Raw genomic sequence first — 144179 nt, 5'->3', positions numbered from 1 at the left:
AAGCTATAGTTCCCACAGCAGCTATAACTCAGTCACTGGTATTTGGACATACATTGTGGAGCATAGACACTGTAACACAAAACACTAAAGCTACCCCTGGTTATGGTTGGCTGGGGGAACCATAACTCTGAGTTTCCTGACTTTTGTGTTAAGATCTCAACCATAAATATTGCTTTAATGTAGCTTTGTGCAGTGGGTTTACATTGGCATTGGGAGGTGCTCATACGGAAACAGTAGAGAATTAGTGTGGTATGCTTATTAAATGAGTAATGCTTTTAGAGTAATTCCTGGGGTGAAATCATGGCCCCAGTGAAGTCAACGGAGCCAGGGTTTCAATTCAGAAACATCTTATTTATTCAGGGAAGAAAGCAGTGAATGTCCTAGTGGTTTTGGTCTTTATTATAAAGGAAAGAATTTCAGATCAGCTCCTGACCCTCCAAATCAATTTGCCATTAAAGGAGTGATCATCCCCAACCAGCAAGTAGTCACAGGGAGAGGAATTGCCTCCACAGAAAAGCTTAGAAGTTATTGGGTTTGCTTTGTTTTGATATGTTGTTTTCCACGTTAAATACCCCAAAGTGTCTATTTTTTTCACAGAAAATTATTTGCCAACAAAAAATATTCCTCACTTGAACTTCTCCCTGCTTATCAGTAGATGACAGTAGAGTTAATGATCTTGTAGAGTATCAAGAAACTAAAAAAGGGTCCCCACTGAAAAAAAATCAGCAGAAAAGGACCAGCAAATCTGGGTATTAATTTCAGTTGTTAATTTTTGCATACTTATTGTGGAGGAAGTGAAATATCACTACTTTGCCTGGTAGAATGCTAAAGAACATTTCTTCTGAAGGATTGTTTTTTAGTTTACCACGATTCAGCTTGCATAAAAGAGCCTACTTCCTTTTGCAAATAAAAAATAAAGAAACCAGAGATGGGCTGGTCACATGAGGAGAAAAATTTTGTATCTTGCAGTCGGTGACCAGCCAGAGGAATGCTCCGTTTATGCCAATCTGCCTTGTGTTTTCAGCTGGGAAAGACACTGTGCAAACTGATAGCAGATGGTAGAGCCGAAAATAGGTGCTTTAGATGTTTGATTGAGAGCCAGCATTTTGTCATTTAGTTGTCTCACGTCATTGCACTGCGTTATGTTGCGCAATTGTGTGTGACATGCCGAAATCAGCCTGACCAACACAGTATTTTCTGAAACAGGACTCTTGCCCTGATGCAGTGGGCAAGAACTTGGAGTGTTTACTGTTTACTGTTCTTGGAAAGGCTTCCTTGGTTGGAAGCCACTCTCTGAGGCAAGTTTTTTGCCAGCTAACCCTGGTGGGAAGGGCCCATGATGGCAGTTGGAGACTCTCTCTTCGAAGACTCTCTAGGGAAGAAAGCCATAGCCCTTGGCAAAGGCTGATTCTGGATGGAGGAATCTGTGGAGAGAGAAAGAGAGAGAGAGAGAGAGATTGAGAGAGAGGGTAGTCCCTGCACAGCGCCTGTAAGCCATGCAAATCCAGCACCACCAGCTTGCCTTGCAAAACGAAAATGTTCCCGCTCCCTGCCAAAAAATGTCATGTGGCAGGACACTGACATCCCCCTATTTTTAGCTGCAAAGGCAGCTATGAGTTCAGTTCTTTTCTCTCTTCACTGAAGCAAAACTCTTAGACTGCTTTGTCATGAGCATGAAATGGTACCTGTTGGTGAAGACGGAAGTCAGATTATGCAGGTGATGAGTCTCTGCCCTAGTGCATGGTAACCCTATTTTAAGCTGTTGAGATTTTTTTATTCCTGAATCTCAAATCCATGCATCTTTGTGCTGGTCAAGCAATAGCTCGTCTTCTCCATTGCCTTTTCTCATCTTAGCAAGAAAAGGGAGCAAAAAGTAAAGGATAGAAGGCAGAGATCACATGGCAATCGTCTTCCTAGACCTTTCAGAATGCCCTTTGCATGGCAAAAAACCCTAATAGAACTAATAACAGTAAAACAGGCCTCCAAAATTTCCAGTTAGAAGCTAATGAAGGTAGGTCATTAGCTTCATGATACTTTCTGTTATAGGCTTGTTGAGGTTTTCCTGCCTGGGTGCCTCTCTCCTTGGTGATGTTTTACTGAGGGATGATTTCTCCTTGTTCTGCTTTTCAAACTTCCTGCAGTCAGTGGATGCCATTCCCATAATGTCCTCACGTACTGGCATTCCCAAACCATATTAGACGTTTCTCCACTTTTACTGCTGAAAGCTGTGTTAAAAATCAAGAGGTATGAAGTTGAGGCTGTAATCCAGGGTAAAAAGCCTGACCACAGTGCTTCAACACTCTTTCATGAGTTTCTCTAGTCAGTAGACTTGTTTTCTCTAAGGAAAAAACAACGGAAAAGTATCCATCAGCTCAGATACTGTCAGCTGTTGGGACAGCACAACAGAAAAAAATGTAAAGAAATTCTTTTATTCAGTCCCTCAAACCTGGTAATCAGCGCCACTACTAGCTCAGTCCTCACATAACTCCTGCTCCCTTCCTCCTAGCTGCATAATAAATCTGAAAGTAGTTGGAGGCGAAGCAGAAAGGCAAGCTGGCTGGTATGTCCCCTTTGATGTCACCCTCCTAGAAATAAATGTAAATATTTCATTTCGATTAAGCATTTTTTAATGAAATAATTTAATTCCTTTTGACAAAAATATCTCAGGGATGTATGGCAACTCAAAGTAGCTGCTGTAATGCTGTAATGTTCCTCCCAAAATGGTCAGTGGGAGCCGCTATGTGTAGGCACACATTCTTAAGAGGATAAAGAAAGCATATTTAGAGGGCTTTGCTTTAGAGAACAAATATATTCATGGCCATTTTGTTTTCAAAACGAGTAAGGCTATGCCTATGGCATTGTAAGTGGAACATAAAATTTTCTAGAAAAAAAGACTTGCTATGGTTTCTTTAACTGTATATGAAAGTAACAGCAACTGTAAGCAGCAAGATATGGTGATTCAAATTTCTTGATTGAAAGTGGTGCGTATCTTTAGTAGATGTTTTGACTCATTAAAGAAATAGAAACGAATGAACCTTAACATAAACCCTTAAGAACATTAACTTTGCAAAAATTGTCAGGAGAAGATCTTTGTTTAAAACAATGCAGTCTTCTGTGACATGCACATTTTTAGAGGGGTTTTTACTCCGCATTCGACATACTTTTATGTTTGCAATTTGTTACGCAGTTTTACATCTGTGGGGTTTTCTTTTTCTAGTACTAAAGGTATGGGTATGGTTTTTTGTTTAATTTTAAAACTACACTGCTTATTTATTGATTTCTGATAGAACCTGGAAACAAAACAAAAATTAGGGAAGTTTTAAAGACTTGTTTAAAATATTTGTCAAATTTTTAGGTTAGAAAATGAAGAACATATGGCATAAAAGTTAAAGATAACACATAAATTACCTATGACATAGAAACATAAATCCTTCTATACGGTTCCAGTTTTTTTCGAACTATATTTTCCTTAAGATTTGCCTCCAGAGAGTCCATCAGCTTCAGCAGGGGTTTGGAATGGTACTCTATGGCACTACACTCCTTCCTGTTGATAATTTCTGATGGGCATACCCTCATCAGAAAAACTGCGCCAGCTCAGCCTCTTGTGGCCTCAGCTCCTGAGCAGCTCACCCTCCACACCTGGAAGGAAGCGTAGAGTCCCCACAAGAGGTGGGACTTCTCTGACACACGTCTTCAAAAAGGTTCTCAGGCATAACCTGTTTGGGTCCAAAGACCTTGAAAGCAAGAATCAAGCAACAAAATTCTTTCCTGGGTTAAAAGCTAGGCTATGCTGCCAGTAGAGACATGCATGCAAACCTTCCTCGCAGTGTAAGCTTTCTTGCAGCCAATGGGACCACATTTGGCCATTTGCTATTTATGAGTTTTATAACCTTTTGCATTGACCTGTACCAATAACATGTCCAATACCCCTCCCTCCCATGGGACAAAGAACCAATACAGATCTCTGGCAACTACTGAAATCAATAGAGCTGCTTCAGATGTGGACAGGTTTATATGGAAAAGAAATCTTGCCCCTACTTCATACAAGAGATCTTTGTTGCTGAAATCTGTGCCATAATTGCGGGTTTGTTTGGGTTTTTTCAGCCTTCTTACTGGCAAGTGCACCACCCTGACCTCTGTCTGTCTTTCTTTTGGAGGTTTTTGCATAATAGAGAGGTATTTGGCAGAGGTCTGCTTTCTTTCTTCAGTTTTTTTGGTTGTTGTTTTTTTTTTGAAGAGCAATGATCTTTCCCTAGGGTACATTTGGATGCTGAAGCAAATGTAATTCTGAAAAGCAACTTTTTTCTTTTTTTTTTTCTAAGGATATTCAGAAGTTTGATCAAAGACAGGTTTTTATCTGAGAGGATAATTCTTTTAATGCTGAGCTGAGCTGAAATGTCAAATGCATTATTTACTAGGAGGTACCCTATTCTGTACAGAAAAGTGAATTTGCTCTCTAAAGAAGCAGCATAATAAACCACACTGTTTGAAGTAAACCAAAACCAATATTACACATCTGAACGAAAAAAAATGCATTTTGTGTATTGCCAGAGTAGTATTTTTAATCTCAGCATATAGCTAGTGGTATTCACAGACCTGCCCATTCTCCTGTTTGCTTCAGTAGTAGCAAGTGGGAGATCGCAAATAATATCTCAAAGGTCAGACACAATTTGTAGACCAAAGCACTGCTGAAAATAAACTGTACCATTCTCCTGGTGATGTGGTGGTTGAGCTATGGGTGGTGATATTGTTCAGCTGCACTGTGCATGGGAAAAAACCTTTCAGAGCAATTACTTGTATTACTCTGCCATCCATAGTCTGTAAACTCACAAAGTGGAGTCTGAGGAAAAGGCAAACACCGAGGTTCAGATTGCACAAATCAGGTCCAAAAACCTTTAATCCCTCCAAAATCTGAAGGAATGATTCAACCAGCTCCAACAGGACTGGTGGTACTTACGTTCATTAGATGTAGCTCGTTTTGTATCATAGAGTTCCTGGTGGATGTATGTAACCATATACAAAACCACTTAGAAAGCTTATCATCTCCTGCATCAACATCACTGTTTCAATCTATGCAGGATGAGACTTCAACTCTGCCTTATCCTGGCTGTCGTTAGATGGCCTCCAGCACAGCTCAGGCACTTGAAGAGCATGAAGCACAGTACAGAGCAAAGCTGCCACTGCTGTATTTGTTCAAAATAACAAAAGGAAAGTGTTGATGGTGCTAACCCATGCCTGGGATTTAAAACTATTATAGAAACTGTCGTTTCAAAGCATACTTAGGTTCCAATCAGTGCTCAGCATCAGTGGGGACATCAAGCCAAAATGAAGACTGTCAGAAAGGCGATCTCAAAATCCAAGACACTTAGACAACAGAGCCATCTGTACTTTCTCTCTTGCATCCAGAAGAGCTGCACAAAGAAAATGATTCCCATTTCCCACACTGGGTGTATAGGGGATGTAAAGTCACATCCAGTTCTCCCATGGAAGGATGGAAGTGACACTCAGCAGGCACCTCCAGTGGTCAAAATATCAGCAAACATAAAGATGTGACATACAAATGGCTAATGATTGTTTTCTATTTATTTGAGAAAGAAACTCTTTTACACTCTGGTGTGAAGTTTTAAAAGGAAGTTTTTGTGGAGAAATTCTAAGTCCTGGAGGAAGGCTGGGGGTGAGAGTTCACCAATTCACTCCAAGGCAGACAGAAATGAAGCTCTGTGATGAGCAGCCTATGCTTAAAGAATCTCTTCATTGCTTTTGGGAGTGTAGACAAGCTGGTGGAAATGCCACTCCCAAACCTGCTGAGTTTTACCTACTGTTTCTAATAACATCCAGAATACAAGAAAAAAGTCTTCTAACCCCTTAGATACAGCATCTTGTTTTCACAGTTGTCTTTCTGCTCTACATGCTTTCCTAATTGGTTCTCATCACATTTACATTTGCATCTTCACTTGCCTATTTCAGAGAGTACACTGAGTAATATAAGTATTTCTCAGAAGTGTGAGAGGTGAGAATGCAAAGGCACCGATTCAGATTAATACCTACCTTTTAACCCAAAAGGAGGAAATTGAACATGGGGTTCTCCTAGTGCTCCCTGTCATATCACATCAGAACAAAATGACAGAGTCTGGAAACGTTATATAATCAAGCACTAACAGAAAGACAAAAAACTGCTGAAGTAGCAAAAGTCAGATATGATGAGGTCCAGTTTGCAATGTTCAAACTGGTGTTCATGGAACTTGGGAAAGAAGGAAAACTTTGCTTTCGACGCTTTGGAAAAGCAGCAATCTTAAATCCACTCTGCTAGTTTTGTTTTGAGCGTTGGCATGGATTTACTCAGATAACTTCATCCAAGTTCTCTTGGTTGGCCAAGGAGATCTTAAAGTTAAAAACCAGATAATCTAGTAAAACAAAATAAAAGGCCTAATTAGTGATGGTAGCTCTGGCCTCATAAGAAAATAATGTGATGGATTTGGAACACAGATCAGAGCACTAGCTCCACAGAAGTGTTATTCCAGCCACAGAAGGTCTTAAATACACCTTTTAAAACGTATAATATAATGCCAGATGGTTGAGCCACAGCTGAGTTTTTCAGGGCATTCAGTATGCGATCAAAGTTAGGCAACCACTGAAAGAGAGTAAAGTTGCTAAGGACCTGCCATTATAGTTAATGTGAGCACTGATAAATTGATTCTTGATCTTGTTCAGAAAAACTCTTGGTGGGTGGCATTTCTGTGAAATAGGTGTTAACTGGAATAGCCCGGTTTCAGGTCATGTTTTTCAGCTGAAAATGTAGTTCTTTCTAGTACTTTAATAAAATAAAATTAATATAAAGCAATAGTTTGTCTAACTAATGGCCAAACTTCTGAATGCTCTTGTTATAGTCAAAATGGCACCCAGCTCTGAATCAAAATCTGGGCAGTTTCGCTCCTGAACACAACTGATCCCTGGTTGGACTGTTTGGCTGCATCTGTACTCTCTTGAAATCCCTTTGTGGATGGTAGCTAAAATGCTCACGTTCTCTGACCTAGCATTTGTCAACATTGCTGCCTCCAACCAACCTGTCATTGCAGGGTGAGATTCAACCTTACATTAAGACACTTAAGTATGTGAACGCAGGTGTTGAAACTGGCATCATAGATAGTGGAGAGCTACTCGATGGCATCAACAGTACCCGAATGGCAATTCACCTCAATCCAAACTAGACACTTGAGGCATGGCTGATTGTGTTAGTTGTCCAATGCAATTTGACATGCTCTAGGGTATCTGAAACACACACCCCCATAGCAGAGGTTTAGATGACACATGCCCCAGAGGAAATCCATGATTTCTTACACTGGCAGCTAGGAGGTCAGACAGGACACTCCCGAGTGTCTTAACTGGTATAGTTAAATGACACCTGAGCACAGATAGATGAATTCAGTGACTGGTCAACTCTTTTTAGACTTCATGGACTGAGATTCCAAGACCTCGTCCATGTGCACACAGCCAGCTAAATGCAGAAGCCTTAATTGGGTGGGGTGGGAAGGTGGTTTAAGATTTGGTTTTACTTCTCATTACTCTGTGGGGTTTTTTTACATCTTTTCTTCCCTGTCCAGTTGAGGAGGGGAATGATAGAGCAGCTTTTGTGGGCACCTGGCCTCCAGCCAGAGTCAACCCACCACACCATGGAGCATGTCCTTGTTCACCACATCAGTGATGTAAAGGAAGAAGATAGAGGAGATGTCTGAAAAAAAAAATAAATAAAATCACTTAGGGCAAAGGGCATCACATGAAGACCTTGCCAACTGGTTTAATGTTGTCTAAGTTAAAATTGTTACTTTGATACAAAAGTCATGTAAACAAGAGGAGATAGCACCTATGTTTTGCAAGTGACAGTGAAAGGTAACAGGTATATTAAGCAATAGGAAACAAATACACGATGAATACGACAACGAATACATCTTTCACAACAACAGCAGAATTTGCAAGTTTTTTTTTAAAAAATAAAATAGAATTATAGAAACATAGGGGTTGGAAGGCACCTCCAGAGATCATCGGGTCCAACCCCCCTGCCAGAGCAGCCCCCCAGCTCATATTGCACAGGTCGGCTTCCAGATGGGTCTTGAATATCTCCAGAGAAGGAGACTCCACACCCCCCTGGGCAGCCTGTCCCAGGGCTCCCTCACCCTCACCGGGTAAAAGTTCTTCCACATATTGGTGTGGAACTTCCTATGCTCCAACTTGCAGCCATTGCCCCTTGTCCTGTCTCCACAGAGCACTGAAAAGGGGCTGGCCATTTCCCCCTGCATCCCATACTTCAGATATTTATAAACATTAATAAGGTCCCCCCTAGTCTTCTAAATAAATGCAAAAGAATGAATTGTTTTATTTTCAGGCCTTTCTCTTTCCTTGATCATGGTTCAGGAAGGAGCTAATGAGAAACCATAACTGGACAAGGAAACAGCCTGACAGCATGTTATTTACTTGGTGCCCCTGCCCCCCTGCCGCTTGGCTTGTAAACAACTGCAAGCACCGGCTGATCAGCAGGGCAGGCACCGCATGTCGGCTCCGCAGCCCAGAGGCTGGGTATAAATACGTTTAAAAGAGATGTCCAACCAGATCCTCAGCAGGTGTCCTTCACAGGGGAACTATTAAGGGTCTCACTAATGCCTAATTAAGCCTCTCTATATGCCTAATCCCGACGTGCACTTGATTGATGGAAGATTTTTCGGGGTTTATCCCATAAAGTCACAACTTGTTGCAGTTCTTTCATACAGCCCTAACGTTTTTGATGGTTCATTAGTAGTAAACACAGTTGTTATAAAGTTATAGAAGTTATAGCTTAGGGCATGAAAAGCAATTTGTGAGGATTATCTGTTTATTTTTTTTGCTCTATTTTTAATGAGATGTTTATACAAGGCCTTAATATTAATTTTCCCCATGACTTGCAATTTTTAGTCATGCAAATGTGTCAAATATGTAGCTAGGACTTTTTTCTTTCTTTCCTTAATAGAAAACTTGATTTTTAAATAAATAGCAATGTACAGTCTTCTTAGACTCCATTTATTCCATTAAAAGGCATTTCAACTTTTTGCCAGAAAATAAATAAATATTTTAAAATAACGCTTTGATGATTGGAAAATAACTTTACACTTCTAGTGAGAAGGAGGAAAAAAGAGGATTTCTACCCACTTTACCAAATAAATCTAAGGCTTGAGGTGGCTCTACCTGCCACCCCCAGTAAGATTTCTTAGGTACTTGCATGAGCTGCTTTGTACATCGGGACCACTGCTGAGACCACCCTGCAGGATCTGACCAACAAGATGGTCACAGAGCATGCCTCAGATTGGTCCCTGCACTGCACAGAGAACCTGGCACAGATGCTGCCTCACCTCTTAGCCCTTACGTGTAAAAACCCCACTCACCTGTGCTACAGGAAAGTTGTTCCAGCTCTGTTTCTCCCAGGCTCTAAAATATCCAGAGTTGGGGTCCTCCCTGCCCGTCCTCCTCAAGCTGTTAGACTTTTAACTGATGAAATAATCAACTGCCCATTGAAGAAGGGCCCAGCAAAGCTCTATCTTCACGATCAGCGGTTGGGACAAACATTTGTGAGAGTGGAGACCTATAATGTCTTGACAGGACTAAGGCTCAGGTCTCATCTGTATCACCACCACATTAGGTTCCCTAATTACTGCTTTAAAACCAGAACAGCTTCCTTTGGGAGGAATTAAAAATCAAAGAGATTCCCCATCAGAATGTTGTTGGGGTATGGCATTTGGAGAACCTGTCAAGGTGGAGGGAAATTCAGCTTTACATGCACACCAACGGAGGGCAAGGATGTCTCCTCCCCTTTGCTGTCACAGTGGCTGGCAGGAGCTCGTACTCTCAGCCTGTCAGACAGACATATTCTCCACACATGGCAAAGAGGACCAAGCCCTTGAAATGGCGAGTCCCTTCAGAAAGACCATGTTTCACTGTGCTCTCTCCTGGTGGAGCTCCAACCCCAGCCATCGCACGGTGAGGCTGCCCTCACCACACACCAACACGTCTACAGTTGTCTACAAAATGCGTAGGGCTACTGCCAACAGTCTTCTTCAAGCAGGACAGCAAATGGGGTGCCATGCTGCAGCCACTTAAACCACACTCAGGCCATGCAGCCGTGTCATACTTTCTCTGCTCCTCTGGAGAAACCATTCTACAACCTGGTGGTAGAAGGACGCAGGTCAGCCTGCACCTATATAAACTGCAGATACCCCTCAACGTTTTTCTTCCTCGGGGCACTGGAGTGTGTTTAATGAAGTCTGCAAACTTTCCAGCTCCCCAAGCCTCCCTAATTAGGCACTTGTGATATGACAAGCTTCTTAACAGTATTATTTACTTTCCCCAAGACATAGCAAGGGAAGGTTATGTTTCCCTCCCTGCAGAAACCAGTAGCATGATGGATGAAACTTCAGGAAATACCGTACTGGCTGGTTGTTTAATTTTTAATATAAAACATACTTGTGTCTGGGCTGGACCTGAGTTTTTCAGCAACCTGAATTCCTGTAAGGATATTTTAATTTCCTTCCTTTGATGCAATTAGGCTTTAAAATCTTTCAGGTCTTTTGTTTTGCTAGGAAAGAAAAATCATTTTAATTCACACAGCTCCTTTTGATACTACACTGAGATGCAAGAGGGGAGCCCTCTCCTCCACTGGTGGTGCTTTACCTCCAACACAGGGAAAAAAGTCCCAAAATGATCCAACTACCTTGGCAGCCATGAGCATGCACACAGTAACCGAAGGGGAAAGAGGAGAGGGCAGGTACAAGGTGAGGAGGCAAACACCTTCAGGGGTGCCACCCTCTGCAATGTATTCCTGTGAGAAGAGTAGAAACTCCCCACCTCTCCCACCACTCCCTCTATTGCCCCCAGGCAGACCACGGTGCTGGCCTGCGGTGCCACGACCTACCCTGGTGGCACTTCACTCAGCAGCTTAAATTTAGAACAAAGTGATGCTTTCTTCCAACTGAGAGAAATGGGGCTCATCCCTGCAGCATCCACTTTCCTCAAGACCTCCTCAGCAAAATAAAACCCAGTGGTGTTTTGGAGATCTCCTGGGATGGAGCCAGCCAGTCTTCAACATCCAGTCCCTGAAACGGCAATAAAACCAGATACAGCATCTGAACCACAACTCCCCAGTAAAGTCTCTGGGAGTTATGTAGAGCTGCTTCTCACTTACCAGAGTGGCTCTGCCAGTGCCAGGGAAGCTAGCAATACTCTGCCAGGATGGTCACCTCCAATGAAGACTTCCCAGGACTTAAGCATCTGGGCATCACCTTTACTGTGCTACTAAGCTGCTCTCAAGACTCACAGCTTTTTCCAGTAGTCATTTAATCTCAACCAAAATAGTCGTCTCAGGAAAAATATCAACAAACAAAAAGTTTACATTACTGAAACCTCGAAAAAAATCTTCAGATGATGAAATTCAGAACTTCATTTGTCACCTGTGGATCAACGTTAACATCAGGCGGTGCTTGGAGATGGCTTCTTTGACATTATTCCAGGGGGACAGAAATACATACAAAGCAAATTTAGATAGATAGATAGATAGATAGATAGATAGATAGATAGATAGATAGACAGACGGGTGGGCAGGCAGGCAGGCAGACATTGCAGGGAACCTAAGACTCTCCAATGCACACAGTGAACAACCAGGCAATCCAACTCAGTTATGCAACAATACTTAGTTTCTCTACTTTGCAGCACCTCATGCCAAGGAAGGATTATAGCAACAGCAATTTGTTTCAGATTTACTCTGTCAGATCAGCTGCTGATAGCTTCAGACCACCCTAATCTGGGAGAGAAAATGAAACTATCTGTTGACAGAAGAGCCGTTTGTGATTTTTCTGAGGCACTTCATTGTTTATATAAAACCATTAAAGAAGCTGGGGGTGATATGAGTTCAAGCTTCTTTTCAGAAAGATAACCAGAGACTTCAGATTTACGATGCTGTCTCAGTTCAACTCATGATCTTCTTGACTCGGATGAAAAGCCTAAACACCAATTGTGACCACGGTGCCTGCTGCTACAGAATATTTGGTTTCTTTTCATAGAGCACTGAACAGTGGCTTAGCTTTGGGGGCTGTAAATAAATGAACTGCATTTTGAAACAAACCCCAGAGTTTACATCATCTTAACAATAAACTGTAAATTAGGTGCAATGGAAGTTACATTAGATCTTTATACGCTACTTAGAGGTAAGGTTTTCAAAGATGTCTAAGGAATTTAAATATCCAATTCCTATTAATTTTAATAGAAAGCTATGCTCAGCTCCCTCAGGTAGTTTCAAAAAATTCATCTTAACAGACTGTGTTGTAAACCCTAAACCTATTAGATCCTTGGAGAGATTCCCACTGAGCTGAGATTTGGATCAGGCTCTTGTTGCCTTTCCAGGCTGGGGATCTCCTCCTTGGGCATCAGGGTCTGCAGCATAGCAGCAGACCTAATCGCAGCCCCCAATCTGTCACTGCAACTGATTCTCCTAAGAAACAGAGTGAAAAAGGCCAGTGTACTGCACAAAGAACCTTAGAAAGGCAACATACGACCCCTGCACTCACCCAAAGAGTCTGTACATTTGCAAGCAATCTTGGTTGAGGGAGCCGGCAGCTGCTGTAGCCTCTCTGCCTGCCTGGAGAAAGCGAACCCCGTGATGTTGTCAGGTAACATCGGTGCCAGGAGAGAGACCCAGAGGAGGGTATTACATTATTTTATACCAAGGTTGGCAAGACCGTGAAGCAGCTTACACTAACAGCAAAACTGCTGTTGCCTGCAGCAGTGCCAGATTTCCCCTGGCTGGAGTGTCCAGACACTGGGGGCACTGCAAACCCGCACAGCACTTTCATGGATCAAGTTCACCCCTGCATCTTCTTACCATAACCTCTGACCAACATGGGTAGGGCATGTCCTTAGGTCGAAGCAGTGCTGACACACTGTAGAGGTGTCACCTCAGGACCTTCCCCCAAAGACCAAGCCCTGGCTCAGTACTGTGTGTGCCCATTACCTACGGCATCATTTGAGGGAACTAGTTAAATCTCCATCTTTTCAGGGCTGCAATCTTTTTTCCACAGAACTCGCTGGAAGTAGACTTCAGTTCAGCTGAACTGAAGTTTCTTTCATACATGGGATTTAAGTTTGTTTTTTCATAATAGAAACAATGCTGTTTGAGAGTCCAGATGACATAATACTGTATATTGCAAAAAAAAAAAAAAAAAAAAAGGGAAAATAACCACAGGTAATTTTAAACCAAACACAAAATTATATTAGTTGCACTTGAATTTAAAGCCAAATTTTGGATTAGGGCTCCATTTATTGGCAATTCTGGGAAAAGGTTTCAGTATAATCCCCAGTTAATGAAACCTTTGCTAGTGAATTTCCTTTGTCAACACTGCATTTAATGTGAGAAGTGCTTATACCTGCTAGATCATCAAAACCTGCAAAGCTAATAGACTCAACTGGAATGTAAAAAACAGGGAGGATTTTCATAAAACTTTAATAAAAGGTTTTGGCCTAGAATGGTGTAGGGTGATTCCTTTAAAAACAACTCTACAATTACTATTCTCCAGTTTCCAAATACTTTTTTGCCATGAAAATTGACAGACAGCTATGCTAAAAAAATATATATTGTAAAGTATTTCTTGGAAATGTTGCACGAGAAAAAATTCAATTGTAAAATCCCCAGAAACCTCGCCAAGCTGCGCCTGAGTTTTAGAGCCTTCTTGGTCTTGCATGGTGCTTACAGAGTCGGACAGATGCCAAGACCCAAATAAAGCCGTCAGAAAGAAAGGCAGTCTTGACCACTGCTAGCCAGCAGCAAGAGGGGAGTCTGGTTTAGTTCGGTGAAATGCTGTGGTGCCAGGTTTCCTGCTGCGGCAGGATGCGCGGTGACCGACGGGAGCATGGCAGAGAGGAGATCTAATCCCGTCTCTGTGCGGCCTATCCACCCCACCCTGCCGCAGGGGCAGCCCCAGCTTAGCCGGGTAGGGATACCCGCAGCGGAGGCATTTTCGAAAAGCCACCTTTAATGAAAGGGCTGTAGGGCAGTGTTTTCCTGCGTGCTTCTGGGAGGCCTGTGTGCCAAAGGTGAAGTCGCTGTTTGTCACTCAGAAATGCTCAGGGGGAGCTCTTGCTGGTAGCATTGCTTATGGTACAGGAGAAGAGGTTCCTCTCTCAGGAATTCAAAGTTAAAATGCTTCTGAACACCACTACCTGACTCTTTTCCCCACAACCTGGAAACCTGCAGTTTCCCTTCATCTGATGAAACGTCTCTTGCACTACAGTGTCGTTCCCATAACTGGTTATCCACCTGAACCTTAGGTATTCCCTTCCTTCTCCTCCTGTACGAAGCCATCTGCCACAAGGACCTGGGACCCAACAGTGAGTGACTTCTAAAGAATCCTTCCTGCTGCATGTAGCATGTGCTGAGACAGGACTTTGGAAATTCAATTAATGCTTCCATGAACACAAGTAATGTGTGAACGTGCCTGTGGCTGTGTACTTCCCTATGAAACCTTAGAACTAGGATTAAAGTGACTTTCGGGTCAAGCTGGATGATTGCACTAAAAAGAAACACTTTATTTTCCCTTTAAAATTTTAAACTCTTCGTTTCAACTGTGTTGACTTTGTGTTCACAAAAACAGGAATGCTCATGGAAACAGTATTAAAAATATTTTTAAATACTCGGGAAAAGCAAATTTTGAAGCTCTACAAAAAATATTTGCAGTGGAAATCTCATTCCCCTCATCCAGTCAGGAAACAGAAATACCCCATATACACTGTGCAGCCATTACAGCTGTTTGAAGTGTGCCAAGAACTACTCATAAATTAACTACAGGCATAGAATTTCGTAAATAAGTTTGATTAATAACTAATCAAAATCTTCTCAATGGCAACTCGACTGAAAAAAAAAGTGGAAACATTTGTTAGAAAATAAGGTATTACAGACTGCATCTCTGGCTTGACTGCCCAATTATCTGAACAACTGTGTGACTTTATGCCAAACGTATTCCAGCTGACTGGTAAGAAAAAATTTGTTTTTCTTCCCTTATTGCTAGAGGAGTTTCTCACGACAGGGCTGCATGAGTAGGATTTACAGGACTGTGTAGTGAAAATCCCAGGACAACAGGGCAACTGCCCTTCACCAAAGACATATCCTTGGGCACCCATCCTACACCAGCAACGCCCTGATTTCTTGCAAAATCCCCTTCTGCTATTGATGCCTGAAGCCTCCACTTTGAGAAAACACCTCTGCACATGCTTAAGTTCCGCTCTGTTTGCAATGTGCCTTCAGGTGCCCCAGGCCTGGGACTGACGTTAAGCATGCAGGAAGTTTGCAGTTCTGTAGAAATGCTTTCCTGAATTGCAGTTTAAGCAGCCAGTTACTAGACAGGAAAACAGCTTCATAATCTTTTCTGCTTCTAGTTAATTACAGTTATAATCACCATAGTGCGGCACTTTCTACCACTGAAAATATCCTGAAAAAATATCATATAATAAATTTAATATCAAACATCATGTGAGAGAAGCTATCTGCAGTTGGGATGTCACTTAAGCGTGACATCACCCTTGTCTTCATTCTTCTAGAAGAATAGGTAGAAGAAAACACAAGCAGAACAAGATTTCAGTGACAGATGGATGATGCACACATCAAACTTCGTACATACTCCTTGAAATACGGACTCACCCAAACCCCCACTGAAGCCGATATGTCAATGAATTAGGGCATTGAATTCCTCTTCACCCCCCTGGTTAGTGAGGATAAATTAGCATTACACCTGCCAGCAGCTAATGCTACTCAAGTAAGAAAGGTTAAAGGAAAATTACTGTCTATCTGGAATCCCAAAGCTTTCTAAATACAAAATTTTTCTTCCTTTCCCACGTAAATCAAAGATTTCAGTGATATAATATGGCTATTTTATGAGCCCTCAGCCTGATTTGCTAGCAAAAGGGGTGAATATGGGGTGCAGTATAACAGGGTGAATAAAAATGGCCACCAAAGCAGGAGGCACAAAGTGGATGGGAAACAGGAGGAGGGAGTCCCAAGTGCTCTCCACAGGTGACCACTTCCCATCAGCATGGTGACCCAAGGTGTCTCCATCTCCTACTTCTTGCTGAGGGATGGGACTTCACAGAGGCAATGGAGTCTCCTGATAGGTGCTGTACCAGTTTGCAACAAAGACTGGTTGCCTCTCCCATAAAGATTGCAGTCCAGATACTGCCCTGATACTTCCTTTAAATACTTACCAGCCACTCCACCACATTTCTAGAGCCCACAGATCCATTTGTACCTGAAATGGGATGCCTGTGTACCCCAGCCCTGGGGGGCTCACAGGTTTCCTCCACTCCTCCTGAAGGAGGCTCCTCTAGTCCGTTGCCTTTTTGGCTGAGGGGACAGACCCCATTGATTTACTTTCTGAACAGTGGGATTTATTGTGATTTGCAATGATTCAGCCCTCAGCACTTGAAATGTTTATGACATTCTAAAATAATAAGAAATATAATAGTCACAAGTATAACATAAATGACTTTAAATACAATAAACTCCTCTTGCCTCCAGCCAATGCAAACTATGAAATGAGAAACCCGGGGACTGTCTGCCTGAGGAAAAAGAGACTAAATACACGTACACACACATGGAAGCCAAGGGATTTCTCCATCCTGGGAAATGTCTTGAGGCTTAAACCCCTACGCCAAGAGAAGTTTTTTGCTGCTGGTTTGAAGCAATCTTCCTCAGTGCCCTTTTTCAGAAGCCCCTCTCAGATGACCTGATTGAAGGGAAGAACACCCTCAGACAGCTGAGGGTAAACCGCTGCTCAAGCTCTGGCCAAGGAGGGGCCTTTCCTAGGCCTCAGGTTTTTAAGCGCTGAGGGCTGGCCAGCATTTCCCCAGCTCTTCTGGTATTCCCCACATTGGTGTCTGTCTCCCCATTTTACGCTCAGTCTGAAAACTCTCCACAGCAGCTACAGGGCCCTGGTTTGTGTTGGCATCGTGCTTAGCACTGCGGGACCACGACCCGTGACCACACGCCCCGGGTGCTGTCCTAAGACTGGAAGGTAAAGTCTGCAGGTGTGGTACCACTACCGAAGGGAGGAATGTAAAGAGTAAAATGAGCGCAACTCAGGTACTGGCTATTTCAGAGGCAGGTGTAACTTGCAACTATTTAAAAGATCTGCTATCTCTATCAGAGAGAAATTACACATGAAAATACACAACACTGTATCAGTGGGTAAGACAGGGGAACATTCGAGCTAAAATTGGAAGAAAAAATACTTCTCAGAGGCTGAAGTATCAGTGGGTAAAAAAAATCTTCTAGGGAAGTCATATTGCTTTTAGGCTGGTAAGTACTGCATTGGACAAAGCTATTTATAGATACAGAATAAAGAACAATCGTGTTCTGTCAAAAACCCAGAAGAGATTCTACAGGTTTTTTTCCTCCTCTGGAGCTGATAAACATAAACAGGTATCTTCTTTGTTCCTTTTAGGTATATGATATGAATCTCACTCTCCTCTGAATGCACTAACTCTTCAGAAATATTTTCTGTCCAAATAATCCAGAAATATTTTCAGCATAAAAGTTGTCTTTTAATAGTCCACATTGACTAACCCGTGTTCAAAAATAACAAGAGATTTCTTTGGCTGTCCTTCTATTTGAGGAAAACATTTTACACTTAGAAAAATAACAAATAAGAAGTAATTATTCTTGGTTAGCTAAACACTCCACCTGATTTTTCACCCTTATATCCATGAAATTGCAAGATTTAAAGACAGTTACACTCACACTTATAAGGCACAGTTTGGGTCAAGGAAAGAAGCAAAAGAATCCTGCCTTTTCATATGACATCATTCAAACTTAAATTTAATTTAAATTCTAATACTCCTTTTCTATAATCACAATTATTTCCGACACAATATTGTCCAAGGAATCATCTCAGTAACTGCAATCACATCAGCAGGACACAGGAAACCAGTATTAAACCCTGTATTTTACAATTTTAGTATTGACATTTGAATCTTCTGGGTTACATTTGCATAGTGCATGTTTAATTACAGTCTAACCACTGTAAACCCTTCAGATAATCATTATAAGGTCTTTTAAAAAGAATCCAGTGTGGATGTTTGATATGAACAATTTCACTCCTAGACACTAGAGAGTGTTGAGCTTGTCCATGAGCATGGGACTAGCACAGAGCCTAAATCCGCTGCCGTCCTCTGCAATCCTCTGAAAGGGCTAGACTTCTGCACTGCAACCCGTGTATCACAGAATGACATTGCATTTCAGTGTTTTTAAATTTGCTGGCTTTTAAAAAGCCAAAGAACACTATTATTTTGAGAAACAAAAACTTCTGTGAGGGAAATACCTTCTTGCAGTGCCCTTGAGTTCAAGTTCAACAACCTGAACTAATGCCCAAAGCTTCTCACAAACATCCAAAGAAGTAGTTTGTGTCTCTGCTTGGCAGGAACCTGTTTAATGGAGTGAAACCTAAGCCACACTTGTTTTCTTCTCCAGCAAGAAGAAAAGGTTAATCCTTTCATCCCTTTCTCCCAGTGCATATAAGTGTGTAAATGAGTTCTCATCACTTCATTTTGCAGAAGCACAAATAATTCTTCATAGGTGAGTCTCCCATTTATATTCAAAACTGTAGAGCTGTCCCATTTTGTTTCACACAGCTGTCAGAATACTGAATCAAGTCATTGTCTGCTATTTATAATTTCAGAAAGAGCATGAAGTACTGCCTGGCTCTTCTACATCAGGCTACTTGGCACAAGTGGCTTAAAGTAAAATAAAAAAGAAATACAAACAAACCCTGGAAAATATCTTTTGTGAAACCTGCTGAATTTCAAGGAGAGTTCAGAATAAAATTATTTTCTTTCTCCTACTGTAGTAATTTTCAAAAGTCAGAAACCAGGGAGCTTCTGATCTAGAAGCACATTCTCAGCAAAGCTTACTTCACATTACAAAAAATATATTAAAATGCTGGTTAAAATTACAGAATATATTAACAATTACTACATAAAATGTCATCCTTGTGAAGAAGTGATCTTCAAAGGAAAACAACTTGCTTATACAGTATTTTACCTACCTAAAATAGAAGGTAAAAACAAAGGCACATTGCATTACAGCTGCTGCCCTTATTATGAGCCAACCTCTCTGCCACTTTGGTCCCATCAGGTAGTACCTGAATTCCTTAAGTAATCCCACTGAATCCAGTGGGAAAGCTCACAGAATAAGGTACAACTATTGTGATTAACAGTGGCAGAATCTGACCTTAGGGTCATTTTAATAAGCATTCTGGTGACTTGCTATTTCCTAAGGACCCCTTTTCATAAACCATTCCATAAAAATAAGCTCTAGAAAGATATGGTTTCTCCTGCTCCAATATTCCAGACATTTGGAAATCCTGATGATAACAAAAAGCTGCCTGCTTGTTTCACTGATGGAAATGCCCAGCAGAACATTTTTTTGCCAAGGGCCACGTAAATGACAATGTTAAAGTGTCCTTTGTGGGTTTATCCTCACTCTAGATTTTCACCTCTGGCAAACCAAGACCACAGGTCTGATTTGTCTACACATCACAAAATTCCCCACCTGGCTGGCAGTTACCTGCTTTGGAGGAAACAGAATGATAAAAACTGAAGGTGAGGAAGCTTTATTAGATTAATTTATTAGATTGTTTTGTTCGCCGTGATCCCAGGGCAAGATTATTCCCCACAGGATATTCTTCAGTACTTCGTCTAGTCTGGTTTAAAGCCTCTGCAGCAGAAGGCTGAGCACGCTTGGCAAAACGGCATGGGGAAACTTACATTAGCTCAGCTGCAAGCCAAAGAGTATTAGTCCATCACTTAAAAGAGCACAAAACCTACTGACATTTTAAGCACTAGATTCACTTCAGCTAACATCGGTCCTCAGCGCTGCTGCAGCTGTGCCAGGACCACGAATACCACACATACCTTCAGGACCAGAGCTGCTGTGCTGGGGAGTGGCCACACAGACAAGATGGATTTGCTTTTGTGTCTGCAAGACTATGAAAGTGGTAGATAAAGCCTCTAGAAAAGCACAAATGAAGTGTTTAATCTTCAATATCAGGAAGTAAAGAGAATGTTAAAAGACAGGCTTAGCTGCAGAACAAGCCTCATGGCTGCTGCCAGAGAAGTGAGGCAGCTGCTATGAAGCTCCTCTAAAGCAAGAAAATGCTCCTGATGCACTTACTTCCAGCTCAGTGTTACTTCACTGGGTGGAAATGATGCTGATGACACTGTCAGCTTTGGCAGGGCAAAAAATTCCCAAGTCCCTAAATTAGGGACTGTTGCAGGGAAAGAACAACATGATCTGGGAGAAACCTCTGCTCTTGCAGCTTCCCACCACCAATGGACATCTAACTCCTTCAGCCAGCAGAATCCAGCAGGATCCAGCTTTGCTGAGTCAGGTATCCACAATGGAGGACACCCACAGGGAGTTAAAAACAAGTCCCAAAATGAAACATTCCCCTCCACCATCTTTACTGACGTGCCCACACCTAAATGCTGATGTTTTAACTTGCTTCTGGTTATCAAGCTACTTTTTGCCCAATGACATGAATAAGTTTATGCTCTGAGATAAAGGTAGCATACAAAAATGTCAAATTATTCTGTAATGACCAATTTAAAGTTCTGGCATATCAACAAAAAGTGTATTCCAAAGTGTACAAATATCATATGTAAGCAGGACTTGTTGATAGTATTTCAATGGTAGAAAATACAAATGTGGTCGATTCTCTCTCTGCATTATCTACTAGCTGTTGTCTCTGTGGAATAAGAAAATAACACATGGTTTATGTACTGACCTGTCTAGCATAGAAGAAATGGAAAAGGTACAAGCCAACTGGTGCCGTCGCTGAGAAAATACTTCAGGTTTTGAGTGCAAACTGTAATATCCTACAGAGATTAATATAAGCATGCCAGGTTTATGGTTATTCATTATTAAGCTTCTGGGAAAATAGAACAATATATTCTGATAGTTTTAAATACATATTAGATCCTCTGAGTCACTGTCGATTATTTAGCCCATATTTCTGTCACTGTGTTTCAAAATGACCTGAGAGAGCAACCTGAATTTGTAAAGTTACAAAAAAACCCTGGCAAAAATAAGATTTCTACCCTTAAAAAGGGCACTTGAATGCTGATCGTAGCAGACTCGCATCAAGAGACCAGCCAGAAAATGGAAGGGAAGAGCAGGCGACAGCTCACAATAACTTTGAGCTGACCCTCAAACGTCAGCTACCAAACGATGTTCTCAGGATCGCACAGATTGTATTTCCCGTAATGGGAAATAAAAGCCCATCGTGTTCTGCTCAAGTGAACAATTTGCTTTGGCCACAGGACTAAGCAGCTAAATATTTCTAGAAAACATGGGTACTTACAAAGTCTTGTTTTAAAGTCTGCTCTTACATTGGCCTTGGGAGGGGAAGAGAAAGGTGGCCCGCTTCGTTCATTTCAAGTGTAAATAGATCTCACCTAGGTAGAGAGGAAAGGGTAAATTAATTAGCCAGCTTTTCTTTTGTCATACAAAGCTGTTTGTGGAGGTGGAGAGGAGAGGGGAATCAGCTGGAGAAACAAACAGCCTCTAGCAACAGACCTGAGTATGAAAAGATGCCACCTGAATTCAAAGAAATAGCCCGCACACAAACTCTGAGCAGAATTACAACATTATCTATGTTAAATTAGGTCAGGTTTTGTGTGCATCAGAGGAGCACATCATGGACTGGCTGAGATCAGGCGTTAACCTGGTAGGTACAGAAAACACTGCTGAGGAGTTTGCCATTTCAGTAGAGCAAGAGTGAAGCAAAATAAGTGTCCAAGATGAATTCTGCAATGGAAAAAAGAGGATTAGGTAAACCACCGATGAGTGGTTCAGAGGATAAGGAGGCCCACACCAGCACATGTGATTTCCCATCACACTTTCCTCTCGAGCTGTCTGAGTGCAATGGACTGAGATGGGGTACCCCAGAGGCAGTCCTTTCTACAGACCCATATCGAGTAACTGGTGAAACCCTTTGGGCATGTAACCACCTCAGAAATCCCAAGGCTCTGCTGTCCACAGGCATGGCTGTGGAGAAGACTGAGGAACAGACTGGCATCAGCAGCCACAGAAAGGTAGAAATTTCATAATCTATTGCTTTAATTTTGCACCCACCTAGTTTATCTTCCCTGCTTCCTGAGGAAGATGCATCTCTGATCACTCACCAGACAATGATTTTCGTTTACTATGCACAGCAGCTCTCATTGCAAGGACCCACCAGCAGCATCCCTTGGCTGCAGTTCTCCAGGGATTTGTGCTGATTTTATTGTTCTGAACCTCTCCTCTTCCCAAAGGCAGGACTCCCAAGAAGGGCTGTATGTTTTATATGCAGCATCAAGGTTGCTAAAACAATCAGTCCAACACAGTTTTCCTCTTTAACATATGCGGTTGATTAACCACCACAGCTTTAGGTTCAAAATTCAGCAATTCTACGGAAAAAAACAACCCAAAACCTGTATTAGGTAGAGGCCTGTGCTCTGAACTCAGCCTGTGGAGCACAGCCAGTTTGATATAGCTGCATCCAGGATCAGAATTTGATTCCAGCTTTATATAGAGCGTAAACAAAACCTGGGGATGGGATGGGCCAGTAACAGTAGGGCCTGAGAGGAGCGGACCTTACTGGCTTTTAGTCTCCCTGCAGCATTCCCAGCATCCTTGGTAGCTCCTACATGGAACCCTATGTTCAGATCTTCATCAACAAATGCTCAGATCTGCTGAGTGAATATTCTGTGCACCCTTTTGACAACTGTTGATACAATATCCCCCAAAAAGAAGAACAACAAGAAGAAAAACAAGCCTGGATATGAAGTTTCTGAAAAATTCAGCCTGGAAATTGCGCAGGGGCTAAGGATTCAGCCTGGGCCCCCCTCCATCCTCAGCCAGATCTGCATCCAGCATTCCTCTCTATGTTTACAGCTAGGGAGAAATTGAATTACCTACATAGTATTATTTTAGTATAAACGAACAGGAAGACGGCACCAAAATTGATGACCCTGCGGGTGTTGCCCCTCCCTGACTATACTGTATATGCAGAGCTTTCTAGACTCCAATTTATTGGTTTGTCAGAAACTTCAGTTATTTTCATCAAGTTGAGTTTTACATTAAACATTCCTCCACTTAATTGGAACCATGCGGATACATTTGGGCAGCATCCATATTCCTGCTCAAATAAAAGGGGTACTTTGTTACAAATTCAGCATACTTTGCTGTTAAATTATATTTTGCTAGCAATTACAATTAAATATGAAGTTCACACTTAATAGCAGACCTTGTAATCACGTGGGAGTAGTTCTCCTTCCGTGAACATCACACATGGGTGGGAGAAGGGAGAGCCCTGCAGTCTCATTTTAATAATGAAATAAACAGTTCTGCTGGTGAGTAATTCAGGGACTTTAAAACAGGGCAGTGGCAGGATGGAAATTGTTTAAGAAGCTTATTTAACCCTCTCACCTGCTACTTCTAGCTCTCTCAAGAATTACCCACCACCCAACTGCAGGCAGACAGGAGCAGCACCGGAGGATTTGGGAAGGGATCAGGGAGTGGGGCCTGGCTTTATTCTTGCTTTTAGTCCCCTTGTGGAAATTGGTAAGGCTAGCAAAGTCGTCTTTGCAGAAAACTTTTGAAGTTCTCTTTTCTTCCCCCTCAAACGAATCCAGAATTATAATAAAAACATTTCTCTTAAAATGTTCTGCTTATCTGGCATTTGCCTTGAAAAGGAGATAATGTTCTTCTGCTAATTGAAATTTCATTTTAAATTTCATTTGTGGGTTTATATTTTTACGCTTGTTCCTGTTAGCAGTAAGTGTGCCTGTTATGGAAAGGTATCGAGTGCTTTCATTAGGAGATGAAGAGGAGACATTTGCAATGGAAAAGAGGATTTGATACTTCAGTCAGCACAAAGCAGGCTCTTTCAGTTTTAAAAACAGAATGTGAAATATTGTAACTATTATATGTTATGGCACTATTTCGACTATCCTGAAACATATTTCTACTGTCATGTCATGGAATTATAGAATACAAATTACAGTGAAAAATCCAAAATATAAACCTTATAGGAAAATTCTTCTCCTAAATCCTTTCCCCCCCTGTTTTTCTCTCTTTTTTTTTTTCTGAAAACAGAGCTTTCAATTTGGATTTGAACATGAGGAAAACTTATGAAAGAATGTAGGAATGCAGGGGGCTAGGTCTGAAAAGACACTGGATTCTGAAAAGAATCTGCTTTACTAAAACAAAGAAAACCCAATATTAACCTGATGAAAACATTACTGCCCAGCTTAAGAAAATTTACTAGTCTTTGCCCTTAAAATATCTTGCTGTCTTGCAAATGAACCCTATTTCCAGGCAGTTCATTTCAAAGCAGTTGGGGCTCATCCTCCACATACAGTTGATACAGCCCAGCTACTGTCAGCCATCATTCAACACAAGGCATGCCTTGCTTTGCCACCACTAAGCCAGAAAGTTTGAAAGACAGCTCCATGCAGGTCCAAGTCAGAAGAAAAGCAGATGAAGAGGCTGATGCCGGGTCAGCAATCCAAAGAAGCTACCCTTGCCGCCAACAGCAGCTGCTTGTGTTTGTGTGTGGTCACACTTAGTGGAGAACTGTAGAGGTGCATCTATCACACAGGCTGTGAGGACAGAATCTGTGTCCCCAGTCACATGATTTTGACACTAAGACTTGCAGCACATACCACAGAAATCTGCACCGAGCGTCTCCTCCCTGCAGTGTGGAATTTAAAGGAGCATTTTCCAAAGCATGCTTGGAGAAGCCAGCTCCATGCAGGCATAATCCTTTCTGTTCTCAAGAATGAGGAATTAAATTATGAGAACTACAGAAAGCACCATCCCACAATACCATCACCCTATTTCTGATATCAAATGGGAAACTAAACCCACAATAACATACTCTTCTCGCTATAGAGCCCATTTTACTGTTTCCCTGGAGCAAACTGCTGGTCATTCCCACAGCTGATGTCCCTCTTGGGGGTTGGTCACCCACAGAGTTAACATCTCTCCTGGAGATCCTGAGAGATGGCAAACCAATTCAACCTCTTCTGCTTCTACCGCTCCACTCTGTCTGTGCAGCTATTATGCCTGTAAATACTGGAAAGTCTGAATACTTCAACTACAGATGGGTGAACCTCATGGCAGCTGAAGCACTGAAATACTTTAGGGGTTTCCAAGCCAGTTTCAAAGCAGAAAACACTTTTACCTGGCACAATTTAGCTCCATGTTTCTCTAACAATGCTGCTCTCTAATCACAATTTCATTTTAAGCTGGGAAATTTATTTATTTTTTTATAGTGGGGCTTTTCTAATATGATGATAAACACAACTGCACAGATAACACATAGAACTGTGGAATCTGTGATGTTTACCCTATTTAGAAATTTCACAAAATAATTATTCTTAAAACATCCTAGAAGTGCCCCCACTCTGCTACAAAGTCCCAATGGGTCCCAAAGGACTTCCCTGACCAGTGCCTTGTGGCTTATTTCCCAAAGATTGTCAGTGTCGTGCTCCAGCTCACGCTTTCTCTGAAGGTGGCCAGATTTCCCCAAAGGCAGAAAACACAGGAAAATTACAGCTGAGGAGGCAAAATCAGAAATATTCTGCTGAGCTATTCTACTGAGCCTGAAGCACTAACTTTCTTTCAGAGCTTGAATCCAAGTCATCACCACCCTGCAAATATGCCTAAAGTGTTATTATACTGACTGCTTTGCAGCGACAGATGCCTTCTGCTCTTTAAACAAGTCCCCTTCAACAACACATATTCTCATCTGTGCATTTTTAATAGAAGCAAAATTTTTTTGTCATATGTTATAATGAATAGCATACAACTAAACAGTGCATATCAGACGGTAATTCCAGCTGGGAGTTTGTTGACATTGATAAACCACTTGTGTTTTGCTTTTGTGGTTCATACCATTACAGCAGCTCAACAGGATTACATTCCTGTTAGGTATAGCTGGTTCTAGACATTATATCCTATGATGATGACTGTATGTTTTATTAAAGAAAAGGCTTAAATTTAAATATGGAAATGAAAATTCTCATCAAGGGTCTGATAACACGGTGTTAAAAATTATCTTTATGTTATTACCTGAGTGGCTTGTTTATTTTATTTATGATTTCTCATCTTAGGCAATGAAAACACTTTAGATGGATTTAATTATATCTATACTGAGGGACTGAAGCATTTCCCTTGTAATTTTGTGGCATTGCTACTTTTATGGGATATGAAAACCAGAACATTGCGCTGCCCTTAAAGGAAAGTGAACCAGACAAGTCTAGTAATTTTGTAGTCTAAACTGGGTAAAACAGATACACACAAAAGCAGATAAACAATGAAAAATGTGGTTTTACTCTTTTTTTTTCCCAGACACGAGCAGTGATAGCAGTGGCACTACTAAGGATTGTTCAAAAATACATTTTTTCCTTTAATTTTATTGTGATCAATAGATCAGCCAACCCGTGTGTGTGTTTCCCTCAAAATGAAGTTTAGGTTAAGACACGTTTCCCTTTTGTCTGCAAGACATAAAACCCGTGTGAACAGGAGCTTTCAGTCTGCTCCACTTAAGTCCCAGGTTGTTTGTGTCGCTACGGGACTTAAAAATTTCGGTCACGCATCCTGTTCCTAGCGTGGCCTCACTCCGCTAATTGCCATTTAGCTCACAGTGAAATAACCCCACTAATGACTTCAGCAACGACCAGATGTTCTAGACTGGACAGAAGGGAAATATTTCTGATCGGAATTTTTCTACTTAGGCAAACTGTTGGGAATGGCCACCACTGCCTGACAGAAGACTGGGGACGCCGAGGCTGATGTCCTGCCATTTGGCCCTGCCTGGCGTGCTCTGTGGGAAGGTGATTATCTGTAGCACACTCTGTATTTCAACTGTCTGCACCAGGTAAACATTCAACAGCACTAGCAGGAAAATCACCAGGATGGGTCAGCATAACACACAGGCGCCAGGCACACAGGACAGAGTGCAGCTGCACTTCTTTCCCTGCTCACTGGTGGCTTTACAAAGCTGCTGCTCATCCAGTGCCCACACACCAGCCTCAGGTGACACAGCACTGCTCGCTGATGTTTGCTCTGTACAGCCAGAGGCCTTCTTGTATAGTGGGGGACCATGGAGATTCTCCCACCATCTCCAGTCAGCAAAATTAGGATAAGAAACTAGAGGGCAAGACTTCCCAAAGAAACAGTGGAAGCTCTTCTGCTGGAGCCTTCATGCTCTGGGTCATCATCTGGAGGCTCTGCATGTGATCACAGAATGCATTAGGTTGGAAGTGGCCTTTAGAGGTCATCTACTCCAACCCCCCTGCAGTAAGCAGGGACACCTTTAACTAGATCAGGTCACTCAGAGCTTCATCAAGCCTGACCTTGAGTATCTCCAGGGATGGGGCCTCCACCACCTCCCTCAGCAACCTGTTCCAGTGATCTACCACCCTCATAGTGAAGAACTTCTTCCTAATGTCTAATCTAAACCTACCTGGTTCTAGTTTAAAACCACTGCCCCTCATTCTGTCACTACTTGCCCTTACAAACAGTCCCTCCAAAAGGTCCAGAGTGATGAGAAGTTTCCAGGCAGAGACATTTGCAAAGCATCTGCTCTAAAGGCCAAGCAACCTCTTTAACTGTTAGGAGATACTGGGGTACAGCTGCAGACACCGCTTTCACAACAAACAGAGTGGAGATGTGTTGCATGCTGGTGAGATATTGTTGATAGCAGTGTTTATACCAGCTACCCAAATGACATGTTATACTTCTCAATTGAGCTTTTTGCTGGCACAAGAACATTTACCAGAACTGTCTCTTTAATTAGCGGTATGTTTCTTTTCTTTTCCCATGCTCTTAGCTGACAGAGCTGTATATGCAAAATGTTTGAATGCAGACAGACCTATTACTTCTGGGGAAGCTGCACAATGGCCAGCAAATGATTTCAGCATTGATGGGGGGGTTGGAGGGGGCTGAAGCAATACAGCCATGATGTGCGGTGAAGCAGCCTTCTCATGGACCCTGGGCAATGTCCAACAGTAACACACGAAAGTCTGGGATGGGATTTAAGGCCACAGGTTGTTCTCACAGAAGTTCTCCGGAGTTAAGGTAGAAGGAAACAGGAGACAACCACGAATTAATCTAGTTTCTCATTGATTTAACATGCCTAAATCCTTTCACTCAACATGCATACTAAATTCTCATTAGCCTTAAAATATCACACTGATCAGAAAGCCTATAGTATAGCACCTTCCCATCCAATGCTGTCGTTCTCATCCAGACATACCTCCTCACTCAACTAAGCAATACAGATTTTTCCTCCATTAACACCCTGAACTAGGATGACTCCCAGGAGGGTCAGATGGAGGGAGAGAAAGACTTATGGGGGGCAGACTCTCTTGCACATTGTTAATATCATTCTCAGCTACATAATTAAATCATCCTCATTACAAATACACTACAGAAAGAACATGAGTTGATTCCAGGTGGGATGTGCAGCATTGACAATTTTTTAAAATCTTGTTTAAAGTAGAAAAATTTGATCTGGGGCCATTGAAAGAATAGATTTGGAAGACCACCAGGTCGTTTTTACAGAATCCCTTTTGTAAATGTAATGGCATTTTAATGGAAGTTACAGTATATACACACATAAACAAGAGAAAATTAGTGTATATCGGTTATGATAATGTTTTCTGCCGAGTACTGAAAAATTAGTGGAAAAAGCACTTAATAACTATGTAATGTTGTATAATGCTGTCAGACGAGTGATTTCCTGCTCTAAGGGGAAGCACAGCCCTGCAGTCAATTTCACCCACTTGCATTCGAGGACCGTTCCTATGCACACAAGGGCTCTGAGTAACTAGTTACCTGCTTGTGATGACATGAAAAGTGGTACAGAACCCACCCTCTGCTCTGCCAAAACCCAGAGACATGAGATAGTTTTGGCACTACAGGCAGGCAAGAGAAAAGGCCATAGAGAACTGTTCTGCTATTTAATTTTAAGGCTTTAGGTTTACCCTAGAATGAGGGAGCCTGAGCATCTCAGCCATAGCTGAATCAGGAGTGTCCCAAGCTTTATTGACAGCAACACTACTGTAATACAGTTACTAAGAATTTGTTTACCTCGGGATTGATGAATTAAATAATTGTCAGGAAGCATAAAATTAAGACAGGAAGTCGTATCTGTGCCATTGGTACCTCTACCAGAACTGTTAGGTGCTTTGCAGCTGGCATTGCCAAGAGCAACTACAAGGTGGTGTCACTTGAAAGAGATTTATCCACACAGAAAATCCTCTTTAGCTCACTCATGGCCCACTGTTTGGATCAGAACTGCATCTAGAGTGAAAGGAGTTTAGACCTTATATGTTGTTCTGCATTTTGTAGGGTCACTTCATATTCAGTGAAAGCAAAACTGTCCATCTTTCCTAGAGTTAGACACATCTGTGGTTTTGCCCATACTGTGCATTGCTACAGCTAGATACAACTCCAAGTCCTAGCTGCTGGTTTGTACAAAAGGGGGGCACACAGTTCCAGTTCCTTATTACAAAGGTGGGAGACACTGAGGGTCCTCTGTGTCTTTCAGTTTTTCAGAGGGGAACAAACACCCTAGTCAGTACTTTTTAAAACATACCATCCTGAATAAACATGGTGTGGAAGAGGTGGCAAGGATTTTCTACTGCATTAGGTGTTTTCATTCCAAATAATTTTATTTCTACAAATAAATTATCTCCAAACCTGATTTAAGAGTTTCCTTGTCACCTTCAACTGAAGCAGTGACGAAGGGCCCAGCTGTGGTGTACACCTACATGTTAGTTCTTCCTTTAAAAGTAGGGGCAGTTACAGCATGCTTGCATTAGCTGGGATTTTTTTAACTGAGTGTCAGCATACCTTATTGACCAACCGTGTGGTTTTGCCACCTCATGGATTGCAATTTGAGCTTTGGGGTATATCCAACTTGCACGCTGAGAGCAAAACTGCAGCTTTGAACAGTTTTTAGGTGGTTGTGGTCAGGGTTAAGTGGTCATTTGGTACTGTGTGCACACTATTTTTAAGCACTGACCCCACCATCGATCCTCTTCCAAGGCACTCCCCCACATACAGCTCACTAACAAAGCACAACACACTCCCTTCTCATCGGGAATTCCTATATTTTTTTTTTTAACTTTTTAAAGGAGGGAGATTCTCTCCATTCTTATAAAAATTGGATAACTGACAAATATTAATGGCTGCTACTAAGACTGCAGCAGAAAGAAACATAGAAAAAGAAAACAAAAGGTCATTCAACTCAGACTTTCTCCAAGACGTATTTTTACGCCAGGGCTACTTAAACAGGGCGCTATGACCCAGACAAGGCCTGGGGTAGCTTTGTTCACAGCACCATGAGGGTCCACACACCAAGGTATGCAGCCATCTGGGCCAGTCCTCAGAGGCTCCCTTTGCGTTCCTGAGGAGCGGGTGCTTCATTTCACTCACCATTTGAAACACGTACTTTAAGATGAGATATCACATATAGGTTTGATAAAGTGGCCTTGAAACCGTAAACAGACAACAAGGGAGAGATTAGGGCACTTACCAGAAAGAAGTCAGTAGCCGTGCTGGCATTTTGTCCCATGGGCTGTTCCGGCATTTTTCTGTAGAGAGACAGACAAGAAATTACTTGGACTTCAAGAATCAGACTCCTCTCTCCCCACTCCTATTTCAGGATTGTATCCACTGAACTACAGACCAGGATCTCTCTTGCCTCCTCTTCTTCTTGAGCATTCATGTCTGCACAGGTCCAGCACCTTCAGCACAGCTGGGGGGACACTGCCTACATAGAGAGACTGAAAGGGATGGATTAGTCCAGATGAATTAGTAAAAATCTCTACTACAGAAACTTCCTAACAGCTAAAAAAATGGACATTCATTTGCCAGAGTAATAATATGCCAAATTAAAGTATTTCACATTATAAAATTCTTAAGTGCTTTGGATTTTTAATCACAAGTGAGTGTGAAACTTTGACAACGTTATTGTTAAAGTCATGAAAGAAATAGGTAGCAATAACATTAATATCTGCAAGTACATTATCTCCTTCACGGAGGGCAACACATGTGTACGCACATGTGCACGCATATTTGTGTGAAAACAGGCAGTGGAGGAGTCAGGAAAGGCAAAATTTTTAATTTCCTAGACTACCAAGGAAGTAAAAGTTCAGATTATGGTGTATTTTCCCCTAAATAAATAAATTAAAAGTGACAAAATAACAACATCGAAATTTCTCCTTTGTACCAGCACAGATTCTAAAGTATTAGACTATAATACACTGGAATAGGCTGCCCAGGGAGGTGGTGGAGTCTCCATCTCTGGAGACATTCAGGACCCGCCTGGATGCCTATCTGAGTGATATGTCCTAGGGAGCTGCTTTGGCAGGGGGGTTGGACCCGGTGATCTCTCGAGGTCCCTTCCCACCCCTATGATTCTGTGATTCTATTCTATGATAATACCTTATGTAATATGATGAATTTGTAAATGTTTTCAAGAGCAAAACAAAAGAATACTATCTCAATCTAAAGATTACTTGTGTTTTGCATATTGCTATGATTAAGAGAAAACATTAACTGCTTGATACAAATGGTAGCTGCTGTCTCGGTTCTATGCATACAACAAATTACCTCATGTTTAAAGCTGAAAGGATTTGTTTGGGCTTCTCATAGTCTTTTTGTTTGCCTTAATGTTATCCTACCATACTATCTTGTAAGTAGGGGAAGTTTACTTGGAAACGTGTACTCATTTTTTGCAGTTGACCACAATTCCTTGAGATAATTGTTTTAACATTGTCTTTATGGCTGGGCTGTTTCAAGTCTATGTAGCACACCAAAATTACCTTCTGAGAAAATGTTGAATTTCTTCATAAGTTTTCTTCCAGGATCCAAAACTTTAACAACGCTATCGTTTTCTTCTCTGAGGTTATTTTCTGATTATAAGAGCTAGTGGGTTTCTAAGCTCTCTACTTAAACACCTTCCACCCTGGTTTTTGTTTTGTGAATTTTCTCATGGTTACACATGTAATTGTCACCAAGGCTTAGCACAAAGTTTCACTAACAACTGCTCAACAGCTACCAGTGAGTGGACTCCGGGATTTCCAGGCCACTCAGATGCTGTAAACTGCCTTCAGACCTGGAAACCAATGCAGCCAGGAACAGCCAGACCCTCAGAGAAATGTGAGGGACCACCAGGACTCCCTGCAGACAGCAGGGAGACATCACATGGGTGAGACCTGGGAAGCTCTGAACAAAATCAATTCGCCATCCAGTTACAAATCAGCTTACCACCTGCCCAAACCTGTTTTAGGAAAACAGAATTGGTACATGCTGACAGTCTCCCAAACCCAAGCATCACAGCAGTCATGTCACAACCGTGAATCTCATTGGCACATCATATGACTACCAAAGTACAGGTTAATAGGAAGTCATTTGTATTTTGGGGGACTCTTTACCAAATATTCTATAGTCTAAGCTTCTGTTCCATTATTACCAGCAGACTATGACTTTGTGTACAAAGACTAGGAACCACGATACGTACATCTAACGCGATGCAGTCTACGTCCTAAAGAGCATCCCAGCTAAGTAGTTGAAACACACAGCAGAAATAAAAAGGCACGTTAGCCTCACTCTTTGTAACTGGTGGAGAGAGGGACAGGTTTGCTCTAGGTTTCACAGTCATCACTGGCAAAGCTGGAAAACGATCCAAGACCCGTGTCCTAACCATAAAACCATGCTTGCTCTCCTGGCATAGAGAAACAGAAACATGCCAGTGATGCAAAGCAAACGCCAAGTAGTAGAATGGGCCCCTAAAGTATTTTGTTCCCTGGAGACAGATTAAAGTCTTGCAGTACATATAAACACCTGCCTAATGATGACAGAATTGAATTTATTGCTTCATGCAGCAAAAATGCCTCAGAAATAAGATACTAAACGTACTACTGAGATCATCCAAAGCATACCACGTGTTGTAGCTATCACAAACTTCAGGTGATCAGCCTGAAACATCTGCAGCACATGTACTATCTGGTGAACACCAAGGCACAGCTCGTAGAAACTCTGCCTGGGACCCTCCAGGGATTGTAAAGTAGCTGAGACATGATAGACTCAAAAGAACACCTCACTTCATGAACCTCCACCACTACCCCAGAACAGCAGCTCCAGTGGAAGCACTGCCAAATGTCTAAGATGCACACCCTCTCCTTCAGCTTATCACACTCTTAAGTTAGAGAAAACACATTTCTGAGGCTGGGATAATAAGGTTGAACTGAGACCACATAAGCCACAAGGTTTTTCCATAAGAAGAAAACCGGCTTTGAAAATGTTAATGATAGGCAACAGTTTAATTTTATTTTCCTAATCCCTCTTGATACATCCACAGGGTTGAAAACCAAAGCTGCATCGTGAACAGCACCTGTTGGAACATGCCCATATGCAAAAAGCTTTCCAGCTCCAAGTTGGTATGAGTAAGGGTAATTTCCATTAAGCCGTCTGTACTAAACCTGACAGTGATGTTAAAGGTGAGGTACTGAAATTATATATGGGCTGTAATATGGTTAAAATCCGGGTACAAATGGCAAAACAATCTACACTGCAGTCATCTGATATTGTTGGATTTCTTTTCTCTCATGAAAGAAAAAAAAAAGGTTTCATGGCTTTTTATTGATATGTAATCAAAATGGTCACTCTTGACTGAAGAGAATTAATCGTGCAGGTTGAGGAGGAACCATATTTGCAGATCATAAATTAAGTTTAAAAGATCCATGTTTATTTATTTTCATTTCTTCTCTGGACAAAAATCCCTATTTTATTATCTGGAGCAACTGGCAAACATTTTAAAATACAGTCCTTACAAATTACAAATTTAGCTTCGATCCTCAGATCTCGAGCCAACAACAGCTAAGAGAAAGAAAAAACAAATAAATCCTTGCCCCTACTCACCCTTTCACCACCTTCACGATTCTGTTCCTCTCAGAAAAACTTAAGAGAACTGGTGAACTTTGCAGTGTGCCAGAGAAGCCAGTGCACACGGGCTATTTTAGATCAAAGGGAGAAATGCCTTCTGAAGTGCCACAAGCTCCCTCACCATTATACCAAGAAAGTGCCAGTCCACCTTTTCTGCTGGATGAAATATCATGGAGCAAGAAGAGCTTGTGTCTAATATGAGCAGGCCTGGGTCATTAAAGGCTCTAAAAACCCCCAACTTTCAACTCCTTTTGGAAATAGCCCATCCTGGTACACAAAGGCCAGATACTCGCTCATGTGCCAAATTCAGCCCTGGACTGACTTGCGTTTCTGAGCCGGCTCGGTAAGTAGTTCCAAATGAAGTGCATCACAGCAGTGTAATTCCCAAGATGGCAAAGGCACAGAAGGTATGTCCACTGCAAAACTGGAGCAACCACAGAGGGGAGAAAGCCTGAGAGCTCTTTAATGCAATTACTTGCAAGTAAAGCTGACCAGATTAGCTCTGTTCGCAGTTCTAATATCTCAAATTGTGACAGTAATAAGGCTTATTGTTTTCTTCATTGCTATGATCTACCACCCTGAGGCACCTTCAGACTCTGCTAGCCTTTAGTTTTGAGCCTCCTGCTCATCAAGCAGATTCCTGGAGAAGTCCACTGTCTTGACTTCCACAGGATTGAAGTAGCCACCTCCTCTTCACTTGCTTTCTCCATAAGTGCTAATGATTCCTTTTCCTTACCTTTTCATGGCTGTGACCATAAAAGCAGTGGTTTTAGGTATCCCTTTTGGCTCTTTTAGCAGTCTTGAGAGCCTGCCCATCTCATCTTATCTTGTCAGAGATGCCCCACAGTGAGTCCATCACCCAGTTCTCTGTCTCCCATAGTGGCTGTCGCAGAAGTTGCTTAGATGCAAAGCAAACCGCCAACTTAGAAGTTGTGAAATGAGCCACTATCTGAGGTACAATCCTCACACTTCTGCACTCTGCTATTAGATTTCCGCTGTCAGAGGGAACATCACTGCCTATTACCAATACTATCTAGTGTGCAGCTTCTATCCATTAATTTGTCTAATCCATTTTGAACCTCTTGAGGTGGTCTGACTCCACACTTTCTTGCAACAGCAAGCTGCAGAACTTTATCACGTGCTTTGGAGAAAGACACTTTTAAAAAGCTGGTTTAAATCAAGTCCTATCAGTTTGAATGCATGTTCCCTATTCTACTGTTGTAGGGTCCCTGCTCAGCCTTCTCCCCAAACTAAAGTGAGACCATAAGCCTGCTATTCACTTCCCCTTAATAGTCTTTGATGTCCTTTTCAGTAAGTTTGGTGGGTTTATTTTTCAATTTCAAGAAAAAACTACACTCTTCTTGAGATGTGGAGACCAATTATATGCAGTACTCAAGATGTGGAGGCAAGAAGATTTTCTGGAGTGGCAAAATATTGGCCATGTTCTCGGTACCCTTCCTGATGTGGGCAATTTGGGTTGCAGCTGAACACCGAGCCAATGATGACAAATAACTGCTAACTCAGTATGGCTTGGATTATTCTAAAGCACCACAGAGCTGTTCTAGAGATGCCCAAATTAACTCCAGACAAGAGACTAGGTCACACAACAGCACAGGATAATGCCATGCATAGATACTTGCTTAAGCTCTGGAAGATTGATAACTACTTTACTGGAGTGTGCGGACTTCTCCTGGATTTGGCAGTCCTGTGCCCAGCTGTGGTGCCTACAGTCGCACTGCATAAAACAGACAGGCCAGTGGTCCCTCCTGTGCACCTGAAATGTCTTCAGAATGGTACCTCTCTTTTGGGGAACCCTCTCCTCTCCCCACAAGATGTCCAGAGCTCTGTATCCGATGTGAACAACATCTGAGTTCTATATACTATAGATTTAAAAATTATCAATAAAAATCAGCGGCTAACAAATTCTTCCCAATTTAAAACTTGTTTTCAGTCACTTAGAAAATTTTCCAGCCCTCCATCTGAAGGCCAAAGCATAGCTGTTATGTGACAGAGGGGGATGGAAAGTATGAACTACTTCCTCTTCACCTAGTGCTGCATGTCTTCTCCCTCCCCGTGCACACCACTGATGCACCTCAAAAAATATTTATGAGTTCTCATTCAAATACTTCAGCTGATAAATTTAATATCATATTCCCTGGGGTAAGCAAAAAATAAAATATTGCATCGGCCTTCGCACATGTGGAGATTATATTACTTTACAATGAAACCCAGCAAGCTGTGCATTACAGTTTTTACCACAATCTCCTTGGTAGGAATGTTTCAAATACATTGCATATGTGTGAATACAATATAAGCATACTGAAACGCTTTGAACACTGTAATACATCAGACACTTGAGGCGGGGTGGGGGGGAAAGCCTTCACCTATTTTGGCTCTTATCTTAAGACTATATTGTTCTGTAAGTGCTTAATTTGACACTGGTGTTCTGCAGCCTCATCGATGGTGCTATTTACAATGTACAAAGCGAACTTCCAAACAACTGACCGCTTGAACATAACCCCCAGACCTCAGTAAGTTTGTACCTTATTCACGAAGCAGCTCTGGCAAAGAAAGCAGACAGGAGTGTTTGCTCTGTGTGGTACAACTTCGGGGAAAAAAATACCAAAAAAAACCCAAAAACCCAAGATTAAAGGAGTCGCAGCTGTACAACAAAGTCCCTTGGTTTATGCAAACACATTTCTACACGCCGTAAAAAGGCTAAACATCTGACTGACTTGGATTTTACAAGGCTACAAGACTGGAAAATACGCATAGAAATCGACAACATTCAAAGGCATTAAAGAGTTTCGGTTCACATTTGTTTCCTATGTCGCCAGCTTGCCGGGATCCACCTGCTCCTGTAACTCCAGCCCCGGGGAGCCCGGCACTTCACAGCACCGGCCTTTCGCTCGTCTCTTTTTAATCACCTCGGCCGCGGCCCGTTAGCTGCAGCGCGGCTGCCATCTCCTGCCTCGCTGGGGAAGCGGCAGGCCGGGCAGGGCCGGCTGTGAGGCCGGGGGGGCCCTGGAGCTGCCACCGAGGGGCGAACCACGGCCGGTTAGGGCTTGCGGAGAGCCCCCTTCATTACATGGAGCCGGACTTCGGCGGCCCCTCGGCCCCCGCTCCCCGGCCAGGGCACGACCACCGCCCGCGACGCCGGCCCGCCAGCCAAAGGGCGAAGCGTGGCGCTGGGAAAGCCCCCCGACAAGCAGGGAGGAACCGGTCTCCCCTCCCGAGGGGGGAATACTTCCTCACGCTAAACTTAGTGGCATCGTAACACACGAGCTACAGGCACCTACCTGCGTAGACTAGAAAATCTGAGATGCTTGTAACTGCCCCTCCTCTCCCCCCCCCCCCCCCCCAAGAAAAAAACCACACTGTGTAGCTGTCCACACTTAAACATTCACTTATTTATTAAAGTCAGTAGCTTGGTGTGTTCACCCTTCCCACAATAGAAGGCACAGGCAAGTTGGTGCACCCAGAAAATGAACACACACCATCAGTCCCCTTCATGAACATTTCACAGAATTGTAGGAGTGGGAAGGGACCTCAAGAGATCATCGTGTCCAACCCCCTGCCAAAGCAGGGTCCCTAGGCCACAACACACAGATAGGCATCCAGACAGGTCTTCAATATCTCCAGAGAAGGAGACTCCACACCCCCCTGGGCAGCCTATTCCGGTACTCTGTCACCCTCACTGTGAAAGAGGTGTTGTGACTTACTGACCTCTGCATAGGAACTCAGCGGCAGAGGCAAATCCGCATCACCAGCTTTAATCACAGACCCATAGGGGTGGTTTGGGTGTGATTTCATTGGTTTTGGGTTATTTTGGTGGTGGTTTTTGTTTAATGCACACCAGCCTTCTCCACAGCCCTGGCTCATTTTTAGGGTCTGCTGATCTGCATTACCTTCAAATTACACAAGACCACCATAGAAAACAGCATATGACTGCATGTTTAAAGAATATATACCTGCTGACAGACTTGGACCAAGTGGCACAACCAGCCTTTTTTTCCCTTAATGTTATCTTGAGGTTTGTAACATGCCCTTAAGATAGCAGATGCACACACACAGCCATGAATCTTTGCTCTTCCACTGAATTCCGCTGTCCCTTGTCAGCCATCCTCCCTATGGACCAGTGCTAGAGGGCAATGAGAAACATGCTTTGCAGCTTGCTTCATGGATGATTATTGGCAAAAAAATCAATGGTGAGACAGGAGCCTCTTGGGGCTCAATACCAGATTTTCTTGTGTCTCTTTGACTCAGGCCCTTGCTATTCCTTGCTATCCCTGCTCTGCCCCCACCTACTATTGTCAACTTGTCTGCCTTCTCTTCCCTACACATCCAACCCTCCCCTTTCACTCATCATCTATCTGGAAGTGCTTCTTCTCTCCCTCCACCTTCCTGTTACATCCCAAATCCATGAATGGAAACACTTAATTTTTCCAATAAGAAGTTTTTAAGAAGTTAACTGTGGTTTAAAAATAAAGTAGCAGCTAAACACCAATCAAACACCTTACAGTCAACAAGAACCGGAACCATAGGGTTTGGAAGGGACCTCCAGAGATCATCGGGTCCAATGCTCCTACCAGAGCAGGTCCCCTATGACAGGTCACACAGGGTGGCATCCAGATGGGTTTTGAGTATCTCCAGAGATGGAGACTCCACACCTCCCCGGGCAGCCTGTCCCAGGGGTCCCTCACCCTCACCGTGAAAAAGTTCTTCCCCATGTTGGTGTGGAACTTCCTGTGCTCCAACTTGCAGCCATTGCCCTTTGTCCTGTCTCCACAGAGCACTGAAAAGGGGCTGGCCATTTCCCCCTGTGTGCCACACTTCAGATATTTATAAACATTCAGAAGAAATAGCTATGTTGCTTTAACTATAGTTGAAAAATAAAAATATTTGAGATGGACTACAAACAACAATTTTAGGTCACTGATAACAAGCTTAGCAAAGTTCTCAATGTAATTAGGATCACTGGCACAGGCTGCACAGAGAGGCTGCGGAATCTCCTCTGGAGATACTCAAAACCCACCTGGACACTGTCCTGTGCAACCTGCTCTGGGTGATCCTGCTTTGGCAGGGGGGTTGGACTAGCTTATCTCCAGAGGGCCCTTCCAACTCCTCCTGTTCTGTGATCTTATGGGAGAGGTTGGCTGATATTACCTACATTCACAACCATACTCAATCAACAACATGATGGATTTTATTGTAAGATAGTGGAGACAGACATACAAAGGGCACTGCAATTCCATCTCTGTTTTTTTGGCTGTAAGCTGGTTTGGCTGAAGCTTTTTTCTTCTGAATATAAGCAAGATTACTCATAACTCATGTCCAGTCAACATTTTTAGGTGCCTTCTCACACAACAAGAGGTAGAAGAGGCACATATATTCCAGTTTACTTTCAAGTGAAGAGTACATATAAATAAGTTTCAGGGCCAGACAACGATGCTGTTCACAATGACCAGGAAAGGATCAAGACATGTGAAAAGAAACATTAAAAGCTAGCATGCTGAGTTTAAAACAGATGGGTTAGATAGCCACAAGGGAGGTCAGAGCTGGATGAAATTTGTATTTGGATCTAAAACATACCTATGGAAGGAATGGAAAGGTGAAAGTCAGTCTGACTAAATTGGAATTGAATGTATGTTTTTAAAAGTACAGTAGCTTGCTAAATTCCATGCACAGAAAGGCATTTCTTGTGCATGTGCAGACAAACACTGTATTTTGCTGCCCTGAAAAAAGCAAAACCAAAGGGTGTTACTTGAATATTGTCCATTCAAATAAATGGATGAAAAAGAGAATATATACCATAGCTTGTATTGACGTGAAAACACTTTTATATATATGGATATCTGAGGGTGTTTCATTTTTTTTTTTGTGAAGGGGTTCTACAAAACATGACCTCCATTCCCTGAAATACGTACTCTTAATGCTGGAAAGATCTTGGGTTTTTTTCCTCCCCATTTGCCATCCTAAACCTGTCCTAAGGATCTGTAGTATGTTATCCAACACACTGGCTGCTAACAATACAATCAATATAAAAGGTTACTTAGGGGGCATGGCTTTTGTTCTGACCTCAAAATACAAAGCTTATTTTAACAGGGTTTTGAACTCTTTCACTGTGGAAAAAGTCCTGGAACCATTAAAAAAAATTAAGCATACTGGAATTACAGGTTTTACAAGAACAAAAACAGGAAATTTGCTTTAATAAACATATTTCTGCACATTGACGTAAAATACATTTTTTCAGTTTCATAACTCGATTGTAAAATTTTACTGTGTAGGAACTTGGCATGCCAGTCACTGAGCAAAACTCCTCCTGTTTCACTGACTTTTAGAAATGAATATCTGACCACTTACACATCGGTATTTTTGTAGAGATCTGACATACAAATTCTATCATTGTACTTAAAACTGTAGAAGTTACTCTTGTTCTACAGACACTAGCCTCAGGCTACAGCAAAGATGAACAGATTAATGATATTGACTGCACTAGAGGACTACTTGAGGTTAACAAACTTTCAGTAAGATAAGAAAAATAGCTGCTACGTCAATTTGCACATAAAAATCTTCCCCCTTGTAGTTCTGTATCTTTCTATAACTCTTCGTGCCTAATAATCCTGCAGCAATACAAAATATCAGATGAACATTATTTTTTTTAAACAAACCAATCAGGTACAGTTATATGAGTTCATAAACTTCTGAAAAGCATGGTTGCTACTTATTGAAAGTATTTAATACTGTATTGCTCACACAGGTACAGTGAAAGTATTTTAAATACTGTAAAAAGTCCCAATTGCTTCTGAATTGTTAGAGGGGAAAAGGTCCTGTAAGGTAGTGATTTTTAAGTTAGTTTTCACCAGCTCACATAACAACCCAGACACTTTTGGAATTAAAAGGAAGCAGCAGTTACCAATGGCTGAAAGTTGTTTACTTCCATTAAAGATCATATCATCATTTGTCAGCTACATGAAACAGCTAATGTAGATTAAGGACTTCTTGTAGGTGGACCTTCCCTCGAAAATGCCAAAGCATGAGAAAATCATGAATGTGTGCAGGATAATTATATATGAGAACTACTAACCACTTCATCTGCTCAACTTTGTTAAAAATTCTTAAAATTAATTTGCTTGCTCAGCAATGTCTGAAGATCTTGTGCATTTACTTAATGGTCTAAAACTGCTGAGAAAATTTGCAATGAATTTTTTTTCCTTTGGGCTACCTAAGTCAAGCCACAACTGTGCTCACCCAGCATCAAGTATCTGGTTCAATGGCCTAACACAAATTAGGCTTCACATCCCAAACACATACACATCCAAAGAGAAAGACAAGACTGACAAATGGAGGTAGGCTCAGAGTTCCTTTGCATCACTGGATGAGACCTTCATGAGGTCTCCAAGAAAGGGAGCATGTTTTCGAGACCATGTTTGCACCAGGTAACAGGGACACAAGAGGGACACTGGCTCAATGCAGATGCTGGGATAACCAGGCTCTGTAATACTAACAAAGAACAAAGAATTGCCTCCATCTGTTTGGCTAAATCAGGAACATTAGTCAGAAAATACTGGGGTTCATGTTTATTTGTAGCAAAGCATAAAGAATACCATGTTTTAACACTAAGTATATTTTCTTCATGAAGAATTAGTGCTCCCCCTCTGTAAAATATGCATGAAGTAAGACTGGAAGATGTGTTTCTCTCTTGGCAAAGCAAGCAGAAGGACTGGCTGGAGCCTGCAGAAATGCTTGTGCCACATGGTAATTGCTGCTGACGAGCCTAGATCCCCTGGTGTTTGTGCTACTGCAATAAACATCAGCACATTACAGCTGATCCCGAGATGTGAACCAGCCATCCTAGTTAAAAGTTACCTTCAGGTGAGCGCCCCAGCTTCTGCTACACATTAGGAGCACACATAGCTCCCTCTTCACCAGAGTAAGCACTGCCATCATCCTAGGCTGCAAGGGAGTGAGACAGTAGAACAAACACTGGCATGGAAAAAGCACGGAGGACAGGGACAGCCAACTCATCACGACTCCATCAAAGTAGAAGTCCTACAAATACACAGTGGTGCTGTCCAGATGCTCAATGTTTATGATCCAATGGAAATTGCACAAGACAAAGGCTGTGCTGGCCAGGATGGCACATGTGCTTCCAAAACAAGCTTAACTTTTAACAATTTGTTTTTAATCTCACATCGGATGTTCTTCCAATATTGCCTGGAAGTCTGTACTTGGCACCTTAACAATGACTTACTAGCATTTCTTCAAAGCACTCTGGTAGTTTCTACTTCATACAGGAAGATAAAAATTTAGGGCTGGAAGGGACCACCAGTCTGTGCAAATCCACTAAAAAGTGGCATTTCAATCCAAGAAGAAATCAACTCTGTTGTTTCTGCCAACCAAACACCACAAAACACACATAGTTGAGCAAAACATCGCACATTGTTCCCATCCCACAAGGAAAACCTGCAAGGGACATTAAATATGATCAGCAGAGGAACAGGTCAGTCCTTGAATTCCAACTCTGAATCAGATTTAAACCCCAGTCTCAGGTTTAACACCACCTAACTGCATCCTTTCAGCAGACAGGTAACAGGTACTTTTCAGGTGATGACTACAGATGGCTACATGAAAAATAATTCTACTCCTTTAAAACCTTATCTGAAATCCTGCAGGACTCAACAATATCAATAAATCTTCTACAGCAAAACAAAAATGCCATCAAGAAAGTGTGAAGAAGCCAGGCTAGTCGACAAAGTAGAGGTCTCAGAAGCACATGCTAAGCCTTCCAGTATGAAAGAGGATTAGCAATCACTTGTCTTCCTGAGCCTATTTGGGAAAAAAACCCAAACAAACCACAGCACAAAACCAACCAAATTAACTTTCATGAAATATTAAGATGAAACAAAGTCTGGGTGGAATTAAGCCCTCTACCATTCCACTAGGAATGGTCTTAAGTATAAGGTATAGCAAGTATCAAGTAAACTGAGCTTTAATCAGTTCTCCAGTGCTGACCCTGCAGAGGTTCTAAGGTCGCTACCAGGAAATGAAACGTTAGAGGGAAAAAACCTAACTCAATATCTCAGTGTTTTTACCAGAATATTAAGATCTCAAATTCCTTCTGGCAAAAATATTTGTAAGTGTTGGTTCTGCTCCAGTGGAAAACCCCTTGGCATGAAAAGGGAGTTGTCATTCCCTGGTATTGATTGCCACATAAAACAATGACTTATTAAAAAAGTCATAGCCACCAACTTTTATCATTCCATCATTGCAAAAGAACCACTGCCTAACATACTTGCTCTGGACTACAGCTCTCCTTACTTGAACCTCTCTTCTCTCCAAGTTGGCAAATCACACTTGACTGCAATCAAGAGGAAATGCATAACCCAGCTACTCAAGTAGCAATTCCGATATCCCATGGCACAGATGAAACAGAAACCATTGTGATAATGAAGATACCTTTTCCCACACATGCTGAAAACAAGTTAAAATGCAATGAAGAATATTCTGTGAAGCTGAACAGTCCAAAGTGCATTGAACTCCTACTTCCCAATTTGTTTGCACGTCTAAAATACATAACTCCTTAAGAACCTATTAACATTTCAATTAAGCCTAATAACTTGGCTAAACAGATCAATTTGCAACATGTTAATTCTTGAGCTTTATACACATAATCTATAGATGTTTCTTGCCCATATGTAGCATTTAGGAAAAAAGAAAAACTTGCTACAAGAAATTTCACTCTTCCTGACAAAAGTGAAAAGCAGTATACTACCAACTCCAAATCCATGAAGAGACATCTCACCTGTATTTCGCATGCCTCTGAAGCTGGTGCTATTGTACTATTCTAGCCTAACCAAATACATCTTACTGCAACCTTCTGGTAGGTTGTGAATGCTCACAGAACGTTTTTCTTTACCCAGTATATCCTATTTCTCAAGGGTATCCCTCTGCAGCACTGTAAATAAATACACCCCGAATTCAGAAACTATCACCTCACATTGCTGTAGGTTGTCTATCATCCTGAATCAATGCTTTTCCACTTGCATGCCCTACAACTCCATGACTACAACTTTGCTCTTAAAATACAATCCCTCTAAGGCAATAGTTTGACAGAAAATCCAAGGAGACCAGAACACAACATATTACTTTGGTTTTGCCATAAGGACGTATCAAGGGAACTGCAAAGGGGAGGAACTTTAGATGTTAAATACACAAGGTGAACAGACTGCTACAACCTTTATTTTTATTCATCCTCCTTTTCCTTTCACTTGAAGATGATCATCTCAGAACTATACTTCACCTGGACACATTTCCTCTTTGTCCATCAATGACTTTTATCAAGCCTACAAATTAACCATAGCTCTCTATTACAGTGGATCCACAATTAAGAGCAACTAACTAGTTGCTAGGTGGTTGCTAGGGAAATATCAAAGGGAATTGTTGAAAGTAACACCTGTAAACTATCCTGGAACACCAAGAACATCTAGGCAAGGTATCTCCACACACAGCCAGTTGGTAGTAAAAACTCAATTCCAGACATTCTTAGCTGTCTTCATACAATGTTAACACCCCCACAGGTCAAGACCTTTGCCAAGGTGAAGATCCTTCCTCCACACAGGCACAGGGATGACTACGAGGCAACAGTTACAACTACATGTAAGTTACTAGCCAATCATTGTAACTGTGTGTTTGGAGTTCACCACACAAACCCAGAACACTGGGAGTATACCACCTTGTAACCTTTGTGTATAACAAGTGCCAGCTTCAGGTGGATTTGTGGAAATCCACTAGCACCCAGGCCTCAACAAAAGCAGCATCTCCACTCTGTGGGGGAACTGGCTTACTGTACACTGTGTAGCAAATCTGCTTTCCAGATACCCTTCCTATTCACTGTTCCCTCATTCCCCCCCTCAATGGAATGGGAAAGAAAATTGAAGAGGAAAAAAATGCAAGTAGTAAATCCTTTGCATTGAAATATAAAGTTTAATAGGCTAGAAAAATAAGAGACACAAACATACAAGCAATGAGCAGCACAAGTCCTTGCCACCCAAAACAAATGCTCAGATAGTTCCTGAGCCACACCACCTTCTGGGCTAGTTATATACAGAGGACAGTAGGGAATATCCTTTTGTCCAGCTTGGATCAGCTGCCCTGGCTGTGTCCCCTCCCAGCTCCTTGAGGGCCTCCAGCCTTCTTGCTGGGAAGGCACGGAGAAGCTGAAGAGTCCTTAACTGCTAAGCAACAATGAAAGACATCAGTGTTGCCACTGCTCTCATCCTGACTCCCAAACACAGCACTGCACCCATGAAAATTAACTGTGTCCCTGCCAAAACCAGGACAGTGGCTTACTTCACACAGAAGGGCAAAGACAAACTTCTGTCTATTGTTTGCCTATGATTAAAAAGCACAATTTTATCAGCCCTAAGACAGGCTTAGCTTCACATGGTTATACACATCCAGAGGTAGCTATCTACAGATGATGTATTTGCCTGAATTCTTTCCCTCTGCAGTCAGTGAAGTGTATCTGAACTAGGGACCACACTTCTCCATTTTCCTAGGTAATTTTTAGAAAACAAAATGAAATGCTGAATTTTTGCCAAAAAGCCCAACCTGGAAACACTGCTTGCATAGGCTAGATTTTTCTCAAATTTGAGTACATCTATTGATTTCATCTTTCAAAAAAACTTAAAGCTACCAAACTGGAGTTGATTCACTTGCACACTTAACCCACAACCAGAAGTGTAAGGAACTAAGTTGACCACTACTCCTTCAATCAAGCCATTTTCAACATCAGCAACACACAGGCCATTGAAGTCAGGTACTGAGCTCATTTGGGATCCAAAATCCTTTTCTAATCTAACTGATGTATATCTAACTGATGTAACAGCCAGCCAAGGAAAAGCAATCCATAAATCCTACTGAGACTGTCAAGACTACAATTTTCTCTAGAATATAGCTGTAAACATCCTAAAAATATTAAGAACACAGCTTAGGTGTATTGTATAAAAAAGGTGCAGTTTTAAAACAGGAGGAAAGATGAAGCATGCTTTGGTGTGCTTTCATACTCAATTTAGCCAATTGTCTTTCAACTCTTTTTAGAAAGGAATATTCTTACAAATCATGTTTGTTTGGAAACCTCCATTAGTAACAGCACGAACCTGGGCCAGGGCACGTTCAGATTGGATGTTAGGAAGAGGTTCTGTACTGAGAGGGTGGTTGGGCACTGGAACAGGCTCACCAGGGAAGTGGTCACAGCACAAAGCTTTACTGAGTTCAAGTGTCTGTACAATGCACCCAGTCCCATGTGCTAACCTGGCTGGCCCTGTGTGTGGCCAGGAGCTGGACTCTATGATCCTTATGGGTCCCTTCCAACTCAGGATATTCTGTGTTTTAATGAAATAAGAGCTGTACTCTTACAGAGATTACTTCTCTAGGTTTCCACTACGCAAAAACATCCAACTGGAAAATGGTAGCATTCATACATTTGTGTCAAGAACTCCATTTTAATACTAGCTTGACATGAACTTAAGTGTTAGAAGCTGGTTAGCCCTTTTACTGAGAAACTTACAGACAAGACTCAACATCTCTATGAAGCTCAGCACAAGGGTGGTACATTTCTTGTTTTTAATCCAGACTTGGGACAGGTGACCCCATGAAGTACACCTGAAACCATCACTACAGAAACCTCCCAAAAATCCAAGACACAGATCTAGCTACTAGAAAGCTGTGACAGGGCCAAGCCAGAGATACTTCAAGAGCTTTAATGACAGCCATTAGAAAGTGCATCTGAGCCCAACACCTGGAAAGGATTCCCACCTGTACAACACATGAATGACTGGGGTTGTCAAAAAAGGGTTTACAAACCATTAGGAAGATCAAGCTCAAGAGCCAGGTAAGTAAACAGAGATCCCATGCCCCCAGTCTACAGGTGCCCAGCTCCACATTTTCACAGGTGTCTCAGCATAATGGAGCAATTCTAAGGAGTCTCTACAGCAAGCCTAAGACAAATAAAGCAACTCATAGGGGAGAGAAAGGAAAGCAATCTTACATTGCAGTTGGAATCACATGTTCTTTCAAAAAGGAAAAAATAAATCAGCAAAACAAGAAGTTCCGCACTTCACAAGCGTGTTGTTGTTTTGCCCCAGCTGAGAGCCAAGCACTAAGAGGGTTGTGTGGGCAAGAACCGCAAACCTCACTAACTCCCAAACACAGCATCCCACCAACTGCTAGAAAGTAAGTTATCCTAGCTAAAACCAGGGCAAAGTGAAACTAAGACATCAGGCAAGGCAGTTCAACACTGCCTTGTTTGGGCTGTGAAATTTCAACTACTTCATTACTCTTAGTGTCAGATCTAGAAGCACATGAGAATTTAGACACAGCTAATTCCACCCAGTTTACTTCAGAATTGAGGGGAAAATAACAAAATCTTGTGTCAGTAAATTCCCTGAATAAGACATTTAAAATCCTGCAGCATCTCAGAAGGTTTGGGTAACGGTTAAGGCTGTTCTCCTCATTTGTTTCAGCAGAGGGAGCCAAGTTTTCATCACAGATGCAGCAGTATTTAAGACCCTCCCTAACCCTGCAGAAGTACAGGCCTAAGCACTGACAAGCCAAGGCAGTGATCAGCCATCAGCATTTCTGCAACCAAGCAGCTGTGTCAAGTTCCTTAAGACAGTAACCTCTGAGGAAGGAGCAGGAAACAGAACCTCCAGACAACAGGAATGGCAGGGATTGACATTTTTAGCAAGCTGACAGTTCACACACTAATAAAAGTACCCCATGACCTACAAAGTTCTTTTCTCTTCTGATGTTATCCTTTGCAACTCAAAGAACTGTTCCACAGATACCCATTAATCACACACACACCAGTCAGGTTCAAAATTTATTTTCTGTTCATTTCTTGCACTTGAAGTACTCTTCGATGACATCTTTGGCCTGAGATTCCTTGCCATAGTCCTGTAACACAAGATAATATATAAGCAACATACAGACCCATTCAAAACAAAACCTACTTCGATAAAAGAACAACTGAGTTGGACAATTTTTGCAAGGCATTCCCAAATATTGCATACAACCAAACAAGCAATCTGCCAGCTGCTTTCCCTGAAGTCCCTAATACAATTATTCCAACACAGGACTATTCTATTACATTCATGTGTTAACACCCACTGGTGCAGATTCAAACAAATTCTTCAATTTCTGCTGGAAAGCTAAGTAGAGCATATGGAACAGTGACAAACATGAAAACATATGCAGAAGGCATTGGTCTGTTGTGAAGATGTAGCCATCTCTTGGGACCTCAAAGACAACAAAGTCTTCAAGGCTCGTACTGTGGCTTTACTTTACCAGTGTAATTTTAAAATATGCTCTGCAAAACATTTTGAAGTTGAGCAGACACATTGAACTGGCTTTTTTTTTTCCTGAAGCAAAGTTTCATCTAAACAGTCTTAATGGTCACTGGCAAGTGGGCATCAATGTTTTAATGATACATCCATTAAGTCACAAAATGAGTATCTTAAACATGAAAAATACAGAACAGGGAAGTAGGTAATTTCCTCTAACAATGGAAATCAACTATTTAAAATAAAAATCAAGAGATCTCTTCAGCAGTCCCTTATCTAAAGCAACCTTATCTTTGCCACTTGTCATAAGTGGAAAAAAAAATATCAGCTATAATTAGCATCATCTTACTTTGACAACCACACAGCTGCAGCCCACTACTTTGCGAGGTTTTCCTTCTCTGTCGATCTTGCAGAGCCCTACCCATTCACCCAGCTTCTTGTTGTCATCAACCTGTGTGAAACACCGCATTACGTTAGAAAGAGCCACTTAACATCACTGGGTGCAGCACAAACCCTGCTGTACTGTCAGAAGTATTGGGTAACGGATGGCTGCTTTCCTCACTAGTATCAGTAGAGGGAGCCAAATTATCATCATTGTACAGCATACACAAGTGTTTGACAGAGTCACACTCAGACTACTTCCACAACCCTTGCAGCATTAATTCAATTTCTTCTTAATTACACAGTCCACCATTTAATTTTAACTTGGCAAGATGCCCAACTCACATTCTTTGCCACAATTTCTGTACTGCTTCTATGACAACCACACAGAACTAAACTAATCTCTGCTGCTAAGAGAAGTTTTGCTTAGGTAAGCTGTATAAAGAAATGCAGCAGTTCCCAAGGTTTAGCTCTCTAATGCTGAAATAACCAGCTTATATTGCAAGGATAACCTCTTCCAAACTTGTGTGTCAAGTTCCACCACTCACCTTTATTAAGTTGATCTGATGTTCTGCACAAAGTGCTTCAACTAATTTTACGTATGTGGGTTCATCACAATTTGAAGCCAGAACACAAAGATGGGCTTGGCGTCTAAAAGAAGTGAAAACTGAAAAATGTAACTTCAAACACTGCTTAAACTTGAACAAATAATCAAAACTTAAGAACAAAATTAATCTCATGCATTTCTAGACAACCACTCCCTACATTGCATTTCTGGCTTTAAGACACCATGTGCTTTTGAAATACTAAATATGCTTATATGACCTACTAAGTGCTTTTCCTGTTTTTTCATATATGTAACAGGTTACTCACACCATCAGCTTTATCTGATTATTACAGTTTTGGAAGCTCTTAAAAATGCCAAGAAATAAACTCTCAGCCACTGGAAAAAAGGTATAATGCTTGGACAAAGAACTGGTGCCACTATTAGAAAATAAAGTTTCAAGCTACTTTATCTTGTTTGACTCCAGTTATAGTAATTTAGCACTGGAATTGTAATTAACAAATTTAGAATTTTTAAGTTGTTATAAGCTCTTCAGAACAATCTTTTCTACTTACATTCAAACCAGCTGTTATGTCAGGGCCTCAATTCTAATTAGGATCTTTGTATACTGTGGTACAACGTTAAGAATACCAAAGGGATACCTGACAACAGAGAGAGCTGTATAGGTCTTCTATGCTTCATCTATTGTAATTTGACCACTGCAACAAAGACAGTTTTCTCTACAGCCATCTTCACCATGAGCTTCACCAGATTATTTCAGAAACATCTCCATGTAAGAACCACCACACACACATCATTCTCTGAACACCTAGCGTAAGAATTTATAGTTCAACTCAGAACTCTTAGAAAGTAGTTGTCAGTTACCCAAATTGCGCTCCCCGATTACTTGGCACCTTGCCGAAGAACCTCTTGCATACAGGTTTGTCAGACTGCTGTTCTCACTCATAAGACGAGTGAAGGGGGATCCGATAAAATTTTTAAGTCATCACCCAAACACTGCAGCATTACATTTAAGTACTGTCTATTCTTGTAAGAATGCACTTATATATACACAAACAGGTGTATGCACATATATATAGCGATTCACCCTACAAAGAAAGCATAACTAACATGGTTGGCACACATCAACTTTAATACTGCTTTGATGTTGTACCAAAGAAATTGTTCACAGTTGCAATACAAATCATAGTTAGCAACAAAGCAGAGGAAAACGATGAATTTCCATTTCTCCTCAAAAAACTAGGTCAACCCTTACAGGTTACATCTGACATACATACTAACACTCCCAAATACCGTTCTTAGAAAAACTTTAAATTAAGACTTTGTAATTTCTTGACACACATAATTTTTGGGCCCCAAATGTCCATAACAACATACTGTGAGTGCCATTCTTCACAAAATAAATCCACGTAAAACTTGATGGCACTAGGGTCACAAAAAGACAGAATCTAGCGCACTAGATGTTGTTGTCCTTGAATCATTTGAGTTCAGCATCTGTGTTTTAAGACCACAATTAAAATACCCCAAAACACAGACTCCAAAAGACAAAACCCATTGGCAGTTAAAACCCATCCCTGCAAGAGTTTTCAACTAAAGATCTGGGCAAAATGAGCACTGCTTGTGTTCAACATACATCAGCCAGTGTAACTAGTCGCCATAGGTAAGATGGGAACACTTACTTGTCCAAGGCTTTGGCTGCCTCGCGAATACCACGACCTAGGCCATCATGGATAAGTGCGGTCTTCAGCACTTCTTGCAGAGCGGTGTTAACATCCATTACACCTCCAGCAGTAATGCTAAAGAGAAGACAAATATTGCTTTGGTAATGCCACCACCTTAAAACTATAAGCAGAAGCGTCCCGTTCACCTGCAAGCATCCAACCAGTAAAGATAAAGAAAAAAAGGCAAGCTGAAGAACCAAGCCAAATGGGAAAACGAACACAGAGAAGAAGCCAGGAGGGATTCAGCCGAGCTGGCAAGCTACCCAGCCCTGCCGGCTCCTCGCTCCCTCCCGTGGAGAAGCCATGCACGCAGCCACTCCGGCAGACAGACCCTCGCAGCGGCCCCAGACTCCCGCCTGCAGGAAGCGTGCGGCAGCTCCGTGACGGGTCCCGCAGCGCAGGCCCGAAACGGCACAAAACGGCGCGGTCGGGAGAGACGCGGCCCACGCGGCCCCTCCGCCCGCCGCCCCCATCGGCCCCGGCCCCGCTCACCCTTCCTCGGCCATGGCGCTCTCGGTGGGTGCTGTCCCCGCCCGGGTTCCTGCTGCAAATATAGATACAGGCCGCCCCGGTAAGTGACGCCGGCCGCCCCGGGGCCCCCGCCCGGCCCGCTCCCGCCGCGATGCCCGGCCAGCCGCGGGGATTCAGCCTGGCAGGCCCCGGCGCCATCACTGCTACTCACCCCGGCACCGCCGCGAGCCGCCAACGGAAGAGAGAGAGTAGGCCTTCCGCCTCACGCTCTTATAGCTCGTGAGGACCCCAGCGCGCGCGCGCGCGGAGGCTGTCCGCGGCGCTGCCTGATTTGGCACCTCGCCCGCCGAGCTACCGCCCCTTCGTAGCCACGGAGACGGCTAGCAGGGCGCCTCCCTCGCTGCCAGAGCGGGCCCGGCTGCACGCTCCGTGCCGTGCCGCGGGGAGCGCCGGCAGCCGGCTGGGGCGCGCCGGGGGCTGCGTTCTGTCATCTTCCCTAGAGCAGCAGCCGCACCTGTGGCTGCTGGGAGCGGTCAGGCTTCGGGCGGCGCCGCCTCTCAGTACCAGTCGGCCCAGAGGAGGAGGCAGAACAGGCCTGGCTTAGACCTCTGCCGCCTTTCTGCGGGGCCGGCGGCACGGAGCGGTGACTCGGGAGCGTACGGCCGCGCGCTCCTGCCCCCGACAGGCGCTCACACACGCTGCCCGCCCGCGGGCACCGGCGGGCGGTCTGGCGGGTCTGTGCACCTGTAGCACGGCCGCCGCGATCCAAGCGTTACTTGCTCAGGCGCGACGCGGAGCTTTGTCCGTCCTGCCCGTCCTAGGCTTGTGAGATGAGGGTTCGGAGCCCTGCTGTCCCGGTTCCGGGCAGGATAGAGCCAGCTCCCCCGAGCAGCCAGCGCAGGCGGCTTGGCCGAGGATGTTTCGCACACCGCGTGGCCTCACGCCCCCGTACAAGCGGCTGGGCGGGGAGGGGTGGGTCTGTGCGGCTTCGGTCTGCGGGGCAGCCGGGCGGAGGGTGGGTAACACGCTCCGTGTTACCGCTCTGCGCGTTTTCTGTTAGGGGTTCTGTCGTTGCTGCCCCTCTCTCGCTGGGCTGTGGCAGTGTGGGGGGGTTCTGTCTGTCTGTCTGTCTGTCTGTCAGTCTGTCCTGCCTGAGCACGTGGTGCTTAGGAGCTGCCTGGGGCTGAACCGTGACACTGTACGTATTTGTAAATAATAATAAAAAAAATAGTGGCAAAGCATAAGAAAAGTAGCAATACTGATACCCACAGTTTATGGCTAAAGGGGCCAGGCACGTTTGTCACCAATGTTGTCAGCTGCCTTTTGTGCAATGGCCGCCTTTGATCTTGGTATCGCCGCAGGGCAGGCCGTTGGCTTGGTCCGAGCTGTGAAGAGTCCCTGTCCCCACAGTGACCCAGCGGGGCAGGAGAGGGTAGAGAGGGAAGAGCCTCAGCAGGCTCGGAGCTGCCCGCAGGACTCCGGCTCAGGCAGCGGCAGCACGGCCTTTCTGAGCCTGCCTGGGGAAAGCCTGGCCTATCAGGCTGTGCCACCAGCTATCTCTCCCCACACCCCTTCCTCCCCCAATACCTTTGAGGCAGGCCCTTTATGTTACAGAGATCTAGAAACGGCAGAAAAACAGGCATGGAGATCGAAGTCTAGTGTGGGGGCACTCCCCTCCCTGCACTCCGAGCTACCAAGGCCAAAGCCGGTAGGAACAAAACTGCTGACAGCCCTAAGGTGCAGATAGCCACCTTCAACTATTGCAGCTCAGCTTCAGGCAACATAGGGCAACCCCAGTTGCAGTACCCTAGTGGGTTGCATCACTGTAACTCCAAGACAGGTGTTCTCATTTAGTAGCCGTGACTTCTCCCTTCTTTTCTTCACAAGATGTAGGAACATACAGGTTTCTTCATACTGGTCAGAACCCAGAAAGCACATAAACACACATAAGCTACAACAGTCACCTTCTTTCCCTCTCCCCAGGGAGAATGTTTTTCCATATATCTTATCTACCACTTAATCTTCCTTGCCCATGAAAAAGTCCCAAAGACAACTAATTGATAGAGTTTTTATACCAAGTGGAACAATAAACCATTTCTCCTTCGAGGTCATCAAAGGATAACAAGAAGTCATTAGCCAGGGTTAACAATAAACACCAGTGTTGCTTGATAAGAGCAATATATATTCTGCCCAGGAAGTGGAAGTATGCACATCGGAAAGATTTGTATTACAGCAAAAGTGATAATCACAGCCAATTTATAGTCTAATGTTCTAGGAACTGAATATGCACATACAGCTTTCCTAGCATGCCTGCACGAACAAAGCTGTGCTAAGATAAAAATTATGTGTATGTAGAGGGGAGGTTTGCACTGGCACTGAATTCTGTGCTGAAATGTGGGTATAGCCCAGTAGGTATACACATCTGTGTGTAATAATTAATGGAAGTGTGTGACCCCGTTTGAAAGTCCACTCCAGTGCACAGTGTGGTGTTAATGTGAGCCCAGCATGTGTGTGAGCACGGTGCACACTGTGGGTACTGCTCCACCTTTATGTCTTTATTCCTACAAGGAGTGGTTAGTTTCTTAACCCCTGTATTTTCTGTTAGAGCTATGATGGCCCTTTAGCACCCTGCCATTTAACTGCTGGCATACAGCCACAGGATATGACACATTTAAGCCAAGGACTGCAATCCTGTGCTAAGAGAATACTTCTAGCACACTGGAGTACAGGTGAGCAGGTCACAAGCAGAGTGCTAGAAAATTAATTGCTGGCAGGAGAACCAGCCTGGGTTCGAGGGGCTGAGGTGGTGTCAGCGCAAACACTTGCCTGGTGTTTCAACTGTGCAGCCAGCCTCAGCAGAGGAACTCGCTCCCCTCCATATCTGCTTACGTTACAAGCAGCATAACATGCTGTCTGTAGACTTGGATTCAGGAAAACTAGTAGCAAGCTGCTGTGACATGACATTCAAGAACTTGGATTCTCACCGGCCTGCTGTTCTGGGCAACCCATTCAGACGCAGCATCTCACTGCATATATTTAAAAATCCTGGGAGTATAGATACTACCCTCTGTGGTTTCAGTTTAGTTCCCTGACTGTCCCACCTTTCCAGGGTGGCAGGCTTCCTCTTGCTTTTCTTCTATGACCAAAATGGCAACTGAACCTGGTTTTCTTTTAAAACGAGTGGCTCTGCAGTGAGGGTGTAATGCTTCACTCTGCCTGGGCCTGGTCCCTTTTGCTTTCTCTACTCTCCTTGCCTCTTGCTGCAGTAACCTTTACCTTTGACAGGTGCTCTCCCTGCAATGGCAATGCATCTCTTTTTTCAAAATGCCAGCCTCCAGTGATAACTTAAGTGCTGTGTTGTAAACTGTGGAGACTCAGGAACTGAGTAATGGGTAGTTCAGACAGTGGCACAGCATGGAGAGGCTGCCAGGTAGGCAGGTGAGGGAAAGTGTCAGGTATTATAAACTCACAAGAGAGTTCCAGGACACTGCTAACCTCTGAACAATCAGTTCAGATTGTTCACTGCTGAACAATCCTTGCAAAGCTCACTTTCCTCTGAGATCTGTTTCTAGAAATAAAAAAACACAGGAATTTGCTGTGGTTGTATTTCTAATGTCACAAGATAGAATTATCTCATTTTCTTCCCCAAATAGACATGATTTCTCAGTCTTGTGGAACATTGGATTGGACCCGATGATCTCTCGAGGTCCCTTCCAACCCCTACAATTCTATGATTCTTGATTGAATTGGAAACCTTCCTACAAATAGCACCAGTGCACATTTTACCTTACTCTTCCTAAACAACTACCGTACTCATTTCCTGGCCACACAGTCATAAAAAAAAAAAAAAGTTTTTGCATCATAAAGCTGGGAGGCTGGGCTTTTTTTATGGATTTTCTTGCCCTGTATCCACAGAGGTCCTGGTCACCAGCCCAGAGAGGAGAGATGTGTATTTCCAAGTGCCTCCAGGTAACAGTCCAGAACAGCCAACCACATGCTGTTACTCAGGAGTGTGAGATGTCTGTGCTGAGTTTCAAGTGCCTGGAGAAATGATGGTGAGACCATTCTGGTGTCTCAGAAAGAGGACAAGATACGGCATCTCAATACTGGGTTGAAAGGAAGAAGGACCTTGACGTCACGATAACTGAAGAAAAGAGTGTCTGGTTTTTGTTGCCTCTCACAGATTCTGCACCAGACTTTTGAAGGATGTGGTTACCATGTGGTCACATTAGAGCCATTTTAAACTCTTTCCAAATACCTGCGTGCAGCCACTATGACTTCTGGCAAAAGAAATAGTAATACCATGCAAATATGCACCGGGTAAGTGATTTCTGGATTTGAATGCAAAAGTATTTCTTAGATCTCTACAGCTATACAGAACAATAATGAGGGTTATGTATTCCCACAGGTGCTGAGCATTTCAGAATGTCCAGGATGCCCATAAAGGAAGCTGCTCTTAAAGCAATTGTTCTCTAAATGTGTTTATCTTGTAGACATAAGCAATGGAGCTAGACTCTATTTGTAGTATTTATAGAGGGCACATGCTCCAAGGCTTGAATTCTACATATGTCTGGGATCTGAAAGATACTTTTTTTTTAAAGTTGCTGCAGACATCACATGAGGCTTGTATGCTTCAAAAAAAATTATTTTTGCTAGACTTGAAAAACTATTATGAAAGGCTGGTAACAAGTCCCAGTTCAGAAGTTAACAAATATTTATAGCTTACAAAGAATATCTGAAGAATTAACAAACATGTTCCATCAACCGGTTTCTTCTGGCAATAATGAGCTGTAAACTTTATGCACACATAGGGAGGTCATGGCCCCATTTTTTTATTGGAGCCATAGCTCTTGCTGATTACTGTGCATCACTACTACTTCACACACCTCAGCCTTCTCCCACAGGCATTGACTTGGTGGAAATCTACAAATCTTTGCATGTATCACCTTTTTCTTTATTATCCTATTGCCAAACTCAGGATGACTTGCAATTGCTCTTCCTCTTTTTTTTTTTTTGGGGGGGGGGGGCGGGGGGGCACAGGGTGGGTAAGGCTGTTCAGAGGGCAGTTATCTTCTATGAAAAGGATTTATATCATTCTCTGGAGGCAGACAGGAAAAGATCAAAGTAGTTCTTTGGGATTTTTCAACTTCACAGCCACAGCATGCAATGCCACTCACAATATACTGTCGAAACAGGCTTCAGCAAAGGACTGTAGGGCTTTTGTTCTTAATAGCTGCTAAGTAGTTTCTAAATTTCCTCATCTTGTGATAGGAAAGTAATTCTGCTTTTTCCTGTCACAGGGTATGTCGGATTCTAAAGTTAGGTATATGGCAACATTTGCTCTGAAATGTCCTTATTATGCATCCTAGTTTTATAACCAATGACTAGATGGAATTCAGATGGCCTAGTTACAATAGTGCTTTTAAGAAGTAATTACTGTTTTTTGCTCTTCAAGCAATAGGTGGTCTGTCTTTTGTTACACTTTGGTCCCCAGCTCATGAATCATCTCCTTCCTCTCTTTCCTCCCCTGCAATTTGTGCCAAACTGCATTGATTCTATCACCTCTTCCTCATCTGCAGCTTGAATTTACTCCTGGACAGTTTATAGCTATTAGTTCTCCTAACAGCTTTGTCGTTCAGCTCTTCTGTTACTGCTTTATGGATCCCCTAACTTGCTAGAGGCTGTGTAGCCCATCAGTAGTCCTGCTCCGTCCACCACCCCGAAGAAGCCTTCGTGAGCGCTCCGAGGCTCATATGCCGTGTTACCCTGGGAGGCAGCAGGTTCTCGCCGGCCCCCAAAGACCTCTGTCGCCACCGGTGCTCTCCCTGCCGGGCTGTCGCTGCCCTCGCCCGCCGGGCGGGCCCGTGGCGGCCCGCCGGCTGCCTCTCAGCGGGGCCCGAGGCGCCCAGCTGGGCGTGGGACGCGGGAGGCCGCCCCCGCAGGCGGAGCATGCTCAGTGGCGGCGGCCGGGGCGCCGCGGCTGGCGCTGGCCACAGTACATTGGCAGCCCGTGCCCGTTGCCAGGCTGGGCGGCGGGAGGTGTTGTATCGTGCCGGCCATTGCGGCGCTCCTTCCCCATGGGCAGCCAGGCGGCGGACGGCGCGGGGAGTGAGCGGCCTGCAGGTGGGAGGCGAGGGGCGCCCCGCGTCGCTACGCCGGTGACCGGGGGGCGGGCGGGTGCCCGCCGCGTCGCTGGCTCTGACTGCCGTGGCTGTGCAGAGCTGAAGGACGGCTCCGGAGCCGGCGCTGGGATAAGGGAGCAGGCGGGTGTCTCCCCGAGGTTGAGTCCCGCAGTGCCGCGTACCGGGCCTGTCCCCCGGGAGGCGTGGGCGCCTGCACCCGGTGTGTGCGCTGCGGGGGTACGCGTGGGACCGGGGCGCGGTGGGGCAGCACCGGGAGAAGCCGGAACCAGGTGAGGGGCGGCCGCAGGCTGGCACCGTGCAGGGAAGGTGCTGCCTGAGTGAGGCATCTCTCTCCTGCGTGAGGGAAGAAGTGGTGCGGCTTGGTACGATTCCCCAGATCCGGGAGAGCAGGAGCTTTGTGCGGATTTCAGTTTCAAGTTTGATTTTAAAATGGCAGTTCGGTTTGTAATACTTTGTCTTGTTTTGGGTTTTTTTGCATTTGAAGAAGATGGCACGCCAGAAGAACTTGGTGAGGAGTCAAGGCGACTTACCAGAGAACAGCTGTTTACAATGGCAGCAACAGCTTCTATAAATTTCAGTTCAATGATATGCTATTCAATCCTGGGACCCTTTTTTCCTTCTGAGGTAAACAGGCAATTTATCCAGCTACACTTGAGGTTATTTTGTGCATGTTTAAACTTCTAAAAGCGTCTTGAACACTGTGGGACTTCATGGCTGGCCACAAGCTCAGAGTTAAAAGACTTTTAAGTTGTGGGAATTCGTAGTGATAGCCTGAAACTAGTTAAATAGATTAGAGCGTATCTAACGGTGACTTGGATCCCGTCCATGGACTAATTTCACTTCCCTGTGGCTGCAGAAGACACAGCAAGCTAATGAAATGAAATAAAAGTTGTACTGGATGCTCAGAGAAGTGAAATAGTTTTTTTTGCCCAGTCTTGTGCAGCAGTTTGGTAGTAGAACTGAGATTAAAACTCTGCCCATGTCATGACTTGCATTGCGGTGACTTAGCCACTCAGTGACTTTTTATTTTTAGCTCTCTTTCTTTTAACTCATGTTGGACCATTATTCACTGCGTTAAACTTTCTGGTCTAACAACTGGAGGAGGAAAAAAGCTATCCCTGCTTATGCTGACTGAATACAATGTTTAAATACAAGATAAAAAAAATGGTCATGCTGTGTTTGTGGCCAAGTCCATTTCTCTCATGATAAGTCGTTCCCAAGGATTAACAAAGAAATGTTAAGGTTATTTTTGCTCCACATATCCTGCTTGTATCCAACTAAATGTAATTTGTCAGTTGGGTAAGTGAGAACTTTGCTTGGTGCTAGATATGGGGAGCCATGATACAGTTAAGATAAAGCATATCGCAGTTCACTGCCCTCTCACCACGTGAGGCATCACAGCTTTGTAGCTAGCTCCATGGCACACCAGCTGAAGCCACCTGTATAAAGTCTGCTCACCTGTTCAGGAAACACCACAGTGTTTCTATGCATTGAGGAATGAGCATTGCTTTTTGTTGATTACATACACTTTAAATAAAAGTACAACATAACTTTAAATTGATGTGTTGTTAACATTATGAGCCCCTACTGCCTCCGAGAGAGGAAGCTGCTTAGTAACTGCACTAGTAGAGAATTAAAAACAACAAAACTTCACAAGGCATGAGTGTTACCTCAATAACTTGCCTCCATCTTTACACTGTTGTGATCTTCTCTGCAGGCAGAAAAAAAAGGTGCCAGTAACACCGTTGTTGGCATGATATTTGGATGTTTTGCTTTGGTCAACTTCTTGACTTCTTTAATCTTGGGAAAATATGTAAGTATCAGAGAAAGAAGTTACAGCTTCAGTTATGACAGAGGTTGGTACTTGAAGACAGTTCTTTAAAGCTGAGAAGAGAGATGCCACTTGAGTAGCACTCCTACAAGTGTGTGTCTGCAGTGATCAGGCTCTGGCCTGTCAAGTCTGAAGCTGATCTAAGTCTTGTCAGTGCAATTTAAAAATTGCTCTTCTACAGTTCTGGTAAGGGTATCATAGGATGGTGAACGTGTAGCAGTTTTGTTTCTCTGGTTAACTGTTTTGTTTTTTTTTTTGTTTCAGAGTAATCTGTTGATCAATTCTTTCTGTTACTTTCTTTCCCCTACTCCCTCTTATTTATTGTGCTTACTTCTATATTCTGTCTGCCTTTGTTGCTGTTCTTAACGTTTGGTTTTGGTTCATTGGATTTGTTGGGTTTTTTTAGTTAGCTGCATCCCTTCTTTACTGGTATGTTGTCTTTTTTGTAACATTTCCTCATATTACAGCTCTCAACTGCCTCAGTTTCTCCTTCTACTGCATTATACAGCAATATGAGATAAATGTCTCCAGCTCTTGCAACTTCAGTTTCCCCCACAGACTTAGTATTTTTCTCTTGCTGGGAGAATTACAGAGTAATTTATAAGAGTGAACTCTTATATAATTTATATGCTGGAACACCGCTGTCTATGCATGTTTGTCTAGGACTGCTCAGGCTCTTAGCCGAAGTAGGGGCTGCAGTAGTTTCACAGTATGATCTTTCTCTGGCTCGCCAGACCCCACAGTGGGGGTCTGCTGACCCCACAGTGAATGATTTTCTCTGGGGGTGAGGTGGCTCATCAGGTGCTGTTGGTGAATCCAGTCTCAATGCCTGGGATGGCATTCAGCTATGGCAAAACCAAGCATTTTGTGGGGAAAAGAGCGAGCACGCTGTCGTTGCTGCAGACAGGTGAAGTGAGCACTGATAGAACTGGACAGTCCAGCAACCAGAAGTCCTGAGGGTTTCAGTGAAACTCACCAGAATATGGGCTTTAGTAATAATGGCTGAAACACAGGGACTTCGTCCAGGCCTGAACAAGAGGAGTCTGAAATACCAGCTGTCCTTAGGGGAAGTTACAGCATGGGATTAGAAGCTCAGATATACTCTATGATGGGATTGAGTTAGCTTAATGGCGTGCCTCTCATCAGCTTTCACCCTGGTGATAGAGTCTGAAATTAAGGAAGGTGCGGTCCTTTCCCTGGTAGTGGGAAACCTGAAGCTGCCATGCATCCTCTGCCAAGGATTAAGCTTATGCTTAGTTGTGTTATTAAAGGTTGTGATGTATTTGGTTTAACATCAGCTTCCATTGGCACTTCTTAGCCATATACGTGACAGGTTTTTGACTTGGCATCACAGACAGAGCTGGAGGGGGAATATATTACTTTGCTTATAATGAGAAATGCTGCTGCAACCTGCTGCTCAGCAGAAGCTGCAGCACACTGCTGGGAAATAGTTAATTGCACCATTGTCTTAACATTCTGAAAACTAGGTTAAGTCACTTAACTGTTCAGAATATTTTTAGGTTTGGTAGTGCATGAAGGCACACCAGCCAGGAGCACTGTCTCCAGATCTTTTAGTTACATATGCTAAAAAGTGCTGATAATGTTTTGATTTCTTAATAGTAACCTAATAACTTAATAGTGTTTGGGTGTTTTTAATAACTTAATTTTTGATCTAGGCTTGAAACAGTAACTTGTAAAAATGGTGTTTAATTTACAGCTTACGCATATTGGAGCAAAATTCATGTTTGTGGCAGGGATGTTTGTTTCAGGATGTGTGACCATTCTGTTTGGGTGAGTAATTTTTCTGAGTTGTTTTTGTGGCATTTGTTGTTTAATAATTTTCATCCATACGAAAAGTTGGACACAAAACAAAACTGGCAACTCACATGGATCTGTGTTAGGTCACCCAACTTTTTTGCATCTTTTTATCCATTCATTGTAAAGCAGAATGAATGATTGTCCCTTCCAATAGGATTCAATACCTGGTTAGTACTTCAAAAGCAAAGGAGAAAGGTTCTATATATTTAAATAACTACTGTAGTTGATGAACAGCAAGAAGGTTGTCAAAGTGCAGCAGTAAGGGAACTATTTCTGCGTAATGTTTTAATTATTCTTTTCTTTAAAATATAGAGTGCAAATGAGAAGCCTTGCCTGGCAGGTGGAGAGACTAAGGCCAAGCCACTCATTTCAGCAAAACCTTTTTGTTAACAGTGAAGGGAACTCTTATTAGGTAGTTGGACCTATTGCATCATACTCCTTGCACAGTTGCTTGGAAAAGCTATGAAATAGAACAGAAGATGGCATTGGAGTTTTTCACAGGTTAGGTTTTTCTTGCTCCTTTCACCACTGAAGAAAGAGGAGAAGGAGAAAGCTTCCAGAAATAGTTTTGATAGAGTTTGCATAACATCACTGATGTGATTCAAAAAGATGTGGTGACAGAAAGCAGTGAGTGTCCTGTATCCGTGTCCTTTAATGAGTAAGAAATGATGCTTCAGGGCATTTAGCAGATGTCTTGCTGCATCCTGAGAGATACCAATTTTATGTGGTTCTTTGATTTGCTTTTCTTTTCCCCCCCAGAATGCTGGACAGGGTGCCAAGTGGACCAATGTTCATCGGTTTTTGCTTTTTAGTAAGAGCAATGGATGCAGTAGGTTTTGCAGCAGCAATGACGGCGTCGTTTTCAATCCTTGCCAAGGCATTTCCCAATAATATAGCTACTGTCCTGGTAAGAGCAAAAAACAGTAATACAGCTAAGTACCTGCAGTGGGGTAAGTTGCCTAAAAACAGGAGGAAAAAAACCCTGCTGTCTCATATGCAGGTATATTTGAAATTGTCACATAATGTTGGTAATCTAGAATCACAATCCTAGAACAAGTTTAGACCTTAGCATAACTCTAATTAGCCATAAATTAAGCAGTAGTCATTAGTTGCTTATGTTTTGAGGCAGCTGAGCATTGATGGCAGTTGAAATCAGACAATGAAAATACTAATCCAGCTTTTAGTGACTAATTCTCCATGTCTGGTAAGAATCCATGTGAACTGATTCAAGAAGTTTGAAGAATTTGTTCAAATAGTGTAAACTTAAATGCCTGAAAGCTGCAAAGCTGGAAATAATTTAGATTTCATTTTTCTAACCTGGTGATAAAAGTGATGTATGAGGAGAGGTAGAATTTGAAATTTGGCTGGGAGTTTTTGGTCGTCATTGATTCATTTCAACCATAGATATTACACTTAATTAGTCAGATTTTGTGGTGTTAGGAAAAAAAATTATTCAGTGAAATGCTGCTTTTTCTTTCTCTTTTTCACTAAATTCTGATTTCAGTTTGAATATAGACTGACAGAAATAATAGGTTAATTTTTTATGAGTGAACAAATGTTAAGAACATACTTCAGAACATTTAATAAAATTGGAAAAATTGATGCTTTTATTAATACTGTTGTTAAGCTGTATAGTTACTTTTATAAATAAATGTCTATAAAAATTCATCCTCCTAATTGGCAAAAGACAACTGAAGGGTATCAACAGTGAGGAGCTGGCAATTTCTTTGGAAAGCAGGTTATGCATTGTAATGATGCTTTAAATTTATTCAGTCAGTAAGGTTCAGGTTTCCTGATTGCAAATCTAAATGTAATTTAAATACCTGAGTAAAGTAACCTTGACTCAGTTACCTATTTTAACATAAGACTTGAAAATAAATAATTAATTAATGTAGACTTTCTGTCCTTAAATGGACATGATGGAGAGTTATCTGTGAGCTCTGCTTGTGGGAGTGGAAGAGTCAGAAAGAAGATCTGATGTGTTGAAGCAAGGTGCATCGTATGGATAAATCATAAAGCCTGAAGGAATGGATGAGGGATGCTTAACTTTGCTTTCCATTGCCTTTCTTGATAGTGCTAGGTACTGAAAAGCACTTTTCCTCTCCTCTTTTGGGGCCAGTTTTCAGCCCACCTTTTATGCATTACATACCCCACAGAACGTACAGGGCAGTTACTCAGTGTAGGCATGTCAGCCTTGTTGAGTGGAAAGTTCAGCATCTGTCAATGTGAATCCTCTGTTGGAGGAGGTAATGGACTTCAGAACATAAGTAAAAGTACTCTTCTTGCAGTATCAGGTTTACCTTACCTCCCCTGATCTTTAGTAATGCAGAACCTCAACTCTACTGCAGTCCCCCTGCTAATAATTTGTCAGGTTAGAAGGGCTAATGATGTGCAGCCTGATCTGATCCGAAGTCTCGCCAATCATAAACATTTTTTTTGTGGTTGGAGAACAGCACAAGTAAAAGAGTTATTGGCATGCATTTACATTAACCCATGTGTTGAAGTTTGCCAAAATGTCTCAAATCTGTACAGAAGTAATTTTGAGGACCTGCTAATCATATACTCTTTCCATCCTTAAGAAAGGAAAAAGCTGGGACCCTAGGCCAGCCTAGGGTAAAGAATTTGTCTGCTGTTGACTGTGCCCACTGTCTGGCCATTTGCATACTCCGACTTGTATCAATAAAATTAAAGATGAGGATGAATCCCTATACCATCTCCCTGGGTCCCAGAAGTTAGCAAAACTTCAACTGTAAATCAGTTTTACCACCAGCTGTTACTTGTTCAAAGGGGGTGGTAAAAATGCTGATGAGTTAAATGCTGAAGTAGATGTTGACAGTGATGACTTACGGTGTTGTAACACAAGATTTAAGTGTAACTCTAATATTGTCCTTTGGAAAATGAGCATCTTCTAAAAGATGCCAGATCATGTTGGCTGTAATTTCATAATCTGAGCGATCCCTATTGAAATGTCACTGTTATTGCCTACGCGTAGTCAGTGAATTCAAGTGGTTGGTTATGGAGAGAAAGCTTTAATTTGACACATGTACCTCATCCCAGGAGATGATGACCAGTGGAGTAGGCTTGTTTGGGTCCTCCTCCACAGGCTGGAGGCTAACTGCAGCTGGGAGGGATGATCCCTACATCCTGAGGTGTCGTACAGATGCTTTCCATCAGTAGAGTGTGTGTCTTGCCTGGGAACTTGGGATGTGGTAGGTGGCAGCAGTGATTCAAGCTGTGGTATAGGTGGCTCCCCGTAGTGAAGCAAAAGAGGTGATGGCTGTCATGCTGACAACAGTAAAATTCCCTTTGCTGTCCCACTTCGTGCAGGTTGCTAGTAGCTGCCATCCCCCTTAGCAATGCAGTGCTGCTTTCATTTCGCTAGCCTAGTAGTGGTACTGTTCCTCAGAAAAATGGATTGCTTTTAGATTATGACTGCTCTCTTTCATTTTCATCCTTTAGGGCAGCCTTGAAATTTTTACAGGACTTGGACTGGTGCTGGGCCCACCCTTAGGTGGCTTTTTGTATCAGTCGTTTGGTTATGAGGTCCCTTTCATTACGCTGGGATGTGTGGTATTGCTCTTGGTGCCTGTGAATATGTGCTTGTTACCAAAATATGGTAAGCACCCTTCTCATCTTCTACGTTCACCTTAATTTCTCATGTATACAACTGTGTTTTAGAAAGATACCAGTTTCTTGACTCTGCTCCAACTCAGAGGGCAAAGCTCCAGCTGAATTAACTTGTGATCTTGATCAGGCCAGTATTCTAATGCAAACTAAAACTAATGTGTGCAGGTGACCTGGGATGAACCCAGCATCTCATGCCCATTTCTGCAAAGACTAAGCTCTGTGAACCAAGATAAATCTTTGGGTTTTTTTTCCTCTTTAGCTTCAGGGCTTGTAGAGAATCAGTTGTGTTGTCTTTGTATCAGCTTGCCATTACGTTTAGTTGAAGAAAAGTTGGAGACGTGTTCTGCCTAAAACAAGAGAATTTGAAACATTTGAGGGCTCCATCAGAGGAGGGACAGGGAGGTGATTGTCCTCTACTCTGCCCTCGTGAGGCCCCATCTGGAGTACTGTGTCCAGATCTGGGGCCCCAGTACAAGAAAGATGTGGAACTGTTGGAGAGGGTTCAGAGAAGCCACAAAGATGATCAGAGGGCTGGAGCACCTCCCCTACGAAGAGAGGGTGGGGGAGCTGGGCTTGTTCAGCCTGGAGAAGAGAAGGCTGCAGGGGGACCTCATTGCAGCCTTCCAGTACCTGAAGGGAATATACAAACAGGAGGGGAATCAACTTTTTAAAACGGTAGACAATGGCAGGACAAGGGGGATGGATTAAAACTAAAGGAAGGAAGGTTTAGATTAGGTATTGGGGGAAGTTTTTTACAGAGTGGTGAGGTGCTGGAACAGGCTGCCCAGAGAGGTGCTGGATGCCCCATCCCTGGAAGTGTTCAAGGCCAGGTTGGATGGGGCCCTGGGCAACCTTGTGTAGCTCCAGGCCCGGAGGTTGATGGCCCTGCCTGTGGCAGGGGGTTTGGAACTCTATGATCCTTGGGGTCCCTTCCAGACTATTCTATGATTCTAGGGGTTAACGGTGGAGTGGGGACAGAATTACAGGGAGAGCAAAAAGGGTTTGTTTGTGCTGAATGATGCAGGATCTGATTAATGTGAAAGTGTGTTAATAAAGGAGGGGTTTAGCTGAAGTGTTGGGGTCATACATTTAGTTAAATTTTAGATGGGCCTGCTTGGACAGAAAGTTAACTTAAAGATAAGTCTTCATACAAAATCATAATTGCAGGGTTACAGTTCTGTCAATCTTTTCTAGAATAAAAAACTAGTAACTAAGAAAAATATTTTCACCTCTAAAATTTGAAAGCCTTGGAGAATAACTTGATATATATTGGCTTTTAGAAGAAATTTATAGTGGTTAACCATGTGCTGCTATTGCTGGCTTCCTCTCCACCTCCCTAGGCTCTGATCGCATATGATGTCATGGTGTTGCTAACCAGTTTACAGCTTTGATAAGTGTTAGCTCTGAGCTGGTGGATGTTAACAAACTTTTAGTTCTATGTATATTTTAAGACCTCATTGAACTATTAAAGCACCAACAGCATCAGAAGGGAAGTCTAACTTAGAAATAACATCTAACTATGATGTGTAGAAGAGCTAGCGGAGGAGTAATTATGTTTTCATGTAATTGGGAATATTGCCCTTCTTCCCGAGTTTGCAAGTTGGGGACTTCCAATGTTGGGATCTAAACTGCATACTTCTCTTAATCACCTATCAGATTTGTTCTTTTAGTATAAAAATAGTGTAGTGCATAATAGTCTACTATTGATTTTCATTTACTAGATGACATGAGTATTAGGCCTAGAAAAAGGGAAATACTGATGTCTGAAGCAAGAAAATCAATCACAAGGTTATGCTGCTGAAAATAATGTAGTTCTCCCCCCACCTTTTCTCTTTAAACAGATTCGATCCCTACCAAGGAATCATTTTGGAAACTCATCCTTCTGCCTAAAATCTTAATACTCAGTCTTACTATATTTTCTCTAAGTGCATGCTTGGGCTTCTTGGATCCCACGATGTCTCTCTTTATCCTACAGAAGGTAAGTCCTGTTAACATCTTGAATTGCTGAACATTAAATAACTGGTTACAAATGCAGTTAAAATATCCTAAACAAAATTAAGCCTAATCCAACCACATTGCTTTAATTAACTGTTAATAACATGATTTCCAAATAACTTGATTTCTACTGTTGCTGCTGGGTTTCAGTAACTTTGAGAATGAGGCCTTTGAAAATATGCTTTTTTCACTTAATTGACTTTCAGCTGCAAAGCACCATCTCTGAACAGGGGCATAGCAGCTGGTTTTGTAAATGAGGAACTTTTTCCTCTGTTCTGAAAGCAAATTCTGTAAAACTGCAGCAGTCACTGACAGTGTTGTGTCTCTTGACGTGGACATTCGTTTTCAGGGACATGCTGTCACAGCCCTGCCTTCTCTTACAGCAACGCCAAAATTAAACTGACTGCAATTGTGTAGCCTGCCAGCTGACTTCTTTACTCAAGCAGTAAAAAGGCAAATGCTGATTTATTTATTGAATTTTAATTTATTTTAGTAGTTATGTATTTGTTTCCTACTTAATTTTATTTATTTATTTTCCTCACGGTGCTTAAGGTAATGCATTTGAAGTAAACAGCTCAAGATTCTGTTCCTGTATGAAATTAAGCCATGCTTTTTGAGTGGCTTATTTATTAATTGGGTGTTTTTTTCCAGGGAATAACATTTCACAGGTGATTGTGCTCCTACTTTTTGTCTGACTGGTCCAATACATACAGCACTCATACAAAGTGGAGGAAACTTGATGCTAACCTCTTCCATCAGTGGAGATGTGAATGTACCTCTCTGAACACCCAGGAGGGATCTGCAGTTGTGCCACTGCAGAGTATTGCACACTGGCATGGCTCTCCTGCTTTCCTTCTGCTCTGTGCTAACAGATACTAGCTGTGAAAGCACTGTAGCCTTCCTGGCAGGTGTTCTAACCACTGAATTAGAGTTATTATCATGTACTTGCATATGGCAAGGGAGTAGTGAATATTTATGTAGTCCATGCCACATGAAACATCTTGGAATACCTTCTAACTGGTAGTTAAAGCACTCATTTGAGAGACCAGTGGCTTCTGGTTCGTTACCCATTTTGTTTCAGTCCCGAAATCTGACTGTGCCTGAAGAAAATGCAGACCTTGACGTTTTTGCAAAAAGCCTCTTACTCATTCTTATAAAAATCTTCCTTTAGTTGAAAAGACAAAGTTGGGGTTTACAACAGTACTTACTTTTAAGATGCACCGATTAGCAGTATTTATGCTTTTCTAAGTGGAAATAAAACTGAAGATGGGAGAAGTAAAGACAAAATCCATCTAAATGTCAGGGACTGAAGTGTTGGTTTCAATGAGACAGATACTAATGTTGGAATCCAGGGTGCTGGTGTAGGGACATAGCATGGTGCTTCCTCCTGAGGTTATTTAAGCTTTATCTGATTACAGCTGTGTCAGCTGTTTTCCCTCCATGCTTTGAAATGGAAAGGGAAGGAAGCTGGAGCGCTCTGATGACTTCAAATGCTTGGAATACTGCTGTATGGTATCAGTGAAATACTTAAAATAATGAATTTCAGAATTTTAACCTAAAATATTATTCTTTGATTGTCCTTTAATGAATGCAGCATATATGATTTGTTGTTTTGTTTTTATTTGGCTTCCTTCCCGTAGTTCACGCTCCCTGCTGGTTATGTGGGCTTGGTGTTCCTCGGTTTGGCACTCTCATACTCCCTGTCTTCACCCCTCCTCGGACTCCTGAGCGACAAGCTGCCAGTGAGTACTGCCCTGCTGTTTGTGCAGGGCTGGTAAAGCTCTGTGCCTGGGAGAACTTCCCATATTGAAGTGATCCCTATAAAGGGATCTGTCTTCTGGGACCTTGCATGTGTACAGAATGCTCCCAGCTTGAAGGTCTCTTTCGCAAGGCCCAGGTAATATGAGCATGTTCAAAGTAGTAAAGGATGTGGAACAAGTACCCTGTGGTGGAAATGTAGTGAGCCTTTTCAGGGGACTAGGCACAATCTATTTCCAGCCAATATGGAACAGAGAGTGGGAAAACGTGGGAAAAATTCATGTTTTTGTCCACAGATAATTTTATCAACTCTTGAGGAGAGGAATAAAAGATGTTCTGGTAGCTTTAACTAACTTTACCTCCTAAAAAGTGTAATACCTCAGTTAGATCAGCACACAGACTGACAGTGGTTCTCTAGCACTTAACAATGGAAAGAGACTTTGTTGGTGATATACCTGGTTGACAGCCACTGCTAATTGACCAGGGAAACCTGGAGACTCTGAATGTTGTTCATGAAGGACAGTGCCAGTTTTCTGAAGCTGTTTTTTTCTGATACAGATGAATAATGGCCTTTGTACATGAGAATTACATATAATGCTGTGTATTTCTATATACATGCTATCTACTAAGGAAAAGTAAGAGCTAAAATACTTTGCTAACAGAGGAGCACTGTTAGCCAATTTCCTGAAGCAATCTCTGTATTAAGCAGTTGCTGTCAGTGATTGTGTTGGTGGTGAGGAAACATGAATTTGGAGTTTCTTGATGGTGTTCAGAATTGGCAGAGAAATTGTGAATTCCCAGTTTGTGTGTGATGATGATCTCTGCAGGAGCCGTGCTTTTCAGTAGATGAAGATTTAGAGGGATGTTAGGCAAGACAAAATAGTTAGAGATTTATATCTTCCTTTTCTTTCACAGTACCTCAGGAAGTGGCTGCTGGTATCTGGAGGCTTGATGACAGGACTGTGCTTTTTCATGTTAGGACCTGCTCCTGTGCTGCACATTAAGAGGTACAGAACTGCCTCCTCTTGAACCAGTCCCCTTGTGTGAGGTTTCTGTGATAGCTGTGTCGTGGTTCAGCCCCAGCTGGTAGCTGAACACTACAGGGCCATTAGCTTGGTCCCCTACTACCCCTGCCCTGGCAGGCTGGGGAGGAGAATGGGAAGATGAAGTTTTTGTGGTTGGGATAAGGACAGTTTACTGGTACAGCAAAAGGAGGGAGAAAGACTTCTAGCAAGACTTACAGCAGAATATACAAACTGTTGATACACAACACAGTTTCTCACCGAACCACACAACTCAGGCCATACAGCTCAGAGCCATCCTGAAGCCAGACCATTCCCAAACCATGCATCCTGGAGCCATGCCCTCCTCCCCCACCAACCCCTGCTTTATACTGAGCATGATGTCAGTACCCCATTTGGTTAGTTTGGGTCACCTGTCCTGGCTTTGTCCCCTCCCAGCTTCCTGGGTGCCCCCTGCCTTCTCATTGGCAGGACGGTATGAGAAGCTGAAAAGTCCTTGACTGCTCAGCAACAGCTAAAACATCTGTGTCTTATCAGCACTGCTCTCATCCAGCTCACAAACACGGCTCTGCACCAGCTACCAGGAAGAAAATTAACTCTGTCCTAGCTGAACCCAGGACAGCTATTGTGACCATAGGCATGTATGCACACAAGTCTGTAGTTAGCATCTCTGACCGTGGAAACAGGTGTGGGTTTTTTTTAACTTGGAGACTATGAATGTGAAGCCATAGAAACATCTGAAAATTGAGATTTTCACACAGCTTTGTAAAATATACCCTTATTATCTGCTTTTTGTTACTGTCTTTGATCATGTAAATGTGTGTGTAGTGGGAAGAATGCTGCTTTTTGTTTGTTTTTCTCCCAATGCTGGTACTTTCAGTGCAGCAGAATTTTCTTTCTGTCTTATTTTTCAATTTTCTCTATTTCATCAATAATTCTGAACTGTGGGATTTATTTGCATGGCTTTGCAGCAACGTTGCAAAACCAGCAATGTTGGTTTTTTTCCTTCTCTTCGTGTATATATTACTGAGGAAAATGCCAATTAATGGCTTTATTTTCAGCTGGCTCAGTAGGCACAATGTGTGTTTCACTTGAACACTGCATTGCCATAGCTCTAAAGTTTATTTACAGCAAAATAAACTGCTACGTTGACAAAACTACTATATAGTCCTTTTGTCCTAGATTATATGCTCTGTTAAAGCTGGTGACAGCCTTGCCAATTTGAGGGGCAGGTGCTGATCTCCTCTCCCGGCCGATCAGTGATAGGACACAAGGAAATGAAATGAAGCTGCATCAGGGAAAGTGCAGACTGGACATTAGGAAAAGGTTCTTCACTGATGGTCAGTCACTGGAACAGGCTCTCCAGGGATGTACTCACAGCACCAAGCCAGTCAGAGTGTCCAGATGACATTCTTAATCACTGTTCAGTTTTAGGTAGTTCTGCAAGGAGCAGGGAGTTGGGCTCGATCCTTATGGGTCCCTTCCAATTTGATATATTGTGTGATTCTGTAATGCACAGTCAAGTCACCTCCTACTTCCTAGACTCCTGTGTTTGAAAAGAATATTGAATAGATTTGAAACTCAGCTGGTAAGAAAATGAAATCAGTAAAATCTTAAGCATTCTTCTCCTTAGCTAAGTCTGGGTGTAATACATCAGGATACAAACTATACCTGCAAAAATCCTTCACTTTTGCAACAAAGCAAGTCTGGAGCTTGGTTGATAGGTTAAGCTTGTCTGTCCACATCTTTTCTTCGTGCTTCTCTTAAAATGAACTACTTTCATAAAGAATAAGGAAATACTTAACTTGAGCGTAGGATTTTTAAATTCTCTTTTGTAAGAGAATTTTTCTAAGCATGGAGCTGTATTTTCAAGCCCTAGTGTTCATTGAAAGTAGAGCTCTTGGTTTCAAGAAACCTAGCTTTCTGGTCAGTCATGGAGAGCTCATAAACAGTAAATGGTGTCCTTCTTTGAAGAGTCTTCAGCAGCTAACTTCTTTCAAATGCCTCTTTTTCAGTCAGCTGTGGATTTTTGTGCTAGTGCTGGTTTTGATTGGCTTTACCCTTGGCATGAGTGCTATCCCAGTGTTTCCAGAGATGCTGCACTGTGCATAGTAAGTAACTCGGTTCAACACATCTTTCATGTTACTGACAGTAGGAAATTGCAACTAATTTTCGGGGTTGAATATGAAGTAGGATTTTGATGTGGATTTTTCCTCCCTTTTTGAGACAAAGGCAGTTAGTATTACTATTTGAAGTATACTTAAGTACACTTAAATGCTTTCACTGCTCTTGTCTTAGCTTTTTCTGACCGAACACCCAGTTGTTGTACTCCAAATATAATTTTGTAAATGTGTATCTCAGTGCTAGGAACACACTGAAATCCATCAGCCCTTAGGTCTCATAGTATGGAATGACCTGTATGTGCTTTCATATAGTTAGGATTTATTTCAGTTTCTGAGGATGCTCAATAGCAAGCAGTTTTCACTGGATTTTCAATCTGCATTGGCATGAGCAGCTGTGCCTACAGGAGGCATGCTTGCTCCCAGTACAAGGTCTGTACTGGTGGTGATGGCTAGGAGGGTTTAGATTAACTCTTATTAATACGTTCCTCTTGGAACAAGGTCTGTCCTTAAAAAACACCTGTCACTGTTTCACACTTACCATATGAAACACGGAGAATGAGCGATGATGTCATGTCTCACTTGGAAGACATCAGAGATGGGAAGTAGCACTGCAATCCTCTAGAGAGTCAGCAAAGAAGAAAGCAGTTGGTAAAAAGGCATGATTCCACTTTACACTTTTGCTTGTTAACTATTTATGTGTAAATTAAAAGGAGGTGAAAAAAACCTGCTTTACATGGCGAGGCTACAGACTGAGACATAATGAATTGTACTACTCTAACTGCTCTGTCTTTCTTCAGTGAGAATGGATTTGAAGAGGGTCTGAGTCTGCTGGGATTGGTATCTGGACTCTTCAATGCCATCTGGTCCCTTGGGTAGGTACACAGTCACCTTTCTGTAAGCTGTGAGTGCCTGGTCAGTGTGTGCTATTCCCACATAAAAGTTTCCTGAATGACAACCAGAAGTCTTGTGTCGCACTCGTTGTGTTGACATTGATTCAGAAGGCTCTTGCTGAACAGGTGCCTGGTGGACATGTTGAAACAGAGGGAATGAATACCCAACAAAGGGAATGCATGCTGAAATTCTCTTCCTTGAAACATATTGCCCTGTATATAAAAGAGCTGCAGTGATACTGTGGATGTTAACATTCTCTTCTGTGTGATTGTTTCTGTTGTCAGAGACATTTAATGCTTAGTGTACAGAGAGGTGGACCCTAATTAATGAAGTATCTGCTCCTGGCTAATTCTGTTCTCCCTTTTTAATTCTCTACATGTCGTCCTTTTGTCCAGTATAGCTTGGGGTAGAATCTTCCCTCAGCTACAGCCATATTTCAAGGTCTCTGTGTAGCTTAGCAGAGTTTTTTTACCCAGTGGTCATCACAGAAATGAGTGAAAGGTGCTACTGGCTAAGTGATACTCCAGAGTTGTTGCTCAGTGGGATGTGACAGTCCCCCTAATGACAGCTGCTTCCAGGACTTGTTTTATCTGTCCATGTAGTCCTCTGTGGCTGCACCATTTTTTCCAAGCGAACTGAAGTTCTAGCTGTCCTGTTTATTTGGTGTAGGGTTCCGTAAAGATATGGATAGTACAAAGCTACCAAACCCCAGGTTCATTACTGTTCTCAAACATGGTTTTATGATGTGATTTCCTCCCAGGAAGCATCTCTATTTTTTCACAGATTTTTCCCCTGCTGTATGAAGAAACCATACCATGTTAGGACCTTTCATAAAGTGACAGCAGCTGTGTAACCTTTCATGGTGTTCTTAAGACAGGAATGGAAGTGCAGGGCAGTTACATACAGCTCAACCCTGCAGAGGCCATGTCATCACAGTGTGCCTATAGCCACCGGTGTCTTTTGTCTTGAAGTTTGAAAGGGATGAGATTTTTGAGGGATAAGAGTCTGAGTTTCTTTCATGACAGAAGTGGTCTGTGTAGATGCCCTGTTAGAACATGGTAGTTAATGAGACCTCTAAGCCATTCTGGATAGAGAGGAAAGTGAAGCTTTCTGATGTGGGTCCTATTTCCAGCTGAGGAGGTAACGAGATGGGTTTATTGGGGCCACCGCAAACAATGAATTAATATACTTCCTTGTGGATTATAGGAAAGTTAGGTCTGCAGAGGACAGTCAGAGGAAAGTGAATCAGTGGAGAAATGCCACAAAACGCAATAAAAAGTTCTCTTGAGATGCCAGTATCTCATTTTGATTTGTTGCAGGTCATTTGCAGGTCCCACTCTAGGAGGGTTTCTAAATGAAAAGCTGGGTTTTGAATGGGCCTCAGCCATCCAAGGAGGATGGGCACTGTTAACTGTAAGTAATTGCACATTTTTTGCTTTTCATATCTATTGCAATTATAAACAATTGCATAAGGTTGTTGTTAACAATTGTAACTGTTTCCTCAAAGGGTCTTGCAACTGGAATATTCTATATCACTGAGGCAAGAAGAAGGTATGTTGACATAATTATTCTTTATTTTATATAAAGATACATTAAGCAAACCTTTGGAAGCTGTGCTTTCATTTTTAACTTGCTACCTACCAACCTGATAATGCATGACAAAATGAGCAGTAAAAATACTACTGAAATACTGTGTCAGAATGCCTCCCTTAAATCCCTGCTGACCTAAACAAAGATGTAAACTAGGCAAAGCCTGTTCTATACAAGCAACAGAACGGTGGCATTAATGAGCAGACCCCATTCATGGTTCTTCCAGGAGTGTGTCTGTGAGCTGGAATTGGCTGGATGATCACATCCAGAGAGTGATGGTCAGTGGTTCAATGCCTGCATGGAGATCAGTGATGAGTGGTGTCCCTCCGGGGACATATGGGGAGTAGGACTGTTTAATACCTTCATGAGTGACCTGGACAGTAGGATTGAGTGCACCCTCAGCAAATCTGCTGATGAGACCAAGCTGAGTGGTGCAGTTGGTGTGCCTAAGGAAAGGAATACAATCAGAGGGACCTAGATGAACTCAAGAAGTGGGCCCATGTGAACCTCAGGGAGTTTGACAAAGCCAAGTGCAAGGTCCTGCACATAGGTCAGGGTAACCCCCGGTATCAGGACAGGCTGTGGGATGAAAGGATTGAGAGTAGCCCTGAGAAGAGGATTTGGGGATGTTGCTGGATGAAATGCTGAACATGACCTGGAAATGTGTGCTCCCAGCCTAGAAAGCCAACCATGTCTTGAGCCGCATCAAAAAGAGTGTGACCAGCAGGTTGAGGGAGGTGATTCTGCCCCTCTGCTCACTTTTGTGAGACCTCACCTAGAGTATCCAGGTCTGGGGCCCTCAACATAAGAAGGACGTGTTGGAGCAAGTCCAGAGGAGGGCCACAAAGATGATCAAAGGGCTGGAGCACCTGTCCTGTGAAGACAGGATGAGATAAGGTGGGCTTGTTTAGCCTGGAGAAGATAGGTTTCTGGGGAGACCTTATTGCAGCCCTTCAGTGCTTAAAAAGAGTGCCTATAACAAGGACAGGGACAGACATTTAAGTAGGGCCTATTGCAACAGGACAAGGGTTAATGGTTTCAAACCAAGAGAGGGTAGGTCCAGGCTGGGTATAAGAAATAATTTTTTAAATTTTTTTTTTTTTTTTTTTTTTGTTTTTTTTACAATGAGGGTAATGAAACAGTGGAACAGAGAAACAGTAGATGCCCCATGCCTGGTAACATTGAAGGTCAGGCTGGACAGGGTTCTGAGCAACCTAGTTTAGTGGAAGATGTCCTCCTCATTTCAGGGGGTTGGACTGGATGACCTTTAAATGCCCCTTCCAACCCAAACCATTCTGTGATTCTGAAATGATAGGTGTGAAAGCTGTAGTACATGGTTCTGTGCAACAGTGGGCAACCAAATCTGGTGATCCACCTAGATATTTCCACATAAACATGTGTTTTTTCTGATATTATTTTGGTATTGCGTGGAATTATCTAGAGAATATTAAACCTGTTTCTTCCTTCCTTTTCTTTTCCTTGTGCAAACAGTTCCAGTTCCATCCCGCAAAGTTCTTCTAGTAATAATGAAGAAAGAACTCATCTGATGGGCAGTGAAACATAGCCAGACGTACTCTCAATTCTCTGTTTACTACTGTGGTTTAAACTAGTGTTGAGATGAGTGGACTTAACAGTGTTGCATTATTCTGGAGCTGGGATACACGATCCCTTAGTGAAGGACCAGTTGTGGTTTAGTTGTAGCTGCGTTACTGTTTTGAAACACTAAACACTGACTGCCTTTCTTTTGGAAGTCCTCACGCGGATTGGCTGAAGTGATGAGTAACCCTCAGATGTCAGCCTGTTTAATTGTGTTTCATATACAGTGCACCACTGTATGTGAAGAGGTGTGTTTTCCAATGTTTGGTTTCTATACTTGAGCCTGCTGTGCATTATTCTTGGGTAAAGCTACTATTTTGCTACCATGATTTCCTGTATTTTTTTAAAGAAAGTTCATTATCTCGTAATACTTTAACTGGTAACATAAAATACTGAAAGTGGAATTTGAAACAACAAAGCATTAAGCACAATATTGCTTTCAATAAAGCATTTTTTCCTAAGATTTGTGAATGTTCTTAGACAATGAGAGTATAAAAGATTTGATGTCTACCAGTACTTGCATTGTCATGAAAGTGCCTGAATATGGGAGGGAAAGGAAATGAAGAGAAGCCTTAGCATCAGCACAGAGAACTAACTGATCTTCAGTCCTGGAGAAGACTTGGCATCGGGTCTGTACATGTGTATGCGTACAGGCACGAACATACGTATGTTTGTATATATATGAAGACTCAGCTTGGTGTGTGAGAGATCTGTTCTACTAATAAATGCCAAGTGGAATGTACTGATTACCTCTGCAGCAGTAAGTCTATCAAGTCTAGGGCTGCTGTTTTCCAGCACTGGAAACGGGCCAAGACAGGGGCCTGCCTGGTAGTTTGTCTTTGAGTCCAGAACTGGCCATCAGAAGGGCGCTAGAAAAATGGCTTTAGTCCTAGCAGTTTCTGTTTCTCTTGTGAGTAGCTCCTGGAATTCACATGAGAAATATTTGTTTCTTTGCTAGAGCCCTTTTGGGGGCACTAGCAAGAAGAACTGCTCTGGCAGCCAGCTGAACTGTGAAGCCCCAGGGTGCTGAAGGGCAGGCTTTCCCGGGAATGTCCTGACAGTAGCTCCCTTTCCTTTTGTATCTCCATTAAACTTCACTGAAACTGGGAATGACAACTGGAAGTGCTGACCCTGGTGGTGCTCAGGGTGAAGGAGCTGAGAAGACTAGAGGTAGAGGCAAGTTGGACAAGATGCAGATGTGTAGACATGAGACTTAATGAGCTCTTTGTGGAATGATTTGTTCGCTTGCCTGACTTTGTGCCATTAGGACTGGAAGTGGCCAGGATTACCAGAAAGAGCACAAATGTTATTGAAATTAATGAGCTGTCCTGTAATGCCTGAACTTCACCAGACCTCTAGTGGAAACTAGGCAGGCCTAGCTAAGCCCTCCAGCTGTCTGGCAACACATCGTCTCCCCTCTTTATTCTTTCACCGATGCAATGGAGGTAAAAGAAACCCAAAGAGGAATCCTGGTTTCCAAGTTTGTTGTTGAGATCAACTCACAAGCTTGGCCTGAAATGATTATCCAGGGCATCAGGGTTAAAGCACAGCAGTGGGATCTCCTGTGGGAAATTCAGTAAGCTTGTCTGGTGCAGTGGCAGGGCTGAGTACCCATCTGCTGTTCCTAACACAATTGTACAATCTGTGTGGCTGTCATAAGCAAGGAATGGACCAGATACAGCCAAACTATGCTCAACTAGATTGGAGCAGCCCTGACCTGGGGTGGCACAGGGAGTGTCTGTGGAGCAACACCAAGCCTGGGACTGACCACCTGCCTCCTGCAGCCCTGCTTGTGCCCCACCCCTCGACTTTGGGCAGGAATGTGTCCACACTGGTCTTTGCTGAGATTTCCCAAACTGGCTTGTTTTTCCTGCCATGACCTGGGCTTGCCCTGAACTGTGTTATGGCAGCAGCACCATGCCTGGACCACTTGTAAACCTGGGGAGCGACTGTGTCTCTGGCTGCAGCACCGGGGTGACTTCTCTGCCAGGGGCGTAAGACAGGATTGCTCAATGCTGGCAGCTCTCTTGCCTTTGGTGGTGTGAGGCCTTCATGGCAGGGTGATTGCATCTCCCGGTGTCTTCTTGGGGAATTCCCAGGTTTTGTGCAAGACTTAGCCTTTTAAAGTCCCCTGTGGCTTTGCTTGCCTCTGTCTTCCTCTGTCTTCCTCTTGGGTGACTTCCAGGCTCCAGGCATGGGGTTTCCTACAGCTTGTGCCTCTGCCATGCTCCTGGTGCTGTCTGTTCTGGAAGCCTGTGCCCTAGACAGCTACATCGCAGCCGTTTACGAGCACAATGTGGTCTTGTCAGAGGACACTGAAGTGCCAGTTTCTCCTGAGGAGGCCTTGATGCTGATGGACAAAAATATGGCAATTTTGGAAGAGGCTATCAAAGCAGCAGCCGGACAGGTATTAGGACAGAATTAGAGACAGTGATTTGGGTAAAAGCCAGCCATTTATCTGTTTTATTAATGGTGGGGTTTGGGTTTGTGTTTTGGTTCCAGGGTGCCCATATCATTGTGACTCCTGAAGATGGCATTTATGGCTGGGTCTTCACAAGAGAAACCATATATCCTTATCTTGAGGATATCCCAGATTCACAGGCCAACTGGATTCCGTGTGCTGATCCTGGAAGGTACCATCCCTGTCTGTATGGGGGAACTGTCAAATGGGAAAGACCTTTAGGAGTGGTTGTTGATAGTTGTCTTGGAATGAGTACTGTGAAATGAAGTCAGGTTGACATCATGTAGTTGTCATAAATAGCTTTAGACAACTTCTCTCAGTATTTGTCATTTTTTCTTGTTGTAATTATTCTGATTTTAGTTAGATGCTCATAAATGTTGGGGATTTATTTAAAATTAAAACAAAACCTTGCAGAATCTACATTTCAGGGATTTATGCTTCAGAATGTAAATCCCTGAAAGGTAGGGATACACTTCCCCAGAATACATCTCAGTACATTTCATGTATTCCATATATGTTACAGAACATGTATAAGGTGCAGGAATATTAGGGATATTTGTGAATAAAATAACAGCTGCTACTGAAAGGATATACTGCATGATTTCAAATTTATATTTTTTAATCATGATATGGCAACCTTTTTATTCTCTTATTTTCCTTGATAAACTACACCATTCAAGAGCTGAATCAGAAAGCTGAGATTAGTGCATGTCTTGGTGTAATATCAATGCCGTACCACACACCAGCAGCAGAAGGGAGTCTCAAAGGTGCAAAGAGTCACTTTCACTGTGAGGAAACCCATGTGGTTCCTCACTTATCTAACATGAGGTAAAGCTGGGGTTTCAGCACAGTAAGCTTTGAAGCACAAACCGCTGCCATCTATTGAGTAACAGAAAACAACAGTCTTGTATTAGAAATGACTAACTTAAATCTATTGTTCTTGTGATCTGCAGTCTTAGTGTTGGCAGTTGTTATGGATTGACTGGTTTTGATGGTATACTTCTTTTCCTCCTTCCTTGCTCTTCAGGTTCGGTCCCTCACCAGTGCTGGAAAGACTGAGCTGTCTGGCGAGGAATAACTCCATCTATGTGGTTGCAAATATGGGAGACAAGAAAGCCTGTAATTCCAGTGATCCAAGGTGCCCGAGTGATGGTCGCTATCAGTACAATACCAACGTTGTCTTTGACTCAGAAGGGAAATTGGTGGCTCGTTACCACAAGGTAAGATGATTCTACAAAGTTGAGGAAGTGCATGATCCTGAGGTGGTTAAAGATGTGAAACAGAAGCTGCTTCCCAGGCGTAAAAGTCACTACAGGACAGGTATCAGAGGACAGGTGAAAGCTGCTGCCTTAAGATATCTTATTTCCTGCTATTCTGAATTTAATAGCAAGCAATTAAATGAAATTAAAACTCAGTAAATCGTCAAGCTTTATTGCTTCTCAATAGGAAGTGGCACATGGGATATTAAAACAGTAATGTCCTAAACTCTTGCTAACTAAATACAAATCTCCTTCACTGGAATTAGATCAGAACTGTGCATTTCTGTGATTGAGTCCTCTTGCAGTAACAGGAAATCTCCTTTCCAAAATTAAGATGTAGCATGTTCACAAATCATGCTCTCCATTACTTGTATATAAGTGAATGAGTATTACATTCGCTATTATTCTGATTCAAATAGTTTTACTTATTTTCTAACACTGTTTTTTTTTCCCTCTCTATTCCTTTCTATGAACAGTACAACCTTTTTGTGACAGAGAAACAGTTTAATTACCCCAAGGACCCAGAATTCGTTACTTTCAAAACATCCTTTGGCTACTTTTGGCATTTTCACTTGTGCAGACATTCTCTATCATGACCCAGCTGTGGTCTTGGCAAGTAAATTTCAGGTCGACACCATTCTGTTCCCAACTGCTTGGGGTAACACTCTCCCATTGTTGTCAGCGGTCCAGTTCCACTCAGCGTGGGCCATGGGAATGGGCGTCAACTTTCTTTCGGCAAATACACGCAACTCCACTTTAGGCATGACAGGTAAGGTGATGCTGTTCTAATTGCTCTTGTTCCCATGAGCAGTTTTTGTATCTCTGCAGTGCAGCTGACTTGAGCAGAAATTCCAGTCAGCTTCAGGCACACATACACGCGTTGACAGGTTTGGGACAAGGGACCTTGTACAGATAGAAAGGATATCATGATCTGTAGGAACTCAGAAATGCTTCCATCTTTAACACCTTTAGTTATTTGTTAAAGGATCAGTCCAGAGAGTTTATGGATGCGATTTTTCATCTTCTGCCCCTGGTGCTGGTTATTGATGTTTTGGTTATGTGAAGGCCCAAACCTTTTTTTCTCCACCAGGTGGAAACCTAACCATGAGAAATGTTCTTGGGAGTCCTGCCACACTCCTGGGCTGCAGACCTTGAGTCAGGTTTTCTTTGCAGGCCCTGTTTTCGCTGTGTATTTTCCCAAATAGGTACTGGAAGTCAAGCATGAGTTTTACTTACTGGTGTTGCTGAAACGTAGCCCTAAACTGTGCCTTCCAAATAAAAGTGGATATAGGCTGTTTCTTTAGTACTCAATCACTGGTGACCCTATGTCATACAACTCATATTCTCTATGAGTAGGTTTTACTCTGGGATTTAAAGATTTATGTATTTATATAAAGAGTTCGTATAAAGACATAGTTTTGGGTAGTAACTTTTTTTTACAGAATTTATTTGACCTGACAGTGTTATCAGTAATTTTAGTCAGTAATTCTGATTTCTGATGCAGCTAAACTCAATGAGGACTGTATAGCTTCAGCCGCTTAAATCATATACAATGGTATATAAGACATGGTACAGCACAGTAATCTTGCCATTTACAATACGTGAAGCATCAGAGTTTGGTCTACTTTCTACTGATTGCAAAAGGCATTATGCTAGGATTGTAGTCTGTGAAGGCTTAATTTCAAAACAATCTGGTAAACATTAGAATAAACTGTGGCACCTGTTTGTTTAGTGAATACTGCTTACTTCTACTATACACTTGCTTTCAGATTAAAAGCAAAGCGTTCTGGTGTTCTGTGTTTGCAGGGAGTGGAATTTATGCCCCAGATGGCCCAAAAGCATATTATTATAATACAGAAACAGAAAATGGTCACCTTTTGGTGGCAGAACTGAGTTCACGCCCACGTCTGTCTCCTGACTATCCCTCTCCTGTTCACTGGAATTTGTATGCCAGCAGTATTGAACAGCTTCCGTCCAATGATCACTATTTCAGTGGGACTGTTTACCATGATCTCTTCTCCTTCACTGAGCTCACCCAACCTGAGGGAAATCGTGCCATTTGCCAGCATGACCTCTGTTGCCATCTGAGTTACAAGATGGCAGAGAAGCAGAAAGATGACATTTATGTTCTGGGTGCCTTTGATGGGCTACATGTTGTTGAAGGAGAGTATTATTTGCAGGTAAAAGTTTTCTGTTCTTACTTGGGCATTTGTCTCATTTGTGATTGAGGGAGTTTAAGAGGACGCATTTTTCAGACCCCTCTGAAAACATTTGTTTCCTTCATAATGTGCTTTGACTTCACTAGGGGTGTCGACCCTGCTTTTCTGTCTATGTTACAAATTATGGAAGACCCTGAGTTGACTCTGTGTTTTTACTTGTTGCCAGTTAGTTGTAGTGCCTACATAAAGTCAAGGGCTTTTCAGCTTCCCATACCCTGCAAGGTGTAGAAGAAGCTGGGAGACTCCAGCCAGGACAGCTGGCCCAGAGTGGCCAAAGGGACGTTCCCTGCCACAGAGCATCATGATCCAGATAGAACTGGGGAAGCGAGCCAGGAGGCAGGACAGATTCTTGGAAGCAGGCTGGGCATCTAGAGTTTGATTTTTTTCAATATGTGGTGAGCAGTTGAATTTGTGCACCACTCATTGATTTTATTATTATTAGTAGGGGTAGTCGTAGTAGTAGTATTGTCCTTTGTTATCCCATTAAACTGGTTTTTATCTCAGCCCATTAGGGTTTTTTCCATTCTCCTCCCTATCCCACTTGAGGGGATAAGCCCCATGCTTAGCTACTGGCTGAGGTTAAACCACGACTTGGGGGGGAAGATTGTAGACTTTTCCTTGTCTTTAGAGGGATGTTCTAGTAACAGCAGAGAGCTGTTTTCTGCTTAGTGGAGTATGCCATCATGTTGATGTGATTCATTAACATGTAGTTATCTCACAAAATGAAGGAACTAAATACAGATAGAACCTTAGTATTCACATGGCTTGTCGGGGTATTGATTCTTTTCAGTGTCACTGCTAGGCTTTTTTTAATGTGCTATATCTTTAGAGCATTCCCCCTAGAACAGGCAAATAAATATGGCTTCATTTTTTTAGGAAAATCAGCCAGAGCTGAAGTAACATGCCTAGGTCATGCACTATTCCACATCCGTGACTAAATGCATATGCACTCTGCATGAATGTACACATAACTGTGTACACACAGAGCACTTTGTTCTGGTGCTGGTAAAGAGCTGTCTTTTTTTAGAGTGACAAGAGCACCCATAGATCCTCTTGGCCTGAATAAATAAGATGGATTGAATAATTTCTTCATCATGACAGCCCTTCTGACAGCTAAATTCAGCTCTTGACTGTTGAAAGCTTAGCAGTATTTGGCCTTTTTCCTCCCCACAGATATGCACGCTGCTCAAGTGCCAGAGCACCGAGCTGAACTCCTGCGGGCAGCCGGTGGAGACGGCTCAGACCAGGTTTGAGATGTTCTCCCTCAGCGGCACCTTTGGCACCAACTACGTCTTCCCAGAAGTCCTGTACAGCGGGGTGCAGCTGGCCCCCGGGGAGTTTGAGGTAAAGGGACACCCTTGTGAGTTGTCAGACTTGTAACACAAATGGTCAGAAAGCCACTGCAAGACACAGTAGCAACTTGGGAGTTATCAAGTTATTCAGTCACTGGCTTGAGTTCAAGACAGCTTTATCTGTGCCTGATTCCCCTGGTTGCATTCATAGAGCAGGTCCATTTCCCTGACTGCCTTCTTCCCCAAATCTTATAGAGCAAGCTCTTGCTCAAGACAGAAGTGTAGTTTTTCTCAGACTTTGTGGCATCTCCAAATTAGTAAGAGACTTTTTTCAAGACATGTCTCCACTACCTCATTGTTAATTAATATATTATTTTGTGTTTGTTGTACAGTAGTACTGCTTTGCTGATGTTCCTGTTTATTTTACTTGCCCATAACTAGGTGCTAAATGATGGACGTCTGGTAAGTCGGACTAGTACATCGAAGCCAGTTTTAAGTGTCACACTCTTTGGGAGGTGCTATGAGAAGGACCCTCCACACACAGAGCAAGGATCACCATGATTTCACTGCAGGTCCTTTAAGGTCTCATCTGCTTGTTTCTGTAATTAATCATAATTAATGATAATGTTAACTAATGTTAATTAATGTTAAAACTCATGACATTCTATTTCTCAGGTTGCCAATGACAGCATAGTCATTGCACATTGATTTGTTGACTTGATTTTGTAGCAAAAATAAATTACTCTTCTGGGCAGTTCTCTGTGTGTTTTTTTATGATCGCTTTTGATTGGCATAGGCTTGAGTTCAGTCTCACTGGGGACAGTAGAGAAAATTTCTCTAACTTTGAATCCCCTGTGTAGGATTCAGGCACACAGCTGTGGATTGTGGCACAACCGATTTTCAGGGTCTTAGCAGTGATTTCCACAGTACTGTTCTGCCCCACAAAACTGTTCTAAACCAGAGGTTAACGGATCCTTTGAAAGCCAGAGTTTCAACTTTTAAGTTACAAACTACTTTGAAAAGAAAACAAGCCTCCAAAACCTGTTGCTTCAAAACCAATTACTCAGCTGAGCACGCAGTGCAATACATTATCCTGCCATGCTCCAGCTTACAGTTGGAGGATGCCAGTTAAACCTTTCTGGCCATTTTTAGGGTGTGAAAAATCTCCTTTCCACAAAGCTATTGATAACTGTGTTACCTTTTTCAAGGAGTCAAGTGGGTCAATATCAAAAATTCCCAAAATGAGCAATTCTGCAATTCCCTATCTGTCTTCCCACGAAGTAGTTGCTTGCGCCAGTGTGACTGAGAGTCAGGACTGTGTGTGCAGGCTGGTGAACAGGGTGCAGGCCCTGCAGTGGAATGGATAACTTTGGGTGGCATGGCTAAGATTTCCACGTGCTGTTAATTCTGTTGTTTGTTCGTTTTGAAATAGAAACACTGTTCACATTTAATCTGACCAACATCGTGAAAAATAGACTTGTAGGATGTATTTTTAAATTTTTTTTTTTTTACAAAGTGAATGTTGTAAAAACAAGATTTTAAGACTCTAGGTGTATTAGAGTGTAATCCCCTATGATTTATGCAATAGAAGTAATGGAAAGCACTCTACTTGTTCGTGAAGGAAAAGTATCTCATCTCTACATTTATATCTATGCCCTGGGACACAGAGTGTCCGGTTACAACTGAGGAACATAACCATGTGGTCTCACTGAAAGCTGAATGGCTTGTGGTTTCCTCACCCCTGTCCGCCCGTCCTCACTGCTCTGCAGTGATTGCAGGGTTGCAGGCGTGACCCTTCGCACAGGCTTCTCCACAGCAAGATAACACCCGTTGAATGAGAAGTCTTCTGCACAGTCCCTCTCAGCACATGGAAAGGAGCTGGACCACAGCCTGAAGACGGACTACCTTTGCAGCTAAGGTGATTTAGCGTAAGATCACATCTTGCTTCACAGAAGTCAGCCCTCAGGTAACTGCTGTCCTCGCGCAGTAGTGGAGGGAGAGTGCAATAGAGGGGTGAGGAGAGCGGACTGGGAAGACAGAGGCATGAACAGTAGAGGGAGCTCTAGGATAAATTTCCTCTTTGATTTCCCACAGCCACGTATGGCCGGAAGGCTGTAGTTTTATTACGTTTTATTGAGGGGGTTGGTTTGTTTACAGGAAGGGCCTTAGTCCTTTGCCGGGGTGAGCACCCCTCTCTGCAGGCAGCAGGCAGGACTACCTGTTGGTAGAGGCGGGCGAATGCCTCCACTGCCCCGTACTACAGACCCCCTGTCCCGGCACTGACTGAACTTGGCAGGGATTTGTCAGCCTCAACTCTTTCAGCTCAGCCCTGCCAGGGTAAGTCACCTTTCCCAGCTGACTCTTGTCCTGACTGTTGGTAAACAAGGGAGCATTTACTGCGTCATCCTTCAGACTTCGGTCTGACTGTGGTTAGCGTGATTCAAACTGTACTTCGCCTGATGAGATAAAGGGGTGGGGGTGGAGAGCCAAGGCTTGCAAGCTACAATACTTCACTGAAATCTCTACTGCAGCCTTTTAAAGGCTCATATTTAAGGCTTCTGGATGAGTGTGCTGTATCTAGTAATGTCAGAGGTGCTTGGAGGTAAACATTACCAGATGCAAATCAATGTTCCTAATGCTTGAAACCCTCAGCCTGCGCTGTTCTGCGGGGAAATCTCTGGTGCTTGCATTCACCCACAACATTTCTGGAGAGATACTGTAGAGACAACTCCACAATGACAGTGTGCTGTAAGCTGAAGGAATGTTCCCTCCAGATGCACATTTTCTGGTGGGAAGCTTCTGGAAAATGATGTACTGTTAAACAGAAATGACTGGGAGAGCCACTGGGATAAATGCAAGGGACAGTTATATTGCTGGCACATTAAGTGTATTATATCTAAGTATAATGAGATGTTATGCAGTGACTTTGATATAAAGAAACTCTGGGAAGCAAGCTACACACAAAGTCACAGTATATGAGGAATATGAAGACAGTAGAATAAAGAAGACAGTTTTTAAGACCCTTAATTTTGCCACTCAAACTTCACAGAAGACTAGTAGCTCTAGGAGTGACACATCCACATTTTGCTTGGATATCAGGGCGGAGCCAACGTAGACAGCAAAAGTCCATTGCAATCAATGACATAAAAAATTATGACAACAAAAAATGGACTGTTATTTCTAGCCATGCTTAATAACTTTTTTTTTTAATTGGCACAATTACTATTAGCATTGCTCAACCTTTTTTTCTAATTGAGTTGCGACATTCTTACTGTGCATGACTGTAATTTTCCGTATGTCACCAGCACTGATTGATTCCAAGGTAATGCTTTAACAGATCAGCCCTTCCTCCCTCTTTTAAAGTTAAACTTTATCCCTCTTTTCTATGCATGCTCCTTTTTCCTCTATTTTTTCATGACTCAGTTCATTCTAGGAGCTGCAAGGCACCAGCCATGCTCCCTTCCCAGCCTCTCCTGCGTGCTGCAGTGCTGGCACTTGCAGTCCTCCAGGTCCATGCCTCTGACACCTTCATTGCCGCCATCTATGAGCACGCAGTCATCCTGCCAGATGCCACAGACAAGCCTGTTTCCCCAGCTGATGCTTTGGCCCTGATGAACAAAAACATGGACATCTTGGAAGGGGCTGTCAAGGAAGCAGCCCAGCAGGTACGAGATGCATTGTGAGCATTGCTAGCTAGTGTTTTCTGCTCCTGTTGACCCTCCTGGTTATCTGTTGATGGGTGCACTCTGAATGAAGCCTGTTGTTTCAGGGTGCCAAGATCATTGTGACTCCTGAAGATGGGATTTATGGCTGGCGTTTCACAAGAGAAGACATCTACCCCTACCTGGAGGATATCCCTGATCCGTCAGTGAACTGGATTCCCTGCACCGACCCCACAAGGTGATTTGTTCTGCAGTGACTCATGTTCTTTCAAAACAGTGTCTCATGGAGTCATGAGATGCTCCCAGTAAATGCTTGAGAACTGCTGGTGCTTTTGACATGAGTGTAAGTTTCAATTCAATTTACATATGAAGTTGCATGATAAAGTAGATAGCACATCCATGACTAAATGTCTAGGGAGCCCTGTTGAGAAAAAAAAAAGGTTTTTTTCAATTGAACATTTTAAAGAGAAATTCAAAAAATATACAGATTCTGGGCTGCTCAGTTTAGAGGAAACTTTTTAAATTTTTTTGCATTTGAAAAAGCTTTGATGCCAGAATATACTGCTTTACTGCTTCTCATTCTGCTTTTTTTTGTCACACTGCTTTGAATATAACTGATTGGAAAATCTTCACACTAGGGGTTTTTTTTGTTGGTTTGTTTAGGATTCTTTTTTTATATGCCATAAAAGCACACATTTTGGTGGACAGCAGAGAACTAGTTTCTGAGCAGCTAATAACAGAGGAGATGAGATCATCAGTCAATGTCCAAACCTCTGAGTGACATCTTAGTTTTTTACAACTAAGACAAAGTCCGAATTGCTAGATACTGTGCTGTAGAATGTGGTGTCATTCTTGCATCATGCTCCATCAGGACCATGATAACCTGTAGCTGAGTGCGGGACTTAGTTCCATACAGCATGAAATAAGTGCTCAGCGTGGAACTGCAGGTGTGGTCTGCCTTTTTCACCATGGGTTTCTGAACCTGCTCCATGATGAGGTGCTTAGACCATAATATTACATGTGTGAGAATGTAATTTCTCAGTGGTCCTGAGAGGAAGATTCATGATGGGGAGAAGTACAGGATGTACAACTTTTTACTGAGGTAGAAGTAGCTAAATGTATGAGTCTTCAGTGACTGTGGGCTGTGGGGTGGCAGTGTGTCTATGCAGGCCTTTATTCACGCAGACTTATGAGGGTGATTCACTGCCCCAAATCAGGTTTTTCATTAGCATCTTAGGGGAATACAATGCCTGCTATCAGTCTGGTGTGCCCTGTTCCTTGGTGCTGCCAGTGTATCTCGTGGGTTAGTCCCTACTGTATGCCAAAGCCATTTGTTATAGTTCAACCCCAGCGGGTAACCAAGCACCACACAGCCTGCCGGACACCCCTCCTACAGAAGGGGATGGAGAGGAGAATCGAAATAACATCATAGGCTGACACAGTTTAAGAGGATAACAAAAGAAGATCATGATGATGATGATTATTGTTACTGTAATTGTAATTATACATAAGAATAACATACCCAGTGATGTACAAATGCAATTGCTCACACCCCACCCCAGATGCCCAGCCTGTTTCTAGCAGCAATTGCACCTCTTGGCTCACTTCCCCAGTTCTATCTGGAACATGACGTTCTGTGGCAGGGAATAATGTCCCTTTGGCCAGTTTTGGCCAGGTATCCTGTCTGGGCTTTCCCAGCTGCTTCTGCACATGGCAGGGCCTGGAAAGCTGAAAAGTCTGTGACTTAGTGTAAGCACTACAACTATTGGGCAACAACTGAGCACATCAATGAGTTAGCAACCTCATTCTCACACTAAATCCAAAACAGCACTATGCTGGCTACTAGAAAGAAAATTAACGCTATCCCAGCCAAAACTAGGACAGCCATATGCATTGCCACCTTGAGAGGGCAATGTCTGCTCTCTTCTGGCCCAGATGTGCTGCAGGGGTGCTGCTAGTCTATGGCACATGGCCATTGTCACATCTTGAAAGGAATATGCCACTGCTGTTTGTGCCATAGCTGGAGGACTTTGTTCTTCCATCTGTGGGAGGAGATGAATTACCTTGACCACATCAGCTATGCTATTCCACAGCTTGAGGGCCCAGATCTACAGTCCTCAGTGTTGCTATGCCAGATGCTAAGAAGTTCTTCTCTGTAACACCAAGTTGGTCTCTTCCTCTGCCCAGCGATTCCTTTCCCAGCCCTAGGGTTACCCGCTTGCTGCAGAATCTGGGTGTCGAGGGGTGCTGGCAGGCACCCAGGGCCAGCATGTCCCTCTGGACACTGATGCAGGGCTCCAGGACCTGCAGGATAGCAGATGCTGCTGACATGCCATCGGGGCTCTGGTTATGGACACTACAAAGTTTGTTAGTCTTTTTTTTGTGTTTTTTTTGTTTTTGTTGGGTTGTTGGGTTCACGTTAGGTTTGCTCCAGCACCAGTGCAGGAACGACTCAGCTGTATGGCCAGGAACAACTCCATCTACGTGGTTGCCAACATCGGGGACAAGAAGCCGTGTAACTCCAGTGATCCCGGCTGCCCCAGCGACGGTCGCTATCAGTACAACACCAATGTTGTCTATGACTCAGAGGGGAAACTGGTGGCTCGTTACCACAAGGTAAAGTGGACTTGGGAAGTCAAAAGTTATTTTTTTCACAACTTCCAAAACGTGTCCATTTGGCAAGGAAATTAAATACCAGTCATTTTCCGGTGGCGTATTTTTTGCTTTTGTTTATACTTTAAAATCTCTCTGTTGCTGTGAAGTGTTGACTCCGATTTTGCATTTGCTGCCATGTTTCTCAAAACAGACTAGAATAAAAAATGATTCCTCAAGTCCAATTCAGCGGCAGGGTTGTTGTTGTCATCCTTGGTTGGTTAATTCCCTATTACTGGAAACCCTTCTTCTTGAGCTGCTTTAGTGCCAGCTTTTCAGCAGACTAACCCTTGATGTCCCAGGATTTTAAATTCTTCTTCTGCATCTCACCTTTCATGAATAGTCTGGTTTAAGGAAGATGTTTTTCTGATGATGTTTCAGCAGGGTTGTTGTATAATGGGAATTACCTGGACAGACTTGCACTGGGTGTATAAAGAGATGAGGGCACTGAAACATCTGTACCCAACAAAAGTCTCTTCTTTCAGTTTTATGTGCCTACCTGCAAGGTTCACCAAAGTTGTTTGGGGGTCACATGCTGAACACCATGCCAGTGTGGCTAGAAGTAATTCTAAGTAAAAGTTCATTTAATGCACTTTGGGCCCAGTGTTTCACATAAAGAACAGAGACATTTGTTTGCGAGCAGACTGAGGTGGACACTGATACTGAGGCTGGTCCCTCATCATTCAGCCTGGCATGGCCCAGCTGCCAAGTTACAAATTCAGTAAAGCTGAACCTACCTTTTGTCTTGGTGGCATGTCTTTGTTGTCCAGGCCACAGGGAGATTAAAGGATTCTTTTAGTAAATGTGAATAAAAATGTTGGAAAACTGAGAATGTCTCAAACTTGGATTTTTCTGTTGGCTGAGATCATCTGCCTTTCCTCCATCACCATCACCTCTGTTTTGTTCTCCGCTCTGCAGTCCCCCTGCACTGCCTTTCCCTTCCCACTGGTGCCATGTGCTTCTAGTCCCTCTGTGCATCTCCACACCAAGGTCACCAACCCTGCCCCTTGGCACCAGAGCCTCCATGCTCCTCTTCATTATTTCTCTCCTGTGTGTCTTTTGGATCACTGAAATTAAAAACTAGGTGGGGAGTTGTACTTGGATGACACCAATAGACCTGCAGATAGATAGTTGCTTTCCTAGCTAGACACCAGAGCAATGTGTCTCCCCATATCCACCTTTTGGGTACTATGGCTGTCATACAGTTTTAGCCTGACTTCCTACATGCGAAGGCTTCAAACTCAGGTTAAAACAAATTCTCTTGTCATTGTGAAAATTTTTAGGGAATGACTCCAGGATAGTCCAGTAAGTGCCTTTAACTGCTTTATCTTTTTTCTTCCCCTACAGTATAATCTCTTTATGTCAGAAATTCAGTTTAATTACCCTAAAGAGCCTGAAAGAGTCACCTTTGAGACCCCCTTTGGAAAGTTTGGCATTTTCACATGCTTCGACATCCTTTTCCGGGAGCCTGCCGTGGTCCTGGTGAGCGAGCTGCAGGTGGACACCGTGCTGTTCCCCACAGCTTGGATGAACGTCCTGCCCTTTCTGACAGCCATTGAGTTTCACTCAGCCTGGGCTATGGGCATGGGTGTCAATGTACTTGCAGCAAACACTCATAATGTCAGTTTGCAAATGACAGGTGAGTTGAATTTGGGAAAAGGGAAATTGTCTTCAGGGTTCTGGGTTCAGAAGCAGGGAGAAGTGTTTTATGAGTAGTGACATCTCTGGAAAATTGTGTTCCCATCAGTCTAAAAAAATCTTTTTGATGTTGTATTGAATGTAGTAAACAGCTTCAGACAAGAAAATGTTGAATGTTCTGGGAGAGGCAAAATTAGAAATCAAAGCCATGAAATTTGGATCATTTAAAAGTGACATTTTATTTTAAAAACTAGAACAAAGTTTCACTTAAATTTTCATCCTCCCATATGGAAGCAGCGTTTTTCATGACATAATAATGACAGGTAATTAATTTTCACTCTGAAAAATTTTTGTAGCCGTGAATCTTTATTCTCTGTTCTGCAAGGTGATTGGCAGAGGAATGACTTATTTTTTTCTTTGAAGGTAAAGAGCCTAGTCACCGAATTTTAAAGCTGACAATTCCTGTCCCTACTGGTCTTGTACAAAGCATGGGAAAACTTGTGCTTTCTTCTCCCTGGCTTCTTAGGATTTTCCTTTCTTTCTTTTTAATGCCTATAAAAAATTAGGAAGTTATGTCTCTTCTCTCTGAATAGCAACTTCTGAAACTTAGGTTCTTGTTCTCTCCTCTCCTAAGTCTGCATTGGATGCCAAATGATAAATATGCTTATAAACTCAGTGCATGGCTCATTTATTCTGGCTAAACATAAGACTTATTTGTAGCTGGTTTTAACGCAGGTATGGAAGAAGTGTTAAAAACAAATTTTTAGACCTGATGCTAAGTAGTCTGCATTTTCTTTTAAGAGCATGGCACTGATTCTGTAGACCTTAGCTTACATGATAGATCTGTACCTTATATCCAGACCAGTATCTTCACTGAGCTGTTAAACCACAGTATTGGTTTGGGGCTTCCCCTTTGATATGTCTGACAGGCTGCCGCTCGTCTATTTTATGTGTTTCTTTGGCAGTGATGGGTATGACAGATCTTTGATTTCCCCCTGACATTTGCTGTGAGTTCCCCTCATGAGGAGGAGTCCTCAGGCACTGTAAAGGGGCCTGGACAGCTGCTATCTTCCTCTTTGTTCACACAGATGGGCCTGTGATACCTGCCTGTGTTGTGTTTTGGATGGTTTTGATCGGTAAACAGTCCTTTTGCATCGAGTAGCCAAGAATAAAGGAATTCTTAAGCAACTCTTAAGTTGCATGCAGGAGAAAAGAGAGCTGGGGAGGCCCTAAATGCAACCATTCCATAGCATCCTCTGCCTTTGTCTACGCTAAGCAGATCTTACATAGGGTAATAAATGCTGTTCTTTGCCAGAGCATGAGCTCTACACGCTGAGTTGCTAATGGTCACCTTTGATGAGACATTTATGTAAAATTAATACCATAGTGGATAAGCCAGTGGTAGGGACAATTGAAAGGACAAATGAAATTTTCTATTCTTTTTGGACTGACTGTTGTGCTCTCCTCAGGGAGTGGTATTTATGCACCAGACGGAGCCAGAAAATACTACTATAATATGAACACTGAGGATGGTCACCTCCTCATGGCTGAATTAGATTCACACCCTCGCCTTTCTCCTGCCTCCCCACCTGCTGTCAACTGGAGCTCATATGCTTTGAGTATTGAAAGACCCTCACTGAATCCCCATGAATTCGGAGGACTCATCTTCTATGACTGGTTCACCTTCACTGACCTCACTGAGCCTGAGGGGAATCTCCACGTTTGCCAGAAGGACCTCTGCTGTCACCTGAGCTACAAGATGGCGGAGAAAACAGAAGAGGTTTATGTGCTAGGTGCTTTTGATGGGCTTCACGTTGTTGAAGGACATTACTATCTGCAGGTAATGAGCCTTTGGAGCGGGAGTACTTATTTTAGGAAGCTTCTTTACAGGGAGGAACCTTCAGGCTTTGGCGGGAGGGGAAAGCAAATGGCTTTCTTGTATGCTGGAGCCTTGGTATCCTATTTGTTAGCAAAGGGAAGTAGTTGCTAAAATGTCCAAGCCTGCTTACCTTTAAATCCAGCAAATGTAATGGAGAGGTCTCTAACCTCTTTTCAGTTCCCAGAGTGCACTGCAAACTGGTTTTCTTTTAAGCCATGCAATATTGGCTAAATTTAGGTCCTCTTTTGCAGTTAGGCAGTTGCTGTTAAAAAATCAATTGATCATATCTACTGATTAACATCTACTGAGATGTTAATTTTTTGTCATCACTTAAACCATAGTAATGAAGTTTACTGAAATGACACATGACTTTTACTGGAAATATTCACTCTTCCTCTCTTTTAACCACATTTGGCAAGACAGTGAGTTACATCATGGTTGAATTTGCTTAAAGACATATTAGAAAACTTTTGCCTTCACAATTAAGTTATTGTGCAGGCAGATTATTGGTTTTTTTAGTTACTTCTGTCTGTCAACATGACCTTTGCATTTCAGCTGGTAAAGACTCCAGGATGTGCAGAGGAGGCCTTAGCCGGCAAACAGCTCATGTAATGTGTTTCAGAAGGTAGCTTGAATAAATTCAGTTCTTGCTTGGAAAATTTATTTCAGTGGAAACTATGAGATGGTGTCTACCAGTACTATTTTCTAGAGCATACAGACATTTCTACTCTTCCTTTTCCCCTCAGTATTTTTCTCTTTTCCTCAGAACATGCTGAGAGAATTAGATTCTTTATTTCTTCTTATTTGTATTTCCAAAGGAAACCATATTTGCTGATGAATAATACTTCTTATGTTTGCAAATGGGCTTCTTCTATCCACCTGTATCTGAACAAAATAGACAAACTACTCCATCTCCTGCCAGAAAATCCAGACAACATCCTTCAAACCTTCACAAGAGCAGCAGCCCGATTTCACAGAGGAGTGCTAGCCCTCTTTCATATTTCTTCACAATGTCTGTAACCATTCATATGTCTGTAACCTTAAGGACAAAACATTGCCATTCCTACTTTCCTAAGACAAAACTGTACCATAGGATGCTGACAGTCACTTTGTCGCACATTCACTAGGAGTTGGATGGAGAACATCAGATTCAAATTTCCCATGGACTACCAGGCCATCTAATGGATTGTCATTACAACAAACACCAATACCAGTAAGAGGACCTGTGTGTACATTTGCACACTGTACCTGTGAGGAGAACTTTGCTTAATTTGCCTCAAATGTTCATTTACAAAGTCATCTTACTAAGATGTGTGAGAAGGGAATCTTCAAATGAGAGAACTGGAAATTGTAAGAATTAGTGGCAGTGACAGGATGAAGTAAGGTGCTCTGGCAGCACTTATATCAGAAACTGAGCTTATTCATTATTATTAGGGCTACAAAGATGATGAAGGGGCTGGAGCATCTCTTGTATGAAGAAAGGAAGGAGAACTGGGGCTGTTTAGCCTGAAGAAGACCAAGAGGGGATCTGATCAGTGCTTATAAATATTTAAAGGGTGGGTGTCTAGAAGGGACTAGGCTAGTCTCAGCAGTGCCTAGTGACAGGACAAGTAGCAATGGGCACCAACTGGAACACAGGAAGTTCAGTGTCAATATGAGAGTGACAGAGCACTGGCACTGGCTGCCCAGAGAGGCTATAGAGTATCTTCCTCTGTAGATCTTCAAAACCCGCCTGGACACTGTTCCTGCTGTAGGTGATGCTGCTTTAGCAGGGGGGTTGGACTAGCTGATCTCCAGATCCCAACCCCTCCCATTCTGATTTCTAACAACTAAGGCTACGCATTTCCTTCAGTTAGATGAAGGGTTGAAAAAACTAAGCTACAACTAAAAAGGATTTGCTTAAGAATTATGAAAGAGAGCCTGTGACAGTCACCTGCTCTGACACACACTAGCTTTGATGACACAAGGCTCTCCAACCAGAGTGCTTTTGTCTTGCTAAATATGTTGTTGTCTTCTCCTCCCCACAGATATGCACGCTGCTCAAGTGCCAGAGCACCGAGCCGAACTCCTGCGGGCAGCCGGTGGAGACGGCTCAGACCAGGTTTGAGATGTTCTCCCTCAGCGGCACCTTTGGCACCAACTACGTCTTCCCAGAAGTCCTGTACAGTGGGGTGCAGCTGGCCCCCGGGGAGTTTGAGGTAAAGGGACACCCTGGAGATGTGTCATGCTAGGTTCTCTGCAGTGTAGTAATGGCATAAATTGTCTCAATACAGTAAAAGTGACCTTGCTTATAGTCAGATCTAGTTTCAGTAAGAGATAGAGTCTGACGTATCTTCTTCCTGTTGTGTCACATCTTTCTGAGCTTTTAGCATGTTCATACACGTAATCCTCTAACTACATCCTTCTCTTACCTTTTCCAAGCAGATATTGAAAGATGGGCGCTTGATAAGTAAGGCAAGACCAACAAAACCAGTTGTCACTGCGACTCTTTTTGGACGGTGGTATGAAAAGGATAGCCTGAAACCACCAGCAACCACCAGCCTTCCCGTGATGTAACCGTAACTAAAGCTGTACACAATTAAACTCATGTCCAGACAAGATACCGCATTCTCTACTGCAGCAATCCCAATTATGCATCTTATCTGAAGTTGCACAACTTCTTACCAGTGTGCTTTGTTTAGTAATGATGCAGCAATATTACTGAGAAGTATCTGTTGCTTTATCATAAGATTACCAATCAAAACAGTTGTTTCTCTCTCTGTTTTCTGGAATTTTTTTTCCTAGTCCTCAGAAAATTTGTATTATGGGCCACTGAATACATTTTATTAAAATATCATTGCATACTTCATAATTGCAAATTATTTTGTGAACAGTAAACAGAACAGTGAAAGATGTGATTCATGGCAACTCCACACAAAAAAAGCTCAAGAACGCTTTGTCTCTGATACACCCCCTCGTACACTGACCTGTGCAAGCCTGCACTTTTATCCCACTCATACATATTTTTCCCATATTTGTGTTGCTTTTATGCCCTTGGTGCATGTCATGTGGCACATGGCAGCACAGAATAGTGCATCACAGAGGCTAAGCAAGAACTCCCAACCTTGAAACAAATCCTGCCATGCCTGTTGGTCAGAACTCAGCATGAATCATCATTTCTTTGGAACCTCTGTTGAACCAGAACTTGGAATTGTAACCCCAAAATATTCAGCTTGCCAGCTCTGAACAACAGCTGGCCAATACCTGCTGCTTGCACTGGATGTTATTCAGTGCTGGAACTTTTCACACCCAACAGAGAGGTCACCAAGTGACATGGTATCATACAGCAGCTCCTCCCTTTCAATTTCTCTATTTCTTTCTGGTTGTGTAACAAACACCAACTATGTGAAATAGGCTTTGTCCTTTGCTCCTTCATGATAACGTTGGGTGGTACTGCCCTGCAAATTCATTCACTGTATGGATTGGGGGACATGTGTGTGTGTCAGATTTTTACTGAAGACCAGCCACTGTTCATGAGAAGGCACATCTTTTCTTCTTCTCACCCAGCAACCTATGCTTTGTTGCTGCTGCTGGACTCCAGTGACTTTCCTTCAGCATACCAGTGTATAAAGATGTGTATGGTCTGTGTCTTTTAAGAGTGGTCAGAGAACTCTAATCTAATTTCTCTTTCTTTTTCCCCACACCTGTACCATTCCTGGTCTCAGCATGGTGCTCTCAAGGTCCTCAGTCCCATGTACTTACTTCTGTTGTGGTGCTGGTGGGAAGTTGGGAGTGCGATATTATCCAGACCCCAGCACTATAATCACTGCTGTGCACTGTACGGCCTTTTCTGTCGTCAAATGTAAATAGATATTCACACGTGACGTAACATAGTGTCATGTCTAAGATAATGACACGTTTATCAAAAGCCCCAGACAATGTACCCCTGGAAGCTCAACACTGCCAGAGGCATGTTCCCTTAAAACCCTTGTTCTCTGCTGGAGTCTGACCACAGACTCATCCCAGTCTATCAAGGGATCACCCTGTTTGATCCTTTTCCCATGGGTACAAACTCAGAACATAGACTGTACTTGTCCCCCCGGAACCTGTGGATGACACAGCAGCTCTCTCCTCAGGAAAGGATCTGCATTTACAGGAGACTATGGCATGCAAGACGTTCTCATCTTGCAATGCAGAAGGGATTGAGCCAGAGCCTGTGGCTGGTCCAGGAGCTGAGGCAGCTCCTTCAGGTCTGTTCAGCGCTGGTACCAGTCCTCTGGCTAAGGGAATGTGTCTGCAAGTACTATATATATATGATCCCAATCCCGAATCTGGTGAGTATCTTGAATTCAGGATTTGGTTCAGGGCCACTGTGGTTTGGTTGGTATATTTGTACATCAAATATTTTCCCGTTGAGTGCCAGCGTTAAGCCATCATAGCACCAAATTCTTTTTCCTGCAGAGATTGTGTAACATTTGTCGTTGTGAAATCTGTTATTGTGTGAAGTGAGTCAAGCATACAGAAATTAAGCCTGTGCAAGGCTGTCCATTATCCTCACACTGACTCAGGCTGCGTAGACTGCTGTGCGCAGCCGCCAGTAACAACAAACACCTCTTCCAGGGAAGCGCGGCAAAAGGCGTTCTGTTACCTGGCAGCTGACATCAGAACCGAAGAAGGTAAGAAACTTGGACAACCAGGTACAAGGGATTTCGGGGAACCTGCAGTTTCAACTTCAAGGTTTCCAACGGGGTGAACTGTAAACATGAGAGGACAGGTTGCAGTAGGCAAAATTTAGAAAATCTAGCTCCCATTCGCAGTGCTTAACCACAGAGACCTTTGGGGACATGAGCGAGACCTTCAGAGCACCGTTACCGAGTGGTGCGCTGCTGGCTTTGCTAGGAGGAACAGCCTGCCTTGCAGCCCCCTGCGATGTGGAGCAGCCCCCTGAGCCAGCACAGTGCTGAGCTGGCGCGGACACAGGGAGTGTCTGTGGAGCAACACCAAGCCCGGGACTGACCACCCGCCTCCTGCAGCCCAGCCTGTACCCCACACCTTGACTTTGGGCAGGAATGTGTCCACACTGGTCTTTGCTGAGATTTCCCAAACTGGCTTGTTTTTCCTGCCATGACCTCGGCTTGCCCTGAACTGTGTTATGGCAGCAGCACCGTGCCTGGACTTCTTGTAAACCTGGGGAGCGACTGTGTCTCTGGCTGCAGCACCGGGGTGACTTCTCTGCCAGGGGCGTAAGACAGGATTGCTCAATGCTGGCAGCTCTCTTGCCTTTGGTGGTGTGAGTCCTTCAGGGCAGGGTGATTGCATCTCCAGGTGTCATCTTCCTGGGGAATTCCCAGGTTTTGTGCAAGACTTACCCTTTTAAAGCCTCCCCCTCCTCCCCCCGCTGCTGCCCCCCTTTCCCCGTGGCTTTGCTTGCCTCCGTCTTCCTCTTGGGTGACTTCCAGGCTCCAGGCATGGGGCTTCCAGAAAAAAATAAATCACTTTGTACGGGCAGTTTCAAATTGCTTATTGCATAAAAAGTTCTTCTCGGAACCAAACCAATTAAAAATAACCCTGTGGCGTTTAATTCTTTCTCACAAAACAGAGTGTGTTAGCTCTGTGCAGAGGGATCAGCACAGTTCAAGGGTTAGTTTATTCTGCAGGACAGGCCCGGGATGGAGGATGCTCCCAGGGCATCTGCTACAGCTGTCATGAGCCAGTGGCCAGAGGCATGGCAGGACCACGTGTCTCATAAGCGTAGGTCAGTCAGCTGCACTGTCAGGCAGGAGGGCTGCACTGCATGCAGGTGGTCTGCTTTCAGCCCTGCCTGAACTGTCACAGATGGCCACCACGTGCAGCAAGGTTACATGGAGGAGCGTGCTCTAACCAGAGGAGTCTGGGCTCACCTGGAGATGGGTTCGGAAGTCTGGAGAGGGATGTGTGAATGGACTGTGTCACTGCGCCTTCCGTGGAGACTCCTGTAGATCAGCATACCTGCTGACGTGCTCAATTAGCCTCTTGATCATGTTTTATTTACAGCATTTCAAATTTGAAACAAGATTAAATTCCTAGAAATGTTTCTTTCACTTCATACAATAAATAAATGTCCTCATTGTTGGCAGAACTCTATTGTACCTTCCCAGATTATGCAATAGAAGATTATTTCCAAAGCAAACTTATTAGTCTTTACTCCTCCTCTTTCTATCCAGTTTATATTCTTCATGCCCAACTCAGAGAAGCTGTGAGGCACCAGCCATGCTCCCTTCCCAGCCTCTCCTGCGTGCTGCAGTGCTGGCACTTGCAGTCCTCCAGGTCCTTGCCTCTGACACCTTCATTGCTGCCGTCTACGAGCATGCAGTCATCCTACCAGGTTTCACTTTCAAGCCTGTTTCCCCAGCTGATGCTTTGGCCCTGATGAACAAAAACATGGACATCTTGGAAGGGGCTGTCAAGGAAGCAGCCCAGCAGGTATGAGATGCATTGTGAACATTGCTAGCTAGTGTTTTCTGCTCCTGTTGACCCTCCTGGTTATCTGTTGATGGGTGCACTCCGAATGAAGCCTGTTGTTTCAGGGTGCCAAGATCATTGTGACTCCTGAAGATGGGATTTACGGCTGGCGTTTCACAAGAGAAGACATCTACCCCTACCTGGAGGATATCCCTGATCCGTCAGTGAACTGGATTCCCTGCACCGACCCCACAAGGTGATTTGTTCTGCAGTGATTCATGTTCTTTCAAAACAGTGTCTCATGGAGTCATGAGATGCTCCCAGTAAATGCTTGAGAACTGTTAATTTTTAAATTCTATTAAATACCCCACATACTGTAAAAATGAGATGCAAGTGCTCTTAATGGTAATGGGAACATGCCAGAATAAAAGACATGTTCCTTTGCAAAAGGAGGAAAATGAGGAAATTTTAGGCACAATAATTATTTTTAAAACATGCAAAACTTCCTCACTTCAGATCAATTGCAAAAATCTTCTGTAAGTATGAGCTAGGGTATTACCCTGTCAGGTGCAGGGATTAGATGAGGTGATTCGGTCCTCAGTTTATGTGGCTGGCTGATTTCTAAATCAAATAGCAGAAAATATTGCTCTAGATCTGGAAGACGTGCCTTTTGGAAAACCAGCCACTGCACGGTCTGCTGTGTTATACAGGGATGCTCTGAGTGTGTGTGGGTCAGCAGGAGACACCGAGACGACCAGAACACTGAGCTTTTCTACTGTTCCTTTTTGAGGCTTTATGAAGTTAGATTTCAGCAGTCCTCATCTCTGTAAATGCTGTGTAAATGCCACTTTTTACTAAAGGTTTAAGGGTAGCTGCCTTAAATGAAGTGAAAAGTCTTAAAGTAGTCTAGAATAGTCGTTTAAACTCAAGGCTTAGAGCTGTCTGAAAAATGATTTGTAAATTACTTTGAGTTTATGATTCTATACTGGTTTATTCTACCCTTTGTTTTCTGCAGCTGCCCATATCTTTGTATGTATGGTAGATGGGAATTGCATCCACACAGAAAATACATGTTTCAGAGTACAGGAAGGAAGAACACAGGGAGACCATTTCTTAAACCTAAAAGAGAATAGCAGTTTAAAACGATGCTATGAACAGAGAACAAAATTAAGAGAAACTGTGATTTGAGCTATCCCTTTTTCTGCACCCAGGGATAGTGGAATAGTAATTTTGAAAGAATTTCTTCCACTTCTGACCTTAAACTTGTGAAATTTTTTTGTTTGTTTTTTCTTTCACCGAAAATTAATTAGGTTTGCTCCAGCACCAGTGCAGGAACGACTCAGCTGCATGGCCAGGAACAACTCCATCTACGTGGTTGCCAACATCGGGGACAAGAAGCCGTGTAACTCCAGTGATCCCGGCTGCCCCAGCGACGGTCGCTATCAGTACAACACCAATGTTGTCTATGACTCGGAGGGGAAACTGGTGGCTCGTTACCACAAGGTAAGGAGGCACTGCAGCATCATCCTGTCAAACTTGTCAGTTCTCTAGCACCAACTTCATATGGTTTATACAATAATTTTACACAGCTTTAGAGCAGATACCAATCCACGATGATCTGATGCAAGGATCTCATGGCCAGAAGGAAAAGCAGGCAAATGCTTGGTCGATCTGGCATTAATTCCAGGAGCACCACAGCTGCAGAGCACATGCTGGATACCAAATGCCTAAGGGTTCCGTTTATGGTACTAAGCAGGAAAGAAGCGGTGATGGAGTTTTCCACTCAGTAAATGTTAGCTGGTCCTCAGCACTGTTTTAGCCAAGCCACATAGCTAGGCAATGCTTTCAGGAGGCAGGTGGGTCACAGCCACCCCATTTTGCAGAGGGAGAGGGTTGAATGGATGGATGAATGAATGGATGGATAGAAACATGCGATGCTAGACAGTTCAGGTAGGTCAGCCCTCAGCTTTGCCTTAAAACCCATCTCAGATGCAAAAGTAGCTGTTCATAATCTTTCCTTATTTTTATTTTCTAATATGCCATTTTCTTCCCCTACAGTACAACCTGTTTAGAAAAGAAACTCAGTTTAATTACCCTAAAGAGCCTGAAAGAGTCACCTTTGAGACCCCCTTTGGAAAGTTTGGCATTTTCACATGCTTCGACATCCTTTTCCGGGAGCCTGCCGTGGTCCTGGTGAGTGAGCTGCAGGTGGACACTGTGCTGTTCCCCACGGCTTGGATGAACGTCCTGCCCTTTCTGACAGCCATTGAGTTTCACTCAGCCTGGGCTATGGGCATGGGTGTCAATTTACTTTCAGCAAACACTCACAACCACTTCTTGCAAATGACAGGTGAGTTGAATTTGGGAAAAGGGAAATCGTCTTCAGGGTTCTGGGTTCAGAAGCAGGGAGAAGTGTTTTATGAGTAGTGACATCTCTGGAAAACAGTGTTTTCATCAGTCTAAAAAAAAACTTTTTGATGTTGTATTGAATGTAGTAAACAGCTTCAGACAAGAAAATGTTGAATGTTCTGGGAGAGGCAAAATTAGAAATCAAAGCCATGAAATTTGGATCATTTAAAAGTTAAATTCCTCTCATATGGAAGCAGCATTTTTTTGTTCAAAATTCAATCGGTTAAAAAGAGAAAAAATCTTTTAAATAGAACTTAACTTAAAACCAAAAGGAGCATTCCTCTTGTATACTGAATAAAACATTTTCAGGTGTTTGTGGCTGCTGAAGATTTAGAGATATTTATGTTTTGGTTGATCTGAATAGATTTTTACTGTCATTTTTTTCCTGTAATCTGAGAGAACATTGCTGTAGCTCCAGATGTAAATCTCCCCTGAAACCAAAGCCATGAAGGAACATTTATGACTGCTCTAAGTAGACTGAACTTACTACAACCCAAGCTTCTGTTAAATACAGCTACCTCCATGGTATCCTTCTTTGGCAAATACACCACACTTAGAGCTCTGATTTATATTTAAATTAACCTAAGTTCTCAAAATACATAAAAGGAGGGGATGGGGATGGTTGTATGTTAAATTGGCATTCAAGAACAAGTGAAGTTCAATACCTGTGAAGTTTAGGAGGTGTTTTTATACTATGATAGGTATTTTAGTGCTTGTGTGCTTTCCAAAATTCTCTGTCACCTGTTGACTGAAAGTAGCATCACTGAGAAAGCCCACCTGTGTGGCTGGAACCCCAGCCGTGCTGTGCTTGGGGGAGCTGACATGGGCTGGTGGGTGTCCTTGACAGGCAGCGGGCTGTTCACGCCGGAGGGACCCGCGGCTTACCATTACGACAGCAGGACACGGGAGGGACGTCTCCTGGTAGCAGAGCTGAACGCACACCCGCGTCTTTCTCCCACCTACCCCCCGGCTGTCAACTGGAGCTCGTATGCCACAAGCATCAAGAAAGTTCCAGAAAAAGACACTTTTTCGGGAGCTGTCCGGCGGGATATATTCACTTTCAGTGAACTCAGACAAGAAGATGGAAATTACACAGTTTGCCAAGGAGACCTCTGCTGTCATCTGGTGTATCGTATGTCAAACAAGAGCAACGATGAAGTTTATGTCCTGGGTGCATTTGATGGGCTTCATGGTTCCCTCATAAAATACCATTGGCAGGTAATTGGTTTCATAGGAGTGAGTGTGGGTTATATAAACCTACATCCCAGCCCACCCACAGCTTCATGAGAACCTTTCCTGCTATCAAATCCAGCTCTTAACTGTTGAAAGCTTAGCAGTATTTTGCCTTTCTCATCCCTCCTCCCCGCAGGTATGCACGCTGCTCAAGTGCAAGAGCACAAAGCTGAACTCCTGTGGGCAGGAGGTGGAGATGGCTCAGACCAAGTTTGAGATGTTCTCTCTCAGCGGCACCTTTGGCACCAACTACGTCTTCCCAGAAGTCCTGTACAGTGGGGTGCAGCTGGCCCCAGGGGAGTTTGAGGTAAAGGGACACCCTGAAGCCAAGAATCTCTTCAGTATTTTCTCTAGCAAATATGCCTTCCCACTTCAGGTCACACATCTATAAGTAACAGCTTTCAAGAAGGTGTTTTCTACAGGTTTCTGTTGGTGAGCATTTTAGAAGAGAAACAAATCACACACTCTGAGAAACTGTCCAAGCAAGAAAAATTACTAATGAGCATCATGCATCAGAGTAGAGATCCTGTGCAGTTAAAAATATTGAAAGGGATTTTTGAAGGGTTTGTAGAGTTGGGTTTTTTTATTTTAAACTTCATAATATAGTTTTGCCCAAACATGTTTTCATTCATAGATTAGGTTTATGTAAGAAGCCAGATGAAATTGTAATTGGTTTAGAAGAGGTATTTAGTAGCCTACAAGAGACAATGAAGACAGTGAAAAAGACTTGAAGAGTTTTACTGGGTACAAGAGTAACTTTTTTACAAGGTAGAGAATGGAAAAACATTGTTCATCCAGCATATTTATTTTGAATGGGACTTCTGTAAAAACATACACATGAACAGATTGCTTTGGTATGCTAAAATATGGCTGTGGTCTAATTTTAAAAACGATTTTAAATTTCCTTATCAAATGCATGCTTATCATTTGTCACAGAGCCTCTTAAAATGTTGCAGGTGTTCAGAGTCTGTGAAAAACAGTGATTTCAAATTGATCTGTAAAAAGTAGCTAAGAAAAACAACACATGGCCAGGGGGCTGCTTCCACCTGGACATGGTTTGGGGTCTACAAATCAAAAAAGATTTAATATTACTGTCCTAGATATGTATATAATCAGCATTGCTATGTGCAAGTAAGTAATAAGAACCTAAAAATCAGTTATTGTCACTCTCACCTTCTTCGGAAGCAGAGAAAGTGATTTGTTTCCAAAGATAGAGCAGAAGGAAGTTTTAAAGACCTTCAGGTCCAAAGAAATGCGAAAGGCAGTGGCAGAGCCAGAGCAGATTAAGGTTTCTTTCATTCTGATAATTGTGTTAAAAGTGCTGCATCAAAATGTCCAACCCCTAAGGCCTATACTTTCTGTACCTACTGTTAGAGGAATAGCAGTATCACTCTTTCTCTTTTCAACTAGGTGCTCCGTGATGGGCGTTTGACAAGTAAGCACGGCACGTCAAAACCTGTCCTGACAGTGACGCTTTTTGGAAGGCTTTATGAGAAGGACCTGCCCCATCCTCTGCGAACCTCCCTGTAATGCACCTCCTCAGCTGTCACACAGTCACCGTAGGCAGGAGGGGATCTCCCCAGAGAGACCCTCCTCCTCTGGAGCCATGACAGTTACCCTGCATCATTCCTGTTCCTCAGTCGTGTTCAGCAGCAGCGGCAGTTGAGTTATATTAGGAAGAAAGCAATGTGACCGCTCTGTTGTGTACCTGTCAGGCAGTGTATTTTTTTACTGGCACACAGCCTGCACCATGCTTAGCATGGGGCTGCCCTAAACATGGTGCATAAGAAATTCTGTGGCTTCCCACCCCATGTACAATCAAGGTATTTGGTTTACTGTGAGGGTGGCAGAGCACTGGCACAGGCTGCCCAGAGGGGCTCTGGAGTCTCCTTCTCAGGAGGTATCCAAAACATGCCGAAGCTGCCCTGTGCAACCTGTTCCAGGCGATCCTGCTTTAGCATGCTGGTTATGAAGGTCTGCAGTGTCATCCCATTGACCATGCAGGTCTGTTGGCTTGCGCTTGGAGTTGACACAGTCAAGCACGTACTGGGGGAAGTGTTTCTGCAGCAGAGCAGCTGGGAGCTTTCCCAAGGGATGGTCCCTGTGGTGGTGCATCTCCATCCATCCATCCATCCATCCATCCATCCATCCATCCATCCATCCATCCATCCATCCATCCATCCATAGTGCTGCTCACTCAGCTGACTGCACCAGGAGAGGTGAAGGAAACGCTCCAAGAAAGGCAAGAGCCACCCTGACATGTAAAGTCCAGTGCTGAAAAAGATCCTGAAAAGGCTTTTAGCTTGAAAATGTGACTCTTCCTGCTTTTCCCCTCCCTATCCCAAAGGAGATACTTCTGATACCTTTCTGTTCCAGTCAGTTGCTCTGTGAGATAGCTCAGCCCACAGCTCCTGCAGGGTAGGGCTGTGGAAGATGGCCCCTGCCCCTGCAGCCCTCTGACCACACAGGCACTGACAGAGCTGCAAAGTTGGGTGTGGAGCCAGCGCTGCACCTCCTCACCTGCTTCCCTGACCCATCTCCACCTGGCTGCAGTTCAGGCAAAATATGCTTTTAGTACCTGGCCTGGAGCTGTTCATGTGCAAGTGGGGGAAAAAAAAAAAGGAGCATGCACGTGCATGCAATTTGACTTCAGTCTCTGTTGTCACAATCAAATCACTTGATTAAAATCTTCTTTCAGCAGTTGGCATTGATAGCTTTACATGCTAATCCACAGCAAAAGAAGAATCTGGGTCATTTGAGAAAGAAATCCATCAGTGGCCCCTTGAAACAAACAAATACTTTGCAGGTTGCTGGTATCCTGTGTATTTCACACACTCCAAATGGATGTGGAATTCATAAAAACCTTTTGAAGCTGAAGAGGAAGGAATACAGTCAGGAGACATGGAGTGAAATGAAATTCCAGACATCCAGTATATTATTGCTAGGTTTGTCTTTATGTATCAGGTTAAGCTTTCCTACACTATCTGTACCAAGAGCCAGAGTTTACTCAAGCTCCTTAGTCAGTGCTAGGGAGATAGGGCTCCTGGGGAGATAAACAGATTTTAAAATAAAAGTTTACACGCATTCTGTTCCCTTGTCACTACTGGGGCTGTGATAATTGAACATAAAAATCTCTCAGAGATTGCTTGCTGGTATTTCTGAAGCGCAGAGTACTTCCCAGACATGCATGAAGCTGGCTGCCTTACGCTGTCAGAGCTGGAAATGGGTAGGATACAATGGATATTACTGGTTAACTAGCTTATAGGAAAGGACCCTCGAACCTCATCCATTAGGGATGCAGAAGTCCAGGATTCATTGAAAATGACACTAAAACCAAATCTGAAGAATGGTTGACCTCTAGTTTTCAAGATTTGCTACCCAACTTTCCTCTTCCTGAGAGGGTAACAAGGGTGCCATACCACTGAGGACTTTTTCTCATTTCTGATGATAAAGAATTTAACCCCTGTGACTTCTATATGGTCCATATAAACCAGTGTGGCTGCCGTAGGTCCACAGGTTGAACAGACACTCACAGTTTGTCTCTGCAAGGAAGGGCCCATACAAAGGAGTTACCAAAGGCTGAAAATAACCTATGCAAACCAGCCCCACTTGTGTTCACCTTCACTGTGAGCTGAGATTGTGGCAACTGGGTCCCTGCCTGGTGAGGGAGCTCAACTTTGGACAGGGGGGGATGCATGTTCCCCACTCCCTGAGGCACTGGGTGGGTGCTGCTGGATGTGTGATGAGGGGCATGCAGTCTGAGTATTGTTGTTCTGGAAATGCTTTAGTGGGAGATACGTGGTGTTGGGGAGGGCTGAGTTAAAGGTGTTTGAAATACCACTCTGAAATGCTGCCTGTTGGAGGAGTCAGGTTGGGAAGTTTCAGGGTTACAACTACAGCAGGGCCTGTGGGAGAGCTGGGTTCAGGTGATGAACTGCACACAATGCCTTGTGGGGACAGGGCATAGGAAAGGCCTTGGCACAGGTTACCCAGGGAGGTGGTGGCTGCCCCCTTCCTGGCAGTGTCCAAGGCCAGGCTGGATGGTGTCCCTGCCCATGGCAGGGGATTGGAACTTGATGATCTTTAAGGTCCCTTCCAACCCAAACCATTCTGTTATTCTATGATTTTAATGTGCAAGAGCCGTGAACCCTGGTTTTGGGTAAGGTTTCCTTGGAAGGAGTGCAAAAAAGCATCCATATCTTTAGCTGAGGAACTCGAAGGTCACAGTGACTAGAAGTTGTTCAGTTTTAGGAAATGTGATAACACAGGCCAATTTCAAATGATGCAAGTTACAGAAAAATTGAATACAGAAGCAGAGAGACAAAGAATGACCGATGGAGCAAATCACATCCACCTACAACAGTTGCTGTTGAATTCACAGCAAGTCAACCAGCTGTGCACTGACCTTCCTACCTGCCAGGTGAGAGTCAGAAAAGAGACAATGTTAGCTCATCTTCAGGGGTAAAAAAAAACCCAAACACAAAACTAGGCTTCTCCTACATTTTACTTTTGGGACAGGATTTGAGTTTTGAAAAGGAGTGTTTACTGACTCAGGGACAGATATGCGAAAGGAGAGGAATCAAATTCATTTATATGTAACTCACGTCAATGACTCCACCTCAAAAGTTACTCCAGATGGTATCCTAGTGAAGCCCATCCTTTTCTGGGCTGGAAAAGCCTGCTCTTCACACGTCAGTATTTCTTCCTTATACCTTGATGCTGGCCAAAGCAAACAAGACCCACCTGTCCACAGTGTCTCTGATCACTCAGAAAGAAAAACAAGTCCTTAATAGATTTTATTGCTGCAAGGCTTCAGATGAAGGCAGAAAAATCCTGTGTTACGTCAGCTATGATTCAAACCTCACGGATGACTTAAGTAAGTGTGGTAACAAGTTTAGGGAAACTTTAAGTCTGAGTAAAATCTAATGCACCTTATTCTACATACTGAATCACAGCAAGCAGACCTGGAGAAAAAATAGCATGGCAGAATTTTAATAATCTGCTTTTTCTTAGAGAGAGCAGGACACTACAACCATGTCCTTGTACACATATTTTAGCCATTATAACCTCAAGTTACCCATTAAATAAAATGTAACAGTGAGGTGCAGCCAGAGATTGTGCAACTATTAGATCTGGTAATAGAATACTAACTGTTTATGAACACCTTGTGTTACCATAGGTGAATTACTGGCAGTAAGCACTTGGAGATTCTGCCCAGTGAAATACTCCATTTTCTGTCAATATTCTCATGGCAGCAGTGAATTTCCACTACAGATGTGTACTATGTAAGAAATACATAGTAACAACAGGATGTTATCCTTGCTTGTCCATTTTTATTTGCTGCTTCTAATGTTAGAGTTAATTTTGATCAACTTACAGTCTGGTAGCTGCAATGGTGTCGGGATGCCAACAAGAGCAGCAAGGAGTGTAGGAAGCAGTAGCTTCTTTTAATGTCATAAAAAATAGCCAATCATTAGGAAAACCCTTTTCATAAAAAAAAGAAAAAAAGACTATTTGGATACAGTTGTTTGCCCAGCTCATGTACTGCGATGCATAATAACATAAAACAATAAAAAAACCCATCTTAGAGATAGTGCCCAAGATAAGTGATGAGTTTTGAGCATTTACTTCTAAATGAGTGTTAGGCATACTTGAATTTAGCAAAGTCAAATACAAAGTCAGTTTTTATAGGATGGTTATTTTTCTACTCTGCACCTTGCTGTGTTTTCTAGGCATTTGAGATGATTGCTTTTTGTACACTGAAAAAGGACTATTCTGTCATCATTCTGGGGTTAAGGAAAAGACGCTGGTTTTTTTCAGGCAAAGCTTTCTTAGTTCATGTCAAATTAATGAAAGGTTTTGGAAAAATCTAAGTAGAGTGAACTCAAGGCCTATACCATTGCTGAGTTCCTTACAGACTGTTTAGGATACGCTCCCTCATACTTGTTAGAGACCTTCCCAAGTTGTCCATATAGCATTTATCACTGTTCTGGCTGAGCATTGCTATCTAATACCTAAACCTCTCTCTTTTCTTTTTTCATTTTACCTCTACTAAAAGCCCAAAATCTTGACTTAATGTCCTTTTCATTCAGATCAAATAAAATCAAATGGGGACAGGGAGTTTGCTACACTGCTATTAAAATCAGTAGTGGTACATCAGTTTACATATGCTGATTGTGCATTTGGAGAAACGAGATGTTCTGCAGTTAGTAGTGAATTCAAATAGTGGTGTTCTCTGAGATTTTTCAGTGTGTCCTGCACGGAGGCTCTTGCATCAGTTGGCTGGGTTTGGTTGGAAGTCATCAGCTCTGCCCAGGAGAGCTCACAGACAATGATCTGGGTAACTCCCAGCTCAATGGAAGTTAGGTACACTGGACCAGTAAAATCCCCAGTATCTTAGTTTGTCACCCAGCTGACAAACTGTACAAAAAATTGATCAGAAATGTACAAACCTTTGTTTTCTTCCCACCCCCTGCTTTGTTAGTAGTCATCTTCTCTGGTTTTCTCAGAGATGTCCTAACCTAACCAGGCTGTGAAGGTGCAGTATAATTCATTCATGGAAACTTGCTGTTCAGAAAACGAATTATGCCTGCCTAAGGAGAAATCAAACATATCTGACACTGGGACATAAAAGCGAAGAGCAAGCTGTAAAAACAAGGCCCTTAATGGACAGTGATATACTTCCTGGTAGCTAGACTGAAAAACAGAAAGCTTTGGCAGGTGTGAGTAAAACTACATGTGTGGTGCCTTTTATAACAGATATCATTTAGCTATATGTCAAGAGTATCAGGTGGCTGTGTGTGTAAGAACCAGAGCTATTAAAAAAAGAAAAAGCTTAAGTTTGATCAGTCATCATCACCTAGCAACGGGCTCAAACATTCCCTTTGTTGAAGACTTTCTTTAATGTTACACCAGGCATTTCAGATTGTTTATTCATGTTAACATTAGCCTCTGTTTGCAGGGATTCTTCCAAGTTCAACGTTAGACTAAACAAAAGGCAGGCACGGAAACCTCCCACATTTGAGGGTCATGAAACACTTGGTGTAACCACTCCTGCGGTCTGCCTATGGAGTCTTTCAATGCCAGTTGCTTTCTGATAAGCCTTTTCTTAGAGATTGTTGTTCTTCTCTCACTAAGGGGGCGACCCATACCCCTCCTTGATTTGCCAAGGCTCATCATTAGATAATTATCTTGATGTCTTATGAACATTTGCAATCACAGCACTTCCATGAAGGTAGGAGTGGTTTTTATCCTATAATGTAGATAAGGAGATGAAGGGCAAAGAAACTGATGATTAGGGTAGACACTGATTTAGGTGGGTAACTTTAGATGCCAGAACAATTCATATTAAACCCCACCATATATAGTAAAAACACGATTGTCACTGGCTTCAGCAGCAAGTGCTACCTGTAAAAATCAAGTCCTGGCACGCACCCAGAAAATGAGGAGCACGTGTTCAGTGAAAGCTTCAAAACCTGTGGTATAAAATGGCTCACCTAATATTGTCTGCTTGCATATATGGCATGTTGGAAAGGAGGAAAGGGACCTGTGCACCCCCTTGGTACAAGAGGGCCTATTTAGGGCATTAGTCCATGTGGGCAGTTAGGTCAACAACGCATGCAAAGCACAGAAGGAAGAAGCAGCAGCAATTGCAGATAGGAACAAAAAGTTATGCAGGTTAGCAGAGGCACATTTAGCCAGCTAAACCTCCTGTTGCTGCCATCTGTTCCCTTTCAGTCCCACAGGTATTGTGTGGGAGATGGCTAGCAAGCTCCTGATAACAAATAATAAATCAAATTCAAACTGACTCCAGTGCACTCTTACCTCCCCCTCAGTGACCCAAAAAGCATATTGATATGACGTACAGCAGCTACTGAGAAGATAAATGAAGCTCCCTCCTTGCTGAATAGTCAGGCTGCCTGCACACATCCTCCTGAGACTGGGCAGCGGGGGGTGAGTATGAAGGGCGCAGCCTCTGACACTGGTAGTTTCTGTGCTGGTTGACTTGCTTTTCCTGCAGAGCCATGATGCCAACGATGATGCTTGTGCACAGCACTGCTACTTCCTGCAGCAGCAAACAACTGTGAAATAAAAGGATGGCACCAGCAGGTCCTCCCATAAAAATGGCCCGTAGTGCGGCAGCACTGGCATCTGCAGTCAGTTGGACTGGCAAACAGGCAATGAGAAACAGTCTTCTTCTTCAATATTTCTAGGAAAAGAGCATGTGCATATTGCAGTCAAAGGCAGTGTCTGTGAAAGGCACCAGAAAGTGCTGCACGAGAACAAAGGCTCCAACAAATTGTTTACCAACATACAAGCCTTTACTGGTAATTTTAGGTCTCGGTGTCTTCCAGCAGAGTAGCCACACTTCCAGAACAAAATGTGACCTTCCAAGGTTTTCATTTCACTAAGAGTTATCCCTCATCCCCACACCCACTGTACCACCTTGCCAGGGCCATACTTTCCTATTTCTCAAGTCCATCCCAATCCCAAATTCCCAGGGGGAAGCTGCAGCTTGAGGCAAAGAAACCTCAGGGAATCCGGAGCTGGAAGGCATGGCTCTCCACCAGCTGATGCACACAAACTGACACAAAATGGGCAGTTCTTCCTGGGATTACTTCTTTCTGGAAGGACTCTCCTTCTTTGGTGCCACAGCAATGCTAAAGCTCCTATTGTTTGAACATGCAGATGACAGTTGATGAGCTGTGCTTTAAAAAGCAACAAGTCTCAGTTTGGCTACTGACGATTTGTAATTTGCTAGTATAGTTCCTCTGGTATGGTAAAAGATAGACAAATGGGCAACTGATACATAAGTCCCTGATACAAAGCATATAAACACCAGAGCATAAAAGGCAAGCAGATTTTTTTTTTTAATTAGGAAGAAACTATTATCTTTTAAATCTGCCTTGTTCTCAGATAGTGCTGAAGTACTGCAGTACTTGGACTTTATTTTCTTTTTTTCCTTTTTTTTTGTGGTTTTTTTTTTTGCTTATTTTGTTTTGCTTAAATATCCAGTCTGGGGTACACTAATCAAGTTTTCAAAGATAACTGAAATTGCTGAAGTTTGGCACCGTTACACAAAATTGAAGGGCATGTGAGAAACATCAGGCTATCTTAAAAATAGCTCACTGCTCTTAGCTCCATCTGTACTTTGACCATAATAAACATTTGTCTTTTTATTTTGTAGGCTTCCTTCCATGAGGCTGGCTTTAACTTAATTCAAATGCAGTCATCTTTGCATATGCTAGTGGCTTGTGTCAGAATAGATTTATTATCTACTTATCTTTCCTGAATATTTAATATTTACGTCACCCTGTTGATAAGATTGTTCCAGCAGGCTGTAAACCAGAGTCAGACCAAGCATGCTGCTCAGCTGTGGGATGCATGTGGATCAGTCACTATCACGCTGTATCCACAGGCTGCGCTGGTTCCTGAGGAGGAAGTAGCTCCTGAGCAAGTACCGTCTGCGTGCCGTGCAGTCCGAAATACGGTGAGCCACTAATATGCTAGTTTGGGATGTTATTTTGTCTCAAAGATGAATCTTCTGTGGCTGGCACTAAAGGTGACAGTCCTTACCCTGCACAGATCACTGCGCTCCTTCTGTAGCGGACAGCAACAGAACGAGCAGCCAGGAGGGGTTTTTTTGGTGGCCAAGGGGGTGATTTAAAAAGCCATTCATTTCCAACAGCTGAAAGAGAAGCGTACATAGGGAGGGGGCAAAATGCTTTTCAGGCACAGCTATGAATTCAGAGTAAGGCATTTGACTTTCTGTGGAGTTATTCCTGTCTCATGAGGGTGCAGAATGACAAAGCTGGGATTGCACCTGCTTACCGCTCGCTGCCTCCCTCCTCCGAGTGCCCCTTCGTATCGGGGCCGGTGTTCAGTAGCCACCGAATATCTACCAACTGGATACAGCCCTAAATTCACTCCCGTGGGTGGGCAGGGGCACTGGAGAGGCACAGGAGACCTGCCCCCCCTGCATGGGTGTCTCTGCTCTGCACCCCACCACGGCTGGGGGGATGCGCTTGCCCTGCCGGGGAGAGAAGCGAGGGGCTGCTCCTGCTGTCGGGGGGCCCTGGCACTGCTGTCCACCTGAGCAGCTCTGTCAGCCAAGCAGAGGCAATGGACTGTGCCACAGCAGGGCTTAGCAGGGCTATCAAATATACAGAACATCACCCCTCCCCAGCCCCGTGCAGAGATAGTTTCGTGAGTTTGGATGGATCTGTTTTGCTTTGCCATTATTTTCCCAGAATCTCCTCTGTGCATTTTATAGATCTGCATTTATCCTGGGGTTTGGATTTTTAGTTCTGATCCTAAGCACTATGTTTGGAGAAAGAGTGCAAACATCGCCTTACTCTGTATAAATGGCTATTTTTACTTGTCAAGGAAAAAATATGGCTCCCACTGAAAAGTAAGGTTATAAACTATGGGAAAAGATCTAGAGGGCACTCATCTCATCCATTCTTCTTTAAATTCCTCTAGTGTAAATCTAGGCTAGTTTCAGATTGTCTTCCGTGGGATTGCCCCAGGTTTGCAGCATTAGCATTCAGATTAGTAGATGGCACATCTTCTCATGTAACCCATATAATGACAAGCTTACTTTGAACACTGGGAATTTGTGCATCTTCCCCCAGATTTCAAGCATGTGAATGGAAGCTTAAGAAGATGATTTTTTGCAATGCTGTGCTTTTTTTTTCCCCCTGTGCTCTGCATAAACGGTGAGTGGAGTTAGATGCTTTCAAAATTCCTCTCCAACCACGGCGCCACCTTAGAGCCTCCAGTAGTTCTAAATCCATGAACCCCCCCCACAGAGAGTCTTTAAAATGTCAGTTTTTAAAATGAGCCATATTAAAATTATAAACTTTCTTCTGTCTAATGGATGCTATTTTCTGCCAAATGACCAAACAGTACCCATAGCTAAGTGCAAACAAAAAGAATCACAGTAGAAAACAGTGCTTTTCTGCCCTTTTTTCTTTTCATAGTACCAGTTCTGTGCCTTCCTATTTTCAGTGTTCCTTTCACAGTTTTGCCCAAAAAGCACAGAACCATCTTTTAACACATTGTTCACATGGGTTTGGTGTCAGGAAAAAGTGTGATCTCCATTCCCTTCTGTGCTGTTTTCTGATTTAATGATTTTATGTTGGAAAAACAAACAGGAAGTGTAGATGACCCAAGGTGTGCTGGACAGTGTGATGGTATCTCTTTTTCTTGGTTTTCCAAAAATCTGAAAACAAATTATTGCAGAAAAGAAAGCCACAGGAACAGTTTTGTAGACCAGTTTTTACTTGAATGTTGATGTATAACTGCTTTATTATATTAAAGACTGAAAAGACTGTTGAACACTGACTATTTATAAGTGGTCTGAGGTCTCCCAAAAATAAACCTTGACGTATTTCTCTTTGATGTTAAAAATAGCAAGTCTGAGACCATTTTTATGATCCACATCAGCATTACTACTCAAGAAAAAAGCCTGTTTGAAGCATCTGCACCAACAGCATGAAATCTTCTTAACAAAGTATTCTTTGTTGCTCTAAATCAGTTGACAATTTGGCCTGCTTAATTATCTAATTATCTTGATAACTTACAAACTGACACTTTACGTTAATTTCAGTAAACACACCATTAAATACCACCCTTCCCGTACTCTCAGCTTCCTCCAGGGCTGTGGTCCTTTCTGTTGTGCATGGGTCCTGCACTACAAGCTGGTGTGTTCAGAGATAATGAATGCCAAGTGCCATGCCTGTGGGTTGGTGTTTGGTGCAACAGTGAAGAGCATCTCCAAAAACAGCCTATGCAGAGATATTCTGCTGTAGCCTCCAGAGGCTCTGGCTGTGAGCAGCCGCCCACTGTCATAGGGCGGTGACGGTGACCGATGGACCCTGTGCTGGTCCTGTCCCTGCCATGGGCAGTTGTACGCACCAACCAGCCCCAGCCAGCTTTCTCCCCTACACTTTGCGAGGTAGGTGGTAGGTGCTTTGCAGCCCTTGTCCCTGACAGGCTTTTGGTAGAAGCAGGAAAGCTGCCCAGCCCAAGTCTTTTCTTCTTTAGAGGCAAAGTCAAGGCAGGACCCCACCTGCACTGATACCAGGGACAAAATTCACCTTCAGTGTCACCAGGTCCCTTTCTCTGCAATTTTGCTTTTTAAAATACATTGAACTATTTTGAAGTATATAGTCATTGCCAGTAGCCAGCTGAGGAGCAAACAGGGACCTGCACTTGAAATGGCTGCTCTAGGCCTGTCGTGTGAACTGCCCCTCCACTGGCCTATTCGGGTGAGAAGTGCAGCACAGTGCAGGCAGATGAGGCACGACTGTCACGCAGCTGTCTGAAGAACCTATCACACCCTACAACATACTGCTTTGCATCAGCAGGTTTTGACATTTTCCCTTCCTTTTATTTCACCTCTCTAAGGACTCCATACCCTTCCCAATTCCTCAGCAGGTTTAGAAAGAGGCCGATTTCCTCCTGGAGACATGTCACAAATGAGAGGAAGAATGGAAAGTTCTTCCATTTTCTTGCAAGTCAGAAACTGGAGGGAAACGCTCCCTGAGCTGACTCAAAATCTGGTCGTGAATGGAGGCAGAGCAAAAGCCCAGACCTCACACAGCTGGCTGCTGCCCTCCCGCAGCAGAGTAGAGTGGGTCAGGGCAGGGGGAAGCTCCACAGCCCCCTCCTCAGCCCCAGAGGGTCCACTGGCACTCTGCTGCCAGGTAGCTGCTTCTGAAACAAATATTCCAAGCAGAGATGCCTTTCCAGATCATCCCCCTGAGTTTTGGCCACGGCATCACTTGAAGGAGAGGCATGTCAGGAGAGCAGTGCATGTGCATGCGTGGATGTCCTTTGACTAAGTCCCCATAGTAAGCTGGCCACCAAACTTTAGAACTATGAGTATTGTACAGAGTAAGAAGACATCGTGGAATTGGTCTCCTAAATGTTACCTTCCTATAATATGTATGTGTCAGTACAGTAATTACCAAGGTCTAAACCTTCACACCTCAAGGAGAAGCACCCGACTCCAAGGATGGCCCATGGCTATGAATCTTAAAAGGGTGAAGGTCTCTTTCAGAGACCAGTGTTTGGGATGCCTTAACATTGCTTTGACGTTTCCCCATCTTTGAGCAACTGGACCTGACTCCTCTCCTTGACATATCCTCTTTACTCTCTACAGTGGTTTCTCACTCAGCCTGATGTCATTTCTGCACTATGTTTGGTTTGCAAATTCTTCCCATAGATAGCAAGGAGAACCTTGCATTGTGACACCTCAGTCCCTTTATGAAATTCCCTTTATGACACCCTTTATAAAAAACAGAGTTCTTTGCATCCATTTAGATTTTTGTGTACATAGTACAATGAAGCAGTTCATCCAGTTCATGCAGCAGAAGTAGTATCTTAAACTTTCCTGTTGATATGTCCCTGAGGCACCCAGCATAACTGGGCTTTAGCTGGTGGTCATGATATTAACAGTCTTTTATGTTCAGCAGTATCACTGTTTTAGAGGGCTGGACAGTCCTCTGCTGAGTAAAAAAATTGATGCTCATCTGTGACTCCAGCACAGCCAATAACAGGTGCTTACTTCAAACACCTTTTTAGTAGCTGTATCTTGCAAATAGCTGTTAACTGATTAGGCTGTTAGATTAAACCTGCTTGTTCAGTAGAGTAATCAGAACAAGGCTGGTAAATACACATCATGTCACTCTGTACACAATATACCTTTTCAATGAAATCTGGCACGCTGCTGTGAGCTACCTATACGTACGTATTTTGCTGTATTCTAGAAGCTTGCAGAAGAGCAACTACATGGTGGTTTTTGTTTGTGCCTAGATAATCTCACATTGTGACCACAGCGTTCAATCAGAGAAGTAAACATATTTCAAATGAGCTCAGTTTACCTACAAATAAGGGCCATTAAACAAATATGAGTGTTACAGCCATCAGTTTGTTAAGTGGGTGACAGAATAAACAGTTTGAGCTACTATCCCCATTAACAGCTGCTCCTCTGAGGAGGGGCCAAGAACGCTATTCATTGCTTCCAACATCCTCCAGCAATGTGCTGGGGCTTCTGGAAGCTGCTCCATGGATTAAGTGCCTGTCCTCTCGAAATGTGTATTGTCCAGAACTGTTATGGTGGCAAAGAGGCTCAGCTGTCTTTTGAGATGGTCTTTAGGAGGAAGGGCTGCCACTCAGTCAGCAGAAAACAAATGAACATCACTAGTAGACTTCTACTCAGTGTGAGGGGAGAAAGGTAGGAGGAGAGGTTTTTAAAAAGATGCTTCTTCACATTATCATTTAATTGAATTTTAAACTTTGCAACTACTTATGGAAGTATTCTGCTTTCTTGTTGAAAACTTCTTCAGTGTTCAGCTCATTTGGACAGTTTGCCACAAGAGTTTTGATTTATTTTGTTTCCATTTCATGCAAAGCCACACAATTGCCCTCAGTTTGCTCACTGTTTTAGTTGGAGGTTGGAGTTTCTTCTTTCTGTTTAATGAAAGAACAAAATCCCTAAAAATAAGATTTTTTTTGAAAGGAAAAATAGTTTCCAAGGGAGATCATATTCCTTTAGGCTAAACAGAGGACAGGGAAGTTATTAATCTTTTAAACAGAAAAAGAGATAAAACCTTAATTTTTTTGGGGTGTCTTTATTGCCTTTTTACCATATTTATTTGATTTATTTACATATACAACAAATGAAGATCAAAATAATTTAAAACCTTAAAACTTTTATAATTATATCCAGCATACAGAGTTAATTTTGTATTTCATTGTGAAAATTAATAATTTGGGTTAATAAACATCTGGCTGGCTGTGCTTTCTCTATTGTGGGTATAAATGCAGCAAAGGAAGGAATGATAGGCAGGGAATAAACATGAAGAGATAGGTGAAGAAAAAAAATCTATGAAGCAATAGTTTAAGTAAGGTGGGAAAGAGTAGAGATACTGTTAAACACTATCAGGCAGAAAAAAAGGTGAAGCAAGAGGCACTCCAAACAGTGAATAAATACACCTGGATTCTACATGTCCTGCTTTCCTCAGAGTGCCTCTAAACGCACCTTGTCCCTAGCATGACTTGGAAAACAGCATAACATAGGCTGTTAGTGGTAGCTGCCAGGATTTCACAAGCTATAGTTTATCATGTCTATGCAGCCTCCATTTAGCTTCTAATGATATGGTGTGCTTGCAATAACATTCGTTTTGACTTGGGAAAAAAATATTAATTATTCTGCATGTTCTATTGAGAATAACCAGAGGCAGCAACGACCCAAAGCAAATGGGTTACACTGAAAGTGGCTGAATCGCCGTGTCAGTGTTATTCCGACATACACATCCACATTATACCACAACGACAACGCTAATGAGTAGCACATACTAATGTTCTTTATTTTTCACAGTAATACTATTTTTTTGTTAATTAAAGGAAAACCATCTCCTTCAACACAGAGTATTGCTTGCCAAGCGCTCAAGCACTTTCATTAAAGGCTTTTGTAAAAAGAGAGACTGGCACCAGGGACATGCTACAGCATACACAAGAGAAGGACAGCGATTCTGGTGTCCTCAGATGCAGACTAAACCAACGTTCAGAAAATGTTCCTCCCCATGTTTGTGCCTTGGCTAAAAAGAGTATTGACATCATAAATGCACGTAGCAATGCTGAACTACTGACACTGAAATAAACTACAGCCCGAGAGAGAAGATATTTGCTTACAGAGCAGCTAATGCTTCAGATTAATCAGGCTCTTCCATTATATTTTGGCAGCAACAGGGCAGAAAAGGGATTTTTTTCTCCTCTTTCCCTTACATCTCTATGTACAGATAAAGCCCACAAAAAAAAAAACAAACCTGCGGTAAGACTTGATTTGGTGAGACAGTGCCATCTGCCTGAAAACTGAGGGATTGTGGAAACTGGTTTCGCCAGGCTGCACAGCAGCCTCAGTTACCCCTGTCAGGACAGGGAGAGGGAGGCTGGGCACAGGCTCCGCAGCTTTAGCTTCTGGTTCAGACTTGTACATTTTAGACTTACGTATAAAAAGATAAGTTGAGGGTGCTTCAGAATAGAAAATTACTGATTTCCAAGAGCAAAGGTACAGGACTCCAACTAACTATGATGAAGCTGACTAGGACTGTCTAAACAGAAAACAATAAAAGTACTTCTCATCTGCCTAGTGCAGGCCCCTGGGAGCTGTTCTGCTGTGGTGACACTGCTTTATTCAGTTTATTTCCTCACACGGGATTCCCATTTCAAGGGAAGTCCAATGATAAATGTGTCATTCTGTTAAAAGTGTAATTACAAAATAGTTTAATCCTTCATGAATAATGAAATGTGAATTTCCTACATGTACAAATAAACAAAGGTGTTTACAGTTGCCTTTTTCTTTCCTCCCTGCAGGTCTCCCTGTATAGAAAAGAAAAAAACCTGGTTGTAAATGTATCTCAGAATTAGGAAAAACAGTGGTTGTGCTGCATCCCTATGTGGATTTGAGATCTCAGTAAGGATGCAACTGTGCTGTGACTCTGTAAATGGCTCTTGCATACGGAGCAGCTGGTCAAACAGTATCCGTGTTTCCATGTATCTCTTCATGGTTTGCATTATTCTGGCCACAGTGGTTGGGAATTTGACGGTTATCATCTCAATAGCACATTTCAAGCAGCTCCACACGCCTACCAATTTCCTGATACTTTCTATGGCTACAGTAGACTTTCTGCTGGGATTCCTCATCATGCCATGCAGCATGGTGCGCTCTGTTGAGCACTGCTGGTATTTTGGGGAGCTCTTCTGCAAGATCCACACGAGCATGGACATTATGCTGAGCACGGCTTCCATCTTCCATCTCTCCTTTATATCCATCGACCGCTACTATGCTGTGTGTGACCCTCTAAGATATAAATCAAAGATAAATACTTTTGTTATCGTGGTCATGATATTAATAAGCTGGATGGTCCCTGCTGCTTTTGCTTTTGGGATGATCTTTCTAGACCTAAATTTGCGAGGGGTGGAAGAGATTTATAAGCATGTCCGTTGCACAGGAGGATGCTTTGTCATGTTTAGTGAAACTTCAGGTGTTGTGGCCTCCATAGTGTCTTTTTACATCCCTGGACTCATTATGCTGTACATCTATAGGAAAATATACTCTATAGCCAAGAGACAAGCAAGATCCATCGATGCCATTAGCCAAAAGAAGACACGATTTGAAATGAAGAGCCACATTTCATTCTGCAGAGAAAGGAAAGCTGCAAAGACATTAGGCATAATAATGGGAGTGTTTCTCATCTGCTGGAGTCCGTTCTTCTTCTTCACAGCAACCAACCCATTTATGAATTATGTGATACCTCCCATTCTCATTGATGCTTTGGTTTGGTTTGGTTATTTAAATTCTACGTTTAACCCCATTGTCTATGCGTTTTTTTACATGTGGTTTCGCAAGGCATTAAAGATAATTCTGTTTGGAAAAGTTTTTCAACAGGACTCTTCCCGGACTCATTTGTTTTTAGAGTAATATGCTCCAAGAGGTTGGATTCACAGCTTCGAATTTTAGTCTGGAGGCTGAACTCCTGGATGTAAGAGCTGAAAATGAGGGAAACACCTATTTGCTCACTCGTTTACTGAATCTGGTTTGAGCAAATAAGCAACTATTGTGCTCTATGTCTTCTTTCATTCCGGATTAGGAATTGTATGTGGTGTTTTGATTACAGCTATTTATATGCAATGCACAGGACAGCAAAGCTTAAATTTTAAAAAAACCCCTTAAAGCAGCTTGTATCTCTGCTCTTAATCATGAAGAAATTATTCTAATACAACAGATTAATTTTTTTTGGAACAAGGGGTGTTTATGTTACAATATTTGTGTTTATTTATTTTTCTCTAGGAAGAGCCAAAAAGCCTTTCCTTTTGAATTTCTAGACATTTTGGAGTGATAACCCAAAGCTTTTAAGTTTTGTCACTCCCCTTCAGTATGTGTGTGTAGGCCAGAACAGGCCCTTAGCCAGCTGTACCATCACACTCCAGGGAGGGAAGACAGGACAGAGGAAAGTTGTGCTGCTCCTTCTGTTTCCATTTCAACTGACACTTTTCACTAAGGGTTTGTCTCTTAAAGTCTTTGCTGATCAATGAGATCAAAATCATGTTTAATTAGATCAAAGAGAAGGAAAAAGATGTTGTATGGAATGAAAAGCACAGCAAAAAGCAGCATTGAACCTGACGAGGCCAAAAAGTTGTCCCTGTCCAATGAATGTTTCAATGTAAATTATTTGGCAATTTGTGTTTTAAAGAACTTTTGTTTAATTCTTGGACATATTGTTATTTTGTCTGATGGCAATGCTGTGACAGCTGGTCCAGAAAGTATATAGAGAATTGTGAAGAAATGCTCTTGTTGACCCGAACAGAGGGAGAATGGTGCAGGGTGGATATGAAAGCACCAGGAGTGGCAGAAGAAGGTCTCTAGGAACGGCTTGGCATGATGGCACCTGGGTGATCTGGCTGTCAAGGTTACTTCTGTGGTCAGCTTCTCAGAAACCCCAGATCAAGGGCACAAAGGACAGAAGAGTAAGTAAGAAACCAGCACGTGGTCACCAGCTGAAGATGACCCATAGACTATAATTTTTTTTAATCTGTGACCTGGCTTTTCCAGAGTTACCATATCACCAATCAGAAGGAAATAATACCCCTGGCCTGATCCTGAGAGCTGTGGTTGGCCTACAAAAGACTATTCATGGGAATGGACTGGAAAGGATTAGTACCTGAGAAGAGACTATGGAGGGGAACTGATGACTGAAGTAAGAGTTGGGCTCAGCAGTAAAAGATGTCCTCCATTCAAGTTACCCATGTAAGTGCACATTGTATGCCTATCTTGTCTCTGGTTTGTGCTTTGTAGAGCACTGAAGCACTCTGCTGCAGAGCATAAAAGGTCAATGATGCTACATTTCAGCAGAGCAGGCTATCAGGATCTGACATTGTCTCTTTTACTGTTTCACTGCCATCTTGTATGTTTGCTCTCTCCAAAATGACATAAAAAGGAACAATGACATATACACTACATCAGCACTTGTGCTGAGGCAGATAACCCATGTTAGTTACCATATGACTACTTTATTGCTTTATCTCACAGAAATAAAGTTAAAATATATATTATATATATATCTTCTGATAAATCAATGGATAATTCACTTCTTCCTTCATCCCCAGTGAGGCTGGCCTGATGTAGTTAGTATTTTCTCATGCTCAGTGTTACCTTCTGAAATGAACTGCAGGATCACTTGGACATCCTGATCTCTCTTGCAATAGCAGTTTGTGAAGTGCTGCTGGGTGACACCTCCTTTCTTCTGGTGGTGTTACAGATAGAAGGGCATCTTTCCCTATGAGCAATGTTGCCCATCTGAGGCTTTTAGTGTATTTAGTAAGTTCAGCACATATTAACATAGTCCTTTCATGAAGACAATGGAAAAGTTGGTTCTTTTCCCTCATTCACTGTCTGTCTCCCTGACAATAGGGAAAAAATCTGTGTTTCTAGAGAATTTACTCTCTACCAGAATTCACAACTGCTCTGTCTCTCTTTGTAACTTGTTCTGGTATCTTTCTGGCCTTATTTTCTGGTTCCAGAAGGAGTCTGTGAATGAATACGATCCCAGCTTGCTCGCAGGATAGCTTCTAGTTCAAACAGAGCTCACACCTCTGCAATCTGTGCCTACAGTAAGCATGCAAGTGCAAAGCTAATCCACTTAAAACTATAAAAAACCAGACCCACCCTCCTGAATGCTGATAGCCATCTAACCTAAATTTAGACATGTAAAAAATAGGCAATACATCTGCTTTAGTCATCAGTAGCTGCTTTTATACTCCCTGTAGAAAAACAGCTACCTTCACAGTGTATTTTACCTCACCAGCTTACCATTTTTACATAAGATTAATTGTTCCTGCAGATGTTCTTCCTCTTAGTACCAAGAGGGGTCTTACAGTCACTGGAATAGATGCTTTGCTGATTTTAAACATATTTTTAGGTAACTGAGATCAGGATCACTCAGCATAGGTGAACTCCACAATGTGTAAAAGTTGGGAGGATCCTGGGACTACAAAAATGCTTGTGTCAAAGGGCAGTTTTCCAGAACCAGCAGTTAAGTCTCAGGAGCAACTCCTGACTAGCAAGAGCCCTGAAATATTTTTGGACCTTGGCAGTGATCCATGGAGCTACTACTGAAGATTTACCTGGATAGTTGCAGCTGGAGATGGTGGTGGAACTGTGAATTGTGAAGTCCCAGAGGCACACACACTGTTCCTATGTCCTGCCCTGGAAGCACACCGGGAGGGAAGCAGGTTGAAAATTGGCAGCAGCCAGCAAGTCATCCTGCAGAGATGACCTGGCAAAGAAGGAGGATAGGAGAAACTTTGGATTAGAGGAGTCCCAGCCATCCCAAGCATGCTGTGCAGTAGTTTGGAGGGTGTCAGGGTTAAACCCCAGGAGGCAGCTCTGCCCCACCCAGCTGGCTTCATCCTCCCAAACTCCTGGGCACCCCGAGCCTCTCAAAGAGACGCTGTGCAAACAGTGCTGAGCTCTATCAGTAGCTAAACCAGCGAGGTGTAACCAACACTGTTTTCAGCACAGATACAATACACAGCAACATACAAGCTGCTATGAAGAAAATGAACTCTATCCCAGCCATGGCCAGAAGACAGGGCATCCCACCATTGTGGCTGCACAAGATCACCACACTATTTGGAATGGAAAAAACAATAAAAGAAGAAATTTTCGGTGTATACCCCAAGAACTCTCCTTCAAGATAGTCTAGCCAAGGTGTCACCAATATTTATTCTCGGTGGTTTCCACACACAGACTCCTAGTTACCTTCATCAGTTCTCCCTGTTCTTAGTAAACTACAAGTGTAAGTCAGCTTTGTACATGGCCTAGCTCAGGAAGTTTCAGAAATAACTTTTTCCTCTGGTGTGAGATTACCTAAAGGTGGGATTTTCCCAAAGAGCCTCCTTGCCTTCTGTTTACAGAGTGTCTTCTCTAGCAGAGCAACTTAAATGATGTCCCAAGTTACTTTGTCTTGTCAGCTCTAATCAGAGGCAGCACAAAGCTATTTGTAACCCTGAAGGGGACATACAAACGAGATGTGTTAATGAGGCTGCAGGGACTCTATTTTAACCCAGGACTTGGATAAATTAAGTGAGCACAAGAAAAATACTTCATGCTGTTGTCCTGTTTGGTCTGAGGAAGCAGAAAGTGCCTTACTGCAACTTCAAAGTATCATCGTGTACATGAAGTGCAAAGGGTATTGTTAAATTCCTTATCAACACATTTAATTAGTGACCTTATTAAGCACTTCGCAGATGACTACCTTTTTCAAAACAAATGACTATCCAGTGGGTGATTTCATATGTTTTAACTTCTCTTGTTAAAACTTGTCCTCCAGCATGACAAAAGGATCTGTTGCACAGGTGAACCTCTGTCTGTTCAGTTTGCCACCTGCGAGCACAATCGCAGTGTCACGTTCCTCTCACGCTTTGTGCACAAGTGGCAGGTTTCATCCAGTAAATTCTGGACTCACAGACTGCCCCCTCTCCTCCCCACCTTAGTGCCTGTAGTCTGTGTTTTGGTGGTTGTAACACGGTGCTGCCACCTGCTATAGCCTCGTGCACAGTGGTCTCACCTGTGGTCAAGCCTTGAGGCCTGCCCCTCAGTCACCAGATGCTGCAAGACAGGGGAAGAGGATGGGCACCCACTGTCCCGGCAGGACCCTTCTAGAAGCTTCACAAGGAAAGGTGTACTCCAAAACGGAGTATTTTCAACAACAAGATTAAAAAAACCCAAACCCAACATTAGTGCAGTGTTCAAACAGAAAAACTGAGCTCTCAAACTGTGTAAATATTACAAATTGTATGGTTTTCCTTAAATCATTAACTTGTCTAGGTTGTACTCACTGTGCACTTTTTGTCCCGGACCATGCGGGCATTGAATACCTTATTCAACAAGGAAGAAAACACTGGACAAAGCCAAAAATAAGACACTTAGGGTTCTGTCAGTCTTCTGCAGTTTTTCTGATTATGTTATCTGCACTACTAAGAGAATGGACCCATGGGTATCTTAGGTAGTTGGCATTCCAGTCTGTTCCTAGATGTCACAGTCATAGAATTTTTAAGGCTGGAAAAGATAACTAAGATCATCAAGTCCAACCATCTGTCCAATGTGACCACGTCACCTCAACTATGTCCCAAAACTGAACACAGTACAGCCTCACCAGAGCCAAGTGCAGGGGGACAGTCACTTCCCTAGTCTTGCTGACCTCACTGCTCCTGACAGAAGCAAGATGCTGTTGGCCTGGTTTCTCATGTCTGGGCTTCTTATTTCCCATAGGTATAGGAAAAATCAGTCTCCTTAAACCCTGAGTACTCACAGCATACTGACTAAAAGATACATCAGTTAGAGAGATCTTCGAAAACAGAGTGATTTCTGCTTTACTGAAGCCCCCCCCAGAGGAATAAGAATTGTTAGTAACAAATAACCAAATAGTTCTTTCCTATCAATAGTTAAGAACATAGAAATGATGAGGTACATGAAGGAAACTCATAGGCTGTGACAAAAACAAACTGTTTTACCAGCAAAAAAAATGACTAGAACAATTTTCTCTCCACACTGCCTTTGCAGTACAGCAGTGCCTCCTATGAAGACTGGCTGAGAGTTGGGCTTGTTCACCCTGGAGAAGAGAAGGCTCTGGGGTGACCTTATGGCAGCCTTACAGTACCTAAAGGTCAGCTACAGGGAAGATGGAGAGGGACCATGTACAAGGGAATGGAGTGATAGAACACAGGTTAATGGATTTAATCTAAAAGAGGGTAGATACAGATAATGACAAGGAATTCTTCACTGTAGGGGCGGTGAGGCCCTGGCACAGGTTGCCCGGATAAACTGTGGCTGTGATTCTAGGCTATGACTAATTCCCAAAGACAATTTCTAAGGTCCTTTCTTTTCTGTAGTCTCACTTTAACCCACTTTCTTTTATAAAGGTTTCAGTTCCTGTACATTTGTTAGCAGTTTTTTGATATGCCATTTCTGAGAGCTGAGGTGTGAAACTGTGTCCCCATCATGGTCTTTTGTCCCATGCTGAAGGAGGACCAATGGTGAGGTGCATGGGACACAGCTTTCTGAAGGTAATACTTTTTGTAGTTTAGTCTCTGTCCACAGATTTATTCATTTTAAAAATCTAATATAATTGTGTCTGCACAGATTATGGCATGGATTTATGTTTTTGTAAGTTCTTTTAGTAAAGGATAACCTGTGTGAAGCTTACATCTCTCTCACTAGGTTACTTAAAATACAATTACTAGATGTGCCTGTCTCCAAAATACTGACGAATTTTGACTATAACATATTTCTGCTACATGCTAAACAAAAAGTACTATTTTTGGAGTCTGTAAATGATTCTATTATAGATAATCCCAGTGATTTGCAACTGCCATAAAGGTAGACTCCTTTAAATGTTCTTACTTTTCCTTTAATTTTAAAATCAGCTTATTTTCTGCCCTGTTCCTATGACGTACTATATATTACATTCAATAAAGATCCAGTCTCTGCTGAATAGCAGTCATTTACCCTGGGACTTGTAATGCATCTTCAGTGCACCTGCATAAGGGTCAGCATTAGGTCTGAATATCCACATATGACCTTGGAAAACTCCATGTATTTACATTAATAGTGAATTAATTTTGTCTTTTTCTAACAAAATAGATGCTACCTAATAGATACTTTAAGAGATAGGAGATTGCCCAATAGCAGTGATAAATTGACCAAAATTAACACTTCTTTTTATCTGTTTCCATAATGTATGGGGAAGATTTTCTATACATTATGTGAAAGCTGCATTACATTTACAGTCAGTGTGACAGAAAGTGTTGTTTCAGCCCATTGAATGATGGTAATTGTCTTCAAGGTTACTAAATATCTAATTACTAAGTTTTGGTAGAAATGGTAATTAGTTTAAAAAAGTGAAAGATCAATATATTGACTACTAAAATAGATAAAACCCAGAACAACTTTTCTTCACCTTTACATTTAGTCTCTCCTTTCTGAAACTCTTTTTGGTATCACTTATATCTACCCTATGTCACTGAAATAGCTCACCTATACATGAGGGTAAATGAATTAATAGAACAAACAAAAATAATAGTCTTGGGAATACAGACACTTGGTTTTGTTTATCTCCTGTTGATGTAAACCCCTGAATTAAATATATCTAAGATATATTTAACTCAAAATCTCCTGGCACTTAAATGTGATGACATAAATGAAAACTAAATTCCCATCTTTCATTAATCTGAGTCAAGTTACAGAAGGGGTCTGCCTTTTACAGACACTGCACTGCTGCAGGACAACAACAAAACAGGAAAACGCCTACTGAAAGAATCTATTGGTGGTACTGCTAGTGCAGATGCAAGTAGGGTTAACCTATAAAACTGACTTCCAAGCACTCTTTTTAATCTTTTAATGCTCCATTTCTGTATTTTCTTCATTTCAGGGTGATACCTATTGGAAAAAAAATATATTCAGTGGACAAAACTGCTTCTCAAGGTCCTTTTAAGTGGCTTAAATTGCTCTGGAGAGGGTATCTCTTTCTGCCTCTATTTCTAAACATGTTCTTCATCCCAAAGAAGTCATCAGGAAAAATGGTGGCAGAAACAGCCCTGGCTCTCCCCAGATAAATTAAGGGAATTTTCAGACCCTTGAAAATACTAATTTACAACTACATCAGCTGGACCACAGTCTACTACGGGAGGCGAGACTCAACCTATCTCCTCTCCCTTTCAGTTAGTGGAATTACAACATTGGAAAACAACTGTATGTGCAGGAAAAGAAAATAGTATTGCTTATCATACCACTTTCACAACAGATTTCCATCAGATGTGTTCACTGCCAGTACTTCCTAAGACACAGCAGGTGAGTTAAGATACAAATCATTTGGAAGAGGGGCTTTTGGCAGCTGATTTGATTCCTGAAGTGATCATTTAGGTGAATAGCTCATTAACCAAAATCTTCAAGAAAGCCAAGGTATGTGAGCCCGCATAACACTTCTCCTATAGAAAAAAGATCCACATTCTAAGATTGAAGATATGAATAAATCTGATACGGTATTCACAGACTGAAATGAAGTTGAGGGATTTGCTTATGCATTTTTTTCTTTCACCAGTTTAAAGTTACTATTGTTATGATGTCTACAAAGAGAGGTATCTTACAAAATGTGCCAGATACAATAGAATCGACTAAGTAAAATTTATGATATGGTATAACTTAGTTAACTTAAGAGATAATTAAGTTTACTTTCAACTACTTTGTTTTAATTATTTTAAATTAATTTTATGATAGCTTCCAGTTATCAGATTTCATGTACCATTTCAGAAATGATTGCAGTTGGTCTTTATTTAAACCTAGAGCAAGTCTGACTGAATCACTGCTTTTCACTCAGTAATTGAACACACAGTCTAGACTTACTTTATCTTGTATTCTCATGTCAGGGTTTGGAATCTTTTGGAAACTTGTGAAAATGAATTCTGCCTGTGGAACTGCATCTCCCACAGAAAAAATCTAATAAAGAATTGATTATGATCCCTCCAGATATCTCGAAGGATTTGATTGATTGCTCTGCGCTTGGAAACAGATCCTGTCCTGAGAACTTGAGGTCACTGGAGTAGGAGGGGTGATGTACCTGTTCATTACGGCAGCCTGAGTTCTCACTGTCTTGGTCCGGAGCTGCCCTGCCTCACCTCCAGCTGCTTTGTGCTGGGGGAGACATCAGCTGGGCAAACCCCCCCACTGAAAGAAGGCTGCAGAAGGGGCTGGGGTGAGCATTGCTTCTGCTGGACTGGGCATGTTTGTGTCTCTGCTCCTAGAACAAATATTAATAGCTGTATGTGCTCATCCCCTCAAGCACAACCCCCCAGAGCAGTGCTTGGGACCTCGCGTGAGCTGGAGCCGTGACTCACGTCTCCACGCTGGAGACAGTCAGTGTTTAACCTACCCTGGCTCCAGATCAGGGTTTAGCAGTGTGCCTCACCACCACGCTGCTCCGCGATCCCCCTTGCCCTGCCTGCCTCCTGCTTGTGCCCCCAGCCCCTGGATCAGGCTGTAGAAGTTACTAGAGCTCCTGTTGCTGAGGGACCCCGAAGCCTCGTTACACAGCCTAACGAGAAAGGTGGCACTGCCCGAGTGGGGACAGAGCTCCCAGGTAACATCCTGTCCCAGGGAAGGGGGACAGCTGGGATGGGGTGACTGATCTCAGCTGCTCCCTGGAAAAGGCTGTCCCACACAGGCAAAAGCAAGTCCCTGGCTCCTCCTGAAGTTACTGCTGCACGTGAGGAGGAGAGAGCCTTTCCCATAGGCACACAAAACTCTCCTGAAGCCCTCTTGTTGGGAAGGGTGACCCACCGAAGCATCAATCCGAAATGCTTTCTGGAGGTATTTCTAGACAGCAGTGGTGGTGATCCAGTGAGTCACAGCTCTAACACTGCCTGAATGCAGAAAGCAACGGGATCCAATTGAATGGACTGCTTTCCAGGGCTCCTTCCAGTGGGCTCTGCTTCCCCACAACAGAGTTGGACTTGATGATCCTTACGGGTCCCTTCTAACTCAGCAACTATGATTCCATAACAGATCACAGATGGTACACCAGCCTCGGCACACCTACCCTACAGCCACACCTTTAGAACTGAAGGCTCACAAACAAATCTGTACATAGACCAAAGAAGTCACTTGTTGGGCTACAGACACTAACTCAGTGCAGAAAGCATAAGTTTTGGGGAGGTGTGGCTAAACCACAGGGATGAAGGAAAGCTGATACAACCTAATGCATTTCATGCAACCTATTCACCCCAGGACTAGGGCCAGCCGTGACTTCACCCTCCTGCCCTGGCTTCCCCTGAAGCACACGCAGGGCTGGCACAGGGAGGCGGCCGGGCAGTAGCCCCGGGGCTGGCGGGCCCTGCTCCGCCCAGCCCCAACCGCGGCTCCCCTCCGGCCCCGCGCTCAGCCGGGCCGGGCCTAGCGAGCTTTAGGTGCCACGGCTCCCAAGAAAAGCAACCCCGGAGGGACGCCGCCGGCGGGCGGGACTCGGCTCAGCGGCCCGAGGAGACGCTCCGGAGGGCGGTGGGGAACGCGGGGAAGAAACGGCTGGGAGCCGAGCGCTGCCCGGGGAAGGACCCGCTCGCCGCCTTGCCCGGGAGCGCCGGGAGCGTACCTGGGCCGCCTCGCTCCTTCGCTGGCGGCACGGCGCGGTTGCCTAGGAAACCCTCCCGGCCACCGTACTGCCAGCCAAAACCGGCCGCGGGGCGGAGCGCCACGTGACCCCGCCAAATTCACCGGCTCCCCGCGCCTCCCGGCCCTCCGCGCGCCGCCCAGCGGGGAAGGCACGTGACGGGACACGACGGTCCCCGGCGGCCATCGCTACCGTGGCAAAGGCCCCTCGCCCCCGCCCGGCCCGCGCGACTGGGGGCGGAAGTCGCCACGCGGTCACGTGAGGCGGCGGCGCGCGCGCCGGGCGTGCGGAGCAGCGGCGCCGCCTGCCGGACCGGCGGGCAGCGTTCGGCGGAGGCCGACGTTGGGGGGGGGGGGCGGGAAGAAGCGCCCGGCAGCGCCGCCGCTCCCCGCTCCCACCGTGCGAGGGCGCGCCAGGATAACGCAGCGCACGGCGCCCGCCGAGCCCGCGAGGGCTGCCTGCGCACCTGCCTCCGGCCAGCCGGGGCGGTGGGCGAGCGGAGGCTCTGGCCGGTGCCCGCCGCAGGGGCTCCGCAGGGCCGGGCTCGGGGCCCCTCTGGCCATCTGCTCCCGGGGGGCCGCAGCTGGGCGGCGGGGCAGGGACGGGACGCGGCTTTGGCCCCGCTGTCAGCCTGCCCGCTGTCCGCTTTCTGCCTCCTAGAAGCCGGTGGGGGAAGCGGGGCAGTTCAGGCCGAGCGGCAGGTGGTGCTCCGGCCGGTGCCGGTGCCGGTGCCAGGCCGGCGCAGAGGGCCACCCGTGCCCGCGGTGGGACAGCGCTGCCGCCACCTGCCGCGGCGGTCTCTTCCTCTCGTTGGGCGGGCCGCGCTCCGCCCGCAGGCTGCCGGCGGGCCTTTGGCCGAGGCGGGGTGCAGCGGGTTAAAAGCGCGTTACTTTCCCTATGTTAGCCGGCCCGAACCGTCTCTTCTCGCTCGTACGCAGGCACCCGGCCTAAAGCTTTCCCGTCGCCGCGGCTGCCGCGCCTCTCATGCGTTCTAGCGTATCTCTGGAAATGTTTAAAATACGGGGGGGAATCAATGACCCCTGTTCCCCTGACCGCTGCCTCTCGGGCAGCCACTGAACAGTTGCAGCCTGTGCTGGCATGAGCTCTGCGGCCAGGGGCTGCCGGGGGTGTTTGTAGTGAGGGTCACGTTGCTTTAGGGATTCTAACGCCAGCATTTAGTAAATGGCACAATAAAACGAGCTCACTTAAGAGCACAAGTGAACGTTGTTCACACACACACACACATTCTGATTCTCTGTTGAGCAGACTTGGAATGAGAAGGTTTTCTTGAAAGGAAGTTTTCTTTGCAAGTGAGAAACCGGTTAAGATCCTATTACTGTCTCTCATTTCCTGCTAGCTTGCGAGATAAAGACCCTGCTTCCAATATGGCCTTTATGTATCCCAGACTTTCTTAACGCGAGTATAAATTATAGTTTAAATTCAAAGAAATATGGGATCCTCATTTTCCACCCGAGTCTTCAGGAATTACTTTGGTAAAGGTGCTTCTTTCAATCAGGCTTTTTGTCTGCAGATGGGGGTATTACGTTTCCATTTGCTAAGTGTGGGTCATTCATTTCGTCTTTGTGTGCAACTTCTGCTGCTGTCTGTGGGAAATGTGGGAGCTGATCAAGGACAGGATGCCCACATCAACTAATATACTAGAACAATTTGTTAAGCGTGACAGCCTTGTGCTGGTGAAAACATCGGTTTCCAACGTTTCCTCTTTTCCTTTGCCTCATGAAAAAGCATGGAGTGAGGCATGAGCATTTAAAGAGAAATATGGAAATTAATTATGGGATGTCAGTCTGATGCTGTATGCCTTGATCCTGCTTAGAGTTAAGCCAATGCAAATTTTGCTGCTGACTTCAAAGCAATCGCCGTGTGACATCATTCATTGATCATGAGAGTTACTTCATATATAATCAAATAATCACATCAAGGACTCAGTCCTGCAAGCTGCTAAAAAAACTGTTGCACACTGAAGCCTTTGCAGAAGTGTGTTCAAAGAAAGAGGCCTGTACAAAGTATAGAGAAATGTGCAGAGGGATGAATGCTGTTGGAAACCTCGGTGTCCATATGGGAAGGGGGAAAAAAAACCCAATCCAAACCACTCTTGATGACTGTGGCAGAGAGGGAGGCATTGCCGGGTGTGGAAATGTCATCCAGTGCATTCAAATGACATGCACGATAGCCACTTAAAAGATTTTCATTTCCATCTAATGCCAACCAGTTGGAGCAGTTTTCTCAAGAGCTCTTAACAGTGGAGCTTAGAAAACAGAGAGTGGGGCTAGCCATGAATTTCAGTCAGGTACGTGGCAGCGGGGGCGGCGATGCTAATAACGCAGAAGGGTGCTCACAAACTCTGAAATAGAACCTGCTGGACAGAGCCCCGCATTGTAAGGTAAAGTTCTGTCTCTGCTGTCATGGGCAGGAAGCCTTCGTTGGCTTCTCTGAAACCGGCTTTAGCTGCTCTAGTCACTGGCTGCTCGTTCGAATGTGTGGCATGGGCGCGCGTAACACATTCTTTCCCTTCAGATCATTACATTACAAGGCTCCATGTATTAGTATAATAATTTTGTCCAATTAATGGTGAAATTAAAAGGGATAAAATATCCATACTTTTGTTTTTGCACATCTAATTCCAGATTCGTATCATCCCTAAATGTCAGTGGGGAAAAAGACATCAAATAAAAAGGAAACAAAACGCCTGCCACATCCACTTTGGCTGAGGCATTGCATTAGATAGGATTTCAGTACTGAACTTGCAAATATGTGAAATATGAGATTATGATAATAAATATTTAGCCATATTCTTGGTTATGTTTTTTTAAAGGTTAACAGTTTCATACTGAATGAAAAGCAAACAAACAGTGGTGAATTAAGAAGTTAAAATCGCATTCTCTATGCATGCCCACTGTGCTAATACTTCCTTACATGACTACGCAATCAAAATCCTTTCCAGTACACGCATCAGAAAAAAGAGAAGGCCTTCCATAAAAGTACAAGTTGCACAGAAGGCTGAAAAATTATGTGGAACTGTAGCCCGTGCAAGAGAAAACAGTAGCCTGGCATGGTTAAATTAGTATTGGCTATGAAATAGGTCACCTAACTGTAATTTAAAAGATTATTTTTAATGCTTTCACTTGTGTTTCACTGCAGGTCTCACTGTGTTCTGCCACTGATTAAGCATAGTCCTCAGATCCCACGAGCCAGATTTATGATCAGCTGCACTGCGGTAGCTACCTGGAACTCAGCATCTCACCTGCCGGGGCTTTTCCATCATGCACTTCATCCATGAGCTGAGAAGTAAATTCTGTGTCATATTTCAGATCGTTCCAGAGGCTTAGACCGGTGGCTAATCTTAGTTCTTCTTCAAACTTGCTTTCTTTGAACCGAGCTGCAGGTCTGGGAGCCGGGCTGTCACGTTGCTGGCCATTGCCTGGTTTCTGGAAGTTTCTTGGGCTTTTTGAAAGTGGATCCTCCCTTTGGCTCATTTGTGTAAATGTGTAATCGCCTTAATGCTGTGCCCAGCGCTGCCAGCTTTTCCATTCCTCTGGAAGAGGGGAGCGCAAAAGTTGCTGTAACTACTGGCTGCAGGAGTTTCCCATCATAGAGAAAACTCTGCTACCGCCAGTGTAGAGCAGTTAAAAGTTCCTTCAAGAGGATGAGTGTTTGCAGTCAGCAATTGTAGCTGCTTCTCACTCTCTCAGCTTAAAAGGGGTGCATTTGCCAACATCTAACGCTGCTTTTACTTCCAGTCATAAACTTTCTTCTCCACAAACTCGTTGGGTAACATTGCTCTACTGCATAATCCAGCCAGTGGAGCAGTACCCATCCTATTAAGAGCTTTCACTTCCAACAAATCCTGGCAAAATTATTGTGCAAAGATAGATACAGACATGGTTGATTTGTAGCACATTTGATCTGGCCTCATGATCCTGCCCCGTGCCTACTGCAGGTCCTTCTTTGCCAGGGAAAATTCCCAGTAGTTGACATCAGGTGACACATCTCCTTCTCTCCATAGGGCCTGGAGAAACAACTGGGACCACTTTCACCCCAAAGTTATTTGAACTGCAAACCCTCATCTGCCATGAATATTCTCCTTTGTATATAGAAAGTTTTATAATAAATTTTTCTCTTTGCTTGAAGACAGACCTCATATCTTCAGAACAAAAAAAAAAAGGTAAATATTTTTATAAAAAATTCTTAGTGGCTTTGGGAAGATTAAACTCTGAAAACTCAGCAAAGAAAAATTATGTGTTTTGATTTTTTCAGATTTTTCAGATCTGTAAAATCTCTCGTTAATCCTGACAACATATCTGCTTAACACTGGCAAGAATATTAGCTTTGCATTTCAGATTTTCACTTGGTTATTTTTAGTTCTTCTGAAGCCTGGGAAATAAGAAATATAACCTCTTTGAACAGTCTGAGAGAGCCAACTCTAGCAGGGCCTCTGAATCTGATTAGATAAAACAACAAAGAGGTTCTGTTAGGGCAGAGGCAGGAAGAACTAAGGTGGGTGGCAATATCTGTCATAACTCCAGGGAAATGTAGCCTCAAAGCACTCAAAAGTGGGTGAAAAAATAACATAAGCAATAGACAACTTTCCCACATCTTAGGTCACTCTCGAAATGCAGTTTGAAGAATTTTCTCTGCTCTCGGCTTTTTTCTCTTTTTTTTTTTAAAAAAAATTATTTTCAAAGTACAATAAACAGCACATGGATATGTGTTTATCTTAAAAAAAAAAAAAGAAAGAAGCTTATTTAGAGGAACATCTTTTCTCTGCAGATAAGTAACCAAAAAGGCACACTATGGCAAGTGGGATTACATTTCTAAGTACAGAAACAGAGTAAGATCTTAATAGTTATGCAATTTCCAAAGTTTTCCTCTGAAAGTAAGGTAACTTTAGGTTTGCCACAGGAGATTTCTTCCCAAAACACAGCTACTCATAACACTGCATTTTATCCTACTGTCCGAAAAGGGATCGAGCTGTTGTGTTTAGTGCAAGTGGGAGGTCTTCAGGGTTTTTTTGGGTTGATTTTAAAATGTGTGCTGTTGGAGTGGTGGGAACCTGGAACACCCACTTTGGGCAAGGATTGTGCTTCCCTGCTTTCAGTGCAGGATAGATATTTTGGGTCTGATTCTCAGCTGAAGTGAAGAGGTGGAAGGAAAGATTTGTGTAGCTTCTCTGGAAAATCAGTCACAATGTTTTCATTTCAGGATCACCGTGCATCCACAATGCTGAGATTTGTCTCTCAGAGGCTGGGACCATTCCCTTTTTGAAGCTAGCTGCTATGCATTCCTCCTGTGGAGGTGTATGAGAAGAATCCCTCCAACCTGTTTTTTACTTGCGTGTAATTTCTGCTGGCATTTCTCTGGTAACTCTAGCTCTGTCTTCCCTGGGACATACATGGGGTGTAGCGGCAGGTATACGTGCATTGTAACTAATGCTGCTCCGATACCAGTTTGCACTGGTGGTGAAACACTGGGAACAGGTTGCCCAGAGAGGTGGTAAGACACCCCATCCCTGGAGACATTCAAGGTCGGGTTGGACACGGCTCTGAGCGACCTGACCTAGTTGAAGATGCCCTTGTTCATGGTGGGGAGGTTGGACTAGATGACCTTTAAAGGTCCCTTCCAACCCAAACCATTCTGTGATCTACGATAGCTCCAGTGGTCTGGCCCCCATGCCAGGCTGAGGGCATCCAGCACACGAGCTCTTCGCGCTCTGCGCTGAAATGGAGCAGTAGAGCTGTAAGCACCGGGGTCAAACTTGATGGCAGGGACTGCTGGACTCTTCGTGGCTTCTGGCTAAAGGTTTGTTGTAATTATGCTGCTGAGGTAATAAGTTCATTAAGCACTCAGTTACTGGTTGAGATTGTCTTCTGATTTGAAAGGTCATGGCTTTGTTAATGGATCACTCTGCTGTGTGCTAGCTTAACGGTTTTAGAAAGAAAATTTGGAATGGCCATTGTATTATTTGCCAGAAGTTTGATTCAACTTTTAAACCAATAACGTATTCCACAGTTTTCCTGGCTTTGTGTCTGCTATAAACAATATTCCTGTGAACCAAACAGCTTGTTAGTAGTGTTTCTGTAGTATTTTCGGCAGACTAAGGGTGGTTACAGGGTGCGTTTGGACAGAAGAGCTGAAGTGTGAAATTTATCCCAATTAGATTTTTCCTCAAGCTTTTTTTTCTCATTATAATTTCATAGTAAGTTAATATGCTCCACATTTTTTATTTTCTTTGAAACTCTGCTGTGAGGTTCAGTCTTACATTCCTGCACAGGGAATCGAGCATCAAGTCTTAAAATCTAAGGGGGGAATAAGTCAGATCCTTACCAGGAATCATTGCATGTACAATTTCTGCCCCACCAGCTGATCCATGGACAGCCCAGGTGAACATGTAGGAAGCCCTTTACACCCTGTGAATGGAACAAAAAGGCAGATGAGCTTGTAGGGATATCCTTATTTGTCTTTGGCCAGTGACGAAAATAAACCACCTGCATGCTCAGGTTTACATGCAGCAACAAAAGCCCTTGGGATGTGTTAGCAGGTATTGGTGAGGGGGACAGGGTGACTGTCACAAGTCTGTTCTCTGTGAGAAGCGAGTTCACGTGTTTGTCAGTTTAATGCTGCTGTCTCACTCGTCATCCTCCCGCTCATGAAGATGCAGAGCCCTGTCCCACGCTGTTTGTACAGATGCTGGTAGCGCAGAGCTGGGGGATGGGAAGTCGGGGAAATCTGAGGCTTCCTCCGCCACTGCCACATCCCCAGCACTGCTTGGGGCCGTTTTGCTAGGTGCAGATCCCTGCCTACAACACCTTGATGGCATGCCTGCCTCCTTTGCTGTCCTGTGCTGATGGTGCTTGACAGGCAAAGCAATCTTTGTGGAGTCATGACGCCCTCCTTTTTGGTTTATTTTTTCATACCTGGAAATAAAGATAACCTCAACTGATGTTCTGTGTACAGAAAACAAAAGTGAGCCAGATAGGTATTAGGGAAAGGAAAATTCTCAAATGCAGACACAAACAGAGCTTTATGTAGGGATATGACCTGCCATTGCCTAGAGGTTTACAGCAGCTGAACGTTTGGTGTCTGCCTGCCTGCCACCCACCTAGTACCAAAAATGCCACCGAGAGATTGGCTTGTCAAAGGACTAAAACGGTCCTCAAAGCTTAGCCTCAGCAGACTGCGACACCTGCTTTCCCAAGTCTTCCCTTTCCCTCCATATCTACCCCACTAATCACCTATTAGCTCCTAAGGTACCAGAAATAAACACTAGCAGCCCCAAGGTTCAGACAGTGTATATTAAGACTTGTGAAAACTGCCTTTTGCAAGCGTTTGTCCGGAAAAATAATACCTAGCTTAAGGATTTAAAACCTAGTGAGGTACTTTGTTGTTTCAGGCTTCTGGGAAGTGGTAATTTTGTTAACATGATAAGAGGCTGAAATGTTTTCAAAGCAAAGACCCTTAGATGTGTGGCCTGTGTGGATTAGTAAGACTGGAAGCTGCTGTTCCATGAATCCTTTAATTACAGCAAACCTTCCACAGTGAGCTTCTCCATTTATTTGCTAGAATATTAATCTACAATTTTTACATGTGTACTGAAGGTATTTAGGTGTCACTGTTTTCTTGCAGTGTGGTACTATTTTATTAGATTAAATTTGAATAAGCTTGGGCTTTTTGTTAATTTCCTCCACTCTCAAGGATAAAACATCCCGGTGCAAAAGCCTTTTAAGATTCGACAAGAATGTTCAAGCGTGGCATCTGCAAGTAATAATAAAGACTATGCGACTTTGAATGAAAAGAAAAGGAAAAGAAAGAAAAAACAAAGTCTAATTATCATGGCAATGGGAAGATGGTTGACTCATCTTCAGCAGTTTGGATTACATGTGTGGGATTGTGTTTTGGATGGAGCACTCCAGAATAGCAACACTCCATCAAAAACACAGTCGTGCACCTGTACTCCAAATGGCTGAATAAGGCAAAACACATGTCATCTGAACACTGTGAATCAAATTAAAAACAAGAGAAAAGAAAAAAGAAAGCTGGAAGAGAAATAAAGACAAGTACCATAACATTGGTGTGTGTGAAGACTTGTTTCTCTAAAGCTCCCTCAGTGATTTATTTATTGCTAAACCTCTGTTCGCAAGCCATGTTTGATTTTGCTTGATGCTGATATAGACACTGCAACCGGATCTTATGGAGAGGGCTGCCAGCAACTGTTTGATCCTGATAAATTACAATAACAGGCCCAATTTACAATGAGAAGCTATTGCTGCTTCTGGCCCTAATGTGTGATGAGGTTTAAACCATGGTGGGCCAGAATTCTCCCTACCCGGTGGCCCCCTCAGACCACTTAGAGAGGAACGTGAGAGATCCATTGAGCAGAAGAAAATACCATTCACAGCAAGCACCAGGCCCAGTTTGATCTCAAAGGTGCCTCTGTGTGTGTGTGTGTGTCTGTATCTGCCTGCATTTGGAGTCAGAGATGCTGTGGGGAAAAGGGATACAAGAAACGTGTATAATCCACATGTTTAGGAACTTGTGTGTTAACCGAGCAGCCTGTTCCTCTGGTTCCTTCTACGTGTGCACACACACACACACACACACACACACACACACAGAGACCCGCACACCCCCTCCACATTTGTGCCTGCAACACATATGTATTGAGAATATTGAAGTGTTTGCTTTGGAAAGCTAATTGACGACTGGCTGCTTATTTGATCTTCACAGTGTAGAGTTCAAAATGTAATAAGCTATAAAAAGCCACCCAATAGTTGGACATGGAAAGAGGTGCAAATTCAGAAGGGGATGTGAAGTGATATGAATTAGCCCCCCCCCTTACATATTTTCTTTGCAGTAGCATTCCTAGACACCTGCCCTTGATTTCAGAAATGTATACACGCCACAGTCCACATCCAGGAGAATAAAGCCAGATTTTATACTTCATTGTCTAGAAGCATTTGATAATCCCCTCAGATGCTTCCTTTTTTGGTTTTTGGTTTTTTTTTTTTTAATTCCTTCTTCCTTTTCAGGGGACTTTTATCAGATTAACCTACACGTTCTCACCGATGTGCCAAAAGTTAGCTGTCCTGGAGGTCAGTTGTGAATAATCAAAAAAGATACAGATTAAAAAGTGATGTGGAGTGAAAGGGATATTGCAGGGAAATGAGGTACAAAAAAAAGGTAACAACTACACATCTAGAAATGTGTGTATTCTCTGAGCAGCTCATACTGCTGGTGCCTCCTATTAGGAAGTGCTTGCAAAGGCAGAAGTGACAATTTCACACACTTTCGTTAGTGAAATGTTGAGTGGGGCTTCAGAAAGTCTCTGCGAGTAGTGGTGAGATTCAGTGGCTCTGACAGCTTGTTTACTAGACTTCTGAAAGACAGTGATGCACCTCTCCTGACACTGGATCCCTGCCTTCAGGAGGTGTTCAGTGAGACAAGGCTGTTCCATAGCCCTTGCATGGCTTCATCTGTTGGTCTTCTCATCCAGCTGCTGTCAGGCTCATGTGGGATGTGTCCAGAGAGGATCGGCAGATTGCCTCTGTTCACCTCTATCCACAAACCCAATTTGGCTGTGTCCTCTGTGGCCTTTGACAAATAAGTTCTGCTATTCCTTTGCTTCTCCTCCCTCGTTTCCCATTTAAACACATACATGTATTCCACTAACCCTCCGTCTTGCTGAAGAAATGCATGTACAGATGCATATACCACACCCCCTCCCTGCCTCTGCTCCCCAGATTTTATAGGGTGTCAGTATTTCCCATGTCATCTGCAGGTCGAGCTGCTGTATGTATGTAAGAAGGGAGTGCACGTGTGTGTATGGACGTATGTGCATGTGCATGCTCTCCTGTACAGGTGCACACCTGTCCCAAGGAATGAATGGTCACCTGGCTCCTGGAGAGCAAACTGAGAGAGGTGAACACAGAGCTGTGGCATGGAGCACAGGAGCACAGGATGGGACAAAGCCTTAGAGGAGGACCAAGTATAAAATAAGGTCTTGAATACAAAGGGGACAGGTTTTGAGGACAAAAAAGATAGATGTTTCTGTACTTCTAAATACAGGCAAATGTTTAATGTCAGTATCTGTAGTGTGGAGGAGCAAACTACCTGAGAAAAAGAAGCTAAGTGCCCATTTGTATTAACTATTCTGCAGGAAACTTGTGTGCCAAAAATGAGGTTGGATAATTCCAGGTTGGATGCAGACATCATCTGTCTGCTGGATTTGGCTGGGATAGAGTTGGTTTTCTTCACAGAAGCTGGTATGGGGCTGTGCTTTGGATTTCTGTTGGAAACAGTGTGGGTAACACAGGGATGGTGCAGGTACTGCTGAGCAGGGCTTACACAGAGCCGAGGCCCTTTCTGCTCCTCACCCCACCAGTGAGAAGGCTGGGGGTGCACAGGGAGTTGGGAGGGGGGACAACAGGGACAGCTGACCCCAACTGTCCAAAGGGATATCCCATACCTTATGACATCATGCTCAGAATATAAGCTGAGGAAAGAAGAAGGAAGAAGGAATATAAGAAGGAAGAGGGGGAACATTCGACGTGGTGGTGTTTGTCTTCATGTTACGCGTGACGGAGCCCTGCTTCCCTGGGGATGGCTGAACACCTGTCCGCACATGGGAAGTGGGGAATGAATTCCCTGTCTTGCTTTGCTTGTGTGCACAGCTTTTGCTTTACCTATTAAACTGTCTTCATCTCAACCCATGAGTTTTCTCACTTTTACCCTTCCAATTCTGTCCCTCATCCCGCGTGGGGGGAATGAGCGAGTTGCTGTGTGGGGTTTAGTTGCTGACTGGGATTAAGCTATGACAATTAGAAATTGACTAGGACATGAAAAAATAGATCATAGGAGAAAAAAAGAGTTGAAGTAAAAATATTCTGAAAAAGAGATTTGCCTGAAATTAGATTCATGGTTGCAAAAAGCAGCCTGAATATTCAAAATGAGGGCACTGTCTGGGAAATACCTTAAATGGGTCTGTTTTTTCTTAGCATGGCTGCTCATATTGCAAAAAATTAGCAGAATTTAAAGGTTATGGGGTTTTTTTTCATTTGGTCTCATAGAAGGAAAAGGAAATGTGACTGTCATTTTCCTACACTTCTAGGGAGTGTGACAGATGTATGGCTTGATGGGTTCCCAGAGTGTACATGGAGAAAGTAGCTACGGGTAATAGAATCCTAGAATCGTAGAATATACTGAGTTGGAAGAGACCCGTAAGGATCATTGAGTCCAACTCCTGGCTCCACATGTAGTCTGATCTCCTGTCTGTTGGAAGTACTGTGGTACTGGGACTGGTAACTCATTTGACTGTCTTCTAGGAAAGCAGCCATAACAACATTGCTTCCCCTAGTAACTGGTTCCGGTCAGTAATAATGGTTACTCCTGTTGTTAAAAAACCCATCTAACTCATCACTTCACTGTGTTTGGCTTGAGCCTTCCACTTTTGAGACCATCCTCGGCTAGATTAAGAGCCCTGGAGTGCACTCTATTTTGTCTCTGTGAAAGTACTAATGCACTGAAGCCAAACCACTTCTCAATCTTCTTCTGGACCGGTCGTGACATGAGGCAAGTAGACTTGCTTCATACAACCGCGGGAAGCCGCTCGCTTCATTTTGAACCGGCCTCTGTGACAATCTAACAGCAGGATGTGTGAGTTGCTGGAGTTTACCCTTCCACCTGCTCGCACGGACTCCTGCCAGCAAATGCAAGCGATGAGGAAGCTAACAACCGGAGACAGTAGAGCTGGCCACATGCGGTCCCCCCGTATGTCAGCTTTGCCTCTGCTGAGCTGGCGTTGCTGCAGGGGGTGTTGGAGGTTTTGAGAGAGAGAGTGTGAGGTTCCAGCCTGTCCCTTCTGCCTTCTCGAGGCAGCAAAGTACCTCATGTAGTTCAGATGTCATCGTGAGCCGCGTTTACCACATTGTTAGAGATAAGCTTGTCTCTGGAGGCAAATGCTAGCACGGGGAGCAGAAATGCCAGCAGTGAGCACATATGGCACTGTTTGTACTCTTAAGTTCGAAAGAACTAAACAAGTTAACAAATACAGATGTTTAAAATCAGTAAGAGTGTTTAAGGAAAACAAACAAAATACTGTAGTCTATAAAGCAAAACCTGTTTTTCTTTTGCTCCTTTTGACCAGCTGGGATTACTGTTTTCCTGAGCCTATACCCTCCTTTGACATGTGGGACATTTTTGAGGGACATTAGTCCCAGCAGATGCTGGGTGGCGCTTGGGTGGATGCCTCTGATTTTTAGTTAGTTAATAAATCAGCTTTTACAGCCATGTGTATCCTATGATTTAACACATGCGTAACAATAACACTGGATTAGGAAGAACAAACTGTTTCACTGCAGAGGATATTTTATTTCGTAGTAATATTGCATACAATATGAGCTCTTCTGTTACATAAACAAAGGATTCATGCTATTTTTTTCATTGAGTTGGTGCCCTTCATCCCCATGGGTCAAACTGTACTCTGAATTGCATTAGTAAAAATGCCGAGTACCTCTGCTGAGCTCAGTAAAACTTTCCATTCACTTCAAAGGGTGCTGCTTCAAACCTCACGCAGCCAGCTTTCCACAGGCATCAGCAGCCACTTCCTGCCAAGCAAACTGCTTCAGTGACGTTCCCTCAATTAAAAAGACTCATTTAATGCTTTACCTAATCAGAAGGTCAAATAGTGTCACGTTGCTTTCCTACAAAAATCTTTTCCCTACGTGTCCCACTTCTGTTTTTGCAAGGAGGACTTTCTTCTTCATCTTCAAGCGCCTACTTCAGATATGTGCTAACGCACTAGCACACATGACATCATCCTTGGCTTCAGCCTTTGAAAGTGAAATGGTATTTAAAAATATGAAATTCTGGTAGCAATGTCACACCCGAAGTTGAGGTTTAAAATAAAAACTGACAAGAAAATCAACTGCCAGGAAATGGACTATTTTTTAAATTGGACATCTATCATGTCAGCTTTGGGTTAATCTCTGGAGCCAGCTCAAGGATGAATGAGGTAATATTTGCACATGTTATGGATAAGATAGAATGAAAATGGATTTTTTAAACATTTTTTTGAAATTATTATTATTTTTTGGCTAATGTGCTACGAAGATTATGAGCATGGTGGTTGGAATCAGTACGAGCTGTGAGGGGTTACGTGTGAAGCAGCAGGTTAACATAGTTTTAATATGTTGCACAACAGTCTCTGGAAGGTCCCAGGCTATGTACAAGGTGTTGTGAACGGGGGCACTTCCAGAAGATAGGAAGATAAGTGATAAGTGGAGGGTTGACGTAATTTTGGATAAAGCTCTCAGAGCCAATTCTTTGAGTAGGTAAGTTTAAGGACTCGGTCTCATTGCTTTGGCTATGAGTGCCAGAGGCTGAGGTTTAACAGGGAGTCAGGATGTGGTGACAGAGCCAGCTAAAAGATGGCTGGATGTGAGATCTAATGCATAAAAGAAATGAAACGTTGAATCATGACCTGTTACAACAGCAGCCACTTTTGCTATCACACAAACTCTCTGAGAATTTGTTTTTGCCTGTGTTGGTAGCATTTAACACATGAATTACAGCTGGGGGAGGGATTCTGGTAATTCCTGTTTTCTGTGCTTTTTGTAAAAGCTTTTCTCAGCCCTTGTCCACACAGTTCTCCAAAGCACACCTCTGGCAAAGGCCAACACGTGCTCAGTGTCTGCATCAAACTGCCTGTCAGAGGTTGACATGTGCAGCAACTCTCAGAGGCATGGCTTAGAAAGAAAGGGTCTCTGCTGGCTTCAATCTATCCTGTTCTCCTTTTTTGGTGGCCTCAGTGGTCTTCCACATCATCTTGGCAGTTCTGGAGACCCAATGAAGTTAAATCAATCCTTCCCAAGAACCT

The 144179-nt window shown here is 43.3% G+C and overlaps 5 protein-coding genes and 1 pseudogene across 7 annotated transcripts; 5 read left to right on the top strand and 1 right to left on the bottom strand.

The window, feature by feature from the left end:
* Positions 1-47932: 47932 nt before the first annotated feature.
* Positions 47933-51789, bottom strand: RPS12 (ribosomal protein S12). Of its 2 annotated transcripts, none has more exons than XM_084261497.1 (6): positions 51755-51789; positions 51565-51616; positions 51031-51147; positions 49335-49437; positions 48755-48856; positions 47933-48019 (listed from the first exon to the last, which is right to left on the bottom strand). In XM_084261497.1, the coding sequence occupies exons 2-6, from the start codon at positions 51576-51578 to the stop codon at positions 47957-47959; spliced, it is 399 nt and encodes a 132-aa protein (XP_084117623.1). In that variant the 5' UTR covers positions 51579-51616; positions 51755-51789; the 3' UTR covers positions 47933-47956. The 2 variants fall into 2 exon arrangements, with proteins under 2 accessions (XP_084117623.1, XP_084117624.1); XM_084261498.1 differs by having other exon boundaries at positions 51565-51613; positions 51755-51773.
* Positions 51790-57572: 5783 nt separating this feature from the next.
* SLC18B1 (solute carrier family 18 member B1) lies at positions 57573-76671 on the top strand. The gene is made up of 14 exons (XM_084261546.1): positions 57573-57666; positions 58171-58310; positions 59404-59499; positions 61235-61308; positions 62095-62242; positions 64795-64951; positions 66804-66940; positions 68598-68699; positions 69631-69722; positions 71753-71848; positions 72658-72732; positions 74071-74164; positions 74259-74302; positions 75833-76671. The coding sequence occupies exons 1-14, from the start codon at positions 57621-57623 to the stop codon at positions 75903-75905; spliced, it is 1374 nt and encodes a 457-aa protein (XP_084117672.1). The 5' UTR covers positions 57573-57620; the 3' UTR covers positions 75906-76671.
* Positions 76672-78131: 1460 nt separating this feature from the next.
* LOC311190442 (pantetheinase-like) lies at positions 78132-83876 on the top strand (annotated as a pseudogene). Its single transcript has 7 exons — positions 78132-78344; positions 78440-78570; positions 79426-79618; positions 80134-80426; positions 81464-81837; positions 83050-83220; positions 83610-83876. The product of its transcript is annotated as a pantetheinase-like (transcript).
* A 1540-nt stretch (positions 83877-85416) lies between these two features.
* Positions 85417-95850, top strand: LOC311190414 (pantetheinase-like). Its single transcript, XM_084262323.1, is given in 9 exon segments — positions 85417-85505; positions 86592-86833; positions 86938-87068; positions 89254-89446; positions 90830-91121; positions 92590-92960; positions 95027-95197; positions 95424-95521; positions 95523-95850. Coding segments are annotated over 8 exon segments (1497 nt in total). The 5' UTR covers positions 85417-85505; positions 86592-86620; the 3' UTR covers positions 95551-95850.
* Positions 95851-99227: 3377 nt separating this feature from the next.
* LOC311190416 (pantetheine hydrolase VNN2-like) lies at positions 99228-106150 on the top strand (the record flags this gene model as incomplete). The annotated part of the gene is made up of 7 exons (XM_084262325.1): positions 99228-99440; positions 99545-99675; positions 100730-100922; positions 101478-101769; positions 102676-103046; positions 103198-103368; positions 104472-106150. 7 exons carry the CDS (start codon positions 99228-99230, stop codon positions 104589-104591), a joined length of 1491 nt encoding a protein of 496 aa, XP_084118451.1. The 3' UTR covers positions 104592-106150.
* Positions 106151-119532: 13382 nt separating this feature from the next.
* On the top strand, positions 119533-120552 carry TAAR1 (trace amine associated receptor 1; the record flags this gene model as incomplete). Its single annotated transcript, XM_084262582.1, has 1 exon — positions 119533-120552. The coding sequence occupies exon 1, from the start codon at positions 119551-119553 to the stop codon at positions 120550-120552; it is 1002 nt and encodes a 333-aa protein (XP_084118708.1). The 5' UTR covers positions 119533-119550.
* Between the last annotated feature and the right edge of the window lie 23627 nt (positions 120553-144179).

Source organism: Gallinula chloropus, assembly GCF_964237585.1.
Source record: "Gallinula chloropus genome assembly, chromosome: 3".
Classification (NCBI taxonomy): Eukaryota; Metazoa; Chordata; class Aves; order Gruiformes; family Rallidae; genus Gallinula; species Gallinula chloropus.
The sequence above is the reverse complement of the archived record's forward strand: the minus strand, read 5'-3'. Positions and strand labels throughout refer to the sequence as shown.

Excerpts from the sequence above, each read along its gene's own strand:
- SLC18B1 (XM_084261546.1), top strand. The coding sequence starts at position 57,621 with ATGGGCAGCCAGGCGGCGGACGGCGCGGGGAGTGAGCGGCCTGCAG. Across the intron at positions 68,700-69,630 it reads TCCTGAGCGACAAGCTGCCA|TACCTCAGGAAGTGGCTGCT; the intron begins GTGAGTACTGCC and ends TTTCTTTCACAG. Across the intron at positions 71,849-72,657 it reads GAGATGCTGCACTGTGCATA|TGAGAATGGATTTGAAGAGG; the intron begins GTAAGTAACTCG and ends GTCTTTCTTCAG.
- RPS12 (XM_084261497.1), bottom strand. Across the intron at positions 49,438-51,030 it reads GCAGCCAAAGCCTTGGACAA|ACGCCAAGCCCATCTTTGTG; the intron begins GTAAGTGTTCCC and ends CACTTCTTTTAG. Across the intron at positions 48,020-48,754 it reads GCAGCTGTGTGGTTGTCAAA|GACTATGGCAAGGAATCTCA; the intron begins GTAAGATGATGC and ends CTTGTGTTACAG.